This window comes from Astatotilapia calliptera, chromosome 17, assembly GCF_964374335.1.
Source record: "Astatotilapia calliptera chromosome 17, fAstCal68.1, whole genome shotgun sequence".
NCBI classification, from domain to species: Eukaryota; Metazoa; Chordata; class Actinopteri; order Cichliformes; family Cichlidae; genus Astatotilapia; species Astatotilapia calliptera.
The window spans coordinates 1,947,468-2,072,709 of record NC_137438.1 but is presented as its reverse complement, the minus strand read 5'-3'; the positions used below and the strand labels follow the sequence as shown (position 1 = coordinate 2,072,709).

Here is a 125,242-nt window from a genome sequence, read left to right as displayed (position 1 = left end):
ACCCACTCGTTGAAGTTATCCGATGTGCGTGTGTGAACGTAGCCAGTGGTTCTCTTTAAACCCAAAATGTGCCTCTCGAGATTTACTGGTTGACGAGGTATTTTTCACTCTGTCACACCATTAATGCAACTTTCTTTCTCCTGTATTGTAACACTGTGCAATGAGCTTCTTTTGTACTCTCAGTTTCTGAAGAGTTTCATTCCAGAACAGCATATCCACCATCCTAACTGTGGGAAACTACATGCAGATATCAGACGCGTTCTCGGATCGGGGCTGTTTTTTGGAATGAAACCCTTTGTTTAGGTTTGTGGCTCATATGGGCCACAAATGATTCAAAAATAATAAATATCCTTGATTTGAAAAGCAGTTTATTTCTGGGTGTTTTTGTTGAAGCATCATATCAAGCAGACTTCATTTTTGAAGTCAGCTTGTGTATGTCTGAATATGCAGAGAAGAAGAAGAAGAGGCACATGTGACATCCCCCCTTTTTAAGTGAGCGAAGCACAATTAAACAGGTTGAGCTTCTTTGCAGCTTACTCCTTTTCATCAGCATCATTGGCTGAGAGAGCAGAAAACAGAGATTCATTTATATGGTCTGCACCAGTTTAATCCCATCAAGACCATCAGGCAGGAAACCCAGCATGATCATATGTGGGTCCTTATTACAACCAAAGAAAACACAGGCAGTGTGAACGTGAGAATATTTGACAGTTACTATCTGGGTGTGCCGTGTGTCACTTCAGTTTTCCTGAAATCTCTTTAATCCTGTTTGATGATGATTAAAAGCATGATGCCAACTGTTGGGTTTCTTTTCTGTGTGACTGAAACAAAAAGTTTTTTCAGAAGCGGGAACAGAATTTCCTCGCTGGAGCCGAGAAGCGACTGTACCTCAGCGAACTGATAAGAAAACAAGCAGCTCCTGAGAAAACAGTTCCTCTAACATGATGGCAGCGAGAAATAGGATGCAGCTTGAATGTTGATTGTCACAATGCATGTATTTCTTTGAAGCAGGAGAACAGAGCATCAAAAGAAAAGGCGGGGTGGAGGGGGGGCTGCTGATCCTCTGCGTGGCCTGAATTCAAAGTCTGGGATGTATAACTGATGGATTTCCCGTATCTCTTTGAACTTGGTGAGGAGCATCCCAGCAGTCTTCACAACTTTCCAGGATTGTCAAGTCGATTTTCTTGCCCTTCATGTGATCAAGCTCAGAAGCAGCAGATATAGATTATTTATGTTTGTGGATTTTCTTTTGCTGGCTGAGAGGATTAGATCAGATGTACTTTAGATGAGGGGTTTGCATCGACTAACAGCACAAGCACACAAAGAAAGGCTTGTTATGCCAGTCATGCATCAGGGTGCATTGTTGAATTATCTACGGGCAAAGCTTTGATTCATATGCAGTTTAACGACGCACCTCTGTGAGAGTCTACATTGTTCCTTTTTAACAAGGTCGACTGGGACATTTTGCTAGCCTAATAAACTGAATGGTTATAGCTTGTGGCTATGTACACCTTCTGCAGGCTGCTAGTTGAGCAACATTGACCCAGCAATAAAGCCTCCAGCCCCACCGCGCTCTTTCAGTCAACCCACAATACTCGGTTAGCTTGGAGTGTGTTAGAATGAAGTGTGGCATGGCTGGCAGCCTGCGTGTGCATCACTGAGCTGCTACCTGAGGATGTCAGGGAAACAATAGATGCTTCATACACCATAATTGGAAACACATTTTTCCAGAGGCCTGTGCGTCCTGCTGTTTAAGCTGAGGTGACTGTTGAGGGGCAGCTCACATCACAGGTCATTATTATGTATTTTCTTTAGCCAGCTAGATTGTTTTGGTAAAAAATGCCTAACTTTTGGAAACGGCCACTTTGAAATGTACTTTTTCATTTCACTGTGTGAAATTTAATGTAGGAGCCATTTCCTGTCTACTGAACTACAGCCACTGTGTAACAGCGTGCCTCTACCTGTGTTGGGGAGCTCATTATAGTGACGTTAGAACAGGATGTAAAAAATTCCCATTTCAGCTTCTTTAGTTTGGTGGGTGAGGATAAAACTCCAGATAAAAACTGTAAACTTGTGTCGAATCAAGTTACAAATGCAGCTCCATCTGCTTTGGCAGCAGCCAAACGTAGCTAATATTTATCTTTTTTATTTATTGAGTAACTGTGATGTGATGTATAGAAAAAGACCTCAGTTTGGTTCGTGACTCTTGTTTCACTATACTCCCGGGTACAGGAGACATTTCTATAGATCATATCTTCAGAAGCTGGCACACACCAAGGCAAGCCGGAAGCTTTTGGACAGTCTTTGCATCATGAAGCAAAACTGCTGAGACCATGACAACAACCACACCCTTGTATTATGTGGTCTGCATAACTATATGTATATGTTTATGCAAAATCACCTCTTTGCAAAGCTGTTCAGCTCCTAAAGCTCAGGTCATGCAGGAGTGGCCTGCAGCACATTTTTGAACCAGTCATTTAAACTGTCTTTAAGGGGGGAAACAAATAAACAACATTTGAAATTTTCTCTGAACTTCTGACAGATTATTATTGTTCATTCATACATATTAAGATAAATGAGAGAGAGTTCCTGGGAAAAGCAGAAGGCAGTACGATGGCTTTAGTTTCAGACTTAAATTAGAGACCTGCAGCATCTTTATCATCTTAGATCAGTTATTATAAACTGTTTAGATGTCTTTAAATGATTTGTCATCAACTTACACAAACCCAATTTTAGAGGTTCGTAAAAAATCTCTCAGACAAAAGCATGAGTCCTTGTCCTGTTGGATGACTTGTGCAAATAACAAATAGTCTCCCAAATACAGTGCAAGCCCAGCGTGGGGAATTACAACACTTTGTGCATTTATCATTTTTACTTTGTAGCAAATAAACAAATTGTTTCTTTTTTCTGGCTTCATGAACTAATAAATGTCTAACATCTTGCACACGTCCTGCTTTTATTTCTTACAAAGTCAGAATAACATACTTATCATCTGTTGCTGGTAGAGTGGATCTTTATGTGTAAGGAACAGGACTCCCTTACTAATATTATTTATTATAACTTTATGCAACATCGCACATCAATAACATTTGCACACAAGAGGTTTAATTATTTATTGAATGTTTGAGTATTTTAATAATTAGCAGGGAGCCTTTTGTTCCAGGTCCTGCACAGCTGCTCCTCATCAAGAGGTGTGGTGGTTTTCTGTGAGGAGGAATGAACAGTTACTGGGAGCGAATGAGGTCTACCAGGAAAATGTGCAGAGGTAAAGCTAATGCAAAGAAGTAGCTGCTGAGATGTGATTACTCACCTGTCTTTTCTGTCCTCTCCAGGGTGTTTGGGCAAATATTTCCCCGAGGGTCCGAACATCATTGAAAAGTACCGGGAGAGACCATGGGCTAAGGGAGTGTGGGGAGCAGAGATGCGTTACTGTAACGCGTTACTTAGTAGGAGAGAGTATGAGCGTGCAGCGTTTAAAGCGTGGAAGTACTGACCTTACTTTGAGTTTGATTCCATAAAAAGTGACAAAAACATTAGCGTCCGCTGTTCACTGCGTGGGACGAAAACTTGGTTTTACAGCGAAAAAACCCCTAAACGTCCAGGCAAGCACCGAGTGCGCTGCCACTAGAATGTGACATTCACAGAGAAACTGACCGCTGTGGCACACCTGCACCAGGGCAAACCTCCGCCTGCCCCACTCCTGCTATACAGGTGAAAATAGAGCAACAGGACCGCTGAGTCTTTGACTTTATTTATTTTCTGCTGTGTTTTACTTACACTCACTCTTTCAAATAGATGTAAACACAAAAAATATTTTTATTTTATGTGCTGGAATGTGCAGAAAATAGGTTTAAATGTTAAACTAATGTCTTCCAGTCAGAGAATGTTGCATATAATTAAATGTTTGCTTGGTTAAAAGATTAAAACTAATAAAACAAGTTTTAAAAAGAAACTTTTTTCATTTGATTACATTTTGTATGATTGATTATGCAGAAAAAGTAGAATTGGGCTGAAAGATCTATCGCTTTATCACCTATTCAGGGGATAAATCACGTTTTCAAAAGTACCTAAGTAACTAATTACTTTTGAAAATAAATAATCAGTAAAGTAACAGGATTACTTTTTTGGGGAAGTAATCAGTAATTACTGATTACTTTTTTCAAGTAACTTGACCAACACTGGTGGGGAGTCTAATTAATATTATATAATAATTTATATCAAATATTGAATGAAAATGTAAAATGCATGTATATATGTATTTAATGGGTTTGCTGTCGACTGTTGGTGGAAGGTTGGAATTTGGAAAACTCGCCTGACAGTAAGGCTGCCAGTTGTCATTAGACAGGAGAGTGAGCGTCATGGCCTCGTATATACGGGCAAATAAACACCTCTTGGTCTTCCTCACTGTAAATCCAGCCGCTGCAAAAGGCAACACAAGTATTAGAATCTTTCAAAAATGTGTTCAAAATCATATTTTCATCTTAAATGTACATAAGTAGAAGGCTTTAAAAGCTTTTTGACTGGCCATAAGCTTTTCCTTTTTGTTGGGACCAACCACTACAAAAGCACGTACACATCCTGTCATGGGAGTGAATGCAGTATGAAAAGGAATCTGCACGTTCATGTAAATCATGTCAGCCTTCATTGTGTCTGAGCTGAGTCTGGCTGATGCCCCAGGGTGACATTCCTCTGCATCCAGGCTGTATGCACTGAAGGATTAAACTGTCATGCTGATGTGCTTTGACCTGCACTTCTCTGTCCTCTTCAATGAGTTCTTACTCACATGGGAAACATCATCGCTGTCTAAACGTTGAGTCATTTCTCAAAAAAACCCAGAGACAGCTGGTAGCCAGTCTGGATATGGCACCGTGACCTGTGCACCTCTGCCGTAGTGGGCTCTATTTTTTACACTGACAGTAACTGTACTTTGGACGGGGGAATATTGATGGTGCTGGGAGGACAGATGACTCAGCCTGCAGCGGGCGCTCAGCGCTCCTGAAGAGAAACACCGGTCGATCGGTCTTTATTTAGACTGTTATCAATCTTATTTGGCACCAAAGCCAAACCCAGACAGCAGGGGGAGGCTGGCAGCTATTACTCTGTGGGGAGATGCACAGCTGTGCCACTCTGTGAACACTCCACACATACTAATTGCACACGACCAGAGGGACACAAGTGAGGACACATTTCAGAGTGAGTGACAATGTTTCCTCTAATCTTCATCTGCAATCATGTGAATCCAGAAGAAATGGCCAGTAGCCGTCCTCCAACCTGCACCTGGCCTCCACGAGATATTGTAGAAACCGAGTACTTTTAACTTTCCACAGCAGGTTAGAGAGAGAGTATATCACGAGCTGTTTGCAAATTCTTAACACGTTTTATTCATTTGACCACTAAATCACACAGCAAAAGAAAAACCTTCCAGCTTTTTGTGGATTTTTTTGAGACCTGGAATTCAAATGTGCTCGTCTTTCAAGCACTTTCACTCAACGTCTGCTGTTGAAATGTGTTTCAGTCAAACATGGATTTGACAGTCAGTGTAAAAAGGTTATTCAGACATTTTTTGCAGTTCATGTTTAAGATTTCTTCTTTCAGTTCCAATAAACGAATTTATTTGACTGATTATATTTGAATCTCTGAGTATAGTCCCACAGGGAGTCAGCCTGCTAAAGTAACAGCCATGATGAACAGACTGACCGCGCGAGGTGGCTGATTACTCTTTATCTCCGTTTCTGGAGGAGGATCTCCGTCCTCCTCTCTTCCTTCCATCTTCCTTCACATCTAGACGATGCTTCACTTCACAGTCACCACCACCTGCATAGCTGGTGTGACTGCAGGGCAGCTAAACACAGCACAGCAGGAAGGAGGGAGTGAAGTCTTCTTTTCTTTTTTCATTTTTATTCATTATTTTAAAATTTTTGGAGTTCACGTTTGATTAGACTACACCTGCTTCATGGCTCTTTGTTGCCCATGAATTGGACTTCAGTCAGCAGACACATTCCCCCAGCAGCAGGTCTGCAGTTACAAGCTGTTGCCAGACCGGATATGAGGGTGGACAGCTACATCTTCAGCATGAATAATCGCCCCATAAGCTGTAATATGCATCTTTTCACCTTCAGGATGCTCTGCAGATGCCACTCATTCCTGATGAGCTGTCTGCACTGAGAAAGGACCCGGACAAACAGATGGTGAGAGCAGCCAGTCTTCACTTAAAAAGATATATGGATGCAGACAGGAGACGTGTCTGACCAAAGTTTGGTTTTACTCTTTCATTTGGCATAAGAACACGTGCGAATAACAAATGGACCAAGGAAGAACGCAGACAGTTCAGAAATATTCTATCTACGATTTAGATGAAGGATGTCCCATCATAGTACAGCGTTTCCAACTGAAACAGGAAGCTGAAGTGTGACACCAAGTGGGAACATTCAAAAGTGAAAAGCTGCTTAGTTGGGTTATTAACGATGGTCGTTTCAACAAAAAGCAACTTTCACCCACAGACATTAACATAAATACTTTTCTCTGGGAACATTCCTCAGACTTTGGTCCATACCGACGCTGCATCGCAGCAGCTCAACATAAGGACTCATAGCAGAGCACCCGCGCACACTTGTACATACGCTCCATGTAAGATAAGAGATGAAAAATAAGAACAAAGTGGGAGTTTAAAGAAGTTTCAGTTTGTGTTGGCATTTTGGGCAGACTTTATTAAAAACTGATTTCAGGGTTAAAGCAAGGATCAGGTCTCGGTTACAGATATGGTAAGGGTTCGGCACTCAGTCCTGATGGTTTGGAAACGCATCAAAGTCAATGAATGCTTTTACAAAGATCTGAGAATTTAATGCAGTGCAACAAAAACCAGTTTGAAGAAATTGTGGTGGAGGTGTGGTCGCTGGTTTAGCTGCATGGGAGGAGCTCAAGGGGGCGGTGCCAAGGAGGCTAGAGGGACAGGTGACGGCGATCGGTCCAATGAGGCTCCTCCCTTTATATGCAGCGAAGCCTGCGACCAGAGGGAGGTGTGTGTGAGCAGGGTGTGAGCGTACACGAGTGTCACATCAATAAATGCTTCCAGTAATAAAAACATAGCAGTGTGTCGGGACGACTTCTACAAAAAGACAACAGCAATGAAATATAGGAAGACTGAACAATATAAACATTAACACTGACTCAACGTCGAGCCATTGTTCACACCAAAAATGTCCCTACTGTTTGATTAACATAAGAATATTACTGTACAAATAACCACACTTCAGCACTATGTTGAATATTTCAAAATGCACTTAACTATAAAACTTGATACTGTTGTATTTCCAACACGGTGCAAACACTTCTGATTCCTTCTTTCATTCAAATGAAGAAAGTCTTTGAAATTTTGTGGGATCATCTTTAGGGCAAGAATAATGAGAAGACCAGTAAGTTAGTGGTAGTTAGTTCCCCCAGTCTCCCCAGTCTCCCCACTGGCAGCTACATCAACGCTGTGCACACCAGCCAATAGAAGAGCTTCTCCCTCTCTGACCACTAGGCCATCTCATGCTGTAAATTCTTCCTCTCGGTGACTGATGACACTTTTATCGCAACAGTAGCCATCAGCAAGCAGAATGCTTGTGATGTGATTGCTGCGATCTGCCTCTGCTCTGTTCTTTGGGACCTCAAATCTAAATGTCATCACTTGAATAAATCAGTGGGTGATTCATCATCACATCAGATAATCCATTCCAATTATTCCAATCCAGTCTGCATGTACTGCCAACACATTTCATCTTTATGGAAGAAAAATTGACCAACCATCTGCATTTTGTTTCACAGCAAAATCCTCCCTAACATTTGGGCACTGACAAATCTGTGCTGCTGACTAATGTTCTTTCCTCAAGGACGGGAGGAAGTGTCTCGTACGAGCTTCTGTAGAGAAACTGAGATTTAAAGCCGCTCAAAAGTTGCTGGTGTTAGCCTGCACCCACATCACTCTGATCCTATCATGGAAACTGATATTATCTGTGATAACAAGGCATGAAAATAGTATCTTATTATCTTAGTTTATTTTAATGAAGCTTATACGTTAGTGCAGTAAGGAAGATCTAGGCTACTCGTCTGTTCCATTTCCCACGCTGCCAAGCTCAGTGCTGATGTTATTTCTCTGGTCCAACCTTCTTGCCTGCTTCTGGGTCACCTCTGTTTTCACTTTAAACATTCATACACACAAACTGATGGACTGGTTGAATTCAGTGAAGGCTGGCTTTAAAGCTGAGTAAGATCGTGGTGGGAAGGGTATTAGTGCCTATATGTAAGATAAATAGATCTACAAGTGTGACAACTGCACTACTGGATGGTATTAGGACAGTAGCTATGAAGAGCCAATCAACTTTAAACTTAGTGATCTTCTGTCACTCCACCTGTCAACCCGCCTCCTCCCTATTGCTCCACGCTGTCAGAGCTCAGAGCGCTCCGAACATCAAAGTGAACTCAACACAAATTCTTAGCTTGAGGCTTCGTAGCACTAACGGCGAGATCAAAGTCCCTGAGCCTGGTTCTGCTGAGACCGTCGTCTTGTTAAAGGCAAGTTCTTCTTCTCCACTGTCACCAAGTGTTCACTCACAAGGGATCAAGTGATCACTGGGGTTCGCTCTCTAATACTTGCAAAATGCTCTTATATCTCCCAGACCTGTTGCTCATCACTTAATCGGCTCATGATCTTAATGACTGGTCTGTCCTGTAACTAGTGAACACTCGTGCTCCTGTCCCCCTCCTGTTCCCTGACTTATGTTCCTTTTAGCGGACACAGCCTGTGAGACAAACCTGAGCTGTCATGCAGGGCTTCATCTTATCCAGATAACTTCAGTGTTAACCCTGGATTTCCTATCCTATGAAGGTGGTTCTTCTTTCTTTTGTCCCTAGCTGGCAGTCAGCAATACATCAGTATTCCAATAAGCCAATATGTCGCTGTGGGTGCTGTAGGGTTTCCATCTTGGTCAACGATGCACTTCCAGGCCCTGCGATCTGTGGCCTTGACCTTCACTTGCTCGAGGGTTAGACGTCGTTGTTGAAGCTCATCTTATTGGGCGTGTCACGCTCGATTGTCCAATGGGAGGGGCGATGGTTGCTCATGCAGCAGACGTGGCCAAACCATTGCAGTTGTTGCTTCTGGATCAGCCCTTCCATTGAGGGCTGCTGGTGACACTACATATCGCACTGTTGCTAAGACAGTCATAGAGGGACACTTGAAGAATCTGATGCAAACAGCACATTTGGAAGACCGCGAGCTTGTTGAGGTCGTGCTTGAGGATGGCCCAGGTCTCGGGTCCATAGAGAAGAATGGGTAATACCAGTGTGCATTACTGGTGGATGGTGGTTCACTTCATATTAGTATGATTATAATGTCTCTGGGTCAGGGACGAGTTCCTGCCCCAAGTGGAGGAGTTCAAGTATCTCGGGGTCTTGTTTGCGAGTGAAGGGAGGAGGGAGCCGGAGATCGACAGACGGATTGGGGCTGCAGCTGCAGTAATGCAGACGCTGCACCGGTCCGTCGTGGTGAAGAGGGAGCTGAGTGTAAAAGCGAAGCTCTCAATTTACCGGTCGATCTACGTCCCTACCCTCACCTATGGCCACGAGCTGTGGGTAGTGACCGAAAGAACGAGATCGCGGATACAAGCGGCGGAAATGAGCTTCCTCCGAAGGGTGGCTGGCCTCTCCCTTAGAGATAGGGTGAGAAGGTCGGCCATCCGGGAGGGGCTCAGAGTAGAGCAGCTGCTGCTCCACATCGAAAGGAGCCAGCTGAGGTGGTTCGGGCATCTGACAAGGATGCCTCCTGGGTGAGGTGTTCCAGGCATGTCCCACCGGGAGGAGGCCCCGGGGCAGACCCAGGACACGCTGGAGAGATTATATGTCTCGGCTGGCCTGGGAACGCCTTGGTGTTCCCCCGGATAAGCTGGAGGAGGTGGCTGGGGAGAGGGAGGTCTGGGCCTCTTTGCTTAGGCTGCTGCCCCCGCGACCCGGCCTCGGATAAGTGGAAGAAAATTGATGGATGGATGGAACTTATAGTGTGAGGATTAATTTAGAGATCAGCAGGTGTGAAATCACTGCCACTGACTAATCACTTCTCTAGAAAACAGTGTTACTGTTCTTGGGAGCTCTGTCAGACCTCTGCAGACAGAGTAGGAGGATGTAAACCTTTTCACTATCATATGAAGTCTTTATGTTTAGCTGAAGAGCTCAGAAATAAATATAGAATCTTAGACGCAACTTTATTCAGTTTGACAATGATTTGATATTTCTATAAGCATTCAAATATAATCATGACACATACACTGTACTTGCTGGCCTCATGTCACGTTTGTATGTAGACTAAGGCTATGTTTGAAATCTGTTTTTATATTTGACATTTACTCTCAAAACTTTACACACCATGTTTTTACTGAGTCTTATATTTTACGTCATTAAGCCGTACCTCACTAAAAACACTGAATGAAGCGCAAGCGGTGCAGAAAAGTCTGCTGGTTCAATTGATGATTAAGAAAATCTGCTGCTTTGTTGCTGAATTCCAGCCACTAGAGCAGCGCTCTCCAACCTTTTTTGCGCCACGGACCGGTTTATGCCCGACAATGTTTTCACGGACCGGCCTTTAAGGTGTCGTGGATAAATACAACAAAATAAAACTAGTACCGGTACCGAAAAAAAGAAGATTTATTCATAACACACATGAAAAGACCCAGGAAAACCGAGTAAACGATAAAAACGATAACAAAATAACGCTGAAAACCGATAAACACCCTGAAAACCAGACATTTCACACCTGAGCCTCAACTCTCACGGCCCGGTACCAAACGACTCACGGACCGGTACCGGTCCGAGGCCCGGGGGTTGGGGACCGCTGCTCTAGAACACATGACACACACCAAGATTACCTGTTCAATCAATAACATGAATGTCACTTTGCTCTGCTGACAAACTAAAGTGATGTTCAGGTCTCATTTATTAGGACGTGGGATACTAACCTTTAATGTTTACAGTAAATGCATCCAGTGTAAAGTCTCAGATGTCTGATGTGCAGCAGTCACCATAGACATAGCAGCACTGAGAGCGCACTCACCCATAAAATTAACTTGAATTAAAAATTTTATTTTGTTGCTCTGTGCGTCAAATCAGCAGATTCATGATTTTCTGCAGCATTAATCGTGTGTCCTTGTTGTTCTTTAAAGATTTTATCGTTATCTGACAACACCTCCGAAGAAGGCGGCGCTCATGGGGATCATTTTCTTTGTAAAGTCAGGATTTATACGCTTAACTAATAGAAACGTACCTGCTCATCCTCTTCTCAGGGAGACACTGAAGCTCCCCCCTGCAGAGAAAACACTTTCTTTAGTCACTCAGCGGCTCCCTGCAAATATCCATTATGTGTTCCAAAAACCTTCCAGTGCTACGAACAATTGTCAGTTTACCTCTTGGGTCCATTTGCAGTTAAACTTGACAATAAAATTTCCAATTAGATTTGTATGTATAATTATAAAATGTGCCAACCTTGGTCCAAATCATTTGTGATCTGTGATCCCCGGGCGACAAATACATGACAGAACTAGAGTAAAATTTGGATGTACTAGGAACATACACGCTAATGCAGTTCTATAACATTAGCTATGTACAAACAGACATGCAGAGATATCTCAGTTGCCCTACTTCCTGTTCTGTCACACTGGGTTTATTTTCCTGGTTTCCTTCTGTTTGTTTACTTGCAGTGTCTTCTGTAATGTTGCTCTAGAGCTCATTAAAATCTCTTGACTTTACTGCTGTCCTGTTTTTAAGGACCGACCTAATTCCTGACAAAAACAAAAACAGTGAGAACGTTTTTTTCTAAAAAATATTTCCATATTATAATTTCTCTCATTACGTCTGATAATATAAGGACAGTCCAAGGGAGTTACAAAGCTGTTATGTTACATGCTATTCATGTGCACAGCAAGTCCCTGCTGGTATGGGACTGGAACCCCTGGGTGGAAAAAACATGCCTGTAAATCTGAAATCTGGTTTATGAGCAGTGCTCAAATCTGTAATCCAAGCAGTTTTGCATTTTGCTGCTAGACATTTCCAAAGTGTGTGCACTGATTTGCCAGTGGCTTATTTCCTTAGAGAGCTGAGAGCTCCATGCTAGTCTTAAACTAGTAGCTTTTTTGTGCAGTGAAATGAACAGTAAATGTGTGAAATGTGCAAAACACAACTTTGTAATATCCATAAAACAGATATGATGGATGGTGTAAAAACTGAAATGCTCCATTCCTCGTTCTCAGAAGAAATTATTTGCTGCAGTTGGTATTTATAAATCTACTGTGTCCCATACTGGCATTAAACTTTGTAGCCTTAAACTAATGTAAGTACCCTTCTGTCTCGGGCAAAGACAGAACCAATCTGGGTGTGGGTCCCAATCAACTCTGGCTGATTGTGACCCACACCCAGTTTCACACCTTGGCTCAGGCGATTAGAGGATCATCAGGGGGTCCTTTTGTCCCTCTGTGGGGGGAAACTCCCACTAGGTTTATATCTGGGACTCTCCACCATTTGACCTTAGAACTGAAGAAGCTTCTCGGATGAGAGGTGAAACGTCTTCAAGCAACTTAAAGAAGTCCAGACGCTTTTCTTTGCAAGCTCCTTTGACTACGATCCAGATTTAAGCTCACTGTTTTTCGTGCTCCTGTGTAGATACTAAAACTCCTTTTTTAAACTACTACGCTGCCTTTCTTTGTTTTTCCCCCGTGGTTGAAAAATGAAACTGCTATTTTTCAGTCTTCACTGAAACACACACACACACATGCACCAGTTGCTCTTGGGCCTCCCTCTAATGACAGGGTGTGTAGTTAAGAGGCTAGTGAGGGCAGTGTGTATTTCAAAGTTGGGACCACAAGGTCATCCAGGAGCAACGCCTCCAAGTCTGTATTTCTGAATGCGTATGTGCTGACAAGGGGGACCGGCAGTGCTACACTCGGTACACTCAGTAGTCCATCAAAATACAGTCCTCGTATACACTCCCTGTCCTTTCAGTGCGCCTTGTTTACAAGGAGGAGTGTTTACATATTATATTACAGTGCTGCTACTACAGCGGTGCTGTGTGGGGATGAGAAACGTTTGTCAGCAGTTCTATTCAAGGCCAAAACTAATCGTCAGGGTAAATGAGTGCAGTGATTTTTCCACCAGAACATGACACACACACACACACACACACACACACACACACACACACACACACACACACACACACACAGACACACAGACACACACACACACACAGACGCACACACACACACACACACAGACGCACACACAGACAGACAGACACAGACACACACACACACACACAGACACACACAGACACACACACACACACACACACACACACAGACACACACAGACACACACAGACACACACAGACACATTGATGAACATCAGCTATTATGTCTGACTGCAAACATGGACACTGATGTGTCCAGTCACGGTTTAAGCCTTAGACCTGTCTGTCCAAGTTTAATAGTTCTTAATGACTTAAAAGGTTCACAAAGTTTTAAAGTTGCAAAACTTCCAAAACCAACAAATACCAAATACTGGCTTTCAAGCTCTTTAGGATTCTTAACTCTTTCTTATTTTTAGGAAATGTCATCGTCCAGGTGAGTGTCAGGTTGTGGAGACTGTTTTTCCATCCCTGCCCCTGGATCCAGTTTCATCCCTCCTGGGCAGAGTTCTGCTTGTTCTGCTGGTTCATCTCACCTGCAGGTCATCATTGTCGATTATGAGCCAACATTTAAGGACCAGCTCGAGCCATCACCCCCTGCCAGACTGTCTGCTGCCTGCCTTGGGCTCAATATCTACACCTCACCTGGTTGCTAGAGGCTGGCCTTCATGTTGGACACTCACCTGGCTGCTTCCCCCTGGATTCTCAGCTCTCTATCTCCCAAGTCTCCTTCAAACAGTCGCTTCAGATGTAGTGGAGTAACCCAGTTGTCCTCTTTGAGTAAATCCATTCTCTCTGATGCTCACTCCTGATGATTACCTGGTAACCAAGTCTCCTGTGTTTAATAAAGTCTTTTCACTCTGCGTATTATGCTGCCTCTTGTGTCTGCATTCAAGTCCAAACCTGGAATCAGTCACCTCAGCTCGTGAAAATGGGAAATGGGCGCAAATATGACCTGAAATCCAGCACATGGAACAAAACCAGACTTTGTATAATAATAAACTTTAAAGTCAACATTTGGCTGTATGACCATCGTTATCCTTCAACACTGACCGAACTCTCCTACACAAGCTTTCTTGTAATTTCTTGAAATAGTCTTCAGGATTAGTTCTGCAGGTTTCTTCTTGAAGGACATTCAGAAGATCTTTGGACGTTTGACTGCCTTTCTTCATCAAAATGATCCCACACTGCTTCAATAATGCTCCGGCTTTTGTCACTTCTTGTGTCATTTGGCACAATTCAGCCTTTTCTTCCTATTCTTCATTAATATAGAATGGCTTTGTGTCAGCCACCTTGCTAATTTTCAGATACTGTTCCTGTGCTTTGAATACTTTCTTAGGCCTGCCAGGGAGCCAACCAATATAAATGACCTTTACTAATTCTGCCAACAATAGGAGTCAAATATCCAGCCAGGATCATGCAGAAGCCTGTTGACGGCTACTGAAAGCTTCTGGTTGAAGTTCAGCTTGCTAAAGACCATTAAACCAAATATTAGTGTATGAATAAATACTTTTCACCCCGTGCAAGTTAGAGAAAATCCAAATAAATAAAAACTTTTGCGCCCAGTTTTTTAATCATTCAAGATGCATTAAAGATTATAAACTGCGTTTAAATATGCAGCCATTAGGTCAACGATTCTCTTAAACTCTTCACTGAGCCTGAGGAGGTTAAACAGTTAAGTTTGATCTGGGGTCCCTAAGCACAGAGAGGTCAGAGGTCAGTCAGTGGGTTGTATATTTACACAAGAAACCACAAAGTGTGGCAGAGTACAGTGTTGGTGTAATGAAAAAGATGATGGTCTCTGCAGTGATGCAGGCTGAGATACAAACACAGCTGCTGCAGCTCTAATGAGAAGGAGTAAGAAACAGCAGGAGCATCGGAGGCAGTAACAATATGAGCTACTGTCCAAGGCCGGACTGTGTAATAATAGATTGGCATTAACCAGTCAGCTGTGTTAGCCTATCAGAAAGGATCATTTAATTACAGTAAGAGAAAAATGTCAAAAGTAGTTAAGGGCTCATATCAGTAGTTAAGGGCGACCGTGGCTCAAGGGGTTGGGAAGCGTATCTGTCGCCGGTTCGATCCCCGGGCTCTCTGTCCTGGTCGTTGTGTCCTTGGGCAAGACACTTTACCCTACTTGTCTACTGGTGTTGGCCAGAGGGGCCGATGGCGCGATATGGCAGCCTCGCTTCTGTCAGTCTGCCCCAGGGCAGCTGTGGCTACAACCGTAGCTGCTTCCACCAGTGTGTGAATGTGAGAGTGAATGAATAGTGGCATTGTAAAGCGCTTTGGGTGCCTTGAAAAGCGCTATATAAATCTAAACCATTATTATTATCACATAAAAAAAACATACTCCATGTACTTATCATAGTTGAATTCAATTCTGTTGTATTTATATAGCGCCAAATCACAACCTCAATGCATTTTATATTGTAAGATAAAGACTCTACAGAGATCATCCCTATCAAACAACCCCCCATGAGCAAGCATTTGGCGACAGTGGGAAGGAAAAACTCCCTTTTAACAGGAAGAAACCTCCAGCAGAACCAGGCTCAGGGACAGGCAGCATCTGTGGAGACCAGTTGGGGGCAATGGGAGGAAGACAAAAGAAAGGACAAACCATCCTTGCTTCTTTTTCTCATAAGCCCTCAGCGTACTCTAGATGTCCAGGAAGTACTTCATCACCCTTCGACTGCAGGTCTTCTGGTAAATCTGATACTTTATGTCACTACTGGCGTTCTTTCTCAAACTCTACAGTTCAAAAGTAGGACTGTACAGGTTAGCCTTTCATCCACAAACCAGCAATCACAGACAGAGCTAACCAGGACCTAGTAGCTGTTCTGTCACTGCCTCCAAACGTTGCTCACACAACTCTCACTGAGTGGACAGTCTACCCACATAATGAAGGCTCTCAATGGCTACTCGATTAGCACCTTTGGAATAAACTCTAGGTTGTCAGCCACATTTAATTCCAGGCCAGAAGTTGTCGGGGCATCCTGCTGCCACCCTGCATCATTATTTTCAGTATTGCTGGAAAGTGTAGAGAGACCAGCACTGGTTACTGGTGACTGGCTGATCAGGCTGAAGACTCTTGCCCAGGTTGGACACCAGGTCAGAAAGTTTGACTGCACTCTACAGATACCTTGTTACATTATTGTAACCATCCACATAAGACTTTAAAATATGAATCTCTAAACAGTTAGAGTATGATAATGCACTCGTGTCTTCGAGTCCTGCACTCTGTCATTATGAGCTGTGGTTGAACTTTTGCAGACTGCCTCCCACTGTCTCTGAGGGGGTTGGTGGTCTCCTTTTGCCTCTGGAGTGAGCCTAATGTACGTGTGTCTGTCAGGTCTTTTCAGAGGTGTGGCTTCTCACTGCTTTCAGCTCGATTTCTGGCTGACATACTTGCACTTCATCATCTAATCACCCCTCTGCAGTACTGAAGGAGCAACTTATCCACCCACTCTCTGCCAGGTCATTACAGCAGCCACAGTGCTAGCTTGTTCAACTGCTTTCAAGTTGCTTTTGTATTTCCCTGCACTTACTTTTGATTCTCCTCTTGTTCGAGAACTTTGACAGCCAGCAGTCTCCATGTCTCTGGAGCCCTGGCTCTCACCAAACTTTACTGCCCACTCACTTTCTGTTGCCCCTTCAGTGACAGTCTGACTCACATCCAGGCTTTATAACGAATAATTTTTTCTCATTCCAGATAATGGAAACACATGTTTGTGTCTGGCTTCACTCACTTTAAAATTGACAGTCAAGCTAATCATCACATGATCAACTTGATAAGTAAACCCGGGATTTCATAATTAGCAATAACGGCAGCATGAGAGTTATCACAAACATGGGCAGCAGAGCATCATGTTTGACAAAAGAAGGGCTGCAGTGTGCACGTGTGTTCACAACATGCTGTGTATGTATTTATCATGTATGGCTGTAAGGCTGGGAGACTGCTATGTAAATCTGCTGAAAGCAAGAAAGAAAAACTGGTGACGTTATTGGATTTATCAGCATCACAATCCCATCATTAAGACAGGACTTTTACATGGAATTACAAATTATTGTAATTCCATGTTGATGCTAGTATAGTGGTGTTTGAGAGAAAATTAAAAACAAAAAACAAAAATAAAAACTGAATTTAAATGAGTAGATCGGCTGTTATGCAAAGTGTATGTAAGGTCAACAAGGAGCAACATTTAAATGCACAATTTTAGGATATTATTGTTATGCTTACACGACAGTAAAAGTATTTTAAGAGCAAGGGGAAAACTGAAGAACAGTAAAGAAAGTTGCTCGTCAGGCAAAGACCAACACTTTGTCTGTAGGAGTACACACTCCCAGTGTCTCTCACTGCATCCACTCAGAATGGGTTAATTGTTTTGAACAACTTTATTCTCTTTAACGAAGCCATGCAAACTTTTATCTTCATCCTATGAATATTTTTGAATTGTAGGACTTTGCTCTAATTTTTGAGCCTTTGCCTTATTTATTTATTCACTTATTTTTGAGAAAAGCAGACCTAAACTCTGCTAAATACCACAACCGAATAAATGTAACACCCACTCTTTGAGCATCAATATCATGGGATAAATCCTAGTTTCAATAAGGTGTGCTTACTGTGAGGCCCTGTGGAAAAGTCTGTATTACCTGACCAGTTGACGAGTGGTTGGTTGAGATTGCTACCACTGTTTGAAACTGGTTACACTTACAATCAGCTGGAGATTCCTTTGATCACTTGCAGGTTTCCAGCACTTCAGCTGCTAATTAAGAGCAGTGACACTGTGAATGGAGAGCGCTTTGGCTCAAAGTAAAAGTTGCACCTTTTGAAATGTGTTGGTTTTAGCATCAAGGCCCAACTTTTAACTTTATTTCTTGTTTGCATCACTTTCACTACTTCCACAGACTAATTGGAGAGTTTTTCATGCAAATTATCATCAATTACCCCAAACAATCACAAGGGAGATCTATATGACTAGTTTCACCCTGCAACAGTCAGCACACAGATTTTACTCCAGCAACAAGGGGTCACTGACTAGTCTCTGTGACTATGGTATATAAAGGCTGGTATCATTTGCATTGCAATGAAAATGTGTGAAGTTTTTCTAATAATGCTGGGGAAGCACTGGTCCCAGCAGAGAATCCTGCAGAACTCTGAGACTAACTTTTGTGTTACAGACGCATTTCCACGCACAAACTGGAGTCTAACAGATAGATGTGATTCACACCACTGCAGCAAAGTTCCTTTAATAGCCTCATTGTGTTCTGTTCTCTGTAACAGCATTGTATTGTGTTGTGAACTGAATGTTGCACTGAGGTCTAGCAGGACAAGCATCATGATGAGTGCACTGTCAAAGGCTATAAGAAGATCATTTGTAACCTTCACTGTCTTCGCTGTCTGACAAATACTCTTCCAAGATTCTTTAAAATATAAGGTAAGTTAGAAATGAGTCTACAATTAGCTAAGACAGTCAGATGTTTGCTTAGAAAGTAAAGGCTTAATCACCGCCACCTTAAAAGTCTGTGATACGTAGCGTGTTACTAAAGATTAAAACTGAATCGTGCTTTGTTCCTGTTTTCGTTTCATCAGTGACGAGCAGTAAGGCGTCCTCGCTTAGCAGAGGGCTTTTGTTCATCAAGCAAACGGAAATATATAAATGAGCGCAACGCCATTTCCTGTCCAGCTTATGTGTGGTCTGCTCTAAGGTGAGAGGAACACATACCAACCTTAGATCAGTTTGAGGTATCTCTTCCTTAAACATAATTACAACACTTTAAGAAAGATTATTATTGTAAATGTTATCCAAACATGGGGAGACAGAAGAGGTTTCTCAGGAAATACTCTTTTACTGGTTTTGATTTTACAGTAAAGGTGAACAAGGAGTCAGGCTTTCAGCTGAGCACCCCAATCTGTGGTTACAGTGACAGATTGCTGCCACTCCGCCTCAGGCTGTGCTTCAAGCATTCTGACAGTTTGCATGACTCGGGGTGTTGATGTAAGGATTCAGCCTGCTGTAACCATGTGTCTGTAAGGCACAATCAATACGTTGATCAATTATTGACACTGGTTGTTTGGAGTAGTAAATATTACGATGGTTCTAGGGGCTCCTGCCCAGACTGGGACCAGCCAGGTTTCCCAGTCTGGCCCCCACAGAGTCTGAGCTCTTTTGTGTGGATACACATCATTTTAGCTGGTCTGATGATGACTTTATTTTTCTGAGTGTGTAAAGAGACGGCGAGTGTAACTGTGGCCAGAGGCCTTGCAGAACGTACGTCTTGGTTTGAGGACATGTTTATGGGCAGACAGGAGAGCACTCCAGCACGTGTTTATTGAGGACGACAATGCGATCAAGAGAGACGGGCTCACAATGGTAGGTTGTTTGTGTCTGTGTGTGTCTCCACCCTCCACCTGCACCTGAGTTAGGTTTCACTTGTGGAACGAATCATCCAAGTCAGCTACAACACAGATGCCTGTTTGAAACCCAACGATGTGGGACCACTGTAATGAGATAATGAAAAGACTACAGGATCTACTCTTCAAATGTGCAAAGCATCAAATATCTCAGTGTAAAATCATATATAAGGCCATGCTTTGATCTTTATGGAACTATTACTTTATTTGAAAATGTTGTTACTTTGGGTGCAACTCAACAATGCCTCCGCTCAGCCCTGGCGCAGGGGGCCTCTGGCGCATCGACCTAACTAGGGGGCTCTTCAACTGACAGGGAGGTTGTTCCATCCTTGGAGGAGTCCACTCTGCAGGTGGGGGAGAGTCACAGGAGAGGTGGAGAATAAACTTAACCTGGGTGTCTACTGTCTTGTGCAGTCTGGGAGATGATTGAATGTTAGGGTGGGTACAGTTTCCTCTGCGGTGGGGTCGGGTGGGCTGCCCCGGGTCCTGTGGGGCAACAAAGGTCGATCAAATGGATCAATACGGCAAGGCCGTGGTGATCCATTTGGCAAGTAAATCCATTGGGTCTCATTGTTGGTCTTCAGACAACAGTTCTGACGGCTAAAGAACCAAATGGGACAGGAAAAAAACCAAAAACAAACAAACAATGCCTCCGCTAACTCGTTTAGCTAATAGCCTGCATGCCATGTTTATAACTCTGCTAACTTCTGCAAGAAGGACACCAATCTCTTAATTTCTCAAGTGATGTTTGCTGTTGGTGAAGTTTGGCTTCAGTTGGTCTAATCCATCAACTATCACATGAGGAAGTAAGGAGGTGTCATATTCAGGAGTGGGTTGGCCAATTGTCTTGGCTCATGCATCATTCTGCTAGCTCTGCATCTGTAGCTTCTTGAGAATGCGATACATCATCACCGTCTTGTCTAAGACAGATTTGCACAGCGGCTAAGAGTTTTTCATCAAAGCGAAATGTGTCATCAAGTATCCAGAATAAAAGATGCCATGTGCTCCCTCTAATTCCTCTTCCTGGCAAAGTAGACGGTCCAGAAAACATTTAGACTATTCAGTCTTGCCCGCCAGCTTGTATATCTGCACTGTCTCTACCATAGGTGTGCAAAATCATTTTATATATGTATAAATTGCATTTAATTGCTTGTCGTTTGGACAGAGCCTGCTAGAGAACCTAGAGACTTGAAATGACTGAAAGATTAATTGGCTCTGTTTTGAGTTTTGTTCAAAAAAGAATGACTTCATATAGGGAAAAATATATATCACATGTGCAGGACACCTTAAACTAGTTTTTTAATTAAGCAGCGAGGCAGAACAAAGTCGGGGCTGCATCAAGACACGAGGACTAAACCCCAATTCAACCAGACCCAGAACTGATCCAGAATTAAAACAGGACTGCAACAGTTCAAAATCAGGACTACTGAGGACTTAAGCAAGACAGAACCAGAATCAGAACTAGATGATAGCACTAAAAATCATCATAGACCTGCACTACACTTATTTTTTAATTCTACCAAAGTCCACTATTTAGATTGAGAAAAGTTTATATAATTATTTAGCCTTGTTGTGCAAACAAGCCTGCAAAACTTAATTAATGTAGAATTTGAAAAATAGCAAACCTAAAAAGAAACACTAGGTACGAGATACATGAGGACCTGTGATACGGTGATACTTCTGGCAAACGACCATTTGACTAACATGTGTGTCTCACCTGCTCTTGTTCATCTCTGTTCTGTCCTCATTCTCCATCTCCCTCTCTCTCCCTCTCTGTTCCTCTCTCCCTCTTTGTGCTGACAATCATCAAATATACAGTTGAAACCACATATTAATGTACTCTTCAGATCAAAACACAAACACTTTTTTAATTGTAACATCAAATCAGACTAAATGTTTATTTTTTAGATAAATATAAAAACATATTTGTTAACTTTAAGAGTAAAGAGAGAAACTGTCTGTATTTCTTAATTGCAAATGGCACCAAATTGTATTCAAACTTGAGCCACACTTATGGAGCTCCACAGTTCTGTTCCTGGTGTTTTGTTGACATCTCCTGATGTTCCCATATCACAGAAACAGGCTCTGTGTTTTGCCTTATATGCATCCACAGCTGTGCCACCAGTTTACTCACATGGACTCTACTAACCTATCAGAAGCTTCTTCAGCTCAGAATGGAATCATCTGGTTTTCTTACTAATTAACAATAAACTTAGTGTATATGTACTCCTAAATTTAATGAAAGTGATAAACAATAGAAGCTCTGTCTCTCTTTATTCTGACATTTAACTAATTCAAAATATATTTCAATATTCATCTAAAACAAAAGTTTACTCTAAATTGATGTTGTACAGTAAAAATGTTTTACGTTTTCTCCATAAAGTGTAAATGTCTGGTTACAAATGTGAATATCCTGCTGTGTACTGAAATCCCTCTTGTTTTGCATAGAAATATACTGAACAACATACAAAGCATAATATATAAAATAACATTTACCTGAGTTTTTTCTTTGAAAGAAGCCTCGAATGTCCATTCTTATATTTCAGTACATAACTGAAACCGATTTAGTCGGGGAGTACGGAAGAGGATTAGGGCCACTGGAAAAAAAAAAAAGAATTCTGACTTTAATCTCAGAATTCTGAGATTAAAGTCAGAATTCTTTTTTTTTTTTTCCAGTGGCCCTAATCCTCTTCCGTAGGGGAGGGTAAGAACTGAAAATATGAAATAAACACACGTAAGCTAAGACTCTAAAAAAATAGCATTTGTTCGGCTTTTCATTTCGCCATTTGTTGATTCACTTGAAGAGCAAGTAACGTAATATTGGTCAAGTGATCAGTTTGATATCAATCTTTCGTGATACACCGTCATATTTACATTATTTGTACGGTACGAATGATTTGCTTTGGTACCTGGTCAAACTTAAGCTCTCCTTAGTATGGCTGGCTCCGTTTCTCCAACAGCGCACTCACGGGCAGCAGCTGCCCCGCCCCCTCGCTCAGTCGCTTAGTGCCTGAGCTCGGATCATACCAATACCAGGGGGGATTCACGCACAGTCGTAAATTCCCACAGTGTGCACTATGTGCTTCGAATATTGCTTGCACTTTTTGTTTTATACAGTTGTCAGCCAGGCATCTAACTATGAAAAAATTACACTCCAAAAGACCCCGGGCTTCTGACAAAACAACCCGGGCTTAAGCCCAGTAAGCCACCCCCACGCTCCGCCCCTGGTGGCAAGACGTCTCTGTTTCCACTATTGTAACAGGTCTGTTACTGCAAACCCGTCCCATATGGACACTCAAAGTCAGATTTAATCACAATGAGCGTGTTACAGCTTGTCTGCATAGATTATTGTGATGGGACATACTTTCTCTAAAATTTCTGATCCTATCCAAGCACCACCTGACAGAGCAGCAGTATTCGATGCCCTGTGATTGGAATGGTCAGCTATTGCCCATAACAGTAAAACATATTGACAAGTGTGGTAAATTACTTTGTGCATCACGACAGAGACATCGCCTTTCTGAAGTAGCATGGCAATAAAAATGGCCAGACTAGTTAGGAGCTAGAGAATCCACCAACCCCATAGATAGAAGCGTACACGAGTTCCACACAAGACAGAAGGAGTCACAGACAAAGTGGATTTCAGTGTCATTTTATTGTGAAAACAGGATAAACCACGGGTCACGCTGCTGTAGGATCCACCCCACTCTCCCACACAGTGTACATTATTCATTATTCATGATTTTGGAAAGTACCCCTGAAAATGAACAGAGTAAAAGAGCACAGCGAGAGGCTGTCCCACGAGGAAAAGCAACATATAGAAAATTTGGGTGTGTTGCCATGGTAACGTGAGCAGGGAAGCAGTATCTAGAAATAAATAAATAAATTAATGGTACATGTTGGAACGAGGGTCTCGACTTCCTGGAGCAGTGGTGGCGCGCACACACGCGCACAAACTCCACTGACACATAGCTCTTTGATACAGCACACATGGTGAAAACGCTGATGATATGGAATAACGCAGCATCACACACTGATCGTTTAAATTAAAAGGTCACCCACACATTACAGCGCAACATCCGTGCCTCCTGGCAGCACGGGAAGCAGCTGGAACCACGAGACGTGCGGGGCCTCTGCTGAAGGACGTACACAACGTCAGGGCGACACAGAGACACGTGAAACCTGCTTGGACAGGTCATGCCCATGCTAATGCTAACTGATTTGAAAACGTGCCTAGATGTCGCTGAGCATGCGAAGGGCAGGCCTACTCAGGCTAACTTGTTTATTATAAGATCACTTATAATAAACACCATCTCAGTTTATTATAACTTGGGTTGTTAGTTTTGGAGTCATTGCTATTAAATATTTATTGGCAAGAGTAACAGTGTTACAACCAAGCTAACTATTTGCATCTTAAACAGGATCAATAACTGGGAAAAGATGGTTACGTTTTTTGGAAATCTGACTTTACTATGTAGGTACCATTTTCGGCCTGTATACTTCATAAACACTTTAGAAAGATTTACATTTGATAGTTAATTTTGTGCAGTTATATTTAGCAAAGTTTTCAGCTGTCAGAATGTTAGCTTGTTCTGGTGCTAGTTGGATAACTAATCTGTGCTGTACATATTCATACTATTCTGCTCTGCTAGTTGTTGGGATTGTTACAGATATTTTGGCTGAGTCTGCTGCTGTTTGACCTAAAAATAAAGTGGTTTAAGTCTAGAGACCAGTTGCACCCATCTGGCAACATCTGTTTGCAAGGGGAAAATGTGTATTCCCCAACCAGTTGGCAAGTGGTTGCTGGAAGCTGCTGGCAGCCACTGGGTGAAGTCAAAAAAACTCCAACTGTTTTCCAACCAGTCAGGGAATACCCACGTTTCTCTTGCAACCAGCGGCTCACTTAGAGGCCTACAACACTGAGAGAGTCGATTTTATAGCGACTGCCAACAACATCCAAGTGCTTGCAATTGGTGGGGGATAAAATGTCCACAACTTTTTCATCCTTTGACTGCTCTGACTTGTGTGTCTTTAACACTAACCTGTTGTGGTGATACCGGTATTACCAGTTTGTTGGACAAAATACTCCAAATAATCCAAGCTGTAATAAACTGAGCAACTTCTGACGAACGCTCATTTGTTTGTAGTTTTCAGGATCATGTCCGTCCCACAGATTTCTAAAAATAAAGCTGAAGTCATACCTGATGGGGTCACTTCTTTATTGCAGGTATGAGTAAGGTTATAACTGAGGATGTACGCCTTCTGTCCTAATGTGACTGCAGGATGTTCACTGTGTCTCTGTGTCGCCTCTGAATGAAAGGCACAGAAAAATGAGAGTAGTAATGTGTGTGTGTCTGTGTGTGTGTGTATGAGGCAACCAAAGTAAGTCATAAATATCACAGCTCAAAAAATAACAGCAGAATGAATGACATCATGTTTGGACTGTACAAAAATATCCTGTGCTGGGACTCAGATATGTCTGACACGACACAGGCAGAGGACGCATGTAAGAAATCATCCTGGCTTTGTCCTTCTGTGCTGATGATATGATGCTTATTTTCAAATATGGTGTCTCTGCTGATGAAAAGTGTCCCCACAGAGAGAGAGACTGAAACGACCTTTGTGTCTCCACTGCTGTGAGTGAGCGAGTGAGCCGACTGAGAGCTTGCAGCGTTTGGGTGGAAACAGGTGACGAGGGTTAGGTCATTAGCCAAACTAGCAGCGTGCTCACCCACTTAAATTGTATCTTCTACCTTTATAATCAGCTCTTTTTTAGCATGTTAACAATCTGAACTCTGAAAGTAAAAAACAAATAAATGACCTGAACAAATAAGTGTATTTACACTAAAAGACTTAATCTGTTGACATCATCACTGACAAAGAGTCCAATCCAAGGCCAGGCGCTGCACCGTGTCTCCTGTTTTCACTCAGAATGACAGAAATGCTCAGCTCCAGCCTGCATAGCTGAATGTCACTAACAAATACGTCAGATTATATTAGATATGTCCATCTTTTACACTGTGTGTATCATGAGCCAGGCACACTGACACCCACTCCAAAGCACAGAACTGAGTCAGGATTCCATTTGAACTTTCTACCATCAAATTTACAGGAAATTTCACTTCAAACACAATTTTCCTGCTTCTGAAACGATTCTTTCTTGTATTTACAAAATCTGGGTGTCAATACAATAAAATAAAAATACAAGTAAAGCAGAAAAATAACATCATCTACTCATCCTCAAGAGGAAAACTGCTGTTAGAAGACAGCAAATGTGTAGTTCAGTCTAAAAGCAGACGTCGTTCAGAAACAACATAAATATACCCACTAGCTAGTCCTCAATATAGACACAGCTATGGAGGAAAAATAACTTTAAATGTTGCTGCTTGTTTGTAACTGAGAGACTGAGACAGCGTCTCAGGGCTGCAGGAGTCCCCGTGGGCTCTGTTTGCTTAAGCAGGCTGCGTTTTCCTGCATGGACAGTACTGATCACTGACACTGAGCCTTTTTGTTCTGGTTTTGTTTTTAAACCAGGGGGCCACTTCTGGAGCGATGTAGGAGGAGAGAAACCGGAGTGTGAAGAGAGGCCGCTGTAATGGCTTGTTTGCAGGTTAAGAGGTCCTTTGTGCATTGTTTGTCTTTCATTCTGAGCGCAAAATGAGCCGTTTAAACTGAGCTCTGACAGTGTGAGGTTCTGCCTGCTCGTGGCTTTCCCTATAACTGCTGAGTAAGACGCTGCGTGGCAATAACCTCAGCAGCAGTGCTGGTGTGTGTCTGTGTGAGTGTGTTTGTGTGCGCCTGACCCAGGAGGAGGCCCAGATGAGAATATAACCATTGTTTCTGCTGGAGGATGAGGACCGGGGCGACAAGCCAGCCCAGTAGACTCGTTCCTTTATTAGAGCCAGATGTCTGTGGGTGTTAGAAAGGAAAACTAAGGCTGTTTGACTCGAACCTCCAGACACGGGCATGTGCACAAACGGACACCAGCAATGAGTCCAAAGCAACAAGAAGGGATCTGCAGCTACAACATCCAGCCCGAGGGGGAAAAGGCGTATGTGCAATCTGATTTAGATGTGCTGACTAACCAGGGGTCATAATGAGACAGTTTTCAAGCAGAGTGGACCTGGATTTATTCTATCAGAAAGAAAACATCATACTGCAACTCCAAAGAGTTAGGGACTCAAAAACCATCAAAATCCTTAATGAAGTACAATCAGTAGTGTTATATATATATTTACGCTTGTCTTGCTAATCTCTCAGGATGAGATCAAACTCAGTGATCAAGCCTGAGCTGTGATAACCCTACTGTCGCCACGTCATCACCGCTGGAACGCTCTCGTCACATTTTGAGGGTCTTTACTTTGCAACCTAAAGCACCTCGAGGCGATTGTTGTTGTTGTTATTTGGTGCGATACGAAAACATGGAATTATCCTGAATTGAATTAAATTGACTATATTAACCACAATGCCCCCTCACACAGATCTGCTGACCTCCCTGAGCCTGCTTCTGCTGGAGGGTTCTTCCTGTTAAAAGGGAGTTTTTCCTTCCCACTGTCGCCACAGTGCTTCAAAGGCAGTTGTTGTTCTCTCTGTTATTCTCAGGTCTGTACCTCACAATATAAAGTACCTTAAGGGGATTGTTGTTGTGATTTGGTGCTATATAAATTAAATATTCTAACGCTGTGAAATTAATTTGAAGCTGGAGTGGATTAAAATGTACAAACTGGTGTAAAACACAAAACGACTCCCTCTGTCACTATAGTGTGTGACGGGCAGCCCATCCTCCCTCCTGTGTAGTTATTGACATTACACAACATTAATCACACCACAGGATCCTTTCTCTGTTATGTTGATTGTTGACATGTCTTCTTTGGGATGTCCTAAATGGCAATGATGTGCACTTAACAGTGACTGTGGGTCTCTGAGGCCCTCAGCCATTTTGGCACCAAACGTCTGACAATAGAAATGTAAAAAAAACATAAATTTTGAATGATGTGAAGCACAGAAAGACAAAGCCAAGGGCCAAAAATGTACCACAAGAAATGAAAAAGTTTGAACTTCTCTAAAGTGTCCTAAATGTTTTTCAGCCCAAGAAAATAAAATATTAAATTCTTTCCATCTTAGTTTCAACAACAAAGCAAATTAAATAATCTTTTCATTGCTGCTCGCAGCAGTGATTCATAAGACAATAAAAACAAATAAAGCATGAAGACGAGAAAAGAGGATCATTTAGTGAAAAACAGGTTTGGTTGCTGGAGCAGGGGCACGTCCACGAAGCTCCTCTATGCAGGGCATGGCGGTAATGAGACTCAGCGCCTTTAACCCTTTAACAGCCACACAGGCCGTCTCTCGTCTTGTAGGTTAGAGGCAGGCCGGTGCGCCCACTGAGCGAATCCTGTACCTGTCCAGACACGTTCTGTAGCTCAAAGTATTAAGGATGCTTGGTGTTACAGGCAATGATACGTAAGCACTTCACTGCTGTGGCAGAAGGGCCGACAAACTAATGCTAGAAACCAGTGACAGCGAGCTGTCGGCTGCACCGCCACACTACTAATGTGGAGGTCTTGAGAGTGGAACCGCAGCCATCAGCTGCAGTAATCCTCGAGGTGGTGATGAGGCAGTTTCCCTCTCAGCTGTATGAATCTAATGAGAGCAAGCATGATGGGTACTGGCTCGCCACGCCGAGAGCTCGGTGGAAGATGTGAAGTGTGCCTTACAATTTGGCGGAGTTTCTATATTGATCAGAAGGAGGAGGAGACAAACTTAGCTCCCATAATGCTTTGGGGTCAGGGCACGTGCGAGGACGCTGTTTGCTTTGCAGAATCTGAAGCAGCCTAATTTGTCAGCAGTTTGCTTAAACGTGTAGGGAACAACATCAGGAGAATCCCTCATCCAGTCCATCCTCTGAGGATAACAACCATGAAGACCTGCTTCACCCACACATTTCAGTCTTTGCATGCGTCTAGTCCATTTAGCCCACATCCCTGTCCAGTCGGTGCTGACTGAACATCCTCTGAATTATTCCCAGAAACTCACACACCTCCGGCACCTGTTTACACATCAATTTTACAGTTTTTTAAATCAAGTTTGTTCCCATAAAATTCTGCCCTCCGCTCATTTCCTTTTATCTGTTTGACCGAATCAGCCGCTCTCAGAGTCCCATCTCTGTCCACCATTACTCCAACCTCAGGTAGCTGGGTATGGAGTAGTTGAACATGAGGAAGTCTAACTTGTAAAGCTGGTAGAGCTGGATCTGCTGCTGAGTGCTGATATTGCTGAAGAACTGAGCCGTCATAGCATCCGTGGTACGAGTGGACTTGGCGTAGGTCGGGAAGCGCAGGGAGTCACCTACACCCACCAGCTGCAACAGGTAGTTTGCATCCTCCTCCAGTGTCTCATACTTGCCCACCATGTCATAGTGGATGTGACACGGGTGACAGAGCTGGTACACAGTCTGCCAGTGCTCGTTGAGTCCGTCCCGCTGTGTGGCCGGGTCCACCAGATACTCAATGAACTCTTTGAATTTGACATCAGCCCCGTTGAGCAGGGCATCCTGCGTGGCGTTCTTGCGGTAGCGGCGGATGATTCGGGTGCCAAAGCGCTTGTGGAAGGATGAGTTGTACTTGAGGGTGAACTTGTTGCGATATGCAGAAACCAGCCTCTCGAAGGGCTCACGAACAAAAAGGAACTTGAGGTAGTTCTTGAGGCGGTGATTGATCTCGGCAATGCTGTACTGATTCAGTGTCTTAAGGTTGGAGGGAACGTGGGCTTCATTGGAAGGAATTTCCATTGGGTCACTGCGTGAGAGAGGCACGAGACAGTGAAGAACAACAGAAGCACTTATTTTCCTTCCTCTCTGTACAGTACCAAACTCACCTGTACTTGCCCCGGCCTGTAAGCACCATCATGACACGTTTCCAGTTGGTACAGGCCACCTTGGGGACATAGCAGTAGATAAGCTCATGGTCTTCATCCACCACGAGGTGTTTGAGGTCTCCGGGTGTCAGGACTCTCCGCTTCCGACTCGATGCACTGTAGACCCGACAGGCATCGACTACCTGATCCCTCCTGGCCTGGTGGAGGACAGCAGCTCCTGATAACTCCGTCTGAGAGAGAGAGAGAGACTACTGTGAAATTCAAATAAAAGGCTTCAGGAGGGTAAGTACAGCACAAGATGTGAACAGTCAGTTTTACTTTAATTATGTAGTTTACAGCACAGAGTTGAAAAGAATCCAGAGTAAACAATGTGTGATGTGCAATAAAGGTCCCTGAACAAACACTGGTTCCCAGCTCAAACTGGGTGGTTAGCCAACTTTCAGGATAATTACCAGATAAACCAATGAACCCTCTTTAGGCTGATGTAAAAAATAAATCTTTCTTTTTCAGCTGTGATTGATTGGGTTCAGCTAACCACAAGCTTAAAGAAGAAAAACTCATTGGCTAAATGAAAAGCTCCAATTCCCATGTTACTAGTTTGGACGAGTATGTCCCAGTGAAAGCCCGGCTGTAATCTGTGTGAAGGGATGAACAAAACAAACAAAATGAACTGCCTACTGGTTTTATTACCAGTTGATCTGATAAGGAATCCAATAATTAAACCCAACAACACTTCATCATTAGCTAAACTCTGCGCAAGTCGTTTGTAACAAATGTAGCAAAATGTGACAATTGTGGGATTTTTGTTGACAATAATTGAACTAAACCTTTCCCAAGAAAGGGAACATACCGTATTAGTCACCAACATTCATATTTAACTCACTACACTAGTTATTGTAGCAGAATAATAAAATATTATTTCACACATTTGTTCTGAAACTTAAAGATGTTTTAGTGCTCTTGGTCACTAACACGGCAGTGAGAAAAAGCCGAGCACTCTACAACTGAAATGAATCAGAAAGAGGGCATGAGGACGGATATGGAAAAGACAGGCAGTTAGATTGCGAGTTATCAATCTTAGGCTTTATTATCATACTCATCTCTTTATTCACTCTATCTTTTTGCCTTATTTGAGTCATTCCACAGACTGTGATAGAGATTAGTCCATGAAAATAATGATATTGGAGAATATTACAGATCCTGCGAGTTCGGTATGAGTGGCTCCAGTCGGTAATCATTTATCGGAGGCATATTTCACCGTCCCAGTGATGCCTGTGGTGAAGCCGACCGTGGCAGGAGAGAAAGGATGAGGTTACAGAAAGAAATGAGAAGAGTAAGAGCAGTATGGAAGTTTTGCATTTTAGGGGCGGGAATGTTTGCTCGTGCCTCTTGATTATTTTTCCTCTGGGTCTACATTCCCCTGTAGGGCAGTGCTCTGGGTTCCTCACAGTATCTAAATTGATTTTACTGTGGCCTGCAGCCTTACCACTCTGTCCCACTCCACACAGCCATGGCCTTTCAGTGATACACTGTCAGGGGCTGAGAGGGTGGGAGAGATGCTGACATGAAGTAATGAAACAACACTGGGGCTAACAGGGAGTCTGTACACGAACACAGCTTTGACTAAAGAGGTTTGCATGTGATTCTCTTGGACGCCAGCTTTCAAAACAGGTCTCCAAGTTTGCAGTTCATCACACGCACAGCTTGCTACGGCATCATGGGGAAAGCTTTTACAGTAGGGGATTGCACGATGTGCTCCTGTTATCCCGTAGCTAACAAGTCTACAACGATCCCAGCTGGGGCGAGAGGCGCGGTACACCCTGGGCAGGCGACCAGTCTATCGCAGGGCAAACACAACAGACAGTCACACCGACGGGCAATTATAATCATTTAACCCAACCCTACTAACTGCATGTCTTTGGACTGTGGGAGGAAGCTGGAGTACAGAAAGGCCCCGGCTACATGGGGGAGTCGGACCCAGGGACCTTCATGCCACCGTGCTGCCCCCCATAAGTCAGCATCTATAAAATACACTTCTTGAACTAAACCAAAAAATAAAGTACTTACAATCGTTTTTTCTCACTATCTTTCTGTTCACTTATCTAGTGCTCAGTTCATTTAAGTATATCTCACAAAAATACTCTACATTTAAATACAAATACAAACCTGTCCACAAAAATGATGTGGACAGGTTTGCAAAGCAGTTTCATACTGTGAGTCACCTGGTGGTCCAACCTGTCTCCTGACAATTGTTTGCACAGTAGTGTCTCAGTTATAAGAAGCACACTGACTCACACTGACTCACACTGACTGGGCCTCGGTGTAAAACATTGCCAATTGGTTGTATTTTGGTTATATCCCTATACAAAAACACGGTTGCCCAGCACTTACGATATTTTGCAGTCAAATGTAATTTTGTGTAGTAAAAATAAATAAATAAAACACATGCAATCCTTGCTCTCCCTGACCAAAAAATAACTTCCTGTCACATTAGACAGCTCTGCACAAAACTATGATTTATTTTAAACTAAGATTTGCTTTTTTGCACAAGACACAATATTTTATTCCCACCAGAGAAAAAGTAATATCTAGATCTTTCTTCATTGGGCAACGATAAAAGAGTATTTTCAAACGTTGCTGTCTTTATTAGAATTAAAGCAATAGTGGGCGTCCTTTATTCCCATAGTTACTCCTGCTTTTGGGAAAGGGAAGTGGAGCTTTTTCAGGATGGACAATGAAAGTCTCCAGTCAAGATGAAGTGCTCCTTTTGTGCGTCTCCACTTGTTTGCTCTTTTATGCATTTTGCAGTCATGGTCATCAACTCCAAAGCATCAAAGCCCACATCAGCTCTTTGCTGATGAAACTCTTAAAGAAAAGGAAGAAGTGGGAGCATCAGGCTATAATTCCCTCAAATGTTGCAGCAGACATGCAGCCCTCCATCTCAGCACAGTTTAAACTGTATTTAACTCGGGAAAAGAGACAAGGGGATCTTCTCAGGCTTGCCCTCAGTTTTCCTCTCATCTCTCTTCTTTCTCTGGGATCACTTTCTACCACTTATCTCATCTTTAGGCAGCCCTGTGAAGTCTCTTGTGGGGTTTTGATGAAGAGTGAGGACAGGGATGAAAAGCAGGAGGAGGAGATGAGATGTGGTGGAGGTCACTGACCTCTGGCCATGTCGAGCTTTTCCCATTGGACAGCAGACTATAGCACTAGCAAATATGCTTGCCCATTTCTGCCCTGATACTTTGTGGACACAAGCTAGTGAAACGGCACCAAATAAGAGCCAGTGTCATAAAATGTCATAAAACCACAGCTATAAAAGTAGTTAGCCGCGACACATTTTATGGCTAATTCAGTTTGATCTCTTCCAATAAGAGCCTCAAACATCCAGCTCAGCAGTTGCAGGTATACTAGATGATGAATTACTTAGTGTTACAGACACCATGCACTGATATGGAAGTGAAGGTTTAGTCCCTATTTCTCTCTGGCAAACACCATCACAACTTTGAGAAAACCGGGGGGCTGGAAATCCTTAATCCCACCACGAAAGTCATTGTCAGCAGCGTATCTGCAAACAGGGAAGGCTTTACTTCCTTATCCTGAGGGTTCGAGATGATGGGAAATGCACATCCTCTCCTTGTTGCACATTTGTTGTTAAAATGTGTGAGAAAGTGATGAAAGGGCAACATGGAGACTGTGTTTCAATATTTCAAGTCTTCATTTCCTCACCACGACTGTGTTATTGTCTCTGAAAGTTGTTATGAGTTTGAAATATCATCTGTGTATCAGCGCTGAGCCGCTTGTCGCAGCGGTGGTAATGAATAGCTTCCTCCTAATCTGCTGATGATAGCAAAGAAAGAGATAAAGGAAGGAAGCCAGGAAGTGATCGCTAAAGGACAGAAGAAACATATTCCAGTGAAAGTCTGTAAACTAGCTTACATACAAACGTAGACCCAAGGCTAAAGTATCAACAAAGCAAAGCAAGCCAGCGACGCAGGAAGTCTCAGGGTTACTCCACATCAGTTTGGTCACTTTGATTTGACCAAAGTCTCTGACAGAGCCTTCATCAGACTGTTAATTGGCTGCCTTGGCAGTAGTTTTATATACGTGTGCTATAACCTGTGTTTCTGTATTGTAACAAAGTTAAGACAAGTGTAAAATATTCTGAAAGCTAAAATAAAGATTGAACCAACCATATTTTTGACAGTAAATCATCTTCTGTTACTAATCAAACAGTTTTAGTACAGATTAGGACTTAAAGACTTTTACTATGTAGCTAAAGATGACTAAAAATACACTTGAATGTTCCAGTTAGAGTCATGAATTTTCATGGTGCAAAAGTAAGAAATTCACAATTTGTCTCACGTAATGACCTGAGGATGTTTCTTCAGAATAAGCTAAATGCTGAGGACCAAAAGGTTAAGGGAAAGAACAAAATGGACAAGGATGCAGCGAGTGAGAAGGAAAGACTATGACTTGACTGGCAAAGAGAGCTGGCTGATAAAAGGAGAGTAGATATACTGTGCGTGCAGTTGTCCAGGGTAAATAAGGGGGAGGCTAGGAGCTTAGGAGATGGACTCAAACTGGTCTACAACGGTGCCAACAGAAGGGGAAATGGACTTTATTGGCTAGACTGACAGACTAAGTTAGAAAGGAAATGTACTAATGATTGAAGGGAGTGTGTTGAGGGGTTTGTGATGAAAGAAAATAAGAGAGAGAGACAGATGGATGGCAGTTAGTGAATCAGGAAGTGCAGAGGATGAGTAAGGACAACGTGAGGATGAAGAGTGGAAAGGTGGTTGGTCCTGATGACATACAGCGGACTTTTTTTTAACACAATCTAGGAGGATGAAAAAATGCTTGAGGAATGGAGACAAAGTGCCAATTTTCAAGAACAATGATGATGTGCAGAGCTGTAGTAACTACAGAGAGATAAAGCTGATGAGCCATACCAAGAAAATATGTGAAAGAGTTCTTGGCGGGCTGATAATCAGTGAGCAGCGGTATAGCCATGCCAAGAAGGAGCACTACAGATGCAATGTTTGCTTTGAGAGTGTTGATGGAGAAGCACAGAAAAGGTCAGGACAGCAGCACAGAGAAAGCATATGATAGCATGCCTGGAGAGGAACTGTGGTGCTGAAGGAATCAGGAGTGGCTGGTGCAGCACATATATGAGTGTGTGAACAGATCTGTTTAAGGTAGGGATGGGATCACATCAGCAATCAGCTCTAATTCTTTGCAATGGCTGACAGATGAGATCAGATGGGAGTGTCTGCAGACTATGAACAGATAGAAGACAACCTGGTGTGTTGAGGTATGCTTTGGAGAGCAGAGGGATGAAGGTCATCAGAAGCAGGGCAGAATACATGTGTGTGAACGAGAAGACGACAGTGTGACAGCTGCATGGAGTACAGGTAGTGGAGGTGGATGAGTTTAAATACCTGAGGTCAACCGTGTGAAGCAATGGACGCATAAGAGAGGTGAAAAATATGTGACAGAAGCACAGCAGCAAAAGTGAAAGGGGAGATTCATGAGACAGTAGTGAGACATAACAAAAGGCTGGAAATGGACAGACTGTCATTGGGAGTGACGACAACGGACAGGATTAGAAACAAGTGCATGAGGACGGCTCAGGCTGAGTGCTTTGGAGACACAGTTAGAGCAGCAAGGTTGAGACGGTTTGGACACGTGCAGAAGAAGTAGACCACATGAATATAGAGGCTATGGGTGGGTGATGGTGGGGAGCCAGACGCTCCACTGTGGTGACCCCTAAGGTGCTGAAAGAGAGAAACTAATGCATTTGATTTATACCTCCCTTTGTTTAGAGAGGCACTGTTCATTCATGAAGCTAAGATTCTGCTCCTTATCGCAATTTAGACGCTGCAACAGTCATTACTCCTGTGTACATTTAACCGTCTGATTTATTCTGTGTATGCCTTGTGTTTCTGAAGACTTTACAGTGGGTGTGTGAAAAGAAGAAAGTCCAGTGTCGAGAGGGTGAAGTGCAGCAGCAGCACGTATCCTGTCTTTAGCTCGATGCTGCTTATTATCATAAGAATGCCGTTTCCGTTTTGTCTCCTAAAAATTCACCCGTCTGCGCTCCCCGTCTCGGGTCGCTGAGTTAGCTTCTCTCTCTGCTCGCCAGCTGTGAAGACAGCCAAACAAAGATCAACAGGATTCATCAAAGCACCTCTCTGTCACACACACTGAGCACTAAAGGCAGTCTGTGTCTGTGCGCACAGGCTGGCATTCATAAAGCAGGCAGGCATAAAGCTGCCAGTGTGCCACAACTGTACCAAATAGCACCTGATTTGCAACCATAGAGCTTAACGGGTCGCTGCATGAAAGGTAACAAGGCTCTGCTATGAAAGCTTTATGAGGCAGATTCATCCTCTCCAATAAGACCAGCAGTACATGGACTTTTCCACTATGTCATTTATGAGAAGTCCAGTAGCTGCTGAGGAGAAACTGGGCCAATCATCATGACACAATAACCGCCTGCAGCCACGGAGACACCGACTGGATCTGAGGAAGTTTTTCTGTACCTGTATTTTTCCAGTGGGATAACTGAGAACACACACTCTTTTTCTGAAGCACTCTGCTTCATATTCCTTCCTCATACATTCATACCTAGAAAAAGAGCACAGCTGTCTACTGAGCTGCTCTGAAGGAGGAGTAAGCAAATGCTGCAGAAAATAATAAGCTTAATGTTAAATAATTGATTGTAAAGCAAGAATGTTTGTAATGCCAAATTTGTTGAGTCTTGCTGGCTTTTATACACAGACAGCACTCGGGTGTAGCTGCTGACAGCAGCTTCATTCAAAGTAGCAAGTGTGACTGTTACAGTGTAACTGGATACATTTGAAATACATTTCAGCCCTCTCTGTCTCTGCTACACTGAAACTGGAAAATCAGATCAGTCTAAAATGAGTTTGTTTTTGATGCTCTTGTCCCGCTTTGATGTTTTATGGAAAGCTGTGGTCGTGGTTATTACCTTCTTCAGTAAAGTGTTGAGCTACAACAGCAACTTCAAGTCAACAGCTCTCAGGGAAATGTAAAACATTTATATGAGGCATGTTTCCCACCATCAGTGATATTCTGTGAGTCTAACTTTGAACTCTGTGACTCTGTTGTGCAGATTCAGAGGATTTCAGTGGCAAACTGAGAACAAGAACCTCTCGACCTTGTATCCTACTAGCTGGATACGATCAGTTAACTAACTCACATACACTGGGTCCTGATGATACTGACATATTTACTGATGTCATGCCAATCTGCCTGCCAGCCTCATATTCAGTTAACAAACTGCACGTACTTACCACAGATGCCTGAACTCGACTGCTCTGTGTTTTATCTCAAACATGGCTGGTGCAATGTTTAAATACTGAGCATCACAAAAGCAGCCTTTCTAAGCTACAGCTTTAAATCTGTGAATCTACTGATTCATGATTTTTGTGCTGACGCTGTTGCATAAGGGCAGTGTGGGAAGGCCATGAATGGAGACAGTGTTCATGCCAGGGGCTAGAAGCACTGAGCTTTCCTGCCAGGTGCCATCAAGGTCAAGTAAACATGCAAACACACACAGATACATGCTCGCTATGATGCTACTTGCTGCAGGGTTCACTTCTTAACACATTTGCAGTAGCAGTTAAAAGTACTGCTAATAAAGTAAAAATAATCTGGGAATCCCCAAAACACCACCCTGAGCAGCAGCCAGTCACAGATGTTTCATTAGAGGCTACAGTTTGACACACAGCCTTGGATGTTTATCTGTAAAAGCAGCAGTGGAGCCTGGAGGCCTCGCCTTCACTGAGGGGGCTGTTAACAGACCATCATAAGAATTTAACTGGCAGAGGTTTTTATGGAGTCTTTAGTGTCTTGTGACGATCTGTAGCTTTTCAACCCTAACAGTGTTGTAACTCTGGGGGTAGGCACCGAATCCTTCTCATGCATGCATGTGACAGGAGGACAGGAGGTTAGTGAACTCTGCAGCATGGTCATTTCATGCTTTAAACTCCAGGATATCCAACACCTGGGTAAGGCCGGCCGTCCCTATCCCACGGTAACGTTAAACCGGCAACCTGAGCCCGGAGACAGACCTCCTTCACAGGTGAAAGCTAACCCACAAGGACAGAGAATAGTCTTTACACTGTATCTCTGATGTCAGCCCAACGTTTTAAAGTTCATGTGAAGAATGTTATACTGTAAACTCTTTGGATGTGCAAGGGTTTTATGCTGCTCTGCCAGCTGATTTGTTTTTACCTGACGAGGAAAAATGAAACACACAAGGGAGAGTGTCGATTTAGTTTGTCGGTCTGTGGAAGAACCACTGACTGCTTAACAGAGTGAAAGCGGAGAGTATATCCCTGATTTTTTAAAACGTAGCTATTGGATTTATCAACATTTAATCTGAATGGATTCAGAAGTTAATGACTAATAATGCATTGCTGTGACTGTTAAAACGTGAGCCTTGAAAAAGTTTTACTCATATTTACTTTGTTATTTATCTTCCTCTCTGGATACGTGCTCGTGGCCTCGTAATACAGACGTCTGTTTTACTTTCCAGGGTTAAAATGCAACAAAGAGTTAAATTAAGCAGGCGGCGCAGTGACACGAGAGAATGAAATGAACCCGGAGGCCGTACATGTGTGCAGTGATATGTGTTTACTGTATATGTAGAACGTGTGCGCTGATGTACATCTCTGGATCAACAGTGTGTTGTACTTAAATATACACTTGTGCAGAGAACCAGCGTGTGTCTGTGACTAAACAGCAAAGAGAAAAGTGTGGGGTATAATCATAGCACCAAAGACAAGATAATGACAAAGTGCTCTGACTTTCCCTCAGTGCAATCAAAGTTTCTTCTTCCTCTCATGAGCACTTTACTTTGTCTCTCTGCATCGTGTGTTTCACCCCTCAGGGAGAAAAAAATCAGAAAAGAGACGTCGAAGGAAAAAATGAGAAATAGGATTTCAATAAAACCCAGTGACAACTACATTCTCTTTTCTGTTTGTTTTCTTTGTTCGAGTTTGTGATTTGATGGCCTCAAATGCAGCAAACAAGAATTTGTTTGGGTTTAGACGTCTACATTATCAAGAAAATTACGCACTGTTAACTCTGCTGCAGTCAGTGTAAAGTAGAGCTGCTGTGGTATCAGTCCAGTCCTGATTTTCAGATAGATAACACTGCTAAAGCTAAGCTCTGAGATTCCTTTGGTTTTAATGTAAGGACATGCACTCAATGATCACTCAAAATAAGCGGCAATAGTTATTATTTTGGTAGAAAAGTGAAAATAAAATGATATACAATGTACAATTTCCAAAATAACAACAATAATAAAAAAACAGTCCTATTGAGTTCATTATTATTTCAGTTTGTACTTTTTGGTCATTAGTCAGGATTGTTTGTTAATTCCGTTGCTTTTTTTTTTGCTTTGAATCGAATAGAATAGAATTCAACTTTATTGTCATTGCACATGTCACAAGTACAAGGCAACGAAATGCAGTTTGCATCCATCCAGAAGTGCTTTAGCCATGATATAGATATATTACAAAATATATATTAGCAATAATATAGGTATATAGATATATTACAGAAATGGGTCTATTATGGTATGTTATAATGTACACGGTATGAAGGTATGTTATGAATATGCTATAACTATAAGTATGTACAGGCTATGAACAGGATATAAATATGAAACTAAACAGAAATATGCAAGTTATAAACAGTTGTAGAATTATAATTATATTGTACAGAATGATTGTTTATACAGAATTATACAGTAGTGCAGTTAAGATCAGTGAAATATGTGGCTACTTTCTACAGAGGCTATATAAAGTGTAGGTGGTTATGGGTGTATGTTCAGTACATGTGTTAACGTGGGTCAGATGTCAGGAGGCAGAGTTCAGGAGTCTGACAGCTGTGGGGAAGAAGCTGTTCCGGTACCTGGTGGTCTAAGTCCGGAGCTCCCAGAGGGCAGGAGGGTGAAGAGTCCATGTGATGGGTGACTGGGGTCTTTGATGATTTTCCCAGCCCTTTTCAGACACCGCTTCCTGTAGATGCCTTTTATGGCAGGAAGTGGTGCTCCGGCGATGCGCTGGGCAGTTTTCACGACCCTCTGCAACACCTTCCGGTCCGAGGCAGAGCAGTTCCCGTACCAGACTGTTATACAGTTGGTCAGGATGCTCTCGATGGTGCAACGATAGAAGTTCACCAGGATGTCTGAGGACAGGTGGTTCTTCCTCAGAGTCCTCAAGAAGAAGAGGCGCTGGTGAGCCTTCTTGACCAGCTTGGAGCAGTTGGTCGTCCAGGTGAGATCCTCGGAGATGTGGACTCCCAGGAACTTGAAGCTGCTCACACGCTCCACAGCCGTCCCCTTAATGTGGATGGGTGGATGTGGGTCAGCATTCCTCCTGTAGTCCACGATGAGCTCCTTGGTCTTCTCGGTGTTAAGCAGCAGGTTGTTTCTGTCGCACCACTCAGCCAGACGATCCACCTCCTCCCCGTAGGCGGCCTCATCGTTGTCACTGATGAGGCCAATCACCGTGGTGTCATCTGCAAACTTAATGATGGTGTTGGAACCATCAGCAGGTCTGCAGTCGTGGGTGAAGAGGGAGTAGAGGAAAGGGCTCATCACACAGCCTTGTGGTACACCGGTGTTCATTGTGATGGTAGATGAGCAGCGGTTATCCAGCCGGACATGTTGGGGGCGGTTGGTCAGGAAGTCCAGTAACCATTTGCAGATGAGGGAACTGATGCCCAGGTCTGTCAGTTTCCTGATGAGTTGTGAGGGGTGGATTGTATTGAATGCTGAACTGAAGTCTATAAACAGCATTCTGGCGTAGGTGTTGTTGTTGTCCAGGTGTGAGAGGACAGAGTGCAGTGCGATGGAGACTGCATCCTCTGTGCTCCTGTTCTGGCGGTATGCAAATTGGTGGGGGTCCAGGGTGGGGGTTGGGGAGACAGGATTTGAAGTGTGCTAGGACCAGCTGCTCTAAGCACTTAGTGATGATGGGGGTGAGTGCTACTGGGCGGTAATCATTGAGGCAAGATGGGTTGGAGTTTTTGGGTATGGGGACGATGGAGGTGGATTTGAAGCAGGCCGGTACCACAGCGTGGGCCAAGGACAGATTGAATATGTCTGTGAGCACTCCTGCAAGCTCCCCAGAACATGTTCTGAGAACACGCCCGGGGATGCCATCAGGACCTGCAGCCTTGTGGACATTGATCCTGCTCAGCACCGCTCCTACCTACATGTCTGCTTTGGTTGTGGGGTTCCCTCGCTCAAAACGAGCATAAAAGTTGTTGAGCTCATTGAGGAAGGAGACATCAGAGGATGCGGGGGAGGGTTTGGTGGTCCTGTAGTCTGTGATGGTCTGGAGTCCTTGCCACATGTGTCGGGGGTTGGAGTTGGAGAAGTGTTCTTCTACCTTCTTTTTGCAATGGTGTTTGGCTTTTTTGATTCAGTGGTTTGGTTTGGTGGTCTGAGTTGTTACCACTTTGGTGCTTCTCAGGAGAGAAGAATGAGTTTCTTAAACAAGAGTTCAGTTCAGTCTGGGCATAGGCTCGCCATCTCCATCCGGAGAGAATCCAGGAATCTGTTCCATTTGCTTTACACCAACGCCAACAAAAAAAACCTAGGACAGTGGCGCGGCTGCCCCTCTGTTGGTCTTCCTTGGTCTCTTGTGTTCTGGGGGCCTCTGGATGTCTGGAGTTTTGATCTCCTCCATACCTGCTTCATGCCCTGGAGGACGGGGCTGTGGCCCCCCACACCCTCTAGCAGATCATTACGTGAAGGAACCTTTTAAAAACAAGCGTGTCCATGCTCACAGGTGTACACACGGGTGATCACACCCACAAACTACACCCTTTTTGGCTCCTACCTCAAAGCACACTGTGTTCTGTTGATCTTATGTGCTGCACAATAATGTTTAACATTTAGTATTTACTGTCATATTCCCATATATCATTGTGATGTTGTTTATTCTATTACTCTTGTTCTCTTCTGCTTGTTTTCTTTTTTCTTTCTCAGCAGGTGACCCAGGTGATTGATATATGCATTTTTTATTTCTTTTTTTTTTCCTGCTCATTCTGTTGGTTTTTGTCTTTTGCCCTTCTCCCCCGTCCCTCTTCTCAGCTGTTTCTCTTTCCCTCTTTCTTTCTCCCCTTCTTTCCTCCAGTCAAGTCTGTCCCGTATTCAGTAAGTGAAAATAAAATAAACAATAAAAGGTGAATCAAATGGACCATTATGGCAAGGCTGGGATGGTCAATTTGGTAAAGTAAATCCGTTGGGCATCTTTCTTTGCCTTTAGACAACAATTCTGATGCAAAAGAGCCAAACGGGACAGGCAAAAAAAAAAAAAAAACCTAGCCAAGATGAGGTATCAGTGTGAATCCTTTCATTTTCTCAAAACTCGACAGTGCGCCTTATGTATGAATTCTGGTTGTGCTTACTGACCGCGAACCGATTTTATGTGGTACACAGCGCTCAGCAATCTGTCAAAAAATGTTTTAATATGACTTTGCTAAGCTACGGAGCTGCACGGCTTGATGTCGGAGGATTACGGCTACCGAGGAGGAGCCTCGCGGAGTGATACGTACTGTGTGTGTATAAGGACCACAAATGGCACCTGTTTAGAGACGTGGTGCAGCTCTGAAATCTGTCTCTTTGTTATTACGCTCAGCGTCTATTAGTTTACATTTTGACTGCACAATTGTGAGCTTTTTGTTATGCACAAAAACAACATTGTTTTCTTTTATTTATGGACCATGATTATTTAATAAATGCTGATAATTTATTTTTGAGTAATTTCTTCATGTACATCTACGCTGTATGTAAATAAAAGTGCCCGTGTGACATCTGGGACACAGCTTTGACTAAGAACTCTCTTTTTGTTCTTAACTTATGGCTTAAAAAAAAAATCGAGATATATATCTTATATCGCCATCCAGCTAAAAAATATCGAGATATGAATTTTGGGTCATATCGCCCAGCCCTAATGGCTGGACTAACATAGTTTCTACACAAATGACAGTATTATCGCAGATCGGATGACTGCTGAAAAGTAAATTTTTTACAGTCACTGGTCTGGCTCCAGTCCCCTCCGCTAACAGGGAGGCGGGGTTTATGACCTATACTGCAGCCAGACACCAGGGGGCGATAGAGACATTTTGGCTTCATTTTGGGGAGCTGGTAGGTCGTCCTTTTCTACAGTCGCTGCACTGATCGCTAACCGTGAAACAGAGAAGGTTCCACTTCCTTTTTTCAAAATAAATATTTTTCAAAGAAAACGACTGCAAATGCAAAAATATACATAAAAGGAAGAGAGAAAGGAAATTAAAAAAAAACGTTTTCTCTACTCTGTTACACTTGGTAATGCAAATATGTTATCAGCCAATCACATGAAAGCAGCCTCGGTGCATTTAGGCTTGCAGAAAGGGTCGAGTTGACTTGATGAAGTTCAGACTGAGCACCAAGCAAATGGTTTAAGTGATTTTTAACGTTGTGTTGCTGTTGGTACCAGACATACTAATATGAGTAATTCAGAAACTGCTAAACTGCTGGGAATTTCCCACGCAGCCATCATTAGCATTTACAGAGAGTGCTTCAAAAAAGAGAAAATGTCCAGTGAGCAGCAACTCGATGGGTAAAATGTCTTGTTGATGCCAGAGAAGAGGGCCGAGCTGATTGAATGAACTGAATCTATCCCATGAAGAATAAGGGCAATTCTAACCCCACACTAACGAGGTGTAACTAATCAGAGTGGACCCTGAGTGTATTACTGACATGACACTGCTCAGGTCAAAGTGGATTTTTTGCTTCATTTGCTTGGTTGAGATTTTACTGCTGAGCTTGTAATATCTTTTTTTGATTTCACAGAACTCAGACATATTTATCTCCCAAACTGGACAACTCACACCAAAACACTCTTTAAGGATAAATAGCACCACAGACCAGGTAAAATATGGGAAAACTGTCCATTTACAACCGAGACTTAACACAGTAGCTACTGCTGCAGCCAGAAACTCCACTGTCAGCTACTTTTATGTAGACTAACTAATACAAACTCATCATCTTGCAGGACTTCAAGATTCAAGAACATAAGTGTTTGTCTCTGGAAAGCAACCAACAGCAACCAACACCGTCACACCCAATTTGGGATGAATCAGACTTTCCATTATGACCTGAGTTCAGGTGTCGCATCTCTCATTTTGCAGTATTTTAATTTTTGGCATAGATCGAAATATCTGTCAGCTGAATCACTTTTTGCTGTAAAATATTCTCCTCTGAGAATCCATCGCATACAGAGACCTGAGACAGCAGGAAAAACATTGCTGTGCTTTCTTCTCGCCTTGTAATCGGAAGGTTGCCGGTTCGAGCCCCGGCTAGGACAGTCTCGGTCGTTGTGTCCTTGGGCAAGACACTTCACCCGTTGCCTACTGGTGGTGGTCAGAGGGCCCGGTGGCGCCAGTGTCCGGCAGCCTCGCCTCTGTCAGTGCGCCCCAGGGTGGCTGTGGCTACAATGTAGCTGCCATCACCAGTGTGTGAATGTGTGTGTGAATGGGTGGATGACTGGATATGTAAAGCGCTTTGGGGTCCTTAGGGACTAGTAAAAGCGCTATATAAATACAGGCCATTTACCATTTACCATTTCTTCTGCCTGCAGTAGGTGCGTCTCACAGTTTCGGGGACTCCACTGCACTATGAAAGCTTAGTGTGGAGCAGGTAATGTTAATGAGCACTATAACCTACTTTAATACACAGTTACATACGAAAGAAGACCAAGGTGGAATCACAAAAAACAATTCAAGATTAGTTTTTCTAAAAATTCAAAGTAGTGAGCCAAAGGCCTTCTGGAAGGACGTCTGCTGGAATCGAGCTTGGTTTGAACTTCGTGTAACCACACAATATAATTATTTTATAGTTTTAAGTAAACAAGCTTGTAATTTCAAGATCACGAAACATTTGCTTTTTGATCTCGATGACACACAAAGTCTTATTTATGCATTTCTCTAATCCATTTCTCTACGGCCTTCTGTACTATAGCTCCTCTTTCATGCACACAGTTTATCTTCTCCGAGAGCAAAACAGAGCACTCATCCCCTTTAAATCCCTTTGTCTCTCTCTTTTCACCGCCTTTCTTCAGCCTGTTTATATGCAGCCTGTAGAGATAGGCAGAGACAAAAAAGAGTAAAGCCTCCTCCTCTAAATCCCTTTGTCTTTAAACCCAGAGTGACTTATCCAGCTTCCTGCGCACACATCTTAGAACCCACACCCACAGCGTATGACTGTGCTCCGGTCTGATGGCTTTACAGCAGAGGAACACTCAAGACAGCTGCTTTGGCTTTTTGCTGTGGGTGAAAGGTGTGACGCTTCTTTCAAGTCTGTGCCAGTCTCAGCTGCTGTGTTCCTGCATAATCTGGCCCAGGGTGCCAATTCCAGAGAGTGCACGCACACACACACACACACACACACACACACACACACACACACACACACACACACACACACACACACACACACAATTGCAGTGAGTGGATTGCAGGGTTAGAGGCGTATCTGCAGCTGGTGAAACAGCCACACAGGTATTAGTGTCACAGACACACAGAGACACTTTCCTCTTTTCACTGATTACATTTATTTATGAAGCAGTAAAACGACCTGTCTGCACAACATGGTTAAAGTCTAATGATGTCTGGTCTGAAACATGCAACCCTACATGATGTTCAATATGAACTAATGTGCAGTTTGGTCTACAACAGCCTTCTTTGCTTGTCAGAGGTGGACCCTGTTTATTGAATGTCCAGCTCGGCTGACACAACAAATATCATTTGTTGTGGGAGGCGGGCTTCTTTCGTTGAGCCTTGTTGATTGGTCAGCTGCTTTGGTGTGATGAGTCATAGAGCGCTATGTCGTCTGAAAGATTTTCGAATTAGAGTCGCTCTTTTTCACCTTTCTGATGATGACCTCATTATTTTTGTCAAACCTGTCAAACGCTCATCTAAACTTTGCTGAATGAGTAAAGCAGCTAGCTTCCAGCCTGGATTAAATACCATTACCAGTCAAATTATTAGTCAAGTGTACCATCCAGTCATTACCCTGGGACCTGACTATTTACTGAAAGAATGACATTTCACAGCCTGAAACTCTTTAATGTGATATTCCTCAGAAATGTATGTGGACACAAAATGCAACTTGAGTGTGATTATCAGGAGGTCATAGAGTCAAGAAGCAGGTTTGAGATGTATGGAACTGCTATTTTTTCACTTTCATGCAGCTTTTATACCTAAATTACGTTTTTGGTTCACGAGTTTCTGTCGTTCAGAATCTTGATGTGGGTATTATAAATCCTCCTATTTCAAACTTTTACATTTAACAAATAACCCACTGACTTTAGCCCCCTTTTAACTTTCAAATCAATTTATTTGTTCAGTCGTTCCAAATTACGTCAGTAACAGAAAGGAAACCGTTTCAAGTTACTACAAAAGGGCTGTTGTACCAGAATGCAGCACGTTACCTGATAAAGTCTGAACGGTAAGTGGCAAAAGTTTAGTCAGATTCAGGTTTTGTCATTGACCCATCTTTTAAAGCGTCTCTCTGCTATGTCAGTATAAAGCTGAAATGAAAGAGGATGAATGAACAGAGCTGTAAAAAACACTCCTCTGTATCCTTTGACAGAATGGTATCTTTAGCAGGTATGGAGTTTAATTCCAGTTCAAATGTTCAGCCAGTATGAAAACGAGATACCTGGAATAAAAGTCTCCCTACAAAACGCCTTGTTTTGTCACTCTGCAGTCATCTGGAAACACCTCTGAGCAGTTATTTTCTGCCATTATCTAAGTTAGACTCCACAGCCATAGACAGTACATGTTTAAACTGATAGTGAAACTTGTGCTCTAACCGCTCTCTATGCTGCTGTGGACCTGTCATGGGTTTCATCTCAGGCTTCTTTGTGCTGTACTCGACTTTCTCACAGAATTTAAGATGTTTTCTCAGGACATTTAAATTCTGCCGTCACTGCTAGCTGAGGAAATCTAGGAAAGAGCAAGAATTCATGGGTTTTTTGGTGCTCTTCTTTTAACACAGTGCTGTGCATAGTTCAATCCAACATATTCATCTCTTCAAATAAGTCATTCCATTCAAATAAAAAGGATTTCAATGCACCTATCAGCCAGCACTAACCAGTGAAGTGAGTATAAACATGGATCCTGACATTCAAGTGGGAGCTACTCTGACATGTCAGCTGACTCCACACCGAGCACAGGAAATGTGAGAAAAGAGTGAGACACCAACACTGAGGTAACCAGCGTTTTTAAAAATATATAACCCCAAAATGTGATGCACACACACACACACACACTAATGAATGGTTTAGGGGCAACCCAGGGGTCAGGGGTCAGGACTTGCCCAAGGATGCCTCACAATACAAACTGGAGGAGCTGGGGATTGAACCGCTGATCTTGTGGCCACCTTCATACTCCGTTTAAAAACTATTATTACAACCATGCATATCTGAACTGTTTGGCTTTCAACTTAATGTTGATGAGAAGAATTCACCAACAAGCCAAGAAACCTGCATAACTCTGAACGATTGTATTTTTCTTATCAGACTGTCCTGTTACTTTTGGACAAACTCATGCATGTTTTCTGGCAGCAGAAAAGTTTGTAGTAAGAACAAGAAAATAATTCTCTAACTTTTATTAAATGCACTTCAGAAGAAATCCTGGCATCTGGACTTTATGATGTCAGAGGTGGATATGGATGTGATTAGGAGACAACAGCAGTATGATTAAGGCAAACTATTGTTTTAAGCCCAAACAGATGGATCATCAAAACAACTTGAAGCATCTGTGTATCCTTGGATCCCTCAGCACAAACACAATGAACACACATAGACGATGTTAGCCTACATTAGCTGAGTCATTCCTTTTACTACGGCACAGATCTGAGCATCAAGTCTGATTTCTGATTCAGCATTAATGAGTGAGCTGGTATAATCTGTTATAACTGCCTCTGTGAGCCAGCCTGTCATTGCTGGTTGGAGGATAAAAAGGAAGAAGGATCATTAGCAGGTTTCTTTACTGTATTTAGATGTACTCTGACCACATGTGGCCACGTTAAATTACTTAATTACATTCAGCATCTGATTTAAATTGTGGTTAATAAAACTATCTCTGAGGAGTCAGAGCTTAGCTTTAATATAATGTATTCTAAAAACACACAGGTTCAAGTCACAAAGACGAGGGTGTCATTGGGCTTTTGGAAGTCTAAGCGAGACCTTGTAGCTCCCGCCTTCTGCGCCTCCAGGGCTCAATAAGAGGGAAGTTAAGCCCTGAATTAAACACTTGACTTCAGATTTATTTAAAGTGAGCTTTTTTGTAAGAAAACCAGCGAGCATGTATTAGCTGAAAGCAAAAACATCCAAAAGAAGAGAGCGGCACGGAGAGAGAGGAGTGCAGATTATTACAGAGTAGCATATTAAAGGGCTGCGAGGAGCTGAGTGGGTAAATGAGAATACTGCAAGGGAAGCTTTCATTTACTTTTGTTTAATAAACTCTGGAGCTGTGTATTAAAAGTGACGCTGGGAAATTATAGATATGAATATGAGTAAATCTCTACATGCAAATAATAACAGTAAAGCTGCAGGCCTGTCAGCAGTGATGCTGGTGTGTGCAGGCTGTGTTTGCCAGTCACATGAATCATACCTCAGACAGCACGGCCCTGCTGACAGAACGGCCTGAGGACATGGACCCTGTTGCTGTATGCATGATTAATACCGTATATAGAGACATGATGTTGTTCACTAGCAAGGATGCCACCTACAGTGGGGCAAAAAAGTATTTAGTCAGCCACCGATTGTGCAAGTTCCCCCACCTAAAATGATGACAGAGGTCAGTAATTTGCACCAGAGGTACACTTCAACTGTGAGAGACAGAATGTGAAAAAAAAATCCATGAATCCACATGGTAGGATTTGTAAAGAATTTATTGGTAAATCAGGGTGGAAAATAAGTATTTGGTCACCTCAAACAAGGAAAATCTCTGGCTCTCACAGACCTGTAACGTCTTCTGTAAGAAGCTTTTCTGTCCCCCACTCGTTACCTGTATGAATGGCACCTGTTTGAACTCATCATCTGTATAAAAGACACCTGTCCACAGCCTCAAACAGTCAGACTCCAAACTCCGCCATGGCCAAGACCAAAGAGCTTTCGAAGGACACCAGGAAAAGTATTGTAGACCTGCACCAGACTGGGAAGAGTGAATCTACAATAGGCAAGCAGCTTGGTGTGAAAAAATCAACTGTGGGAGCAATCATCAGAAAATGGAAGACATACAAGACCACTGATAATCTCCCTCCATCTGGGGCTCCACGCAAGATCTCATCCCGTGGGGTCAAAATGATCATGAGAACGGTGAGCAAAGATCCCAGAACCACACGGGGGGACCTGGTGAATGACCTGCAGAGAGCTGGGACCAAAGTAACAAAGGTCACCATCAGTAACACACTACAACGGCAGGGAATCAAATCCCGCAGTGCCAGACGTGTTCCGCTGCTGAAGCCAGTGCATGTCCAGGCCCGTCTGAAGTTTGCCAGAGAGCACATGGATGATACAGCAGAGGATTGGGAGAATGTCATGTGGTCAGATGAAACCAAAGTAGAACTTTTTGGTATAAACTCAACTCGTCGTGTTTGGAGGAAGAAGAATACTGAGTTGCATCCCAAGAACACCATACCTACTGTGAAGCATGGGGGTGGAAACATCATGCTATGGGGCTGTTTTTCTGCCAAGGGGACAGGACGACTGATCCGTGTTAAGGACAGAATGAATGGGGCCATGTATCGTGAGATTTTGAGCCAAAACCTCCTTCCATCAGTGAGAACTTTGAAGATGAAACGAGGCTGGGTCTTCCAACATGACAATGATCCAAAACACACCGCCCGGGCAACAAAGGAGTGGCTCCGTAAGAAGCATTTGAAAGTCCTGGAGTGGCCTAGCCAGTCTCCAGACCTCAACCCCATAGAAAATCTGTGGCGGGAGTTGAAAGTCCGTGTTGCTCGGCGACAGCCCCAAAACATCACTGCTCTCGAGAAGATCTGCATGGAGGAATGGGCCAAAATACCAGCTACTGTGTGTGCAAACCTGGTAAAGACCTATAGTAAACGTTTGACCTCTGTTATTGCCAACAAAGGTTATGTTACAAAGTATTGAGTTGTATTTTTGTTATTGACCAAATACTTATTTTCCACCCTGATTTACCAATAAATTCTTTACAAATCCTACCATGTGGATTCATGGATTTTTTTTTCACATTCTGTCTCTCACAGTTGAAGTGTACCTCTGGTGCAAATTACTGACCTCTGTCATCATTTTAGGTGGGGGAACTTGCACAATCGGTGGCTGACTAAATACTTTTTTGCCCCACTGTATTTAAACTGGTTCCAATATTTTGAAGTTTCATTAGATTTTCTGCATTTCGTTTCAATCATTTCTATCATGCAGCAGTTAAAAATAAAAACAGGTGGATGGAAACACGCCTACAGTCTGCGTAAACCTGCTACTGTGAATGACTGCACGAGGTCGCTGTGTAGCCACCATGTAGGCTGCTGCTTGCAAAGTTTATGTTTTGTAAAAGTGGATTACAGATGCACTAAAAGCACAAAGTGAGGTTTTCATATTTATATGAGTCTTACATTTATTTCTATTTATGATTCTGTTTTCCGCTCGACGCCCACACACACACACACACACACACACACACACACACACACACACACACACACACACACACACACACACACACACACACACACACACACACATCTCTCTTTGACCACTGACCCCAAGCACCCTGCTAAAATTTACCCTAGCTGCACTAGAAGCCTCCTCTACATAGAAATATATCAATGGTGCTTCACATGAGTGGGAAAAATCATCCAGGGAAAATCAACTAACGCCAGGCCCATGTGCGCCTGGTCTAATCTTAGCTGTCCAGCAAACCGTTTAAATTCCTACGGTATGCTTTTAAAAGGTCCTGGGTGATAAATGGCCGACAGTGAAATGGAAACGGAGAGAGGGAGAGGATGAGGGACAGCCTGAGACAGCACGCAGCAGAACACAGTGAATAAAGGACAACAGGAAGCGTGAGGTAAGACACTGTCGGGGTTAGCGGCAGAAGAAAGAGGCATGCAGACAGGAAGTGATAGATGGTAGGACATTGATCAGAGAGCAGAAGAGGAGCAGAAACTATCCAATCTATCACCATCACCTCCAGCAGTGTCCTCCTGTCATGCTCCTCTCCTCAGTGACTGCACTGCTGGCAGGTTGCGCTCAGCCCCGAGAGCCACAGCTGCACAAAATGTGCATCTCCACAGTGCTCCAAAATGTGCCTGATTTAGTTGATACTGCATACTGCAAAACATGTACACTTTCCATCCTTTCCAACCATCTTTTGAACATTAAGTTGTTGAATTGATTTTCTACCTTCGAGGCACTCATTGGTTTCAGCTCACTTGCTTGAGATTGGTAATCCATCACAGTGAACATCGAGGCACAGTTTCATTATCACAGCAAGCAGGGTTTCTTTGAACGTTCCCCTCTCTGATGCAGGCTGTTTGAAGTCAAGAAGACTCATACCTGTGCAGCCACACTCGCTGGTTCACCTACAGCCTGCTTTACATGCTGTAGTTTCCAGTTTTCTCATGAAAACTAAACATATTGATGATACACTGTCCAGATAAAAAGTTACATTCCAAGAAGGTAAAATACTCGAATTCTAATTGGAGATAAAGTATCTGAATTTCAGGCGTGGGACCTCGCCTCCAAACATGCGCCTGCGCCTCCCCACACAAGCTGTTCATCTTGTTCGGCCCTACACTGTAGAGGCTCTGGTATTACACAAAGGGAACAATCAAAAGAGGGTCAGTTCCTCTTGCTGGCAGGACATGGAGGGTTCAGCTTGACAGAGTGTGACGTCCAGCACCAACCTGGCTGCACTCAGTTCTGTGTACATGCACGTCTGTGTAAGGATGTCTGCTGTACCTGAAACACTGCATAGACCAATCCTATAGTGGTACCTAATAATTTGGACCAACTGACGACTCGTCTCTCTGATATTTGATAGTAACCTTTTGACTGCAGCACGCTGTTATTTTAAACTAAGAGGTGACCACACCTTTCAGGACGCAGTGCCTGAACTCTGCAGCAGCCCTCCTCAGCTCATCAGGTTGGCTGAATGAGTTTGCTTAAAATGAAACATATTGTTGTATGTTAGCATTTCCTTTCATCTTGCATCCATTATTTCGGTCATACTTTATCTGTATGCTGCATTCGCTTTAATGCATGTTTATCCAAACTGGAGCATTTTGTAACCGTGTGTTTGAAGCAGCACACCGACACAAGTGAAGATTCATCTGAGAGGGACAAACTGAACTAGACCGAGTGCTGAACTTTATTTATTTTTTCTACTTTATGGGACAATTTTAGACTTTTCAGGTCAAAATAATAGCCATCACTGCCAAATCCTTCTTCTGTGAGCATTAACAGACTGGGCACAGATTGTTGCAGTTTTCACTAGACTCATTTTTCCATGAAATATAAAACCTATAAGAATATTCTATACATGGTATTAAAGTTAGCAATGACTTTGTTAGTGCCATCCTTTTAAAACATTTGCTTTTCTCTGGTCCCCCTTCAGTTCAGTATAGCTTATGAACGCAGCACTGTTGGCAGCTACATTTAAAGTGCTGCCAAAGCTTCTTTTTACCCTTGAATTAAAAAGCTCTCTGGGTGATAGGAAATCATAGCAAACATAGCATATGCTCAGGAGTAATGTGCAAAACCACTGATATGGTTTGATTCATTTGCTTTTATCCCAGCCATCGCTCTTAAAGTCATTCACATGGTAGGTGTTCTCTATTTTATGTCCTTTGCTTCTTTAATTGTAAGCATAAACCGACGAGGCTGAGGCCTGTGTCTGCATCTCCTTCTGATTTTTCCTGCGTCAGTCTCTTCACTGTAAACTGTCCAGTAAAACTCGAGCCATTAAAATGGCATCACATTATACGCTTTAATTTCATGCTGGCAATCACACTGTTATAGCAGGCAGCGTGCGGTCAGATGGTCGTCGTCCTGTAAAGCGTTTTAAATCGTGAAAAATGAGATGAAGCAAGGTTTCACTGGCTGGGACAGACATGACAGCACTGTAATAGTCTCGCTGTTTATGCGATATGAAAAAATGCTGCAGAAAAGAGCTTCTAGTAGGAGTTTGTCATTTCCTCACTGTCCTTGAAAAGGGTAAATTGTGAGACCTGAGAAAAACCTCTGTCCTTTCTTGTGATTTATTGTCTGCTCTCATTTATGATACAATCGGGATGACTTATCACCTGAGGCCGGCAACATTTCCTGACCAAGAGACGGAGAATCAATCATTATGCTGAGCTTTCACAAACAGTCAGCTGTTTCCTCAGGTAAAGACTGAGCATCAGTCCTGTGGGCACCAACAGTTAGAAAAGAAAATATCTGCCTTCTAAACATGCAGGCAAAGACAAATATAGGCCTTCTTCCACCGCCTTCTTCAGGCGAAAACCTGGAGTAAAATACAAATGTGAAAACAGATGCAGGTGGTGATAAGGAGATGACAAGGGCGCTTATGGAAGTGGGACAGTGTCCTACCTGTGTGGGGTTGTAGAGCTCCTGCAGGGCATTGCGGGATCCTTTCCTACAGCAGCCTTCCACCATGAAGGGGTTCCTCCGCATGACTGGAAAACAGATGATGCTCCAGTAAGAACGGAGGACATTCAGACTTACTGCAGCTGTTCTGACACAGCAATCATTTTGACAGCATGCAGTGCAGAACACACGTCATCCTATATAAAAACATATCGTTTGGGTTGGATTATTTTTCATGCAGCTATCAGAGTGAGAACGCCTCCACGACACTTGAGGCTGGCTCCAAGCGTCCATCCATCCTTTCTATACAGTCTGTGATCTCAGCTCATAGCTGCTCAGCAGCGGTGACTGTGGCCACATGTGGTAATTACACAACAGTAACGCCTTTTATTCCTCACACTGAACACGAGTCTGTCTACATCCAAGGGGGCTGTTATCCTTTGACTGATGAAAGATTAAATCCCAGCTTCCCTTTATTTTTTACTCCCTTCCTTGAATATCCCACATGTGGAAGCATCACCTTGAACAACCAACTGCTGCAAGTGGCAAGCAAAAAGCTACAGGGATAAATAATGAGAGCAGTGACTATATGCCAAGGGCAAAGCCACAGTTCAGTGTTTATTTGGCTGGATCTCAGCTCTTTATACAACTCGATACAGAGCAGTAGCTGCTGGCACCGGCTCAGTGGGAGCAGCCAGCGCAACACTTTGCCTCGGCCAGCACACTCTCTCCAATTACTCTGGACGGAAAAGTGCGCAAGAACGGCGCAGGATCAACAGGAAAGGAAAGGAACCGCTAACGAGAAAGCCGAGGGTTTAATAGCACTTTGTTCTGCACGTCATCTGCCTCGTGTTCGTGGATGAACGCGTGTTCTTGCCATCAGGAAAGCTAACGATGAGAATAACAAGAGGTGTACATTCATTTCTACGGCGAGTTTCCATCTGTGAATCAGGTTTCACAGCATGTTTGCCAACCACAAAGCAACAAAGTAGGATTATACGTGGACAACAGAGTATGTTTACATTTAAAGCACACTGATACTGTTCAACTGATCAGGGGTTAAAATAATAGCCAGACCTGTTTCTAAACACCACAGACTTCTTATGGGTTAAGAACTATTATAGTTATATGAAAACAAAGCAGTCAAACACACAGTTTTATATACGCTGTATGTTTGAAATGGATGGTCCACAGGCCTTCTGCACACAGGCCACAGGGCTCAGAGGCTGAGGAAGTCCCAGAAAGACAGAGGTGCTGCAATAAAGAGGAACAAAGGGATGAAAAAGACAAAATTACCAGAGAGACACAAAAGACATCAAATACTCCAAAAGAAAACTGAGAGACACAATGTGATTGCAGACAAAGTCACAAAAAACCTGCTGCAAAACACACAAAGAGAGACAACGCAACGATGAAATGATGATGAAATAATGAACAAAACAGCAGAGATGCAACGAGCAGTGGAAGTAAATACGAATGAACACAACCACAGACAAAGTTCTGCCACAAAGAGATGCAAGAAAGAGACTAAATGGCTACAAAGTGCAGCAACTGGACCACAGAGAGATGCTATTTCGAACAGTTTTGTGATGCTGTCAGTTTTGCGCATGACATGGAGGGCGTGGCTTCTAATTAATGATCAGTTATTGGTTAATGATTCAGGATCAGAAGCCAGATAAACACCGTTGTCCTGTTAGACCTACACTTTATGAGGGTGTGTGTCTGTGTGCTCGTTGGACATGCTGCAAATCTGCTGTGCAGAGCTGATAATGTCACAATGGATATTTGCTCATCTGCAGCATCTAACAAATGTGTTGACCGCAAACATGTAGCCTGTGTACACAAAATCTGATGAAGATGTCGTTGCAGTGTCATCATCATTATTATTATGAATGTTATTTAGTGATTCATTTTTCCTGTTGCGGAGAACTTTCCGTCAGGACTGATTGAGGGGCGTGTCCTCGCCTCTCTCGTCCTCCGCGTCACAAGAGCATCAAAGCAAAAAACAGAAAAGGAGACTCTTGATTTTTTCAAATCCTGCTTAAAAATTGAAGAATGGGGTGTGATGGGGCTGGAACTGAGCACAGCCTGGATCCCTGTAAGAGACGTGTAATCCTCTGTTCACACGAATCCTTTGACAGAGCCCTAGGGAGTGAGCCGGTGCTTGTTAGTGTAACGAGCCCCAGCAGACAGCAATGACCTTCAAACACCAAAGGGAATGCTAGACAGAAAGGAGGGATGCCTTTACACACGCTATGTGCAATTAACCATGCACAGACACACACGAGAGCGTGATTGATAATAGTTTTGTGAAAGCTGGTCTTTAATAATGCAGTTCAGCACTCCGTCCTGCTGTGGACGTTGTAAATAGGCAATTAATGCTGGCTTGGAGAAAAAGAGCTCGCAGCACAGTAACGCAGTTGCATAGTATTTGCCTTTAAGGTGCTTCCACAGGCCAGCTCAAACCCAGCACATACACACACGTCTCCAGCACCAGTAAGTCAGTACAAGCTGAATCAGCAGACGGTGGGCCACTGCTGATTGCTGTGGACACAGCCCTGAGGTGGGTCTCAAGGTATTAAGGATTTAGTGTCTGAGTGTGTGTGATTGCACTGTGTTCACTGACAGGTTGCACAGCTGGGGGGATTCTTATTCACTAGCACCAGTGGACCCAGGGCTAACTGGAATGGAGGCCATAATAAATCAGGCATCGGTAACAGTCACTACAATTGAAGAAGAGGCTTGAATAGACATAAATGAGCTAGTTGTATTGTGGGGACCTTTCACTTGTTACTCCACATAAGAGCACTGTTACACATGTAACAAATCTTATTTACTACCTCGGAGAAAATGATTATATATCTTAGCACATGCTCTTAGACAACTGGATGCAATAAAATAAAAGAGGAGGCTGAAAGCAACCACACAGAGCACAGAGGAACACAACTGCAATGAAAAAACACGCAAAAGCCTGAGACAAACCAGAGAATCAATGAAAGGTATGATTTTACTTTTTAACAACGTGGATATTAGTTAATATGTACAAAGATATAACATCATTATCATGTTATGTCAATAGATACAACGTGACCACAAAGAAGCTTCCCACAGGGATGATGAAAATATACAGTGGGGCAAAAAAGTATTTAGTCAGCCACCGATTGTGCAAGTTCCCCCACCTAAAATGATGACAGAGGTCAGTAATTTGCACCAGAGGTACACTTCAACTGTGAGAGACAGAATGTGAAAAAAAAAAAATCCATGAATCCACATGGTAGGATTTGTAAAGAATTTATTGGTAAATCAGGGTGGAAAATAAGTATTTGGTCAATAACAAAAATGCAACTCAATACTTTGTAACATAACCTTTGTTGGCAATAACAGAGGTCAAACGTTTACTATAGGTCTTTACCAGGTTTGCACACACAGTAGCTGGTATTTTGGCCCATTCCTCCATGCAGATCTTCTCGAGAGCAGTGATGTTTTGGGGCTGTCGCCGAGCAACACGGACTTTCAACTCCCGCCACAGATTTTCTATGGGGTTGAGGTCTGGAGACTGGCTAGGCCACTCCAGGACTTTCAAATGCTTCTTACGGAGCCACTCCTTTGTTGCCCGGGCGGTGTGTTTTGGATCATTGTCATGTTGGAAGACCCAGCCTCGTTTCATCTTCAAAGTTCTCACTGATGGAAGGAGGTTTTGGCTCAAAATCTCACGATACATGGCCCCATTCATTCTGTCCTTAACACGGATCAGTCGTCCTGTCCCCTTGGCAGAAAAACAGCCCCATAGCATGATGTTTCCACCCCCATGCTTCACAGTAGGTATGGTGTTCTTGGGATGCAACTCAGTATTCTTCTTCCTCCAAACACGACGAGTTGAGTTTATACCAAAAAGTTCTACTTTGGTTTCATCTGACCACATGACATTCTCCCAATCCTCTGCTGTATCATCCATGTGCTCTCTGGCAAACTTCAGACGGGCCTGGACATGCACTGGCTTCAGCAGCGGAACACGTCTGGCACTGCGGGATTTGATTCCCTGCCGTTGTAGTGTGTTACTGATGGTGACCTTTGTTACTTTGGTCCCAGCTCTCTGCAGGTCATTCACCAGGTCCCCCCGTGTGGTTCTGGGATCTTTGCTCACCGTTCTCATGATCATTTTGACCCCACGGGATGAGATCTTGCGTGGAGCCCCAGATGGAGGGAGATTATCAGTGGTCTTGTATGTCTTCCATTTTCTGATGATTGCTCCCACAGTTGATTTTTTCACACCAAGCTGCTTGCCTATTGTAGATTCACTCTTCCCAGTCTGGTGCAGGTCTACAATACTTTTCCTGGTGTCCTTCGAAAGCTCTTTGGTCTTGGCCATGGCGGAGTTTGGAGTCTGACTGTTTGAGGCTGTGGACAGGTGTCTTTTATACAGATGATGAGTTCAAACAGGTGCCATTCATACAGGTAACGAGTGGGGGACAGAAAAGCTTCTTACAGAAGACGTTACAGGTCTGTGAGAGCCAGAGATTTTCCTTGTTTGAGGTGACCAAATACTTATTTTCCACCCTGATTTACGAATAAATTCTTTACAAATCCTACCATGTGAATTCATGGATTTTTTTTTTCACATTCTGTCTCTCACAGTTGAAGTGTACCTCTGGTGCAAATTACTGACCTCTGTCATCATTTTAAGTGGGGGAACTTGCACAATCGGTGGCTGACTAAATACTTTTTTGCCCCACTGTATATATACACATATATATACACACACACAGCACAGAGGCACTAATCATGGCAGCACAAGAACAAGCTCTGAGTACAAGATCCATAGAGGCTGGGGTCTATCACACCAGCCAAGACCCCAGGTGCAGGCTGTGTAAAGATGCCCCAGAGACAATCCAGCACATAACAGCAGGGTGCAAGATGCTAGCAGGCAAGGCATACATGGAACGCCATAACCAAGTGGCCGGCATAGTGTACAGGAACATCTGTGCCGAGTATAACCTGGAAGTCCCGAGGTCAAAATGGGAGAACTAAGTTCCTGTGGGACTTCCAGATACAGACGGACATAGTGGTGGTAGACAAACAGAAGAAGATGGCCGTAGCGATAGACGTGGCGATACCACACGACAGCAACATCAGGAAGAAGGAACATATATACAGAAGCTGCTTCCATCAGCTGGAGTGAGCTGTTATATTCAGCCTACGTGTTTCCATTTTTATGGTAAAACAAATTTCTCTGTAGGTTTGTGCAAATGAGACCACCCTGGAGAAAGAAGTGAGAGAAAAGCTCATCTTTCTAAATCCCTCACATGGTGCAGAACTTGCCCCAAGCACACATACAGACACACAAACCAAAATGTACAAGTTATATTAAATCTGTCCACACAGGCCTTATCTCTCTGCTCTGATGCCTCCAGGCATCACATACACAGCCACCACGCACAGCTGTACTAATGAACTTTTTAGTCTGCCAGTATTCCTGCGTGTGTTTGTTACCTTGAAGTAATGGATTAGTCACAGCGCATGAAGGCCTGGGACTGGTGCGACAAGGCTGAAAACCAGCTTCCAGAACTCTGCATGTAATCCAGTCAACAGGAACACAAGGTCACCTCTACCAGTACCTGGCTCCTTAATTAGTGGGAACTGGGCTGAACCTCCACCATCACCTGCACCAGCTGGCTGGATGCCTGAGCTCTGGAATCAGGTAAGGTCATGGGAAAGCAGAACCTTATTCACTTCCTCAGTGCTGACAGTATTGATTGTGCACCATCATAACACACACACACACACACACACACACACACACACACACACACACACACACACACACACACACACACACACGCACGCACGCACGCACGCACACACGCACACACACACACACACACGCACGCACACACACACAATGTGGATGCTAATAAGCTTTCAGACTCACAGATTCTCAGCGTACATGAACATGTACATTTCGAATGCTACAGCGAGCAGAGCACGTTACAAATGCAGGCCCTGCATGTGTTTGTCAGAGATACTTGAAATTTAACGGCAATGGTTTGTTTGTATAAACAAACATGCATAAACTTTTCCAATAAGCAGATCTTCAGCTCTGCTTTTGAACCTTTATTTGCTAACATTTCTGAAACTTCAATACGCACAGTACAGCACGTGTGGATATTAGTGAATTACTAAGTAAAGTAAAGCTTTGGTTATTGATTAGCTGTATGGTGCATCAGCTGTCATGTTTATGCTGGCACTCTGCATGTCACACAGCTGCAAAGTTTTCCCTTTTCTCTTCAAGCTGTTGCAAAATCTTCTTCTTCAAAAAAGAGGGTTACCGGGGCTCACCCTGCACCCGGCCTGGGGAGGGAGGGGCCACTGTTGCAAGCAATTCAGTGCGTGTACCGCTGCAGTGAGATCTCAGTCCAGAACAATAAAGGTACAGAAATAGTGTTGGTTTGTTTTTTCTCTCTGACCAAAGATGAAAATACTGCAGCCAGTTCCTGTCCATTAGTCTCTGGTGGATTAAATTCAAATTTTTTATTTGTCACGTACACAGTCATACACAGTACGATATGTAGTGAAATGCTTGGACAACTGCTCGTGACCTGATTAGCACAAGAGAACTGCAGCTACTGGTGATTTTAGTAATTGAGTACTGTATTGATCTTTCCACTGATTAATTGAGTAACCAGTTAAAATATACTTTCAAAAATAGCCTTTACTCTGTCTTCTTGAAGTAGTTCCAACAGTATCTCCTGGATGAGGTCACTTTTTAGCCGTACCTCTGTGGGCTACACTGTGTGTGTGCAGACAGACTTCAGTTCCACATTAAACTACAACAACTGTGTAAAGCTCAGGCTTAGGTAAAAGCATGTTTGTGTGACTTTGAGTACTTTAGTGCCCCACTTGAGAGCATAAGGTCTAAACTACAAGTGGAATATAAGTTATATAGTTATAGTGTCTATGATATGGCATATAAGCAGCAGGCTACAGCCATGAGATCGTCCGTTCTTCTGCTGTAGCTTGAGGACATTGCCTCATTTGGCCTCTGCTCTCAGGGGATCTGGGCAGAACATGCTGAGCCATTAAGATGCTCTTTCACTTTCATTTCCCTTGAGATGCAGTTCTTCTAAGTTTGCTGTCTCATCAAGCATGAGTCAGCGAACCTAACACTGTTTTGGGTTCAAATGTGCTTTTAAATCAAACCCCAGCTAAGGTCTGATAGCCCCTGGAACTTCGAATTGGTTTATTTTACTTAGTCAACCCCGCCACACAGTTATTTAAATGTATACTTTTCTACTACAGCTCCTGATTTGATCTTTTTCTTGGACATATTAGACAATAAACTACTGCTAGATTTTTAAAGTTGGTGGTTGCCATATTTTGGTATTGCTGGTCACAACGATCCCTTCTCCAGTGCCTCCTGTTAGTAGATTTTAGATGATCCAGTCTGTGTTATTCTCAAACTAGCATTGCTGGCTGAGAACTGGTGTGTGATAAGGTACCAGCTCCAAACTGGCACTTTAATTACATGACGTGCTTTTAGAGCCAGGATTGAGTGTACAGGAGACACCAACACACATGAATGAAAACTTAGAAACAGCTGAAACCCATCAGAGGTGCTGAGGCAGACTGAGACATAGCTCTGCCTCCACCACTGACATGGTTCCTGCCTCCTCCTCATTCAGTAACACTCACTCCCCTGCCAGCCCAAATGGCAGCAGTCTCCAGCGTTACCTCGAAACTAAGAGGCGCTCTGCGCACTGAACAAACATCCATACGCACCACAGATAAAGAGTGCACACAGCATTCAGTCACTGTGATATGCCGCCTCCTCTCCTCCTCTTTGCTGTCACCATCATCCCACTGGTGAAAGTGCTCCAAAAATGTTCTGATTTCAAGTGTGCGCTCTTGTAAAAGCAAGTGGAGAAAAAGCCAAATCACTGAAAGTATTCTCCAGTAACAATGTTTCCATGCTGCTTCCTGAGGAACAGCTTTCTAAAATAGGCGACAAAAAACAAACTCATTTCACAATTTACTGAAAAGACAGAACAAAAGACTTGCTAAAAGATGTTTTTGTCTGAAAGCACCACGGAGCGATTTCTCAGCCAGGTGACAGGATTTAATAGGCTGTCAGCAGAGACAAGCATGAGAGTGCTCAGAATGGTGTGTGCTACTGTACACCAGTACAAAATGTGCCGTTTGAAAATCAGAACTATTCATGTATATATACTTTATTTGAAATGGGCTTTCATAAGCCAGTCTGTTCAAACGGAAACTGGATTCATCTCTGAAAGGCAAAGATTAAGAGTGAAAAGGGAGATGAGGTTGAAATAAATTTTTAAATGATATTTGCAGCTTAGTTTTTCTACATTTGGAAACTTTCACTTTACATATAGTTATGTTTTGGTTTTATAATGTGCTGAAAAATCAAGTTAAAGCACCTTATGTGTACTCGCATTGTAATTTAAGTCCTGTTGCTTTTTTAAAGTTTACAGCCCAAAACTATCCAGTCTAAGTCTTCAGGTCCCAAAGTCAAACGAACACTGCAGCATCACTGAGAGTTAAAAACGGTCTAAAGTCTTTCATCTGTAATAAAATGATCAGCGTTCTGCTCTACCAGGTGTAACAATTAAGTTTAACATCCAGGCAATGAAAACAGAATTTATTACATCTAACAGAGTTAGAAGTTAGCAGGATGTTAGCTCGCTAGCTTCCACCGAAACATGATATAGCATGTTCTGACTGAGAGGTTTCTGAGAAATTAAAACGTACAGCTCTGCTATCACTTCCAACATAAATGAAGACAGGAAACTAAACAGCAGTGACGTTTGCAGGGTTACTGAAGTTGGGCTAGCTGCTATATAATGATGTGCTCTCAGGCCTCCCAACGTGTAACATACGGACGATTTGTCACAGTCGTGGGTGTGTTAGACGTTGGGATGAGAACATGTTGTAACTATGCTGCTGCATGGGCTGGGCTGTAGTTACATCGTAAGGTTTAAACTGAGCTTTAAAATGAACAGTGGTAATAAAATCCCAGCGAGGCCGACGGCAATCACGGCCTTTTCTAGGGGCTCGTTCAGATGAACTAGAACAAGATGGAAACCATTCAAACAAGTTAAAAACACACCAGCCTTAATCTCCAAAGGCTGATTCTGTTCATCTGGACGTTTTCAGTGGGAGAATCGCTTCACTCATCCAAGTGACTTCTTCAGTCTGCAGGTTTCCAATCTTATGAACAGGACATTTGCACAATGACTGAAACCAGCCCACTGATGGAACAATGGGCAGAATCATCAGAATCAACTTTTGGAGATTTACTTACCTGGATGATTGAGAATGCATCAAGACACGAGCCTTAATAAACACAGCAGTTTGGGTCCAGAAGCAGGGTTCATACATCATCACAGGACAGGACCAGAAGTCTATCGGTAAACCCGTAAAAATAATGCTAAAGAAAACAAGCTTACCTTTTTTCAGTTTAGGTCAAACATTATCATGTGCACTATGCACACACATCAGCATGTGAAACATCTGTATCCTTCTGCAGGTTCTGAGAGTTAGATCTGGTTAAGATTTATTTACTTTTCTTTGAAAGTTAATCTGATATGGTTCAAAAATAAAAGCACAGTATAGAAAATTATGTCTTTTTAAAAATGAGGCTGCAGTTTAATGCACAGTCTCAGCGGACAAGCTTTAAAGTGGCCTAATGCAAAACAAGCACTGCAGCTAGAAAGTATTACACTGCATTCAGTTTTCTCACCATCTGATTATGAATGAGTCACCTTATAAACAGCAGGGATGCTTCTGCACATGCTCGGTACGGGCCTGCAATCAAGCAAAACATCTGCCATCATCTATCAGCAGAGGATTATGGTCCACTGGAGGATGAACTCGTCACTAATCTTACCTTCACAGTAGGAAAGGAAGGAGAGACAATTCACACTGGCCGCCCGCACATAATAATCAGCCAACACACACACACACACACACACACACACACACACACACGCACGCACGCACGCACGCACACACACACACACACACACACACACACACACACACACACACACACACACACACATATGAATCTATGTGTGTGTGTGTGTTACCGTCCTACACAAAGTGAAGTGCCACAGTGTAATTGGGATTTAAATGAACAATGCAACTGGAGCAGGGAAGTAGAGATACAGGTGATTAGCAATGTTGGCACAACTTCATTAAACAAAGCTCAATAAGAAGTTGGGGAAGTGATTTTCCCAGCATGAGTGGGTAGGCTATAAAACCAATCAAGTCTCCAGTGATGATTGACTGCATGTGTCTTTTCCTGGTTGGAGCGCTCAGTCTAATCCCCTTAATGATGATTACTAACACGACGATAATACACAAGCAATTATGTCTGTGACAGTCCTCACCTGAGGCTCACAGGCAGAGTCAGGAGGAAAGAAAGATCTAATATTTCTCCAAACTCCATGTCTGCTCAGTCTTATTATCAGTATGCATCATAATAAGCTTTGACTGGTCCTGAGAACAGCAGGAGGCAAGAAATGCCAATCACCACGTTTGAAGATATAATCAAGTTATCACGGAGACACATTCAGAGTTTCTCTCATTATAAAGAAAATATGAATCTCAGTTAGTTTAATTCTCCTTTTCTTTTTCAAACTAAACAGAGCAGCTGACTGGATAAGGTTGTGGAGCGAGAACCCTGAGCCTTCTATGAAATGTCTTCACATCTTAACACTAGTAAGAATTGTAAACAAAGTTGGATTCATCACTCCATAAGACCGGCTGCCACTGGTCTTTAGTCCTGTTCTTTTATAATTTGGCATCCTCAGCCTTGTTTCTCTCCTTAAGTGCAGCTTCCTGACAGCCGCCCTGCCACTGAGCCCATTTCTGATCAGGCTTTGATTAGATGGATCCAGGTCCAGACGCATCTGTCAGATCACGTGTTAGGTTTCTGGCACAGCACTGGTTCTTTAAGGTGCCACTTTATGCTTACATGATCTGCAGGTCAGTGTCATCAAGAGGCTTAAGAAACAAACAATATGAACGTCTTCTGTAGAGACCGGACTGAAAATGAGTGGAAGAGCAGCCATGTCCAGACTTTCAGAAAGCCAAAGTTAAAAATGACTCCACTCACATTTATTCAAGAGTTCAAATGACTTTAGCCATCATTTATGCTTTGTTCTATGGACAGCCACAAAGGAGGGTCACAAGAGCCATCTCATGGGGTCTCTGCAGAATGTCCAAAAATCAAGAACACTTCCAATAAAGTCACATTAAAAATCCAACACAAATCTAGCTTGACAATTATCATATTACGTAAGAAAAAAAGCTGATCATTTCTGGAGAGCTGCCCTCAGTACGATCGTTGTTCCGCCTACTCTGCTGTACCAAGTAGTCTTCTGTATCACTTCCAGCCCAGATGTCCCTGAGACAAACTGAGGAAAACTGTGGACTGAATCCACAAGGACAAAGAGAGCACCTGACAGCTTCTACACACATCTACATTGTACTACATGAACAGTGGACCGGACGTTTCAGGCCTCCTTTAACACAACAGAGCATGAAACACAAAGAAGTGGCAGCAGGTGAAAGAGCACCACCGCGCAGCACGCAGATAACCTCGGCATCATCCTACCGTCAGTGTTTTGTCATTCAACACGAGGAATCCCATTCCTGATGCATTACTCCAGGAACATGAGCTGCACTGCTGCAGTACGTAGATGATGCACTTGGAGCCACAATCAAATCCTGATGTGTTGCTTCTACATCCAGTACTGATGTTGATCGCTGTTGTTTCTGCACTGACTCTCACCTCAATGCACCAAAAAGGAAAGCATCTACCAGAGGAATTGATCCTGAACTACAGGATTAATAAATAAAGTCGTTATGTTAGAAGCTTTCAGATGAGAAATAATAAATATTACATTTATAGCTTCAAGGCCAGTTTTATTCATTAGCTGAATAATTAAAAATCGATGGGGGAATTAATACAATATTAATAATTTGCACTAAACAACTATAGATTCATATTTTGGTAATGCTGACATCTCTAAGGTGGCAGTGAGTGGAAAAAGTGAACAACATGTAACACTCTTTTGTTTTTATTGCCTTTCATCCATCTTATGCAGTGACACTGAGTTCATTCATATACAAGGCACCATTTCACACAAGGAATTTTAACAGCCCCACCCTGCAATCGGACGTATCCGTGAGAACTTTATCCACATATTATCCCAGTTTTGAAAGAAAAACACCCCCAATCAGTACAGGTGGCTGATATCCCCAAGGTGTCCAGGCAGGAAGCACACAAACACAATCGGAGTCAGTCAGTTTATTCCAGATGAATGAGCCCAGAACAGGAGTCACATAGGCACCCTAAACCATCTCACTGTCCTAACCTGTGACCTTCTGACTCTGTGGAGTCATTTTACTCACCTGCACCTGCAACGTGAGGTCATGACCACATGCTGGGTCATGCTGGGTCCACATGCTGCCAGAGCCTGCAGGTGCATGTTTCAGTGTCAGTATTCCTCACTTCACTGCTGTTAGTCACCCACACCTTCTTCAGTCAGTGGAGCTTTCTCGCGTGTTTCCACGTGTTGAAGTGGCTCTAATGCTGGGCAGACATTGTGCGATTTTTGGCCCATTTTGAGCCGATTTTTGAGTCGTGCGACCGTTTTGGCGATCGGCCCGATTTTGGCCTTCAACGTGCATCGTGTAGTATACGTGGGGTAACGAGAAGCGATTGACACCTCACGACCAGCTCCCGATCATCAATCGCTTGGGTTTGAAATCTTCGCGATCGTCGTGAGGGTGTCACCGCAGTTTGTCACACTGCGCACGCGCAAACACAAATGTCAGCGAAAAAGACGGAGCAGCACGGCTGTGCAGCGTGTGATCTGGACACAAGCGATGGAGGCACAACTTGTAGAACTTTAGAAAGCTCATCCGAGCCTTTTAGATGTGGCCTCACAAAATTATCACGACACAACAACCGTGAAAATAGTTGGATCTACACTGCTGCTCAATCACAGCTGATCATGTTTTTCATTAGCAATTTAGCAAAGTTGATGGTGGTGGTGTGTCTGTGTGAGTGAAAGACAGAGAGAGAGAGCGACAGATTTTCTGTTATAACCTTCATTTTATGGACGCACAGTGTGAGCACTCAGGTCGCATCAGAGCATCGGGCGGTATAGTGTGAGACCTGCATCGTGACCTATGAACTTCTAACCCCTGCGAGTCAATCGTACAGTTTGAGCAGGAGCTGAATCGCGCGACTGAAAAAATCGCACAGTGTCTGCCCAGCTTTAGGTTTAAGCTTTCAGCTGACATGTCAATAAAGACATTTGATAAGAAAAGCAGCATGGTGTGCATATTTAGTGTGTGTGACGGTCGTGTGCGTTATCAATGCAAATTTAAAAGCTCCATTCAATCAAAAATATGTTACAAATATTCCTCATTGTTTTTTAACTTTCACGTGCCTCTGGTGAGATTTCTTGTTATCGTATGAATCCGACGGTTATGAAACCTTCACACGTCAGTATTAAAAGTCCAGCCCACGTGCAGCTGCAGACTACTGTCCATGATGCCATCATGCTGCTTACACATTTGCTCCAGAAGCCCTGAGTCACAGCTCGCTGCATGACTCAACATTCCCTCGACAAAAAAGGGAAGGAATTCGTACTCAGTGGCCTTCAGATGGGAACGAAGACCTCAAACGTCCACTTAAGTCTTTGCCTGGCAACCGACCACATGTGTTTTGCTGGTATCATAGTCGAGCAATGTATGTGTTGAGGAAGTGTCAGCATGGAAACTGAGCATAAGTCAGTGAGACAGAGGAAACTTGATGGTTTGCATGCCAGACTTTTAGAGGCTCCAGACTTTAATTATTTACAAAGAAAAGATTTGGAACCTGAATTTAGACCAGTGCATGATGGGAAATCTCCCACAAATGAAATCATATACTTTTTTTCAAAATGATTATTGAATAAACAAGTTAGAAAATAAATATGCAAATAACAGAAAGTTTATGAGAGTATTCCATCATATCATTTTACAATGTAATAACGATTTCAGTAGGTGGAGGGAGATGGAGATTCATGTAGCTCAAGGTTTTGATGAATGGCAGGAAGTGATGACTGTTTATACTCCACCTCTCCCTCGAGACACACACACACACACACACACACACACACACACACACACAGCATAATTTGGTTGAAAGGTGGCCAAGTGTGCAGACAGACCGAGTCACATGGGGGCCAACCAGGGGCCTCGGAGCTCGCCGGGCTCAGACAGTCAGAGTCATGAGGAGACAAAGACGGAGAGAGACAGTGAGTCAGACAGTGGAGGAGACACCTCTGCCTGGATACAGGCTGGAAAGCTCAAATTGAACTCACTGAACCTCTTCACACATGCCCTGTGGGAGTCACACACCCACACATTTCACGACTTTCACCCTCCACCTCCCCACACTCCACCCTTCAATAAAAAAGCATGTATGTAAGCAAACGTCAACTAAGTGAAGAAGAAAGGCATGCTGGGCTCAGACGGAGGCATCTGAAGCAAGCTGACAATTTGAGCTGTCATCTGCAAACCATCACACACCGGCAGACACAGGCAGCACGCAAGGAGATGAATAATTCAGACAGGAAAAGGCGCCAGCAATGCCACTAAATTCCCAACATTGCTACGGGGTGGAATGATCTTCGTCTTCCCTGGTGCTCACTGCCTGGACTCCAGGGTCTTTTGCATTAAACATCTTAAGTTGGAGAAATGTTCTCAGGAGAGAGAAGCTGGTGAGAAATTCATGAGGGTTTGTAACTGTGAGAATCCTTCAAGAAGGGCAGATATTGAGCTGCATGTGCGAGCTGGCTTGGTTCAAATAACTGAAGTTGTGCTCTGTTATCAAGGGCACGATTTACAAGCACAACACAGCAGAACTTAAACTTAAAGTCATGAAAGCAGTTAGCAGATGTTGTATAGACCCATGCTGCAAACACACCTAAAGCTGTGCTACAGCCAATCACAACAGTCTCGCCAAGCAAATCCAACTCATATAACACACACTAACACTGTGTTCTTGCCAATAGCACTAAATTCTGTGCTAATACTCCAGGATACGTTTGTTTTTATCACCAGCAGTTATTCAGAAAAACTCTTCTTCCTAAAGTTTTCTGCTAGGCTGGAGGCAGAAGACCTGAGGGAGTCTCACAAGTAGAGCTCCTATTGCATTTACATTACATTCCAGCTTTGTACAGCGTCAGGAGAATTTAACAGAAACTGCAAACTTAAAGAAGCCGTGACTCTCCCCAAATGACCGACTCACAATATAGATGCCAAGGATGAAAAGCCACAGGGGTGTGATAACAGATGTACGAAGCAGAAGTGAATATTTGAGTGTCCTCAGTGAGACAAAGGATCGCCACATGAAGACAGATGAGTCAGAGCAGACGTGACGTGAGTGGTAACGAGAGGAGTTATTCAAACTGAACATAAGGAGCGACTGCAGCTTCGCCTGTGGCAAGAAGAGTAAGACGAACGAGGCCCAGGTGGAGCAATGCCCCAGCGACTGCTTCTGAGTGAGAGCTGCATTTGTGCTAACAGCTCAGAGTTAAATGCATCTGCTAATGGGAGATTGGAGCTCCCACAAAGGCCACATGCACTGGAGACACCCCCACTCCCCTCACACACAGGGATGTCCTACACTTCCTAAACTCATTCTTCAGTTTGGAACTTTTGTGTAGTGGAGAGGTAATAAAGACGGACAACGAGTAACGAGTAACAGCCAATCTACTACTGTGTTTATGCCAGACGAGTTCGTATGAGGTAGAAGGTAAAGAGACAAATTTATGCCAGACTCTGTGACTCTGCTTTCATTCAAAGCTTTCTTGCTGGCCTCCAAAAGTCCACCAGCACAGGTTTTCCCGTAGCTGTGCTGTGGACCGTCATGATGCCGCTGACTGTCAGAAATGGAGGATGAACGTGAGGAAAGAGAGCAAAATTATATGACCTCCTGGTAAGTTGTGAATATTTTACTGTAAATTGATTCTCCTGTTGGCCGTTAGGGAAGAATATTTTTAGCTTCCCAAAACTCTCCAGTGATTCTATTTGCATGAATATTAAAAGGAAAAACTTTGCCTTGCATTTATTCTGAAAGCATCATAGTTGGAGACGTGAGCTGAATGATTTCTATCAAGAAGTCACATCCAATAACAGGGTCAGAGAGCAACTTGGGGTCAGTATTTTACCCGAGGATACGTGGGATTAAACCACCAGCTGTCTGATTGGTAGATGACCTGCTCTGCCTCCTGAGCGACCAAACTACTGTTGACAGTCTGAAGATATGAAATTAAGAGTTCTAATTTCTTGAACATCTTTTTTCACCTTTCAGCATGGTGGTGCAGTGTTCAACACTCATGTGAAAAAGATTTCGGGTTCAAATCTGATGGTCACACGGGGTCTTTCTGTTTAGTGCATATTTCCCCTGTGCCTGCATCGGCTTTCTCCGCTCATCCCAAACACATGCATGTTAGTCGGCAGGAAGTGTGAACGTCACTACTTGGGTACCCTGCATCTTGCATAGTGATAGATGGAAAGGCACTAGTGTGGATGAGTGGTTAAGGAAACAGACGAATGGATTTGCTCCTGCCTTCCTAGGAATCTGGCCCTCGTAAGGATCCATGTGTATTACAGATGTTTATGCCTTTATCAGTGATTCAACCACAACTCTGCTTTTGTTTAAAAATGTTCCCTTAATCCACCCATGAGGTACCAATTATTCAAGCCCAAGCTGGACTGGCAGCTCTTCCAACCAGGGGACATAATCTGTCCAGCATATCCTGGGCGTCCTCCTGATATGACTAATTGATGGATATTAGCAGCTCTGCTCAGGGAAGCCAATCTTTTATAACATGCTTGTTCACTAAATGAAGTCAATGTATCAATATTAAACGGAACAAAGTTACTAGATTTAAATAAACATGTTAAAACTAAACATTCATATTTAGTTTTGTTATGTAGTAACAAATACAGTGTGTACAGAATGAACACAACAGTGTGTGTCTGAGAAAACTGAGACACAGAACCCAAGCTTGTATCCACCAGTGCAGCGTTTTGGAGTTATGAACACTGGTTTCTCTACATGTTCTTTGATTTATGCATGTTGGCCATTAAAGGACAGTAGACCATGGTGTTTGGTATTCATAGATCAGCTTTGTGCATCCAGTTTTTACGCCTGTCAATCAGTCTAAGCATCTTTTAAGACCCAGCCTTTCAGTATGCCATTTTTAAGAACTGCCTGCTTGGCATTTACATTTCCTGGTGGTTGGTTTATAATCATCAGTGCTTGGTTTTATGTTTTCAGCTCATCTTTCTTCATTTTTTGAAGTTCCTCTGCTTTTGTTATGTCCACTGGGGCCACTCATGCTAAAAATAAAAGGCTGCTCCATTACAGAATGGTATGGATGAAAGTGTGTGCATGATGTTTCCACAGTGCAGAACCAGTTAATACTGTGGTGGACGCCAATGCTAAACAGTCTTTACACTGAGCTCAGTTCACTGTGTCAGGTTAACCGTAGGACAGGTCAGCACTGCTGCAATGAAAATACAAACACAGGCTGACACAAGCAGTGCTAATTGGTAACTACTACTCTCCCAGAGCACTCGAAGCACTCTACACAACATGCTGCATTCACTTCTATGCTTTCAAGTGCTTTCTAACTAACATTCACGCACATTCATACTCCGATGGATGCATCAGCGAGCAACTCTGGGTTAGCATCGTGCCCAAGGACAGCCAGGGATCAAACCACCAACCTTCCAATCAGCAGATGACCTCCTGAACTACAGCTAACTTAGATCTGACACACACAAAAATATCCAGCAGGTATTTAAAACAAAAAAGCTACAGGAACAGAGAACCATCCAAAGATACTGAGGTCTGTAGCGCACAAACAGACACACACATGTGCGTGCTCACACACACACACATCACACACACCAAGCAAAACCACTTTCATTACAGTCATCAGCCTCATCAGCGTAAGTACGACAGCACTTACTGGTTACAACCTTACACTGACCAGCAAACAGCTTAACACAAGAAAGCAGACACACACGTGCACACACAGCATCTGTATCTCAGCATCCTTGGAGAGCTGAGACGACAGGCCTCGACTGGGTGATGTTGTGATGTCTATGTTCACTGTTCCTTTCTGCAGTGATAGATGTTTGTCAAAGATCTGATGTGTGATTAAACAAAGTTCATGGGTATGAGGCAGGTTTATAACCGTCCTCAGAGAAACCCAAGGTCTTCAAAAACACTTAAAACTACATGGAGTTTGTGCTGTAAAAGATAAAACACTAACACACCCAGTAAACAGTGAATCTCCATTGTGAGATCTGTCTTTGGCCTGAGGGAGCTACGGGAAGCAGCAGAGTCAGGAGATCATTTTCTGTGAGCTTATCTTCACATGCAACATAATCAATATAACGTTTTGATGTGACTGATTAACCTTTAACAGTAACTCAGAAATACTGAGTTGTATCGTGTTTGAGTTGTAGCGTGCTGCCTGATGGGTAAACTTTACTATTCATGACCTTGTTTCCCTCATCACAGTGAGACCCTGTGAAAAAGTATATTTCTCAGCATTTTTAATTTAGTAAGATTTCAGCCTCTGGGGAGCAATACTGAGATTTTGACTTTTATTCTTATTGTTATCTGTACCCAGGTCTATGAGTGGCTGCATGAAATATTTAACAGACCCTGACAAAGGCCACAGGCCAAATTGTGTTGGTCAAGTAATAAAGTTGATTCATACCACAAGTGGAGCCTCAACCTCCTTTGAAATATTGGACAGCAGAGTATTGTAGCTGTCTGTCCAATCGAAACAAGCTTCCCTGCAGCAATATGCAGCTCGCTGTGATGTAGACACAAACATACACAGCTTCCATTACGCATGCTGTGATTTCAATCTAATTCATATCGCTCAGTGTTTCTGGATCTGTGTGTCCCTCTGAAGAGATCGCCTTAAGTCTGGAGTGCTGTAGCACAAAGCGGGGAACGCTTTTACATGTTTGCACTCAAGCATATTGTACAGAAATCTGCATTTCCAAACCACAATTTATGTCAGTACTCCATGTCTTTAACTTGGAGCATTGTCTCAGCATCGCTTAAAAGAAAACTAGATTTAAGACACTGTTTTGCAAGACATTTCCTCACGTGGAGCTTTTAAATGATCTGTGATGCTAAAATCCTCAATAACAGATGAAATCTTTCAACTGCAACAGTGTTGAAAGGTAACTGAAGAAGTGCTGGAACCAAAGCAAACGGCAACATCTCCAAAAGTCCAGGAGCCAGTAATGTGTGAAACTACCAGGCTCTATGCTGCTGATTTAAATGTAAATGCATGAAACCGAGTTGCACACTATGCCACCCTGAACACATTTTATTACCACTGCTATGATGATGCAACCCAAATTTCTCCACAGGGAATTGGATGAAAGTATAATATATCCATAAAGATGGATGTGTTATACGAGCAGTGCTGCCGTACAGACATGGAGCTTTTTTAGCTCCATGTCTGTGAATCCCTTTATATTCAAGAGCGCTGAACCTGAACCACTAGTCACCATCCTATTTATCTTAATTCCACCTAACCTGTCGGGGCGGGGGGCACCAGCGTAATTATGATGCAGACACGAAAGGAGACGGAACTGAGTTACAACAAAAGGCGAGTCGTTTATTTGGGCCGAAAAACATGGATACAAAATAAGCCAAAACTGAACACCGAAAACTAAAACTAAAACCTAAACTGGGAAAAACTGATTGATGACTGTGAACAGGACATGAGCACAATTCAGAGCAGGAGCATGCGGGAAAAACACATGAACATGAGACATGAGCATGACCTGAACAGAGTCATGAAAGGAAAACAGACGACCTGACAACTGAATGAAAACACACAGACTAAGGCTGTGTCCCAATTAGGAGACCGCACGCTTGAAGTACGCGCACTACGTACGGTGCGTATTATAAGTGCGAGTAGTGCAGAAGTGGGAGGCTTGTGAACCATGATACTAACCGCGAGACACGTGTCATACAGCTTTGTGTGACAGAAATGAAGGAGAAAAAAATGTTTTGTTGGTCATTTTTGTCATGACATCACTGTGATTAGTTGAGTATCTGAGGCTGAGACCACAGGACTGTAAACATGATTGTTGGGCTTCCTTTCTGTGCTGAACACTCATTTAAGATTAGTTAGTAAATAACAATTAGCTAATGTTGTTCATGAGACTAAAGTCATCTCACTGTGGTGATGTAAATATAATATGGACAATATTATAGTATTGTCAGATTATTATGATATATATATATATATATATATATATATATATATATATATATATCCATAGGTCCCTCATCCTATTCATGTAACCAAGTGGCCGGCATAGTGTACAGGAACATCTGTGCCGAGTATAACCTGGAAGTCCCGAGGTCAAAATGGGAGATGCCCCCAAGGGTGGTGGAGAATGACCGAGCTAAGATCCTGTGGGACTTCCAGATACAGACGGACAAAATGGTGGTGGCTAACCAACCGGACATAGTGGTGGTAGACAAACAGAAGAAGACGGCCGTAGTGATCGATGTAGCGGTTCCCAATGACAGCAATATCAGGAAGAAGGAACACGAGAAGCTGGAGAAATACCAAGGGCTCAGAGAAGAGCTCGAGAGGATGTGGAGGGTGAAGGTAACGGTGGTCCCCGTGGTAATCGGAGCACTAGGTGCGGTGACTCCCAAGCTAGGCGAGTGGCTCCAGCAGATCCCGGGAATAACATCGGAGATCTCTGTCCAGAAGAGCGCAGTCCTGGGAACAGCTAAGATACTGCGCAGGACCCTCAAGCTCCCAGGCCTCTGGTAGAGGACCCGAGCTTGAAGGATAAACCGCCCGCAGGGGCGTGCTGGGTGTTTTTTTTATATATATATATATATTACAGCAGTGAGCTGTCAAAGACTCAAGTTGCAGTTATTTATATTTCCTATCACCTTAAATCTTCAGTCAAAGACAAGTATCTGTGACAGTGTATCTACAGATGTATCATATATAAGAGACAAATATTATTCCTTCAGTATGTTGTCATTACTAAATTTGGCTCAATGCTTACATACATGTGTAAAAAGCAAATGTAGGAGCTGTGATAAGTGTGTCTGATAGAATGAAGAGTAGACTGATATATGAAATATTCCTTTATTGGGTGAGAAAATCAGACCATGTCATAACTGCTGTAAGTCACACAGAATAGACATCAGAGCCTTAAACAGGCTGACGTCTGCTAAATGGGTCAAACTGGGCAGAAAGTCTACAAACACATAACATCCTTATAGAATATGATGTAACACTATAGATCAACTTAGCTCAGAATATATAAAGCATATAAACAGTTACAGCAATATGATGCAACAAACACAGCAGCTACTGATCCAAAATACTCAAAGCTTCATAGAACTGAAACCAACATTTATTTTAGCTCCATTCTGCTGCTGATACAGACTTTAGGTTTCTGAACATTAAACTTGTTGCTGCCTTTCATAGTGTGTAACTTGAAGGCCCTGAGTACTCTGAGTACTTTCTCCCACACTGGAAACACTGGGATGATCACATTATTTGAACATTACCTAATAAGACTGATTCAGCACAGACAGTTATGTTAAACTTTCCTAGCAGTCCTTCACAAACAGGGAACAGTCTGTCTATTCTCTCCATCTGTCAGCTGCTGCTGGCTCTTCCTCCTCCTCTTCCTCACACACTGCTGAGTTTGTCCTGGTGGATCATCAGGGCTGCAAAGCCTCACAGATGATGTGCAGCAGTGGCTCCCTCAGTCTGTCCTCACTCTGGACACTTGCAGTCGTCACACATAGAAATCAAATGTGTGATAAGCTGCAGGATTCAAACACAAGTGTAACTTATAAACACACGTTCATACTTTTATTCCACAATCAGAGAGAAAGAAACAGAGAGAGAGTGCAGGACAGACAGGTGACAGTCTCAGGTGTACACACTGCTACAAACAGGAGGATTTAGTGTTTGTGTTATTACGAGTGTAAACAAGAAGAGTTCCAGATGGTGCAGTGGACACATGTGTGACTGCTGTGATTAAAGCATCTTTCTTTCAGCTTAACGAGTGAACCGTCAGCTCGTTCAAACACACGTTAAAGTCCGTTTGGCTCGACACCACCGAGCAGAGGCAGCAATATAACATAGCTCACATTAACAGTGCAGTGGATCCTGCTTGTGCCGTGATGTTCAGGACTGCAAACCGAGCAGCATCACTGACTTTCAGCTTGTTGTGTTTGTGGATATATGACTGACTTTAATTATCCATAAATCATCACATCTCTGTGAGATTAAGGTCGACTATATATATATTTAGAAGTAGAGGCTTTAAAACCAAGTTAATGCTGAAAGTACAAACATCACTAATGTCACACAACTTTGCCGACATGTGGCCAACAGTAATGTTTTAATGTTCTTCATTATTAAACATTCGCACATAAATAAGTGACGTCATATTCAGTACTTACTTTTGACATTTCACTCTTCGGCCGCTCCCTTTTGCCGTATTTTGCGGCAAAATTATCCACACCCACCGCTGCGCTATGAATTGTGGGATATATGGGACCACGAAGCGTGCACCGGACCACGCTTGATATTTGGGGAAATCGACGACGCATTTGAAGTACACTTCGAATTGGGACAGCCGTCGTCACGTGGCGGTGACGTAATCACACTCAAAATGCGTACTTCAAGCGTGCGGTCTCTGAATTGGGACACAGCCACAAATGAACATAACAACGTCACAGGGGAGGAGTAAAACACACTGAACAAAGAAACACAAGACTTTCAAAATAAAACAGGAAACACTGAGACGTAGACTTGACATCACAGGCTTGAAAAACATGAAACACGCAGACAAGAAATACAGAACAAGTAACGCAGAAGGCCTGGGTGATACACAGACTAACCTAAAAATTTAAAGCCTAATAATAATCCAAGCATTCTCCATCATCTTCAACATATAACAAAAGAGATCAGCCCCTGACACTAACCCATCATACTTTGATTTTAGATCTGTGACTTCAACTGTAGGCCGTAGTCACACCACCATAGAAACTGGCTGGTGACCACCATGGTTACCACCAGTCTCTGGGAAAAAATGGATATTCCCAGACCACTTGCAACTGGTTTCTGGAGGTTCCTGTCAGTCACCATGAAATTAGCTTACTGTTATGTGTTTCTACAGATCAGCAAATGGCTCATACTGGTCGATAATATCAGCTCACTGATAAATCAGGTGGTTAATTTAATAATTATAACAAAAACATTGTAGAATTGGGATTTAGATACAGTCCACTGCAAAGTAGTTAAAAGAGTTTAGTGCACACTCTTACACCCTGTTAGTAGTAGTATTTTTATTAGCTAGGCCCATTCACAAAGGCCTAGAGATCAGTGTGTGATCCCCTGGCAACCCCAAGCATGATTTGAAATTACACATATGTTTTTGTTTATTTGTTTGTTAATTCAACATATATACATAAAGTTATTCAATTCCTAGTTACACAAACACACACCACCATCCCGCCGAGAGACTCTTCTTTTTGCAGTTTGCAGAACACAGAAAAAAGAAAACTTTGGCTTCGGTGCATTGGAAATTTATAGTTGATCACATTTGTTAGAAAACGTTACAGCTGAAAAGTCACTGGTGGCAAAGAGAAAGTGAGAGAAATGCAAGTGTAGGTGTAATAGCTGCTGAAGGGTACGGTTTTCTAAGCCTGGCTCGGTTAATTGGCTTCTGTTGTCCTACTGGCAAACGATGGGCAGCTTGGCTCTACAGCCCACGCCTGCTGGGCCTGACCCTGGTCCAACACTAGCCCAAGCTCGACTCCTCTGAAGGGAATCAAAAAGCAGGTAAAAGCAGTTCGTTAACCCTCGCAGACACTCATTTGCATTGTCCCTAAGTCTTCTTGCAGCAATTTCACAGTGAGCATCAGACAACAACAGAGGTACAACTCATTAGAGTCACTGCAGACATTCTTTGGAAGTTAAGCATCTGCCTGTGTCAGAATGGTTGTTGTGGTAAAAGACGGATAATTGTGGATGCCCAGCATTTAATCAATCAAAAGTGTAGTGAGTTAGGTAATGAAAGATTCATGCAATTCATCCAACGTAGCCAAAGTGTGCCAGTTTCTAATGCTTACATTACAGCCAGCTTTATCAGCATTCTGAGGTGTGGTCTGAGAAACATTAAAGTCATTCAGGATACACAATGCCAGAACTCGACAGTTTGTAAAATGAGGCTACCTGTGCTTCACCACATTCTCTGTGTACTTCAGTGGAGCTGTGACATCTGACCTTGCAGTCTTTCTTAATGTGGTTCAGTGGACACATTGATTACAGGATAATTAAAAACGATGCTGGTTAATACCCAGACGACTCCCACACAACAGCAGCATCAGGAACTGGGGATAAGCACTTTGTAAGACACACACACACAAAGCTCTTTATAGTCCTAATGACGGTCAATGTCTTAATGGGTTGAGGACATGGCAGTTATGAATCCTCCCACTGGGGCAACATATGTGAAATACAGTACAGACCAGTACACACTGAAATTGAATTAGCGTGTCAGCCATATGGCAGCAGAAATCAAGCGCTCCAACCCCCGAAGCAAAGATGTGTATATAGCAAAAGTTCCACTTGGACTCTTTCAGACTGTTAGCTCACATTAAACAGAAAGATGCATGCATGACTGGGATGGAGCAAACACACTGCCTTTAGCTGCAGTTTGGCTGTTTCCTAATTTAACCGTTAAAGCTTCTACAACTACATCTTTACTTGCTTGTAGATAACGTTGTCCCTGATCTCTTTACTCCTGGGTGGGCAGTGTACAGACAGTTTAATGATTTTGGCTGTAAATAGTTTCCTGCTGTGACTGGCAGCTGATGAAAGCCAGGGAAGGGGATCTAAAGAGTGAAATGGCTGGCAATAAAAAAGAAACAATGAGCTGGAAAATGCTAAAATATGCCGTTTGCACACTGCAATTAGATCCATTTTCTGTATTTTTAAGGAGGCATACGCAGAGCCAGAACTTTTAGGCTTATACTCACTGAAAGGTGTGACTTCAGTCTCAGAAATGGTCTTGCTCAGCATTGTATACACATAAAACAGCTTTAGTGCATGTTTAAGGAAAGGTTTCCAGCTCTGTCCCCAACATCCCTGTAAACTTACTACACTTGCTGACTTTCAGACTGTAAATTTTAAAATTTATTAGTTTGAAAACTTCACAAGCAGGCAAGTCTGCAATGACACTATAAGCCAGCTAAAACACAGACGGATTAAAGATGCAGTGAATTTACAGATGTACTGAACAGCTTCCTGCACAGATGCATAATTAACATTTATGATATTAGATTGACCTTCAAGTGTAAAATGGACCCAGTGCCCACTCAAGGCTTTTGGAAATTTGGGTCACAATGAGCAAACCTACTGTCACACATGAAAAATGTTTGCACCAGACTGTTCCAGTGCCAGGCTCGTCTTTGTGTCCAAGTCTCTGCTACATAATCCCTTAAGGGTGTAGAAATGCATTTTTGTTAGTTCTTGTACACCACATAACTTTTTTCACATTTTATGAGGCCATGTTATTGTTACTGATGCCCAGCAGAGCAAACATGCTCACACGCTCCTCAGATCAAACCATCGAGCTGTTGTGTTTATGACCTGCACCCTGTGGAGAACTGCATTGTTTCATGGAGGCCTCCCATAGTGCTCTGAGGCACTGTGTAAGTCCAAGCCATCTGCCACGCTGGAAGTCTCCAACAACAGGACCGCAAGAGCACCTTTTGAATTGCATCATTGCAAAATCATAGTTTATCTAGAACGTTTCCCACGTCCGTGCGCTGCTGGAGTGTCCTTCAGGCAAATCCACAGCTGAGTTTGATCCTTCTGCAGAGGATTCATAAAAAGCTGCTGCTACAGGAACATCAAATTAAAATGTGCTTGCTCATGACTATTTGAGACTCTGCAGCCAGGTGGACCATCTATCAGACCTCTGACATGACAGAGGCCCAGTGGGGACCGTCTTAATGGCTCGTAGACTCCATTAGCTTCAAACACTGGTACCAGGTGCCATTTTTCACAAAGTAAATTTCTCCTTTTGGTCCACGTGGCAAGATCAGCTAACGGCCAGGATGATACAACCAGCTCTTCATACACCTTGCCAGACTCTGGAGGTCATGCGTCCCAGCTTAAGTTAATGACTTGGCTTGATTGATGGACCCTCCATTTAAAGGTCGAAGTTTTGTTAGGCCAAATAATGCTAATAATAGGTCCAGCCTTAACCAACATGGGGAGAAAAAATATATCTTGAATTTTGTTATAAAATAGAAGCTGAGTTCAAGCAGAGGCTTCTGTATCTACACCAAAACCAGGAGGGCAGACAAATGACCCTGACTGCATTTCTTTCTTATGAATATGACCTTTGACCTGAGCTGAGTTTCAGACGGTTTCGAACAAATAAAATGATCCTTATCATTTAAGAAATCTTGCTTCGCAGCATTTTAACCACTTTTCATATACTCCCATAAATGTTATATGAATCAAACCGCTCAAAATTGAAAAAGTTAAATAATCTTTGTTATATGCAGAGCAGGATGCTTATGATGAGATGATAAATGGAAAGTCAGCTCCCCTTGGAAGATTATTGTAATCCTTTCTATCCAAGCCTAGAGCAAGATTCAAACGCAGTTTGAGGTTATCGTGGTTATTTTACTGCTAAAGCTGCTTTCTTTTGACATCATCTGAACTAAGTTTCTTTGCATTTTCCCAAAACTAATGTTTTTTTACCCCAGTAAATATTCACATAACTACATCATACAAATTAAGAAGATTCCTAAGCGGCCAGCGTTTGAGCCTTACAAATATAATCATGCTGTACATTTCAATACAGTTTCAGTCAGTTCATGCAGTGGGAGAAGAAAATGTTACACCGGGATGACACATGATTAAATAGTAAGGCTGTAGTAGACAGAAGAAGTGGGATTACATTTATCATTAAATATATGTATTAAATCTGCTGAAGCAGTAAAACTATTGGAACTCTGTGTAAATGTGTTTTACACATAAAATAAATGGAAACCAACTGCAGAGCACGGTTTGTAAAGTACTTTAGATTCATGTAAAGTGTTCATGATTTGTAATTAATGGGCTACAATGTGCAAAATCTTCTTAATTAAGTAACTTTCTTGGAGCTTATTGATTTTTCTGGCCTAATGAACTACAGGACATCCATACATAACCATTAACAGAGTCATCGTGGGGCACAAAGCTTCCAGCTGACAAACTGTCCCTTGTGGGAGAGCCTGTTTGGCTGACGTCACCTTGGCATTAGTGGTCTGTTGACACGACGCCTTGATCGACGTCACCGGCTGTGGTAAAGTGAGTCTTTCAGAAGGGAAAGAGCAAAAGAGGGAGTGAGAGAAGGGGAGTGGAAATCCCGAGTCAGCAGAAAAGCTGGGTGTAAGATATCTGATGACATCCTGACAAAGCACAGAGTGTGTGTCTCAGGGCACTACAAGGCAGTGAAGCAGACAGTATTTCTCCCCGTCAGAAGCCAATGTCGCTTCAGTCGTTCTGGATTCACATAGACAGATTATTCTGCTCTCATGCTGCAGGGATCTTGTCTCCATATGTCACCTGAAGGACACTTTTAAAGTTCGTCACTGTCTCTCAAAGTCTATTTCTGTGTTTGAGAGCTAAGCAGCAGGGAGGTAAACATTGTCAAAGCGAGTCTCCTTTCACTTTGTATCTTTATCCTTGTGAGAAGCAGCTCGAACTGAAGGTCATGTTTGCTGATCCCCAGACTGAAGCTGGGGTAAAATGAAGTTGAACTGGAATTAATTGGGCTTAATGGACGGTGCTGGTGTGATGCTTTAAACTAAATCACACTGCATGTTCTCAGACTGCAGCTCGAACCTGAATGCCCGTTCGGCTTGTTTAATGATTTTCACATGCAACAGGGAGTTTGAATCTCAGGGGAAGAAGATATCATTTGTCCTTCAAACCAAGAGAAATTTCTCTGCATTACCAAGACAAAGGTTTATTTGATCGGCGATGAAGTGCAGCACAGAAGCTGCATGTAAAAATAGACCAATGGTTTCCAAAATTAATGGTGGTCTAATCTTTGATTTTAGTGTGAAATTAGGGCTGAATAGAGTCATGTTAATGAAACCATGTGGGAAGTTCAGAGGGTAACAGTGGTCTGCAGACCACAGAGATGCATGTATGCAGTGTCTCTCTCTGCAAAGCACACACTTCTCTAACGGCTTCTTGACGTATAATCTTTGACACATCAAGACATGAGGGTGTAAAATAAGCAGCAGAGATTAGCTCAGTTATAATGCGAGCTAAACACATGCACTTCACCTAGGTATGCTGTTGCAGGTCCAAGCCATCACACTGCCTGTGCCGTGTTTTACACATGTTGTGATGTATGCTCTGGATCACGAGCTCCTCCACTCCATCTCCATGCGTTTTTCTTGCCATCGTTCTGGTGGAGGTTGATCTCAGGTTCATGTTTCCAAAGGACTGAGGGCCCAATGATGCCATGGACTGTAAAATCTTTCTCCCTCAGAACTCATGGATGGGTCATGGATGGGTCTTCCAGCTTGACAATGACCTAAATTATACCACCGAGGCAACAAAGCCGTGGACCGGCTCTACGTGGACGGACAGCTCTACCGCGACCCCGGCACCACACCGTGGTTATATTGACTGCACTCCAGATAAGAACCCGCTACACTCTTTTCTTATTCATTCACACTTTCTCTTTTAACATGTGTTTAACCTAGTAATATCAATATGATGTCATAGCAGATATAACACCGTCACCCTCCGTCATTGCTTTAATTGGAATGTTTCCGTTTCGTTTCTTTTTTGTTGTTGTCGCTCACAGTTCATGTGGTTTCTTTCTTTCTCTTGTCTTTCACTGCTGTGATCACCTACTTCCCCACTCACCTACAAACAACACCCTCTATTCCTCCATATTTTCACACCACGATCACGCAAACACATCAGCTCAACGGCAGCACATTCACAACAGCCTCACAGCACGCACAGACTTGCAGGACACATAAGTAAGCCACGCTTGTTCATATTAGTGAATATTCACACACATAGTCAGACTTATGGAGTCTCTCACCACACTTCTTTTTCTCTTTCTATTTACAAACAAGGGATGTTTCCACATTCTCTCCACCTGTCTAAACGAAACACCCAGCGTACATCATTAGACATACACACACAATTATGGGCATGCTGAGGTTTGTCACATGGAATGTAAATGGAGCTGGCTCCAGAGGAAAGAGGTTAAAAATATTTAACCAGCTTAAAAAACTACAGGCAGATGTTATTTTATTACAAGAAACTCACAGACCTGTCACAGGTTTAAACGAACTTAAAACACCTGAGTTTCCTAACGTGTTTGCAGCCTGTTATAATTCTAGACAACGGGGAGTAGCAATTTTAATACATAAAAATGTTAATTTTACAGTACTTGATACAGTTATAGATCCAGAGGGTAGATTTCTAATTATTAAACTATCAATATTGAACAAAAAACTATGTATTGTTAGTATATACGGTCCAAATGTTGATGAACCCTCATTCTTCCACGGATTTTTTAGTGCACTCTCTGAACACCTCGATTGCACACTCATTCTTGGAGGCGACCTCAACCTTGGACTAAATGAAGAAATGGATAGGCTCAACACAACAGGAACTCAGCGTAATTGGCAGTCCACAAATATAATCAAACAGTATATGAGCGACTTTGGTCTTTGCGATGCATGGCGCTCTCTTCACCCCACCAGTAAGGAATATACTTTTTTCTCGCATGTTCATCACTCTTACTCTCGTCTGGATTATTTTTTGGTCGGCAGCTCACTGCTGAGTGACATTTCAGACACTGAGATTCACCCTATAGCTGTCAGCGATCATGCTCCTGTATCTTTAACACTAATGCACAAGAATAATACTACGCCAAGTAAAAACTGGAGATTTAATACATCACTACTTAAAGATGAAGACTTTATTAAATATTTTTAAAAGGAATGGACTTCATATTTAGACTTTAATGACACTCCCGGAATATCTGCTTCTGTTCTATGGGAAGCAGGGAAAGCTGTGATGAGAGGTAAAATAATTTCTTTCTCATCACATAAAAAGAAAGAAGAAAACAAAAATATTCAGGAATTAGAAAAAAACATCAAATCACTAGAAGAAGCCTACGCGTGCGACCAAGATCAGGAAACATTGAACAAAATATGCAAAACAAAACTAGAATTAAATGAAATTATTAATAAAAAAACACAATTCCTCATACAAAGACTTCGCTTGCAGAATTTTGAACACAGTAACAAATCAGGTCGATTTCTAGCTAACCAGCTAAAAATAAATAAAGAAAAAACAACTATATGTGCTGCTAAAGATTTATCGGGGAACACAACATATGATCCTGGAAGAATAAACAACATTTTTAGGGATTTCTATGAAACTTTATACTCACCACAAATAAACCCATCTAAAAATGAAATTGATCTGTTTCTTGACAACGTAACTCTTCCAAAATTACTAGATAGTCAAGCAATGGAACTGGATTCGCCACTGACGCCAAGTGAACTCCAGGAAGCCCTGATAAGTATGCCCAATAATAAGGCTCCAGGTCCAGACGGCTTCCCTGCAGAATTCTACAAAGAATTCTGGACAATTTTGGCACCAGTATTCCACAGAATGTTGCAGGAAATCGAGGAAAATGGCAGACTACCACCAAATATGAATTCTGCCAACATTAGTCTCCTGCTAAAACCAGGCAAAGACCCTTTATTTGCCTCAAGCTATCGTCCAATTTCTCTTTTAAATGTAGACCTTAAAATAATCTGCAAAGCTCTCTCAGAGAGATTAGAGAAAATAACCCCCCTCTTAATTCATCCTGACCAAACTGGTTTCATAAAAGGTCGGCACTCCTCAACAAACACTCGTAGATTACTTAATTTAATAGACTACTCATACGATAAAAACATCGAAACCATAATATTATCTCTAGATGCAGAAAAAGCATTTGACAGAGTTAATTGGAAATTTTTATTCGCAACTTTACACAAATTTGGTTTTGGAAACTCTTTCATAAACTGGATAAGAATATTATACAATTCCCCAACAGCTCGTATCAGAACAAATGACCAGACATCCTCCAGCTTCTGTCTCCTGAGGGGCACCAGACAGGGATGCCCACTCTCCCCTTCACTTTTTGCAATTTTTATCGAACTTCTAGCAGCAGCAATTAGACAGAATTCAGTAATTAAGGGCATAAAATGTAAGAACATAGAACATAAAATCAGTCTCTATGCGGATGATGTGTTGCTTTTTCTGCAAAACACACAAACCAACCTCTCTGAGGTAATTACTTTAATAAACTGGTTTTCAAGAGTTTCAGATTATTCAATTAACTGGCCAAAATCTACAGTTCTCCCCATTAACTGCTCCTTCCATAACTCTTCCTCTGCCCCACTGCAATCTGGAAATATTAAATATTTAGGTATTAATGTCTCTCCTAAGCTTTCAGACTTAACTAAATTAAACCACATCCCACTTCTAAAGAAAGTAGAAGGCGATCTGACTAGATGGAAATCTTTACCCATATCACTCATGGGAAGGGTCGCCACTATAAAAATGATGATCTTGCCAAAAATAAATTACTTATTTTTGATGATCCCTAACAAACCATCACAAGATTGGTTCAGATCTCTGGATTCATATGTTTCCAAATTCCTTTGGAAAGATAAACCCCCGCGTATCAGCTTAAAAACGCTACAAAGAACCAAGGATAGAGGAGGATTAGATCTGCCAAATTTTCACCAATACTTCTTAGCCAACAAGCTTCAGTTCATCTCAGAATGGTTAAAACATACCTTCTTAGTTGAGCCCTGGCTAGATGTTGAACAGGCACTATGCAAGGATCTAGAGATTTCAGACCTACCATTTATTAGCTCAAACATCAAAAGACATGAATGCTTTAAAAGTATCAACATCAGCTTTTCTCTAACAGCATGGTGGGAGTTTCTAAAAATAACGGAGTCTTCATTAATCCCATGCAAACGTACACCTATCTGGAATAACCCTGACATATTACAAAACAATAATATGATTAATTTCCCAGAATGGAGTTGTAAAGGAATTAAATACTTAGAACATATATTAGAGGGAACAGAATTTATTCCATTTGACAGACTAGTTGCACAATATGGGATCAACAAGAAAAGATTTTTAGAATATCAACAAATTAAATCCATAGTAAAAAAGAAATTTAACCTCAGTCAAGTTGAATTACAAACACCACTAAGTGCGGCACATTTTCTTACTCTTAAATCCCCCAAATTATTATCTAAAATATACAGAACACTTTCTAAATTAGATGAATCAATATCCCTTCCTATTGCAAAGTGGGAAGCAGATTTATCAGTCAGCTTAGACCAAAACTTCTGGTCTCAGATTTGCTTAAAAACCTTTAAATTAATTAAAAATCCCAGTCTGCAATTAATACAATACAAAATACTACATAGAGTGCACTATACAGGTCATCGGATGTTCAAGATGGGCTTTACATCTTCCAACAACTGCTCACACTGTCAAGGCAATACACCAGACAATTACATCCACGCTCTTTGGTTCTGTCCACCAGTTCAGAAGTTTTGGCGCGAGATATGTGAAGACTTATCAAAATGTCTGAAATGTAACATTCCAACCTCCCCCTTAGTGTGTTTGTTGGGCAGCTTAGATAATGTCACTTCAGAAAAGAATATCGCCCATATGGTTTTCACTGCCCTATGCATAGCCAAGAAAACAGTCCTCATGAACTGGAAAAATAAAAATAATCTTAATTCTAACCAATATAGAAATTATCTATTAGATTACATTAGTCTTGATACAGCCTCTGCCACCACATCAGATCAATTGCTCTGGGCTCCTTTAATCAGCTCCATCACCTAGTGGGGGTGGGGGGTCATAATTTGGTCACACCTTCACTGTTGTGATTGGTGTGGGGGTAGGGACAGGCTTAGGGCGTCGGGGGGTTCCCCAGAGGCATCTTCCTTGGGGGGCTCAACCCGGGGTAGCGGTCATGTCCGGTTAGGGGCTCTGTTGGCTGTCAGGTGACTGTTTCCTCGCGGCTGCGTGCAGCGGGGCTAGGGGAGGGTCTGTGCTGACGGACGTGGGTTACTGACCTGGTAGCCTGGCTGGCCCTGGGTGGGTCCGGGATGGGCGTGAGGTTCTGGGGGCGCTCCGTCTCTGGGCTGGGGCCCGGGCCGGGCCTCGGGGGCTTGGATCCTGGTTGGTGTGTTGCCGGGGTTGTGGGCGGGTGGGTGCATGGGGGCCCGGCCCTGGAGCAGGGTGCCGCCGGTGCGTCGAACCACCTGGGGGGCTCTTCAACTGGTGGGGGAGATGGTCACATCTTGCAGGAGCTTTCCTCTCTTCAGGAACTCTCTCTGCAGGAGGGGGAGATACAGGAGAGGTGGAGGAAGATCTCAGCCTGGGTGTTTATTGTCTTATGTAGTCTGGAAGATGAGTGGATGGTGGGGTGGGTGCAGTTTTCCCTGTGGTGGGGTTGGGTGGACTGTCCCGGGCTCTGTGGGGCCGGGGGGTGCTGCTGCACTGGGCCCCGGTCTGGATGGGCCTGGGCCCCCTTTCCCTGGCGGGTCGCGGAGTATGGGAGTGCCTACTGGGGTCGGCGGGGGAGTTGGCCCCAGGGAGGGGTTACCTGCCCCTCCCTTCCTTCCCTCCCCATCTCCAGCTGCCTCCCTCTTCCCGCTCCACCACAACCACCCACACATGCAGGGCCTTGGAGTAGGGGTATGTCACCAGGGTGCAGAGGAGGCTACCCCCCCCCCCCCCCTCTGTCCCCTTCTGGCTGCCTCTGCCTCAATTTTATCCCACAACTTAGACATTCACATTATTCACACTCTCATTACACATACATATAGGATCTTGGGGGTGGGCACAATCACGGAGTCCAAATTACCATCAGGGTGTACACCTCACCCCTGGCGTCATTGCCCACCTCTCAATTTTAAATACACGTAGACATTGAGGGCTATCAGGAGGGACTATGCGCTTACCTGCTGCTCCTTGGCAGGTAGCTCCATGCCCTCCTGGGTTTTAAATGCACCTTAGAACACACATGCATCAACACTACAATGAGCGGGTGGAGGGAGGTTTGGAGTCTTCTCCCACCCCCATTCTCTGCGGCCTGCTGGAGCGGGAGGGCTAGGTGGAGTTGGCCGTCCGACTGCGGTCTGGAGTGTGGGGCCTCCCTGCTGCTACGGAGTCGGGGCGGTCTGCCTCCCCCCACCGCAGGGAAAAGAGTAACACTACCTGGGTCTGGGTGCAGTTCCCCCCTCCAGGGGCAAGGGTACCTAGACCCGGTTTGTAGAGTACGCTTGGGGAGTGTGATCGTGTGTACAGCGTCTCTTTATGTCTGTCTCCACGTTGGTTGAGTGTGGAGTAAGTGCATATGAGAGCATGAGGGGGGGAATGGATGTTTGTGTCTGTGTGTGCCTGTATGTCTGTGTCTATATGTCAGGTTGGGTATCAGACGCCACCTCTCTGGGGACACCTCAGGCCCTCCCAGGTTTGGAGGCCTATCTCCACCCACCACCACTTCCCCTGCCGGTGGCGGACTCCCTCAGGTGTCGGTGCGTTGGTGGTTCCTTGTGTCTGGGGGTGGGCGTCCAGGTACACACCGGCTCACTCCTTGGCGGCCGCTTATCGGGGCCTGGAGCCTGGGGCTCGCTCGGGCCCCTTCGGGGGTGGGGTGCCCCCGGCCTCTCGGCCTGGGGCTCGGTCACTCAGGCGCAGCTGGCTGCCGGCGGAGCTCACGGGCGCGTCACTGCAACTCCCCCTGGCTTCTGCTCCGCGGCTGCTGAGTGAACCCTCATCTGGGACTCTCCTCAGCTCTTTCCGGGACAGTGGCGCGGCTGCCCCTCTGTTGGTTTTCCTTGGTCTCTTGTATTCTGGGGGCCTCTGGATGTCTGGAGTTTTGATCTCCCCCATACCTGCTTCATGCCCTGGAGGACGGGGCTGTGGCCCCCCCACACTCCCTAGCAGATCGTTACATGGAGAAACCTTTGGAATACAAGCGCGCTGATCCACACAGGTATGCACACGGGTGTTCACTGCTCGTAGACCCAAATTACACCTTTCTTGGCTGCTACTTCGAAGCACATCTGTCCTGCGTGCTGCACAACAACATTGAATATTTAGTATTTACTGCTGTTTACACTTAGCTAGATTAATGCGATGGTGTTGTGTTTAGTATGTTGCTTTGTTTTGTTTTTTTTTGTCTTTTTTTGCTTGTTTTCTATTCTTCTCTCAACAGGTGATCCAGGAGATTTTTATTTTTTTTTCTCCCCCCCTTTCTCACTGTCCCTCTCCCCTTCTGTTTTTCCTTTCCTTCCTCTTTCTGTCTCCCTTTCCTATCTCTCACTCATGTCTGTCCCGTCTGTAACATCTGAAAATAAAATCTAATAAATAATAAAAACAAAGATCGACCAAATGGACCAATACGGCAATGCCACGATGATCCATTTGGCAAAGTAAATCCATTGGGTATCCTTGTTGGTCTTCAGACAACAATTCTGATGGCTAAAGAACCAAATGGGACAGGCGAAAGAAAAAACAAAAAAACAAAACAAAACAAAAAAAAAACAAAAAACAAAGGAGTGGCAAAAGAAGAAGCGCATTAAGGTCATGGAGTGGCCTAGTCAGTCTTCAGACCTTAGTCCTCAAAGGTCAGGAAAGCCAGGAGAGCGAAAGAATTAGAGGTGGACCAATTCCTCCCTAAAATGTCTGCAAAGCTGGTAACTACAAGAAACACCATGCTCTTGTGCTTTTGGGTGCACAGCATTATAATCATATGATACTTCTATCTAATGATCTCAGAGCATTTTACCTGTAAGGACAAACCTTAAGCAACTCAAAGCTATTGTCAAAGAGATGCACTGGACTAAATGGCCCTAGAAAGCAAACACAAGTGGATACAGTACTTGACTACAAGTCATTTCTGTGGTCTACAGCATCCGCACTGTCTTACAGGTGATCAGTAAATGATGGAAATAAGCAGCAAGAAACTCATTCACAAGGTTTGGTCTGTCTTCATCTTCTTCTCGTCATAGAAGATCAGTCTCCCAATATAACATTTGAAATGGGATTAGCTGACAGGTCTGTAGGTTATTCAATACAGTCGGACCAAGAGTTGAGAAAATATCTGACAAAGAACGTACAAATGCAACAAATCATTTGGGAAATTGACAGTATGTAGGTGGGCTGGTGGGTGGATGAAAATGATGATAAACGTTGACAATTCTAGTTATTCAGCCTACACACACACTGCTGCTTGAAAATCAGATGCAGGGTTTCAAATTTATGCCATCCCTCGCTCCATATCATCTGAACACGAAGAGAAAACTCAGTATGTTGAACATGTGCTTGTATACAATCCCTCTGTGATCTTTATTCCATTCCAAGAGTTATTTCTGAAATGAAGCCTTATAATTAACTTTTTTTGAGGTACCCACATTACCTCAACTTGCCTCATCTGTTTCTGTCTCAGCTCAGTGGGTTCCTACACTTCCCAGAATGCTTTTCATCAGCCCACACAGTGTAGGCCCTGACCACAGGAATATAACTCAGATTTTTAGTGGGGTTTAATATGACTGACTGCAGACGTATGAGAGTATTTCAGTGACACTTAAATGTAGATGCTGTCCTTCAACAATGTTATATAAGAACAAATATAGATGAATGTTAGCGCAGAGCGGTTGACAGCTTTTTTGGGTCATGACACAATCTAAATATGGAAACAAATGTGAGTAAGACATTTGGCTTTGTATCTATAGAAACTTTTAGACACCCTAAGATCCGTTCAGCTGTGGGTATGTAGGTGAAAGCAGCAGCAGTGATGACAGTTTTCTGCTTTAGAATAACTGTTGTGTTCTGGTCTGCTCACCTGCCATTGATCGCACCCTCCCTGATGGATTTTATAACTTAATACTTGTTGATTTTTCCAGAAAGGTTTGGGCTCGTACTAAAACCTTTTTTAGTTTTTTCACGTCCTTCTAAGCTAGAATATGTTAGTCAGGTTAGCTGGCCAACACACTCTAAAGCAAAGTCTATTAATCTTGCTTTCTCAGTATCTGAACCCTGAATTGTTCATGTTTTAAATCCAGCGTAACAAAATAGTTGTCACTTTTATTTGTATTGGAGAAATGGGTGCTAGTGATGTGTGGCTCTTAGAGCCGACTCTTTGAAGTGAACGAGGCGAGCTGTGTTTTTTTTTTCTTTCTCACCCTCTCTCTCTCTCTCTCTCTCTCACCCTCTCTCTCACCCTCTCACCCTCTCTCTCTCTCGCACTTTTTTCGCTTCACTCTGCACGCGAGCCTTGTGCTTTGCGCTGGGCAGAGGGGGGAGGGGCGGTAGTTACACTCAGTAGCACAGGAACAGAGCGGGAGGAAGAGAGAGAGAGAGCCAGGGACAACAACGTCACATTAGAAAGGTACAGTATCCACAACTATTTTCAGTTGCAGATGATAAAGGATTCAGAAAGTTTATTCATGCAGGCCCATCTGACAGAGAATGTGCATCTTCTTTTTGTTTTCATTTTTAATTTATATTTAATTGTGTTGTGGTTTGCAGAGTTTTTGTGTAAAAGGAAAAAGCTGAAAATTTAAATAGTTAAAAGTTGAAGGTGGCCCCTAGAGACAAAGCACCCGTACAAAACACAACAGAGGTGCTCCAGGATGCTAGGGGGCAGCGTTGAGCTTTTGTTACCTCGTGGCTACACAAGCCAGGAAGTACCAACGACCGGATTTAGTGTGTGGTAGTAACAGGTAAATGAACATTTTTTTGAATTATTTGAATATATATGAGTGCTTGTGTATAAATACACAAACAATGCACACATGCTTTCAATTGTGTCATTTAAGTGATCTAGTAGCTCTGTTTTGAAGTTCAGTTCATGCTAGAAATGTGTTTTGGAATTTGTACGTGTTTTGTCTCTTGGGGCCACCGCATATATTTATATATAAATATATATAAATAAAACCACGTGTCTTTTTTTTACATTAGTAATTCCATTTGTGCATAATTTTATATTATTGTTAATAATACATTAATTAAAGCAACAAAACAACCTGAAGAGCCGGTTGGGAGCTGAAAGAACCGGCTCTCTAAGAAGAGCTGGAAATCCCATCACTAGTAACTGCAAATACAGATATTGTTACGGATTTTCTCTATTTTTGAGAAAATAAAGAATTTTAAGTGTGGAAAATACGTTATACAGAAGAAAAGAATATATCGTTACCGCACGTGCTTCAAATTATATCGCAATATGAATTTTAGGCCATATCGCCCAGCCTTACAAGAAAGCCAAACTAAGACACTAGACTAAAGAATAACTAAATAATAATGACTCAAGTGTCTGACGGTGGCTTTAGTTAGCTGCAGTGAAAAGACAGCTACTTGAGCTGCACAGAAGCCTGGTGAAGTCCTCACAAGTATAAATGAATATTTGTGTTTTTCCTATGGTAGACCTCGCTGATCTGTTTGCCAGTACTTTTCTTTTCTCTCCTCTGAAAATGAGATTTCAACACAAAGCTAATGAGCTGCTTTTATGGGCTCATTTTCTACTTTTCTCTCCCACTCTTTATTTTCCCCATTTGCACACTTGTTCTTTCAAATCTACTTTTCAGCTTTTTCCTAACAGTCTGCAGCCGTTTCTTTCTCCCTCTCTTCTTTCCAGCATCTCATTCATGCTGCTGTCTGGGGTGCGGCCCATCCGATTAAGGGTATTGTGGGAGAGCTGAGCCATAGTGAGGGCTGCTCTTAGCCAGATCACCCCCCTCCGGAGCCACAGCTGGCCTCGGGGACTAAATATAGAGAGAGAGCTTGGGGCTTGGCAATCTGGAGAAAAAAATAAACAGAGGCTGAAGAAGATAAAGAGAAAGGAAGGGAAGATCGATTCAGATAACACCCTTAAGGTTTATTACAGAGAGGGAAGGTAAAGAAATATAATAAAGAGACTGAGAGCCCAACAGGGCATGCTTTGTAATCCTGACCTCCACAGTGGACTAAAGGGATTTAAGGTGCATGCTGAGGATTTCTCTGGTCACGCTATCTATCTATGCTCTCTGGCCCAAGGCCGAAAAGCCTCAGTGGCTCCTAGCAGCAGCATCAGCACTCCAACCTCTGTACCTAGCTACTAAAAGAGGCTTTTATGTGCACCAGGCAATGTTGGACTATAACCACTAGGGATGGGTATTGATAAGATTTTCACGATTCCGATTCCAGTTTCGATTCTGTTTAACGATTCAATTCTTTATTGATTCTCTTATCGATTCTTTTTTTTAAAAAAGGAGAACACTAAGGTTGATTAGCTCAGAACTTTGTTTTATATCTTCTCTTTGAACAAGATAGAAATTTAGGAGTAACATGGCCTTACAAACCCAACAGTGAGATCTTAAGAGATCCAGCCTACGGCTCTTCAATGGGGTGTCACAAGGTCCCCGGGGAAAAAAATTGTAAATGTAAAATAATAAAATAAATATTCTTCTGTAGCAATAACAAAGTATAACATAAATTATTCAGTAGCAATTACACAAGAATATCCAGTAATGTCCCTGCCTACAATTAAACACATTCACTTACTGAAAATCATCTGCTGTGGCAAATGGGTGCAAGCCTTTGACCACAAACTGAGTCACTGCTCGGTGACATTCGTCTATCCTGCCTGAAAGGAGACGCTACCGGTAGACTGCAGCGAGAACTGCCAGCATCTGAGCCACACTCTGTCTGTCTTTCTCATCATGGTCACCTAAATGCACAGTAATGGCAGGTTTTGTAATAAAGCAGATCGCGCTAACATAATATGCACTGTTGTTGATTATTTACCTGCCGCGTTAACGGGAGAGGACGTGCAAACGTTACCGCTGCTGCTGGGTTGAAATTCACGAGTCCGGAATTAAAAACACGACATTCATTTAAGGTCATCGCGTGTTTTGTAAGCAAATGCTTTTGCATATTCGTAGTGTTTCATCCCTTAAATGAAATATCTACTTTGCAAGTATTGCAAGTTTCCCCGTTGTCATCCGTTCTCGTAAAGTACAATCAAACTTTTGAGTGTTTGAGCCGCCGTGTTTCCTGCCAGGTAAATGACGCTCCGCAATGTGGTTACGTCATTCGGGGCGACTGGAATCGATAAGGGAATCGTTTGTAAAAATGGCAAACGATTCCAAGGAATTGAAACAGTGGGAACCGGTTCTCAACAAGAACCGGTTTTCGATACCCATCCCTAATAACCACACTACAATGTTTTTATATACAATACTCAGAACTGGCCTTTATGGTTTAACCTCAGTTCTAATGGCTTGCAGAAAATTCCACAACACAAATTGCTTTTTGGTGTGAATGTGAAAGCAAATGTTTGGCTGTCGCTATATGTTAGCCCTGCTACAGACTGGCGACTTATTCAAGGTGTACCCTGCCTCTCACTCTAAGACAGCTGGGATAGGCTCCATTCCCACATAGCAGACAGGTCTGACCCGGATCTGGTGTCAAGCCGGCATTGCTGGCTGACTTCTGGCACGGTAAGTGGTATGTCATCCAGATATGGGCCAGGCCTGGCATAGACGGCACTGTTTATGTGATGGCATGTCACATCTGGCCCAGATCTGGTTTGCCAGAGGTAATCCACACATGGGCCAGCACAGGACCACCAGTGTGTCTCCAATTGGCCTTGTGCTGGCCAACGTGTGGGCCACCGCTGGCAAACCAGATCTGGGCCACCAAAGGGCCATCATTCTTTGCGGTATGTGGCCCAGGTGTAAGCACATTGTGTGGGCCAGATCTGGGCCATACCAGTTTTGCTATGTGGGATTGGATAAGTGGAAGAGGATGGATAGCAGGCTGCATTTAAATGAGTTGATCTCCTAGCACAGACAAAGCCCCAAACTCAACCCTGTCGAACATAGTCCACAAATGCTCAACAGGGCTGATATTGGGGCTTTGGGAAGGCTGTTTCACAAGCTTAATGTTAGCCTCCTTTATCCATTCCAAAATCAGTTTACCTGATCCAACACCTAACTATATACAAGACTCGGCTGTCTAGCTGTTGATTTGAGATGAAATTGAAGAATTTCTATGTAGTCCTTCATATTCCATCCACTTTGTGCAGTGTACCAATACAACTGGCACCAAAACAGAGCATGGTGCTGCCACCACTATGCTTGACAGTTGGTATAGTGCTATTAGGTTTGAAAGCCTGACCCTTCCAACTCTAAACATACTTCTTATCAGCATAGCCAGACATTTGATTTTAGCTGACCATAAAGCTTTTTCAATTTGGGCAGCCAAAAACTTTCAGTCAAGTCAAAGGGTTTGCTTCTTGGTCAGCACCCTCTCAGTTCATGGAAATATGAAACTGTGGGCAGGTATCAGCAGTTTCCAGTTCATGGCAGGCAACATGGTTCCTAGGTTGTTGCTGAACAACATAACCACATTTCCTCTCATCTCAGAGTCACAGTTTGGGTCTTCATTCAGGCTTTGGCAAAGTGATGGCACATCACTATGAACTTCTTTCATTCAGCTGTTTGGAAATGTCTCCAGGAGACCTTCCCAACTTGTGTAAATCTGCAAATGAGTGCTATGAAACTCTGTATCAATCACTATCACTAACTGAAGTTTGCAGACCATGGCCTTGTCAAGTTAAGAGATCGCAGAGCATTCAGCACCACTTACTGAAAGTGACAAATTTGTGCATCCAATTCTTGTTTTTTCAGTGGTTAATCATTCCACCTTGGGAAAAATACAGTTAAAAAAAATAACAGAAAGGCTAAAATCACAATGACCTTCATGTCTATGAATGTCTATGTCCTTTTTTTCCAACTCTAAGTTGATAAGCTATTAAAAGAAAAAAAAATATCCCCACATTCCATATGAGCACAAAAGAAATAACCCAGAAGAGGAGAAAAACAAAACGAAACACTTGTTAGAAAATCACATTTACTCATGCCAAAAACATCGAAACGCAACAGCAGAAACACAAAATGAAATCTGCCCTTAGCTCAGATTACTTTCGCGACTCAGCAGTGGCAATGGCAGCTAACTTCCTGTGTCAGCTCTATTTGTGCTGTGGTGCAACTGATGCTGCTGAAGCAGAAATGGAAGCGGTAAGCAACCCGGTTCAACCAATCAAAGATTTTCAGAAAAAAAAACTACAAACTTCAGTGATGATGCAGCTGACATGAAGAGGGACTGATTTTACACAAGCGCTCCCTCAGCAACCAGACGGACTTTAGAGGAGAAGAGACGTCCTAGTCATCTACTAAATGACCTGCAGCACAATGCAGGGGCGCAAACAGCTGTGCCACGCCTTACAGCATCACGTGTCTGTTTCACTCAGTCATTTTGTGGGTTAAACTCAAAATATTTAAATCAAGAAACTTTAAGATGAAAACTTGTTGGATTAGAGTTACTCAAAGAAAGACGTGTAATTGAAAAAGATTCTATTCAGTTTTATTTATGCAGCACCAAATCACAACAACAGTCGCCTCAAGGTGCTTGATGTTGTAAGGTAGACCCTACAATATGACCCCCTATGAGCAAGCACTTTGGCGACAGTGGGAAGGAAAAACTCCCTTTTAACAGGAAGAAACCTCCAGCAGAACCAGGCTCAGGGAGGGGCGGGGCCATCTGCTGTGATTGGTTGGGGTGAGAGAAGGAAGACAGGATAAAGACATGCTGTGGAAGAGAGACAGAGGTTAATAACAGATATGATTCAATGCAGAGAGGTCTGTTAACACATAGTGAGTGAAGAAGAAACACCCAGTGCATCATGGGAATCCCCGGCAGCCTACGTCTATTGCAGCATAACTAAGGGAGGATTCAGGGTCACCTGGTCCAGCCCTAACTATATGCTTTAGCAAAAAGGAAAGTTTGAAGCCTAATCTTGAAAGTAGAGATAGTGTCTGTCTCCTGAATCCAAACTGGAAGCTGGTTCCACAGAAGAGGGGCCTGAAAACTGAAGGCTCTGCCTCCCATTCTACTTTTAAATACTCTAGGAACAACAAGTAGGCCTACAGAGCGAGAGCGAAGTGCTCTAATAGGGTGATATGGTACTACAAGGTCATTAAGATAAGATGGGGCCTGATTATTTAAGACCTTGTATGCGAGGAGCAGGATTTTGAAATCAGTTCAACTTCAAAAAGACGAGGATGATCCACGATGAGCTATCCATGATACCACTTTAATATCTGGGGTTAACCTAATGACTCAAGTGTGTTGCCGAACATCATGAAATTTAAAGCATTACACTTTTTCATTAGTTAAGTACTAAAGTTGTTTGTATAGTATTTATGTATAACTGTTTCATTGACAAACGAGAATAATAGAGGCAACAATATGAATGTTGATTTCTGTAAGAGGATTTTGAAACAGATGTACATGCTCTAAATTTAGCAATAAAACCAAGCACAGATTTTTCTATAACATCCTCTCACTGCTGCTGCATTATCTTTTTGCCAGCTTGTAGAATAATATTTGAAGTGGGCTTGTGTGTTTAATTCTGTGATCACTGCATTCATTGAGGTCTGAACCATAAAAACATGTTAGGCTCAGGAAAGAGGAAGAAAAGAAGAAAAGAAGAAGATGATGATAGACTGATTGGAGAGAAATCATAGGATGAGTCTTGTGTAACGCCGCTGCTCCTTTCCTTCTCCAATCATGGACATGCAGCTTTGAAGTGCGAACAAGTTGGGCAGTTGGAGGGTTGTAATTATAAAAGCCATAATCAGCATGGAGCAGAGGGAAGTGTGTGTGTGTGTGGGTGTGTGTGTGTGTGTGTGTGTGTGTGTGTGCGTGTGTGTGTGCGTGTGTGTGCGTGTGTGTGTGTGTGTGTGTGTGTGCGTGCGTGTGTGTGTGTGTGTATGGTTTAGGATGATGCACGTGGGGGTGCCTGTTTGAAAATGGAAAAAGTGTTGGACTGTGTGTATGTCTCTGAGGCTATAGCATTGTGTATATGCTCCTAAATGGCTGTGCAGAGCTAAAATCGATGGTGTGTATGTGGCTGAGGATGTGTGTGTGTTCACAGGCATGTGTGTGCGTGCGTGTGTGTGTGTGTGTGTGGCTGCAAAAAAGCCCTGATGTGATTACATGTGTCCGTGTGTGCACTATGACAGTGTGGGTCTGGGGGTTTGTATTAGTGCATGTCTGTGGTCATTTGTGTGTTTGCAGTGATCAATGAATAGTGTGTGTGAAGGAGCGCGTGTGCATTTCAAATATCTGGGTATAAAGCAGTGTGGATTGTGCATTATAAAGACAACAAGATGAGTCATATAATTTATTCATAGTCTTCATCATTCCCTTTAAATTGTTTTCTAGGCAGGTGAGAAAAAACCTTCCTCACTGTGTATTTGCATATAGGTGTTTGTGCGTGAAGCGTAATTCTTTTAATAGTTTGTTTATCTCGCAGCATTCGCCCTCACATGGAGGAGTGCATGTTGTCATTTTCTTCTTCATTAGTTTCTTCAGAGGCCAGCAAGGCTCAGCAGCAAGCTGCCACTTTGCTTTCAGCTCCACTTACATTTAGGGAAATCTATTCCTCATTATGCCACCAAATGAAATGAACCTATTACCTTTTCGGCTTTCTTCTTCATCGTCTCTTCATTATACCAGGATGCTGTTTCCATTCACACGCACAATGGTAAAAGCACATCATGAAGTCATGTCTTAGGGAGGAACCAACATCTTGCTATTGTTAGCTAAACAAAAATGCAAGTAAAATAGCTGAGATAGAGGTTTGAATGTTGCGTACTAGTACTGGCTTTCTGGGATTAATAACTCATAATCAACCGGTTAGGCAAAAACATATCTCACAGGCAGCACTAAGCATGGTAACACAACATCTATCTAACCACATGCATGTATTAGATAGGCAACTTCCTTTCAATTCAGATCAATATAGCACCAAATCACAACAGGTTGCCCCTTATATTGCACGGGGAAACCCCTAAAAATAACACAGCTCAAACAGTTGTGTGTATCACTACTTTGTCACAGTCAGGAAGAAGACCCAAACTACCACCCTCAGAGGAGACACAACTCCTCTGAGCTGTGTGTGATGTGTGTGATCATCAACCTCAGGTTCTCTGGAGGTTTTCGGGTTCTGTAAAACATCTTTTTTCCAGGCCTCCACTCTTCTGGACAGAGACCTCCGATATTGTGTCAGGAATCTGCTGGAATCACTCTTTCAGTTTCGGAGTTAATACTCACATTATCACTAGGACCACTTTGGACTTTGCCTTCTGCACTTGCTCTAGTTGTTCCTCCAGCTCCTAGTACTTCTTTTTCCTTATTCCCGTTATTCCTGATGTTGCCATCCACTGTGATAATTACTTGTTAACCACCATTACGATTGGTCGATTGGTCAGCAGCTGCTTGTTGGTTTGTAACTCAAAGTCTCACAGGACCTTTGCCATGTTGCTGTGGTTGAGGCCTGTGCAGAACAGTAGCAGGGAATCACCTTGGTGTATACCATACCTGATAATATCAGGCCATCTAGTATCCATGTGTTTGGTACTGAGTCATAGACAAACGTGGTGCTCACGCTTGTCTGCCTGGTCTTAAGTCCTGATGCTTTATCAACAATAAGCTGGTGCTTTGGCCCTCTGGTGTCATTTCCGATGCCTTTCTCAGTGATGCTCACATCTTTACTGCATACACTGTTTGTTTGCTGTGTTGCCTGAGAGACTCTTCAGTGGTCTGGAAAGAGATAATTGGCCAGTAGTTTCATGGTGTAATACAATTTTGAGGATCCCTTAAGACCAGAATTGTTCTGCTCCGTGTTAGCAGCCCTTTATTTTTGCTGCCAGGAATTCATATAGTGCTGTCAGCTCCTTCAGCTTCCACAGTAGGTGTGGATAATGTCGTATCCTAGTGCCGTGTAGCTCTTCCTTGATTGCTAGGAATCTGCCTTTGTGATAACGACTGATTCTTTCTCTCCGGAGCTGCTGTGGTCTGCTCTGTGGTCCACCAGGTACTTGGCATTGGTGTTGTGTGATGCCCTTTTCTCTCAGATGTATTGCTATTGCTATAGTTCCCTTGTAGCTGAAAGTACATCCAACTTGGGTCTTTGGAGAACAGGTCATTTATTCTACTGGCCTCTTCAACATCTCTTTAGCCAAGTATTAGTGGGTTTTGTTTGGACCATTTAGGACTAGGATTAGGACAGTTTCTTGTGCCCCTTAATCATGTGGGAACTGTCTCTTGTGATACCTTTCTGCTCTTCAGTTAAATGACTAATATCTGTCTGGGTTTCTTGATTTTGACCCCCAGACTTTTTTTTCATGGGAGCTTTCTCTCGAGGCCTCTTTGGTCGTACACCCAAGTGCTCCTAGGTTCATTGGAGCACATTGTTTTCAGTGATAATTGAAATAGGGTTGGTGCATAGAGTACTGTTCACATCTGCAAGCATCAACTCTGAGTTGTGCTCTTGGTTAGGTGCCTACCTTGAGTCTGGACACAACTTTCTCCAATCAGCAGACACATCTGCCACTGCAGATGGCCGGGCATCATCTAAATTATATCCATACTGCTCACTATTGTTCCAACAGTGTTGTAGCCTCTGGATCACCAGCTTTGATAGTAGCTCCTTTTATTGATGTCTGCACAAGTGACAGTTTGTTGCAGAACGTGGGCCTGATGCTCCAGACGATAAGCGGGCAGGACGTGCGACAGGAAGACACCTGGGATGGAGATGAGGCGGTGTTCTTTTCAAACTGTGTTAAAAGTCATTGTGGTTTTGATTTGACGTATGCATGTATTGTATCTGATGACGCATGAGGGGGCGTTAACCCTGATGAATCAAAAGCAATCTGAAGGTTCTTTTTGGGCGGAGATCTACAGTTGATGTTTTGCAGTGTACATCTCCCTACACGTGTTCATTAAAATCATCGTTTGACTCCACCCGGCCGGATCAGTGTTGTTATTTTGGAATTCCTCCTGTATCCCTCCTCAATATTTGAACCCTGAACATACTGCACTAAGCAACCAGGTGCTTCTTGCTACATGTGGATGTTGGCTTTTTACTTATCCCTAGTTCTCACATGCATTACAAATATAACCTGTCTCACTGGGTTGGCTGATAAAGTCACTACATTCCCCAGTTATATATTTAGCATCCTGATACTGAAGTGGCATTTTTGACTTTGTTAAACTCTTATTACAAACATGGTAAAAATAGCTAATGATGGTGTAAAAGTGAGCACTGAGAGTGTTTGCCTGTATTTAGGCTAAGAAAACATGTGACTCGATCTTTATACATACACAAGTCGAGTCCAACAGATCTCAGGCTCATTGTCACCACTATGAAACTCACTGCTTTTTATGTGTCAACCCCTCAATGCATGACTTTCCCATACAGAGAAAACACGACACAAAAGTGTGCAGAGGAAAAGAACAAGCGCTCATTTCTGTGCTTCTGTCTAAATGTCTGTTTCCTGATGATGCCCACCCACACAGAAACAGGAAGACAGGCTCCTAGACATGCTCTTGACTCATATGTGAGCAAAAGACCAGAACAACTCTTTCAGGGGACGGTGCAGTTTTAATTGTTATAAAACTACTTACAGTAAATACAAAGACATAATCTGGAACAATATACTACAGCATAAATGAACCACACATGTATGTGTGCTCTTCTGTTCTTTTCGTTTGGCTGGCCTTTTCTCTGTGCACTCAGATACCTTTAATACTGGCTGCTCCTCCAACACTACAGTTATATACCGCTAAATTACAGTGTGTGTGTTTTCTTTCTGAGGATTCCAAGTCCTCTTAAAATAGATGGCAGGGGAAATTATGGTTCTGTGTGCCCATGTGTTAGTATATGTGTGTGAGTGAGCACGATTCAGTGAGCGACAGAATAAAAGCTGCATCTTAGATGTTTCGGTTCTCTGCCATTCAGGACTACAGCAGACACAGCCATGACTTTGCATCGGAAAGCACCTCGAAATGGCACCGAGACAAACAAACACGTGTGCTACTCATTACAACTCAACATCAGAGAGATTTACAAATATAAGAAAAGATTTGGAAATACGGGAACACTAGCAGCACTTCCACAAATGTACAGATTACAACTGATCTCAGAACAGTGAAATCAGACCCAGAAGCAGCTTGTCCAGCGTGCCAGTTTCCTGTCAGCCAGAAGTTTGTCCACTGCACACACTACCAGTCAAAAGTTTGGACACACCTTCTCATTTATCGCTTTTTTCTTCATTTTCATGACTGTTTACATTGTAGATTCTCACTGAAGGCATCAAATCTATGAATGAAGACATATGGAATTATGTAGTAAAAAAGAAAGTGTACAATTACTCAAAACATCTTATATATTTTAGATTCTTTACAATAGTTGACTTTTTCTGCATCGCACAAAGACACACAGGTGGAATCAAAGATCTCACATTTGGACTCATCAGGCCAAAGCACAGATTCTAATGTCCATTCTTTGTGTTTCGTGGCCCAAACAATCTCTTCTGTTTGTTGCTTTCCCTTAGTCGTGGTTTCTTAGCAGCTGTTTGACCTAACGGCTGCCTCAGAGAGGTGTCTGCTGCTGGACCTCTGTGTGGGCTCTAATCTGAGGTGCTGCTAATTTCTGAGGCTGGTGACTCGGATGAGTTTACCCTCAGCAGCAGAGGGGACTCTTGGTCTTCCTTTCCTGGGGCGTCCTCCTGTGAGCCAGTTTCATTGTAGTCTTGATGTTTTTCTGACTGCACTTGGGGACAGATTCAAAGCTTTTTCCAGACTAACTCACCTTCAGTTCTTAAAATAAAGATGGACTGTTGTTTCTTTACCTAGCTGATTGGTTCTTCCTGTAATATGAATTCTAACAGCTGTCAGATAGAGCTGTCAGCTGTGTACCAACGTGACTTCTGCACAACTGATGGTCCCAACCGCATTAAGAAGGAAAGAAACCCCACAAATGAACCCTGACAGGCTCACCTGTGACGTGAAACCATTTCAGGTGACTACATCATGAAGCTCGTTAAAAGGAGGCCAAGGGTTGGCAGCGCTGTTAACAAAGCAAAGGGTGCCTACTTTCAGGAATCTAAAATATAAAACATATCTAGGGTTATTTATTTTCTTTGCTACATCATCCCACACAACTTGCTTATTTTAGATGTGATGCCTTTAGTTTGTGTCTATAATGTAGAAAGTAGTAAAAATAAAGAAAAAACGTTAAATGTGAAGGTGCAACTTTTGGCTGTGTGTTAAAGGACAGATGCAAACAAACAAGAAGCTTTGTGTTTTAGATGCAAGGGAGCAGTTTTGGCTTTTAATCCTGAATTACCCTTCTTTTTTCTATACACAGTGACAACAATTTAAATATCTTGCTCTATCTTTGCAAGTTGTCACTCAGAGCAGTACCCATACAGCCCAGCGTTCCCACTTTTACAGTGTTTTTCTCAAGCTCATACCAGTTGAAAACATTTTGTTATGGTCTTAGAAAGATGGCAAGTGTAGAGCCTCCATGGCTACAATGAGAAGATAAAATTAAGCACAGGAGTTTGAAGTCCATACCAATATGGCACTGTTCTTAGAAACCAGAGATAACAAAGGTGATAACACCACCACAACAACAAAAACATGCAGTAAAAGCAAACTGTGAGAGTAAATTTAAAAGGTCGTAGATCAGAAACAGTCTTGGTTTGGCCCATACAACATGTGCCGTATAGACCTCTTATTCAAAGGTCATTTTCCAGCTGTTACATGGCAACCTCATATTCCTAAATGTGGTCATATTTCTATTTTAACCCAAAGTAAAACATGTTCAACTGTTATTTATGGGTTATAGAATATATAATATAAGCTTGTGCTGATGAAAGCCTTTCAAACCCCATTAGGTGAACACACAAATGCATTTTGGTCATGCAGTAAACAGGGCAAGTTGACACGAGGCTTTGTTCCTGACAGTGACGATAACTAAAGGCACAGTTCTGTCATTTATTCATTGTCTCTGTCTTCTCACATCTTAGATGTGTTTGAACCAAACAGATTCCAACAAAGCCTTTCCACACTATCAGAAGTCACACTTCTGCTACGCTACTGTGTCAAGAGGACCCCCAGCCAACTGGGACGCCCATCACCATGGCAACCCCATCCTGCCCGAAAAGCAAGCTGGTAGTAGGAGGAAGGTGTAAACGCTTTGTGCATCTGTTCCTCTCCATCCTCTATCATCTCTCGCTGTCATTCTTTGCACTTCTTTCCACTATCACTGCCTCCATCCTTTCCCCCTTTTTACCAGCAGTTAACAGATGCCCAGCCTTCTCATAAATATCTCCTAATCACCAATACCAGTGATTCATGAAGCACACAGATGGATAACCTTTGGCTACATAAACAGTTTTGTCACATACACACATGCAGAGGACAGCTGGGCCTTCTCAGAGACACTACTATGAGGTTCTGCTGGGCAGCATGGTGTAAGCACCAGAAACCCAGAAGCAGCAGGACAGGAGAGGGTGAGATAAAGGAAGCAAAGGGGATCAAAGTGGAGAATAAAAGAAAGAGCAGGAAAAGCCAGAGGCAAGCACAGAAAATATGAGAGGAGAACGTAGTATCAGTTTAAGCCACATTCAGTCGCACCAGTATTTGACCATTTATGGTCGGTGAGCTGCACACGAGGCAGATACGGAGCAGAGGTGTTCTGCAAAGTTGTACAGACGTTTGAATCCCATTTTTCCTCCGAGTCACAACTGCTGGAGCTGAATATGTACTTAAAGAAAAGCTTTAAACTTCTGGACTCCTTTAAGCCACAGTTATGCTTTGTGCCTGCTGCTGTGGTGGTTTTAATGAGACGGGGACATTGATATAGCTTTCTGGATTTTCTTTTCTATATTTGGCAGGTGTTTAAAATGAAGGCTCTGAGATCATATATCAGCATTCATGCTTCAGAGGGACACTATTAGCAAATACCAACTACTACGCATTCATATCAAGTCTGAGCATGGTCCAGTTCAGAATCTGGTTTAATCATTAATGTTGGTACATTTATATCAATGAGACATAGTTGAAAGCATAAAGGAGTATTAGGGCCACATTAAGGAAAACAATATTATTGATCTTCATCCTGACATCATACTGTGTTTATGTGCTCAGAGAGAAATCCTTTCCTTGTTCCTAAAACCGATTCTGAAGCAACTGTGCCAGCTGGTCTCCACATTTTGACTTTTGTCTTTAATAATATTAAAATGCTTTAATGTGGCCCTAACATATGTACATAGTGGAAAATGAAATATTGCAGAGAAGCAAATACAACAGAAGAGACGAGTGTCAGCAGACTACAGCAGGGATCCGAGGAGCAGACAGCTGTTGGTATTCTGATGTTCTGCTCTGCTTGTCTGCATGTGGTTTGACTGCAGTCTGGCTCTGACTCTGTACAGAAAGCAGACTCACAAAGACTCAGCCTTGTCTTTGGTACTGCGTGTAGCATTGCCATGTCAGCAAGGCGTAAACACATTCATTTTGAGATATTAATTACTATAATCACCGCAGTGGGAAACTGTTGCAGAGATGTTTGCTGAGGGTTAAATCTTTGGCCAAGTCTGACTTGAAAAATTTCAGGTTGGATCATATCATAGAGTCTCAGGGAGCCATGATGTTTTCAAGACTTTGCATAAACAGCTGGCCACACCTTAAATATGCCTGTTAGAAGCCATTGGCTCTGTGGACATCAAACTACAGTTCCACACTTTGAAACAACAATTATTTGCCTTCTTGCAGAAAGTTAGATGCTAAGAATCAGTTAGCTTGGGGAAAAGAAGATTACAGAAAGTTGTAAATAAATAGTTCCACCATAGGCCTGCCTCCAAAAACACATATCTCTGTCTAAATATAAAATAATTATTACTAAGTTTACATACTTCCAGGTTTAGCTTTTGTCATGTCAGCTTTCCTCTAAAGTTTCTTCATATAGAAGAAAACATCTTCCGGCGTTAAACACATCATGTTCCTGGACATTCGTTTGAGCACTTTGAAATATAATAGGAACATTTGGGCTTTCACCTCATCAGTGAAGCACTCAGACTACTGTGACTGTGTTCATAAACAGCCCTGACATAATCCATCCTTTTACACTCAAACGTGTGCATGTTATACAGACTTTTGAACTAACTCATTTACCTTTAATTAATCTGAAACTCCGCCCAGTAAAACACATACGTGTGATCAACAGTTTATGTTTTCCTTGGTAAACATTAAAACAAGGCATTTCAAAGGAATCTGTGTTTTGATTAATTACAAACTTTTATATTGCAATGTATCTCATAATGTAACCCACATACTCTTTATCAGAGCACACTTTCTTTTGAACCACCTGGGCTTTGTATTAATAGCATTCAGGTATGCAACAAGTCAGAGATGCTTGACTCCCCTGTGTAACTTTCAAACATGAGCCTTAAAGCATCTTTAAGCAACACCATTTCCTCCCAAAGGAAACGTTGCTGAACTCAATCAAAAGATCTTCATTTGGCCTGAAAGATTTTTGTTATTCTATTCTTTAACAAATACGCCCTCGGTGAAATTAGGGCATTTGGCACAGATCGAGGAAAACAGGAAGCACCCAGGTTTCTGTGCAGCTCTGCAGCCAAGCTGACACAGACTCAGAGCTCAGTCAGTCCAAGTATCCCTGCAACCTTAACTAGCAATAACTTCACAAATATGATTTTAACTGTAGGAGCAACATTCACAGCCGTCCCACAGATGCATCGTTACGTGCAGCAACTTTGATAACTGCTTTTGCTCCTATCGATTTTTCAGAGTTAAATTCAATCATTTCAACAAGACTGCTCAAAGAAGTTTCACCGTTAATTAATGCTTCAGTCTTCAGACAGCCGCCTCATCTCGCTCTGGCTGTTCTGCTACATCTTGGCATTCAGTACCACTGATCACAGTGTTTCGCTACAGAGATTAAACACCATTGGTGTTAAAGCAGCTACATTGCACTGGTTTGAGTCATATCTATCAGATGCATGGGGAGTCTTCTTCACACACGGTATAAATAAAATCAAACTGAGCTCCATGGTCTTGTTCTCTGTAGTGTAACTCTTCATTGTAGATCTGTCCCTCACTCATTTCAGGGACAATCTTTTCAGCCTCAGTGGGGTTAAGTGTGGAAAGATGTGAGGGCTCAGCTGTGGGGCATGCAAGAGACCCCGGCAATAAGTCTTATCCGATTCCTCGCTGTCCGTTTCTGTCCCATTACAGGCTTCTACAGGTTTTTGGTGGAGGTAGAGTAAATGCTGCAGTGTCATCTACTGTCACTACAGGGAGTGTTATATCACTCTTTTATTACATTTGGCATTTGCTGATGCTGGTTTGACTGCAGACAATGGGAAAAAAAGATGGATACGGTTGTTCCTTGGTGTGATTAAGTAGTTTTCTTCAGTTAAACATCAGGAAAATAAAGACCCATAAAAGTAGCTGTTTACTGCACTGAAGTTGTAAATGAATACAAGTATTTCTCTTTAACTAGAAACTTGTTTGGCCTGTAGAAAAAACTCAATTCAAACCGTAACTATATCTAGTAAAACTGCAGGTTTGCAGCAACAGTGTGGCAGTTACCACCATCAGATCAGAAGTACACGGCAACACACTGTAAACTACTCATACAAGAGTATCTTCTAGTATGTCTCTTTAGACCAGGTCACATTGGAGGCGTGGGATATTGTATATCGTGGTACTTTGATTATTGGTGATGAATTTTGTTGCTTGCATGTAATGTTTGTCGTTGCGATACTTTGTTGTGGTTGTATTTATCTGACAGTTGCCACAAACACAGATAACTTCCAAAAGAATAGCACACAGCTAACTCACTAACTATCAGCTCCAGCAAAGGAATAAGCCTTCTGTTTACTCATGCAGCCTTGTAAAATTGCTCTGCAGCTCTGTCTTCAAGGTTTATAGAGGCGAGTGGTGTGTGTGTGTGTGTCTGTATGCATATTCATACTTCTTGCTGAGTCAGTGATGAGAAGAAATTTGTTTGCCAACGTGTCTGCCCTGACCTCCATGTAGGGACATGAGAAGAGTCTTTGAGACTCCATCAGAACGGCCGCTGAGCTGCGTACTGCCATGCTGCACAGTGGAATCTGCAACAAGGCCAGTGGCACCATCCACCAGCTCCATGGGCCAAACTGGCCACGCTGGCAGAACAAACAAGGCTGGAAAAACTCATGCAACACTGAGCTCAGATGGAGAGTGGCAAAGAGAGCTCTGTGGAGGAATTGAAACAAGTGTGCTGTGGTAAAAAGCAAAAGTGATATCAGTGCCTGGTAAAATGTTTAGTGGCTGTACAATCAGTCAAGCAGTAATACACATAATGACTTTATGTCCATGTAGTCGGATTGTCCTGTTAGCTATTTTGTCATTTTCTATATAGCAGTAAAAGGAAGAATGCATGCAAAAGGAGGATATACTCTTGTATAACACTTTATTAAGATGCTCCTTTGCTTGCTTTTTGTCAAGTACAGATATATTCTGAGGCAATAAGTAGCCATCTCCCCAGTGACTCTCAGAGACATTTACTCTAGTCAACCATCACAGGCTCTCTGAAGAGGCAGCCAAATGATACCGAGGACCGCTAACACTGGCCTAGTCAGCTGACAGCTGGTAGGAAGGGGCTTTAAAGATATGGCCAACTGCTACTTGTGCAGCAACATTATAGTGTCACTGACCCCTGACAGCACCTTTACACTACCAAAAAAGCATATTTTTTCAGTCACACACATTCACTCACTCACGTCATTTACATGGACTTTTTCCGAACAAAACTATGGACTCTGCCTCGACTACGACACAGGTAACAAATTATTACTATCTATTACCCTTGCTGTCTACGATAGCAGATGTTGTGCACTTACATTCTGCATGACCGTTATCATTTATCATGTTGCTACTGATTTTGTGCTCAGGAGACAAGTCCAGTAAACATGTGTGGTCATGTGATATGCTTTTACTTAGACTTAGGTCCTTCTGCATTGGTGACATGGTCCCAGTAAGAGACAGGCAGGATCTGACTTAGCCATGGCTGTTGGGCCACATTGAGTCTTTTGGTGATTTTGGCTGCTGTTTTCCAGTTAGGTATAATGATGGAGCAGATTAATCTTCCTCGCCAGATCGATCTTTGCATTCGACCAGATCGGCCGAAGAGCGCACCCGCTTTCGCAATCTGACACACGACGTCATGATCAGCATCTCTGTCGCTTGCAAAGATGCTGCCCAGGTAGGTGATTTGGTTCACCTCCTCCAGCGGTTGGTATCCTACTACAATGGGATCCTGAGTCATCACGTAACTGATCCTCATGACCTCGGTCTTGTTCCCGCTGATTTGCAAGCCCACTTTGGCTGCCTCTTGCTCCAAGCTTGGTGTCATGGTCGTCATGTTCTTCCGGACGTCGGCCAACAAAGCGATGTCATCCACGAAGTTGAGGTCCTTCAGGTGTGTTGATGGATGTCAAGGTATCCTGAAGCCATCTTGGTCATGATAACTTTGATTTGCCCTTTCAGTAGCAAGTTGATCTTTACAGGGTGGGTCGCTAGCCCAACGCCAACCCTCCTCCTTTCTCAGCCGGGCTTGGGACCCTCAATGGCGGACTTAACCATCCACGCCAGAGTTCTGCATTTACAGGCATGCTAATCTGGATGGTGATCTTTTTCATTCATGTAGCATGTAAGTGCTAATATGGGCCACCTATATATACACCACCCATGTTTTCCCACTAAAAATCCACCGTCTTTAAGTCTAATATTATATACTGTTTTAGTTATCATTATGCTATGCTACACTGTGACTGTCTTCTCAGGCTTGACAAAGGCAGAGCCACAGTTTTACAATGTATTTATTTATTTTTAGGATGAGCAATATACCCGTGGCAGGGTTAACAGACCTGGGGGATTGCCACGCTCAGAGAAAGCCAGGGCTAAAACTGAATATATTACTAATCATTTAAAAAGCTCCTAGTAGACCTGGATGACTTACGTTTAAAGAAATGCAGCATTTTATCATACGATGAAAGTTCTAAAGGCAATGACATTTAACAGTGTTCAAAGAGTACACAGGGCAGATAATTCCTTTTCTCTGGCAAATGGAGTGAGTCAGGAGAGGCTAGAGGAAGAAGAGTCGAAGGAGGAGGAGTGGAAATTCCCTCCCGTTGTTCTGTAAAGTGTCCCAGTAGCTGATGTAGAACAGGCAGGTTTAAATGTTCTTCCACCAGCAATTTAATGAGACACGACTCAGCCTTCCTCCACTTAATTAAAGCCATGATTCACTTCTCGTATGCCACAAAGTCTACAGTACATCTGGCAGCCAGAAACACACCGTCACCCTCTTTATTTGCTCACGTGTACAGAGCCTATGCTCTATACGCTGCACTTTGCTGACTTTCAAAGAGCTCAGCACCTCATCGTGCCCAGTTACTTTACCTAATTCCTAAATTAACTCATTGACTTTCCAAAGACAAGGATTCGAGGCACACAGGGAAACATGTATGCATACACTTGCTGAGTTGTCCTGGGGAAGCAGCAGGAGCGACTGTATGCCTAGTGGGTCATCTTGAGCACAGACACAAACCCACACACACTCCTCTGGCTCCTTGCACTCCAGGGTAAACACTAACTGTGAGATCAGGCCTGAAAGCACTTCTGTCACCTCCTGAATATGCCCCAGTCCTGGACTGCGACTTCTAATGCCTAAATGTGGCAAACACAGACGTCTTGATGTCCTGCTTGGGGCTAAAACATAACAACCGAATCGATATTTATCTGCAGCGGTGCTGTGATTACATTCCCATCTCCGCTGCTGCTGTTGTTCTGTGCCAGCATATGCACAAGGGGCCGCTGTGCATGAGCCACTGGAACCATCCACTCCCACTACAAGCTACACTGTAATCAACATGCTAGTAAATACACATACCCAGTGATGCTGAACCCCCCACTTCCAGTCAGACACATCTCATTTAAAGCTGCTCTGGATTTTCCTGTAATTACACAATTATTAGTATCAGTCTGTATTAAACAGTCTCAGCTGTCATTCCACATACTTGAGATGTTATATTTTACTGCAATTTGTAATAATTAATTATACGGTTTATTTAAAGGTAAAAAAAAAACCCTCTGTGGTATTTCAGGCACAGTTACTTCAACTGGAGGAGCAGATCTTTGAACAAACTAATAAAACAAAACAGGGTCATTCTTAGATGTGAATTGGCTTTGCATGTAAGGAGATTATTCATTTGTATCCCAAAGAATGGGACCAATTTTACAAATGGAAACATTAAACACTGATCATTCTCGTATTACTGCATGACTCATTTAAAGCAATGCTTCCTGTTCTGCTCAAACACCAATGTTAGCTAAACATTAGAGAAATCCAAAGTAAGCACAATTAGCTTGGAAAACATGGCATATAGACAGGTAGATAGATCCATAACCAAATATAGCTGTTCAGTGAAGTGAACTGAAGATCTCATTTGCGGTGTTGCCTCTTCATTAGTGTAGCACGCATCCTTTTCAAACAAAGACAACTACAGACGATCCAGACGTCACTGCAGAACATGGATGTGTGGCACATCACAACCATGTTTCAGTTTACTGCTCTATAATCCCCCTGTGAACACAGACTCATATAGAGAAGAATTTTTGGACACAATCTTGCCTTTGGTAAATTGATTGAACACAAGATGGATGAATACCCATCAAAACATCCTGTGAGACGTATTTTATGATGCATGGTGGGCAGATGTTTATGTGCAGGCCACACCGCTGAGGCTAACATTAGCACTTCCCTGTCTGACAAGTGATTCTTTGATCACCACGAGTCATTTTCTTTGTTTCTCCATGAGTCAAAGTTTACAAAGGATGCACTTCAGATAATAGTCTGCTTGATTCCTCCTGCCAGTTTGTGCAAATGAAAAGTGCACAACTAGAGAGTGCCTGTTTCTGCCATACAGTTTTATGTTGTATTCCAGCTGCAGTCACAGACTTGAATCCAGAGGACCACATATAAAGCAGACTTTGGTTCTCCAGACATCAGGTGGTTTTTATAGGGTGGGAAAGAAAGCTGGGTGACTGCAGAGTCAGTTTGTGCAATGTTGCAAGTATGAGTCAGCTCTGCGAGGGATGGTGCATTTCAAATCCCCCAAGGCCTTGCTGATGATGCTCCAGTGAAGTTATTGGGGAGGTAAACGTAGATGCCAATTGGTCTAGAAAGGCCTCACACACACACACACACACACACACACACACACACACACACACACACACACACACACACACTTGTTGGCTCTGACAGTATCTGTCTGTCCATTGTTTGCACTCAGAATAGGCCTGGTTGTTGTTCCGAGCTATGGGAATGTCTCACTGTGTCTGATAATGGCCATAAAAGCTGTGTTATTGTTCGTGTGCAAATTGTTTTCTTACTGATACAAAATGTCAAAAAGGAAATATTTCCGGTTGTGGCAAACTTCTATCACATGATTTTGTAAATCTCAATCAAGGCTCAAAGAGTGTGTGTGTGTGTGTGTGTATGTGTGTGTGTGTGTGTGTGTGTGTGTGTGTGTGTGTGTGTGTGTGTGTGTTTTCAAGTGTCTCTCTTTGTGGCAGTCCTTTCATCGCCTCACTAATGAAGTCCAGATGCTCGTGCAGATGGTGACCGACTCTAGTGAATGAGTGTTCAGTGTCAGGGCTCCGGCTGCTCAGAGTTTTACACTAAAGATTTTTAAAGAGTCAGGACAGTCACCTAGCTTTGTTTAATATTAGGTTTCAACAAATATAAGTGTATATACACTGTTTACATTTTAAAGGAGCAGTCAGCTGCAATGCCCCGTACACCATTTTAATGTCTGAATGTAATCTTTGTTACTTTATAACTCAGTGTCCTGGAAACATTCTAAATATTCTTATAACACGTTTGACTGCCTGATATATCTGACTATAAATATATGCACTCCATACTGTACATTAATGCCACTGTTTTACACATGTCTCAACTCTGTATATTTTTATTTATTTTATTTATTGTTTACTCTATTTAATTTTTAAAATATGTGTATACACACACACACACACACACACGTAGAAAAATATTTAGTATACACATCCAGAAATGCATATACTATTATATATTGTACATATATTTATTAGTTTCAGATGTAGCCATTCTCGTATTTTGCTTGTTTACATTATTGTATTTTGCACAACTCTGTTGCTTGTGAAGCTCGCACACAAGAATTTCACTCACATGTGCTGTACCAATGTACCTGCACATGTGATGTGACAATAAAAGTGATTTGATTTGATATGTTGTTTGAGTGTTACTGTAACGTCCCTCCAGCTGTGATGGGGACAGGTGCGGCCTACACTGCACAGTAACACAGCGATGGCTCTTTAGATGATAAAGACCTGAAACTTTCCAGCTGGCATCATCCCTCTTTTGTGTTTAGCTGGTGTATGTTCAATACATTTCATTGTCCTTTAGCCCTGAATTTAGCCCTCGTCTAAAGTTAGCCAAGCAGAATATGAACTTTTTGTTAATAATAAATTGTTATACAGTGGTCCCTCGCTATAACGAGGTTCACCTCTCGCTGTTTGACAGATTTTTTTGTTGGTTTTTTTTTTTGGGAGGGGTGGGGCAACTTTCCATTGGTTTTTTGTTTTTTTTACAGCGCGTTGTGTTCTGCGTCCTGATTGACAATAGTCTACAGCCAATCAATCTCGTGCCGTGTCTGCTGTACAGTACAGAACATGTTCAGCTCGTCAACTTTACATAAATCTTCGATCCTAGCAGTGAGTCCTGTAAATGGTGAAATGGTAAATGGCCTGCATTATATAGCGCTTTACTAGTCCCTAAGGACCCCAAAGCGCTTTACACTACATTCACTCATTGTCACACACATTCACACACTGGTGATGGCAGCTACATTGTACCCACAGCTGCCCTGGGGCGCACTGACAGACTGGGGATAGGGTTAGGGGGTAAGTTTTCTCCCCAACAAACAACAGTGTTGATGAAACGTCGTCACCTGCGGGTTCCTTTGGTTTCTTTCTGTAATACTGGACTCATTTTCTACAAGGTTTGAACTTTGAGAGTTTAAACAAGACAGAAAAGTGTGAAAATGTTCATGCCTGTCTAACAAAAGTGTGTAAAGTGTGTCGTGAGGGGTTTTACAGCCTTAAAACATCTATAATAATTGTAAAAAATAAAGTTGGCTACTTTGCGGATTTCACTTATTGTTTTTAGAACGTAACTCCTGCGATAAACGAGCGACTGCTGTACATAATTTTATGAAATGAAAATAGATTAGTGTTTGTATAGAGGATTTCCAGTCTCATTGCCGCTCTTTCTATTTCTGTTGCTTTATTTTTTGCACCTGTGGCTAAACGAAATATGTCTAGCTTTACTGTCCATATGCACCTTTTTGGCCCTCAGTGAGGCGCCATAGTTACCATGAGCTCCAAAAATTGGCCCTTGGGTTCATGTTTGTGGAGACTTTCCTGCACTTTGTAAGAATGCATCAAGAGCAATGTCAGACATTAAGTCTACTCTGAACATCCCTGATCATCACACATATCATGACGTTATGTGTGGGAGTTCATCAGGGCGCACTGGGATCAGAGAACGAGCCATAACAGGGATCCCCTGCTCCCCGCCCCCCGCCTCTGATGCACTGGATGTTTTAAGCAGAGCAGGAAAACAGCAGCAGAACCGGGATTACACACACAGGACATCCGGGATACACTCTCACAACACACACAGACATAAAGTGGCAGAGAGGTGGGAAAGGGGACAACGTTTGGAGGTAAAGAAGGGGGTACACAAACACAGCTATGAGGCTGAATCCAAACAAGGCAGCTATGCTTTGCTGTGTATCTGGATCATCTCCTCGCACTGTGATAACATCAGCCGGGTTCTGTGAGGAACCCTAAACAGGAAGGATACACAGGAAACCTGAGAAGTGGCAACAGGCTCTAAAAGAAAGGGAGCAGTTTGGTTGTGACAGCATATGTTAAAGCAGCGGTTTGAGCTGCAGTCGCCGCAGCTGGTAGTTATTGTCCTCAGAAGAAAAGTGAATCTGTGCGCTGTTCTGAGGATTTCTCAACATGTTGAAAACATCACTGACCTTTGAGCACCGTGCATTTAAATGTTAATGCAGCTCCACGGCTTTGTAAGCGCTAAAGTGATCAGTCATCACATCGAGGATCTGAAGTGATCATACACATGTAAACTGCAAAGTTTACTCGAGTCTGTTTCTCACATTTTACATCTGAAGCTCTTGAATGCTTTTTAGTAGACAGGCTGCTGGAACAGAGATACCTGCTCTGGGTAACTGGACCAGCAAACTGCAGCAAGCTTGATGGGAATTCATGGCTCAGGTGCAAAGCTTTTGCTCTTGCTTGTCTCACTTGCACACAGGTGTTAGCATCAAAAACACACATGCTTTGCTCTAGACGTTTCCTAAAACAGACAAATCAGACAAGGCCAACATCCCCTCCTGAAACCAAAACTGCAAAGAGCAAGCATGAACCTGCACGCTGACCAGAATAAAAAGAAAAAAGCTGCAAATCAATAACAGTAGCTAGAAGACACGCACACAGCCAGATGATTTACACTGCTGGATGCATTTTTCTTTCTGTTTTTGTGTGAATAGAAAATTTGAGGGTGTCTCTCGGTTCTTCAAAAGTAAAGACTAATCGCCTTTTACACGCAGAAATACCAAATTGCAACTTGTAGCTCATGACAAACTCAGAAGCTCGGACTTGAGAGCGCATTTCTTTTCCCATTCCAGCCCGACAGTTTGAGCAATCTCACTGTTCTACTTTCCACCCTAAGAACACAATTAATGTCTTGTTAGGGTGGAAAAGATGTCATCTTAAAAATGCTGGTTTGATAAGGAGAACACAGAAACTGTCTTCATGGATCATGATGCCACAGTGATGACAAAACGTTCTTTTGTCTGTTTGAAGAAGGTGAAAAGAGGCACATTTTGGTCACAGATAAGAATTGGTTAGAAATATTCTCTGTTTTATAACATGTTAAATAATAAAACTATTAGACAAAAGCAGCCTTTGCAAAGGCATTCTTCTATTCTTCTCAGTTTGTTGCAAGTTTCTTAAAGAGGCTCTCCATTTTTTCAGATTACAAGGCCCCATAATTGAGGTCACTGACCTGAGTGACTCAGCCTCTTTACCACAGCTGACGCCACAGAGCAACCAAGGTGAGGAATTTTGAGTTTCCTGTAGACATTCTAGGATTTTGTTCTTTCTCGAGACAGAATCAGTTCACTCGTCCATCTCTGTTGTTATCATAGAGCTTTCTCTCTCCCACACAAACACATGAGGAACAAAACTAATAATGTTGAGATTTCTAATGAGGTCACTGAGGTCTGTCTCAGCGAGCAGCTGGCTGCTCCAGTGGCAGACGTGAAATGTGAGCACGCAACTTTGAAGCCTGGGTGCACAAGCAGGTTACCTCTCACAGGCTGAGCAAAGACAGTGCAGTGGGCGAGCAGGGCTGCAGCCTCACACACACACACTCCAGATATCCCAGACAAGAAGCCCACGAAGCAAACGGCCTTATTAGCCGTGCTGATTTCTGCAGCTACGATGCCTTTAAAGGCCCAGCAGCAACTCAGTGTGGTGACGCAGATGAGATCTGTCACAGGCACAATGAAGGCTGCAGGTGAATGCACCCAGAAAGGATTAAGGTGGAAGGCCAGAGGTTGTAGCTCTTGGCTGTCAGCAAGCTGAACTATACAACAACAAGAGCTGTGACAGTCTCCGTTCAGCAGGAAAGGCCTATGTTTCCCCGTCTGGCTGTCGCATTTGTGATCACAGAGATGCGTATTGCACCAATAATCTACCGTATACTTCTTAAAACCCTACACCGCCTTTTTTTGCTGCGTGAAATTCATGACTCCATATTTCAGGCAGGCAGGCAGGACTGTTCGCCGTAGGCATCCTAAATAATTTGAGCGACATCCTAATGTGGGCTTTTCTATCATGCCAGTAGTCATTTTGTCAGATTAACTTTGCCTTTTTCCAGACTCTGGATATTTCATTTCAGTGTGGAAGAAAAGCCTTGAGAGCTTCCACCAAAGCTCTTAGAACTTTTGCCATTTTTTATCCAGCGTGTGATGAGAGGTTTGGCAAATGCACCAAGGAATTCAGCTGCTGTAGTGTGTAGAATACAAGCATGTGTATAATGACAGATCATGTAATCAGTATTAGGTCAGTATAGATAAATACTGCTGACAATTAGTGAGAGCCCCTAACATGGTATCCTGGATAAATCATTTAGAGACTGTGTGTCATGAGGCTAAATGCCAGAGTAAATGGAAGAAGCAGAGAGGCCGTGGTTCTGAGCATCATGAGCGTTATGAGCCATGCAAATAACACTCCTTAAACCTGAATAAAAGTACAGCATTAAATCAAAGTAACTACCTATACTTCCTTTGTATGGACCCAAAACAGTAATTATATGTTCCAGCAACAAAGACCATAACCGTTTTGATTGGTCTGCTTGGTTGTAATATGTGCTGTGAGGCTCTCATATCTGACTGCTCACACTGCCAATGCAATAGTCAGTATGGTCCTTATCTTCCATTTTGAAGCGCTAACGAGTGTGTCGAGTCAAACGTCTTTCCTGTGTTTCAGCTGAGACGATAGGCAGGATCAGTCCTGCTGGCAGAGCAAGGCTGACAAACAAGCACATGTGCATGAGTGCAAACCGTACTCACTATAAATCAAGTTTAATGGTACAGTAAAAAGACTTTATAAAAGACCTTCATGTGGGAGAATTTACATTTTTCAGGTTTGGGGACAACTTTATTTTATTCTTTATGTACCTTGAGAACAGAACCTTAGAACGACAGTCTTGTTCTCCCGATTCACTCGTAGATACAGACAGTTGTACCTAACAAAGAGTCGTCATGTCTGACACAGGTGCAAACAGCTTAACTTCACTCTGAGCATGAGAACTGCTAATGTTCTCCCTGCCGCCATGCTTTCTGCCTGTTTTGTCTAGGCTGGCAGTACGCGCCAAACAGAATCTCATTTGGCGTGCGTTCAACAAGCTGTTGAATACAGAGCTGCAGGCTAATGCCAGTGCACTGGCAGCATTACCGGGGCATCTCCTTCTACTGCAGAGATTATGAACTGCACTGGGAGCAGAAAAGACCACAGGTAAAACACCAGTCTCTGGAGAGCTGCAAAATGCTTCTTCACACTTCCATTCATGCCAAATGATTTTTCTTTTTGAGCGTAAACTTGACAGTTTTTGACATTTTGACACGGTGAACACACAAAAACCTTTTTGCCTCAGACTACACTTGAGCTCTTAAGCCTTATTCTGTAGAGATATTAGCAAAGACTACAGTGTGACACCACTGTAAACCCCCTACCCAGCTCACCACCACTCTACCCTCATCCCCCTTCCTTTGTCTCTTCTACAAGAGGTCGTGATCCTGCAAGCCCTGGAGGAGAGGTGAGAGTTTACACTGGGAGGCCCAGTGGGATTCCTAAACCAGCTAAACATGCCTGAACCACGGAGACGCTGCTTCCAACTTTATCGGAAGAACAATGACAGTGCTGGTGTGTGTGTTTGAAAGACAGGAATGTAAAGGAGTGAAAGGGAGGGGAAGGACAGAGGGCTTACAAAAGGGTGATTAAGTCATTTCAGAAAGAGGGATAAGATGGCAAAGATAGAGATAACGATAAATGTCATTAAGGAAGTCAGCAACAGTAAACACACATGCTAGTCAGCAGTACCCGTCTCAGCTGTGTAATCGTGCACAGACACACACTCCAGCATTTAAACTTGTACCAAGCTCCTGCACAAACACCCTGCTTTAAACGTGTCCTCTTTAATCACAGCATCCAGACCATGTCATTGCCATGACGACATCAAATATCCACTTTGTAATCTGTATATTTCTCTGTGTGTGTGTGCGTGTGCGTGTGTGTGTGCGTGTGCGCGTGTGCGTGTGTGTGCGTGCGTGCGTGTGCGCGTGTGTGAGTGTGTGTGCGTGTGTGTGTGTGTGTTGAGCAGAAGCTGATGCAACATCTGTGGCGATTGGCACAACTCTTGGAGCATGATGCCGGGGTCCTTGAGAACAGTTTTATGGAGGCTCGGTTCAACTATTACAATCACTTCCTGCCCTGGAAGCTCCTTTAATGACACACAGACAAGAGGTCTCTCTCTGTACAGTGTTCCTGCAGCAGGTTACAGTTACGTAATTTTTAAATAAATCTTATGATTCTACCAGGATCTTCGCAAACAGGGCGTCTTAAGAAGACATTTTAAATGCATAAAGGGTCACAAAGTCTAGTTGAGACTGAAGTAACTGACTGGAAACTCTACATCCAGATCAACAGAATCAACCTTTCTGGGATTTACTAACCTGGATGATTGAGCGTGCATCAAGACGATTAAAGGGTCAGTTCACCCATATTAACAAAAATTTGACTCTCACTTGGAGCCAGGCAGTACAGCTCTGCTGCTACCCAGTACACCAGAGCTTTCACTTGAGTTTTCAACATGAGCATCTGTATCCAGAGTCAGTGTGCATGCACCTTTGCACAACACTGCAAACTACTTTTAATTTGACCTATAAAAGTTGGAGTTGCACAGAAAACTGGGCAATACAGCAATTATTTTACTATAATTTTTGTTTCTCACCATCATTATCTAAAACCTGAAAATCATGTGGAGTAATTGGTGTTTCAGCCCCTCGGTATCTCTTTCTATAGAGACGTGCAGAATCAAGCCAAGGCTCTTTGAGCTTCTTCTGGCAGCACCAAACAGCCCAACATCTTATAAAGACTGGGGATGGGTATCCAGTGCCATTGTGGCACCGGTTCTGACATAAACGGTAGTAACCAGACCGAAAAGCAGCGCACATTTTGGTGCTTTATTTCGGTGCTTTATTTTCCTGAGATGTCAGACACTTTGGATTCTAGCCAATCATTTTACCTTTGCGAGCGTAGTAGGCGGGCCCAGGTACGTACGTTCTTTTAGAGCAGAGCTACAGATTAAAAATGCCCAAGGCGAAGCGGTCAAAGTCTGGCTGTACTTCACAGCAAAAGATGCAAACTCAGCAGCAACAAGTGCTTTAAGCTGATACTGTGATACTGTCAAAGGAGGTAACACCTCGAATCTGATGAAACACCTGGCGACGCATAGCGTTTTTTTTAAAAGCCGAGAAATGCGCCGTATTTGATAGCTTGCTGCGAGACCTCACACCGAGCACATCTACTGCGGGTGTGGTGCCTGTTATCGGACCCGGAGCAACATCCCCCAAAAACCCGAAGAGGAGAGTCCTGGCCCCTAGCCCTGCCAGTGTAGCAGAAATGATGAGGATGATGATGCAGCAGCAGCCGTTCTTCTCTGCGTGAGTAGCTTCATGTTGTTCGTGTGTAATTTACGTTGAGTAGGCTAACCACGTTATTACATTAATGCATGTAAGGTGAACTAGCAAACATCATCATAGCTACATGCGGCTGTCTTCTTGTTTGATGGCAGATACTCCCTTCACCCTGGCCACAAAGGCTAAAATGACCAAAGAAAAAGAGGGAAACAGCTGAACATGAGAGGTTTAGGACAAAGTTTGTGTTCTCCATTGTTTAAGCACTGCTTCCAGCCAAGAGTGATGCCATATATGCCCCATAGCTGCAGAAAAGATGAGATGAGATGATCCTTTATTTGTCAGTTGCAGGTCTTTTGCCCACAACCGAGATGACAGACCTTGCCGACCGTACATACAATACAGAGACAGGTCAATGTGATGTTAACTTGTTAACTTTTTACAAAAAAAACAGCTGAACATGAGAGGTTTTTGGACCAATTTTGTGTTTTCCATTCTTTAAGCACCGGTTCGAGCACCGTTTATGCACCGTTTCAAAAGTACCGGTTTGGTACTGGTATCGGATAAAACCTAAACGATACCCATCCCTAATAAAGACATCATTTCATCATTTTATCATCATCATTGTCATAACTGTTGCATTATTTTTTGAGTAGAATTTAATCTTTGCATTTTATTCCATGTGTGACTCCTTCCTAACTATAAAGCTATGACCAACAACTGCTTTGCTTAATTTCAATTTGGATGAAAATAAGAAATCATCATAACTAAGCAGAGCTCAGTGTCACAGTAACCAGCAGACTAAAGTTGGACCAGTTTTATATACAACACATTTTTACACAGTCTCTGCTCTTTCTAAGAACAAAACTGCACTGTTAGAAAAAACATCTTAAAAAAACAGTAATATTCTGGCAGCTGGGGCGCCAAAATACTACCGTAAAATAACAGAAAATAACTTACTCATGAAAATACGGTTATTTCCAGTAATGAAAATACAATTTGTTGCCCTAATTTTACATGGAATTTTGCCTTTTTCAAGTGCTTTTAAACATTAAATTAGGAACATTTTAATGTGATTAAACAATGAAATTACCTATAAACAAGGTCAATGAATGCGGCAATATGAATCATAATACTTAAATGTACAGAAATATACAGTTAACAGTTGGTTTAAATAATAATGGATTGCATTCATATCGTGCTCTTTGAGACCCTCAAAGCGCTTTACAATTCCACTTTATAATTCTCCTCCGACCACCACCTGTAGGTGAAGCGTCTTGCCCAAGGACACAACGACCGAGTGCCCGAGCCGGGGATCGAACCGGCAACCTTCTGATTACAAGGCGAACTGCCAACTCTTGAGCCATGATCGCCCTAAATAACAAAAATAATTATTATTATTTGATGTAAAAAAAAGTTTATACGAATCATTTTATATATTTTTCCATAGCATCACATTTGAATTTAACAGTTCAATCTTTCAAATAACGGACAGATATTTGTGAAATTATGATGCATTTGTGAATTATTTTAACAATCTAAATATGCTCATGTACAGACAGATACATTTAAAAAACAAGGAAATTATGTTTTATTACATTTACAGTGCCCGAACCACCTCAGGAGCCAGCTGAGGTGGTTAGGCTGCTGCCCCCGCGACCCGGCCCCGGATAAAGCGGATGAAGATGGATGGATGGATGGATGGATGGACATTTACTGTGATTTTACGTTAATTTACATTTGAAATGTGAAATCAGTCTATTGATGTAAATTTAATGATATTCTAGAAGAACAGTACAAAACTGTAAAACACACAGTAAAATACTTTTATATTAAGATTTGTTTTTACAGTGTGGTCAAGGGGTTGAAATAGAATTGTTGACAAATATTTAGTAGTATTTAGACATAATTATAGATCAGAAGTTATCACAGAGGCCTAAATAAAATGTATTTTCTCCTTCTAAGTAACGAAACTGGCATTTAGCCTTACTGGACTGGATGCGTTGCCACAACTGGTTATTGTGGATGACTTAATGTAAATGTTAAAAGAACTCTTTGTCGGTGTGAATGGTGCATGAAATTCGTTTGAAACAGTTGTGTGTCTAATGTGTTATGTCATATAGTCTGACTGCTGTGTTTACTTGTATTTGTGTTTTTTCCTTATGTTTAAAAATGTCACCTGGTGCCATCTTTGTCAGGTTATCCTTGAAAAAGACACTTTAAATCTGTGACAAAAGATATCAAACTCTCAAGGATAACAAGCCCAGTGACTTACTAATACACAGAACACGTGTATTGTGGTAATATTTCTGAGCAGATTAGAAATAGAAATGATGGTCCATCTATGGCAGCAGCACCTGCACTGGTGACTCACACAGTGGCAGTGTGTGTACAGAAAAAACAGCAGGTCAGTTCAGTTTCATATTCCCATGGATGATATTAGCCTTTCTCTGTTTATCTCATGTTTCATCGCAGCCCCATTACCCACACAGAGCAGCGATGTCTCCAAATCATTACCTGCGCACCGATCCACGTCTCTACACGATCTCACCAGTGGACATGGTGGCATTAAACCCCTGTAGATATTTTATATGTTTATTATAACCTTAAGTATCGTAGCCTGATCCAGTCAATCTGAAATGAGCCGCTGAGCCGCGCAGACACCGGGACTTTTCTGGGATTTAAATGTCTGGTGCTTCAGTTTATTAAGAGAAAGCAAATACTCCGAAAGTATGCTCGTCCGTTCAGAGCTTTAGTAGACCTGTTGTGCAGCAGGTCGGCAGCCCTGAGCCTGAATAGTCGCTGCGCCTGTGCTTGACGCGCAGACTTGTGTGATTTCGGCGCACAGAGACGCTGCTGTACAGCCCTTCCATCCATCCAGACAGCGGAGATTTGGCAAAGCAATAGATCAGATTACATAATTTAACATAATTAGATGCAAATTCTATCACCGAGCCCCCGCTGAGATGGAGAGGAGCTCTTTTCTTGTGCAAGAAATTACTACCTGCTGGTCTCCAGACAGGACACGCGTCCTAAACGCTCCCCAGAGACAGTTCCGTTTTAGATATGGATTCCACATGAAAGTAACTCCTTGTTCTCCTGACAGCGAGAACCACTGGGGAGGGTTTGAGCATAATGCCACAGCCCACGCTGCGTGCCAGACCTAAGTGCTGCCCCGTACACCAGTTCCTATCGCCAAGCCGCGTTTGTGAAGACAAAAAGCCCCCCCACCGCTACTGCCACCATGCCACTTGTCAGCTGAAGGGAAGCGAGTGGCCAGCCCCAGGTTACTCACACATACACACAAACCAAGAAACACTTCAACCAAAAAAGAGCAGCTCAGCAAACGCCGGAACGCGCAACAAGGCGACCGGTCTCACGTGGAAGATCGATTTAAACCACCGTACTCACTCTGGTTGATTTACGCCTTTACATCGCGCAAGTATCAATTATTTATCGGGCGCATTACTGTACAGCCAGAACAAATCGATGTGTCGGCGCGCCAGGAGGTTACCAGGCAGGATGCAATTCATCAACACGCACTCACACACCCGAGAGAAAGAGCAGCGAGATCCTACCTGGTTGAAACATACTTTGGAAATAAAAGATGACCAGAATAAAGGATCCCAAACAAGTGGCAAATATCATCCGGCATATCCTGCTCATCCTCATCAGTTCGCTCAGAGTCTGTTTCATGGCGGGACGGAGAGGCTGGAGGATGCCGCGCGCTTTGTGCGGGAATGAAGGGCCGGTCTGTCGGAGGCTCCGGGGCTCTGGCGGTACTGATGAGGATTGTCCGCCGGTCAATGAGCTGAACACATCCAACATGGAGCGTACCACTTCTGGGCTAAAAGAGGGGTGGTTCGTCCTCGGAGCGAATGAGCGCGTCCACGTGTGCACTTGAATTTATGAGCATAATTCCAAGCTGCTGTTTGTTGTTATGGCGCCGTGTCTGTCGTGGCTGTATGACCAACACAAGGAAACTTTTAAAATAAGAACAAAGTATAAAAATATCACCAGTCTCAACAGAGATCGATATAGATTAAACGTTTGCAACATTGTGTATTGGGCCTATACCCCGATGGCGTGCTTTGGGTGTCAGTTCTTAACTGTCTGTATTAGTTAAATAGATGTATTGTGGGTTTAAAAAGTACAGTGCTTCCTTCCGAAATGCATAACATAAAATTAAGTCAACAGCATCTAGTCGTTTTAACTTCCTTTGAACATCCACAACGTCAGCTTACATTTGAGTCGACTATACTGCAGTGGTGCACCGTAACCAAGTACACTTTATTACAGTTCAGTATACTTTTCATTTTATGCTGCTTTTCACTTTGACGTCTGATTAGTGCAGAGGTAAGTGTTCTAACTCTGAACACTATAGTTTTGTTACTTTACAGCACATTAGGATTTTAAAACTTTAATAATATAAGGAATGAAATGAAACACAGAAAGCAAAGCCTCAAAAAAGTGAATCTAGTGCTATCGCCTATCATAGCACAAGGCTCTGACCCATCCAGGTCCACCAGAATAACAAGAATATTAGTTATTCTTCGGTCATGTCTAATTTTTAAATACAAGTTCATTGTCTTGCAGAAATCCATCAACATTGGTCCACCTTGGTTTGCAGTGAATATCTTTTACTTTTATTGCTACTCAAGTACATTTTGCTGACAAGATTTGCATACATTTAGTTAAAACAGGCTGCGAATGCAGGACCTACTTTATATTATAGTCCACTATTTTTACATTGTATTGCTACCTTTACTTAGCAGAAGATGTGAGTATTTCCTCCACTATTGCCGTTGGATGGCTAAAACTATAATGACTCAGAGGGAGAAGGACCAAATGAGTTAATGTCCAAAATAAAAATTATTTGGTTAAAACACGCAACTATCTTACGAAAACAGTGTGCCAAAGAAGCACAAGAGGAGCACACAGGAGCCTTTAAACAGTCCAAAAAATGCCAAACACGATGAGGAAAACATGACAAGAACAAGAGCAATGTGTGGAGTACATATGCCTGTGGGTGAATAAAGGATCAAATGTATAACTGTGAAACTGGGCAAACCAGTTATCGAGGTCTAAAAAGTTACCATCCAGACAGGAACCAGTGATAACAACACAAAATGTGAAACAGCTCGAACAAACATAACAAAAATCCAAAAACAGTCATTCAGCATTCAAAGTGTGTAGTTTGTTTTGTCATGTCTCAGCTGATTGATTTGTTTTTCTGACAGAGAACTAGAAGCACTGTAAATGATTGTTTTAGGCTTCAATGATCGAGTATTTCACAAAGCAAAGAAAAAAGATGGATCTGAGCACACAGATGTGCTTTTACTCTTCACTCTGCCCTCTTCATCATGTTACAGCAGCTTCATCCTGTGACCCTTTGGAGGTTCCTGGGCTCCATGGGCTGGAAACCATTGGACTAAACTACTGAGCTGTGTGCAGTGGAATTAGAGCTGGCTCCACCTTGAAGAGCTACAAAGCTAAACTA

General features: G+C 42.9%; 1 protein-coding gene across 1 annotated transcript; it reads right to left on the bottom strand.

Annotated features, from left to right (window-relative positions):
* Positions 1–23,259: 23,259 nt before the first annotated feature.
* chst11 (carbohydrate (chondroitin 4) sulfotransferase 11) lies at positions 23,260–123,521 on the bottom strand. The gene is made up of 4 exons (XM_026146709.2): positions 123,321–123,521; positions 53,175–53,260; positions 29,500–29,729; positions 23,260–29,420 (listed from the first exon to the last, which is right to left on the bottom strand). Exons 1-4 carry the CDS (start codon positions 123,436–123,438, stop codon positions 28,799–28,801), a joined length of 1,056 nt encoding a protein of 351 aa, XP_026002494.1. The 5' UTR covers positions 123,439–123,521; the 3' UTR covers positions 23,260–28,798.
* Positions 123,522–125,242: the final 1,721 nt, after the last annotated feature.

Coding starts and splice junctions, on each gene's coding strand:
- chst11 (XM_026146709.2), bottom strand. CDS start 123,438: ATGAAACAGACTCTGAGCGAACTGATGAGGATGAGCAGGATATGCCGG. Junction 53,261..123,320: donor CCAAAGTATGTTTCAACCAG/GTAGGATCTCGC, acceptor TCTGTTTTCCAG/TCATGCGGAGGAACCCCTTC. Junction 29,421..29,499: donor ACAGGCCGGGGCAAGTACAG/GTGAGTTTGGTA, acceptor TCTCTCACGCAG/TGACCCAATGGAAATTCCTT.